We start from the raw sequence: 131748 nt of genomic DNA, 5'->3' as shown, positions 1-131748 counted from the left end.
GAGGTTAGGGGTTCGAGACCAGCCTGGCCAACAAGGCGAAACCCCCGTCTGTACTAAAAATACAAAAAAATTAGCAGGGTGTGGTGGTGCGCATCTGTAATCCCTGGTACTTGGGAGGCTGAAGCAGAAGAATCTCTTGAACCAGGAGGCGGAGGTTGCGATGAACCAGGATTGTGCCATTGCACTCCAGCCTGAGCGACAAGAGCGTGACTCCGTCTCAAAAAAAAAAAGAAAAAAATGTAGTAAATCATATCGTGCAATGCCTGGCACACAAATAAATATCAGTTATGATTGTTATTCATTTTTTGAGATAAAATCAGTCATCTGTGGCTGGGCGCGGTAGCTCACGCCTGTAATCCCAGCACTTTGGGAGGCCGAGGTGGGTGGATCACGAGGTCAGGAGTTCAAGACCAGCTCGGCCAAGATGTTGAAACCCCGTCTCTACTAAAAATACAAAAAATTAGCTGGGTGTGGTGGCTGGTGCCTGTAATCCTAGCTGCTCCAGAGGCTGAGGCAGAGAATTCCTTGAACCTGGGAGGCAGAGGTTGCAGTGAGCAGAGATCCTGCCGATGCACTCCAACCTTGGCGACAGAGCGAGACTCCGTCTCAAAAAAAAAAAAAAAAAAAGGAAAAAAAATGAAAAAGACCCAGGTTCCTTAAGCGAACCAGGAGGTGGTAGTTAGGCTTCTCCACATGGAAACCCCTTAGTCTCACTGGCCATGGCCAAAAACCTGCAGTTGCTTCCATGTTTAGGTGCTGACCACCAAGGGTCCCGGGTTGGAAAGGAAGAGAGAAAGAGAGAGAAACGGGGGGAGAGAGAGAGAGAGAGATTCCCCTTTATGGAGCAGAAAGGAAAAGGAAAAAGGGGGAAAATAAATCCCAAACTTTGGGCTTACGTTTTCCTCCTGGCTGTCTCGCCAAAATATGTTAACGGTGGAGGGTGTCCAGGTTCTTGGGGTCTTGAAAAAACAACTGGACAAAACACACAAACAAAGCAAGGAAGGAATTAAGGGATTTATTGAAAATTAAAGTAGCGTGGGCATGGTGGCTCATGCCTGTAATCCCAGCACTTTGGGAGGCTGACTCGGGTGAATCACTTGAGGTCAGGAGTTCGAGACCAGCCTGGCCAACATGGTGAGACCCTCGATCTACTAAAAAAAATACAAAAGTAGCCAGATGTGTTGACACACACCTGTAATCCCAGCTACTCAAGAGGCTGAGGCAGGAGAATCACTTGAACCCGGGAGGCCGAGGTTGCAGTGAGCCAAGACTGCACCATTACACTCCAGCCTGGGCAACAGAGGGAAACTCCATCTCAAAAAAAAAAGAAGCCGGGCGCGGTGGCTCAAGCCTGTAATCCCAGCACTTTGGGAGGCTGAGACGGGAGGATCATGAGGTCAGGAGATCGAGACCATCCTGACTAACACGGTGAAACCCCGTCTCTACTAAAAAATACAAAAAACTAGCCGGGCGAGGTGGCGGGCGCCTGTGGTCCCAGCTACTCAGGAGACTGAGGCAGGAGAATGGCGTAAACCCGGGAGGCGGAGCTTGCAGTGAGCTGAGATCCGGCCACTGCACTCCAGCCTGGGCGACGGAGCCAGACTCAGTCTCAAAAAAAAGAAAAGAAAAAAGAAAGAAAACTCTACAGTGTGGGAGTGGGCCCAAGCATAAGGGCAGGCAGATCACCTGAGGTCAGGAATTTGAGACCAGCCTGACCGACATGGTGAAACCCTGTCTCTACTGAAAATACAAAAAGTTAGCCAGGCATGATGGCGCATGCCTGTAATCCTAGCTACTAGGGAGGCTGAGGCAGGATAATTGCTTGAACCCGGGAGATGGAGGTTCCAATGAGCTTCAAAATGTAACTGCCGTTTTGGACCTAGAGGAATGGTGGAACCATGAGTACAATGAGCTTCAATCCCCAAGGATTTTTACGGAGCAGACTGTCATACCAGCCCTACGCCACCAATCTCTGAGTGTTTATTTATTTATTTACTTTGAGACAGAGTCTCGCTCTGTCGCCAGGCTGGACTGCAGTGGCACGATCTTGGCTCACTGCAACCTCTGCCTCTTAGGTTCAAGCAATTCTGCCTCAGCCTCCCGAGTAGCTAGGACTACAGGCGCACGCCGCCATACCTAAATTTTTTTTTTTTTTTTTTTTTTTTTTTTTTTTTTTTTTAGTAGAGACAGGGTTTCACCATGTTGCCCAGCCTGGTCTCGAACTCCTGAGCTCAGGCAATCCGCCCACCTTGGCCTCCCAAAGTACTAGGATTACAGGCGTGAGCTACTATGCCCAGGCTATTTTTTATTTTTATTTTTTATTTTACTAGAGCGCGAACACAGTCCCCCACTACCACAAATTATGCAGTCGAGTTTGCCACATTTGGGGAAATCGCAGGAGTCGGCACGTTCGAAGTGCAATGGATGAGCCTCGCCCTAAGAAAACCACCTTCAGGATAATGGTATCTCCCCTGCCAGGAAAGTATTGAGTGTTTATGAGAAAGAGAAATAATGTTCTGTCTTACTAAAGCCACTATTATTTTGTGTTTTCCTGTTATTTGAAGACAAATCTATTTCTTTTTTCTTTTTTTTTTTTTTTTTTGAGACGGTGTTTCACTCTTGTTGCCTAGGCTAGAGTGCAATGGCGTGATCTCAGCTCACCGCAATCTCCACCTCCCGGGTTCAAGCGATTCTCCTGCCTCAGCCTCCCGGGTAGCTGGGACTACAGGCGCACATCACCACACCTGGCTAATTTTTGTATTTTTAGTAGAGACAGGGTTTCGCCATGTTGGCCAGGCTGGTTTCAAATTCCTAACCTCAAGTGATCCACCCACCTTGGCCTCCCAAAGTGCTGAGATTCCATGCAGGAGCCACCACCCCCAGCCATCATAAGAGGTCTTAACTACATAACTTCCAAACACAAAACTTGGTCCCTTAGGTACTCACTGACACCATCTAGATACACCTGCTTCCTCCCTTACTCTTTGACTCGTTATGCAATGCCCTAAGGTATGCACACTGATCTGCTCACTCACAATGAAGAACTTAGATTTAATAATTCATGCCTTCAAATGCATACACACATGCCTAGTCCCTTTTTTTTTTCTTTTTTTTCCTTTTTTTTCAGATGGAGTTTCACTGTTGTTGCCTGGGCTGGAGTGCAATGGCACGATCTCGGCTCACTGCAACCTCTGCCTCCCAGGTTCAAGCGATTCTCCTACCTCAGCCTCCGGAGTAGCTGGGATTATAGGCATGTACCACCAAGCCTGGCCAAGTTTTTGTATTTTTAGTAGAGACGGGGTTTCTCCGTGGTGGTCAGGCTGGTCTTGAACTCCCGACCTCAGGTGATCGGCCCGCCTCGGCTTCCCAGAGTGCTGGGATTACAGGCGAGAGCCACTGTGCGCCCAACTTCTCCTTTTTTTTTTTGAGACCAAATTTCGCTCTCGTTGCCCAGGCTAGAGTGCAGTGGTGTGATCTCAGCTCACTGCAACCTCTGCCTCCCGGGTTCAAGCGATTCTCCTGCCTCAACCTCCCAAGTAGCTGGGACTACAGGTACCCACAACCATGGCCGACTAATTTTGGCTTTTTAGTAGAGACGAGGTTTCACCACATTGGCCAGGCTGGTCTTGAACTCCTAACCTCAGGTGACCCACCTGCCTCGGCTTCCCAAAGTGCAGGATTATAGGCGTGAGCCACCACGCCTGGCTTGCCACTGCGCCCAGCTGTGCCTAGTCCCTTAGATGCACAAAGTGGACCTCAATAGCTACACTTGTGGCCACACTCTGGCAGACATGCTCATCCTCCTATGCAGATACATTTGTACCCTTTTATAATTTTAGGGAAAATATGCTGACCAGTGATATCCTGGTAAGGGTTTAACAACTACCTTGCCAGGCTGGGAGAGGGGAACCCTGATTTGTAGCATTTGCCTATGTCCATGGTGTAAATACTCTGACTGTGGGCTTGATGTGTTGCCAGGATGGTATATGGTGGCTATTCACAGGTGCTATCACAGGGCACTATAGCTTTGAACAACTGGGCTTAAGTGATCCTCCTGCCTCAGTCTCTCAAGCAGATGGGACAAAGGCACTTGCCACTGTGCCTGCTTCCAGCACATCACAGAATGCTGACCATCACGGAATCCCTCATTTGCTTTAACTGACTCATTGGCTTCGTGGCAGGTTGGCTAAGAACATGGTCTTTTTTTTGTCGGGGGATGGAGTTTCGCTCTTATTGCCCAGGCTGGAGTGCAGTGGCGCAAACTTGGCTCACCACAACCTCCGCCTCCCGGGTTCAAGCGATTCTCCTGCCTCGGCCTCCCGAGTAACTGGGACCACAGGCATGCGGCCCCACACCCGTCTAACTTTGCATTTTTAGTAGAGAGAGGGTCTCTCCATGTTGGTCAGGCTGGTCTCGAACTCCTGACCTCAGGTGATCCGCCTGCCTCGGCCTCCCAAAGTGCTAGGATTATAGGCGTGAGCCACCGCGCCCAGCCAGAACATAGTCTTTTAATTTTTTTTTTTTTTTTTTTTTTTTTGAGACAGGGCCTCATTATGTCACTCAGGCCAGAATGCAGTGGTGCCATCGTAGCTCATCATAACCTTGAACTCCTGGGCTTAAGGGATCCTGTGACCTCAGCCTTTCAGGCAGCTGGGACTACAGATGCATGCCACTGTGCCTGGTTAATTTTTTTTTTTTTTTTTTTTTTTTTTTTTTTTTTGAGACGGAGTCTCGCTCTGTCGCCCAGGCTGGAGTGCAGTGGCCGGATCTCAGCTCACTGCAAGCTCCGCCTCCCGGGTTTACGCCATTCTCCTGCCTCAGCCTCCCGAGTAGCTGGGACTACAGGCGCCCGCCACCTCGCCCGGCGAATTTTCTTGTATTTTTAGTAGAGACGGGGTTTCACCGTGTTAGCCAGGATGGTCTCGATCTCCTGACCTCGTGATCCGCCCGTCTCGGCCTCCCAAAGTGCTGGGATTACAGGCTTGGCCTGGTTAATTTTTTAAAACTGTCATAAAGTCTGGCCTTGTTTCCCAGGCTGGTCTTGATCTCCTGGGCTCAAGTGATCCTCTCACCTTGGCCTCCCTAAATACTGGGATTACAGGTGTGAGCCAGTGCACTCAGCCTCCAGTTGACCTCTAAGATTTCTTTCAGCTCTGACATTCTTGGTTTCTATTCCTTTAAATTCCTGGAGCTCCTGGAATCTATACACACAATTTAGAGCAAGTCTTTGTTTAGAGGGTTTGTTTTAGTGATTCTCCATGATAGAACTGATTATCTAGGGGAGAAATTTGAATCTACATTTCTGAGGTCTTGGATGTCTTCAGGGGAGGTTGGTGAATCAAAAAGAGTTAGTTTTAAGCTGGACATGATGGCTTACACCTATTAATACAATTCCAGCCACAGAGCAGAAGTGGGTGGAGTACTGAGGCAGGAAGATCTCCAGCCCAGGAGTTTGAGGCTGCTGTAAGCCATGATCACACCACTGCACTGTAGCCTAGGCAACGGAGGGAAACCCCCAACTCTAAAAAAAGAAGTTAGTTTTTTTCCATTTGTACAACATTCTTACTGTGGGCTCGGCATTGTGCTAGGCATTTTGTAAACATTGTCTTCCTTTTTTATATATATATCATGGTGGTCTCATTTAAAGCCTTATCATAACCCTTTAAAAAAAAGATAATATGATAATTGTTATCAACCATGCACTGCACTGCCTCCACGAGGTAGAAAATTAAAAGCCTTAAAAAGCCTACAAAACTACCTATCGGGTTCTATGCTCACTACCAGGGTGACAGGACCCGTACTACAAACCCCAACATCATGCAATGTTCCAATGTAACAAATCTGCACATAAATATCTGTATCTAAAATAAAAGTTGAAAATTTTTTTCAAAAAGAAAATTTGGCTGGGCGTGGTGGCTCACGCCTGTAATCCCAGCACTTTGGGAGGCCAAGGCGGGCGGATTACCTGAGGTCAGGAGTTCGAGACCAGCCTGGCTAACATGGTGAAACCTGGTCTCTACTAAAAGTACAACAATTAGCTGGGTGTGGTAGCACATGCCTGTAATCTCAGCTACTTGGGAGGCTGAAGCAGGAGAATTGCTTGAGCCCGGGAGGTGAAGGTTGCAGTGAGCTGAGATCTTGCCACTGCACTCCAGCCTGGGAGACAGAGTGAGACTCTGTCTCAAAAAATATAAAAAATAAAAAAGAAAAATAAAAGAAAATCGGCCGGGTGCAGTGGCTCAAGCCTGTAATCCCAGCACTTTGGGAGGCTGAGACGGGCGGATCACGAGGTCGGGAGATCAAGACCATCCTGGCTAACACGGTGAAACCCCGTCTGTACTAAAAAATACAAAAACCTAGCCGGGCGAGGTGGCGGGTGCCTGTAGTCCCAGCTACTCGGGAGGCTGAGGCAGGAGAATGGTGTAAACCCAGGAGGCGGAGCTTGCAGTGAGCTGAGATCCGGCCACTGCACTCCAGCCTGGGCGACAGAGCAAGACTCCGTATCAAAAAAATAAAAATAAATAAAAGAAAAGAAAAGAAAATTTAAAGTAGGCTGGGTGACACAGCAAGAATCTGTCTCAAAAAAAAAAAAAAAAAAAAAAAAGGAGTTTTGTTTGATTAGCAGAATACCTTGAGGCACAATCCTACCCCTCCCATTGTCTTGTTCTCCCCATTTTGCTCACTGCCAGCCCTTGGGCCAATCTGGTTGCCACTCTCTCCCTGAGTTGATTTTATTTATTAATTTTGGTTTTAGGTAATTTATTAGGTTAACTTACAGACAGAAGGGTGGTCTTGGGTGGCCACAAGACGGGTAGATCTCCACACAACAACCCCCAGACCCAGGGCTTACATCCTGGGGAAAAGCATAAGTGCTTTGGTAGGAATGTATAGATGTTTACAGGCTTCACAGCCTATGGTTTCTGCAGCAGCATCAAGGGTCGTTTTGGAGGAAACTTACAGTGAATAAGTGTTTCTACAGAAAGCGTAATACATCAAGTAGACATTTTGGAGGCACTTCTGGGTAAATCAGAAATTACATGTCAGATTAGGATTTAAAATAAAGTCCCTCTTGTGACCACTCCACTCATCTAATCCGGCTCATACAATCTCACGCACCCACCTCTTCCACGATGGTTCCTCAGCCTGTAGAGAAGGGGGTGCTGCAGTCATTTCCATGGCATGGGTGGACAGGTTGCATTAATTTGTTTTATGCTTGTTAGCAGAGGCCACACCAACAATACAAACAATGAAACCTGGCCAAGTGACTTTAGGAGCTTTACAGCTGGTCCTGGGCTTTGTGTCTTTTGTGGGTTGGTGGCCCATCCTCTGGATTGGAGAAGAGTACACAAGGCAGTTGCTTTCCAGGCTTCTGGGGTGTCCTGGTGTCTTAGCTATGGATCTCCCAATATCTGCAGGTCACAGGGTGACAGAAGCTGCAGCACAGTTACCTGGACCTCCCAGAGCAGAGGATAAGGAGCAGTGAAGACAGGATGGAGCTCTGATTGGAGCAAGAAACCCACTCCATTATATATATATATATGTGTGTGTGTGTGTGTGTGTATGTGTGTGTGTATGTGTATATATGTGTGTGTGTGTGAGTGTGTGTGTGTGTATATATATATATATTTTTTTTTTTTTTGGAGATCAAGTCTCACTGTCATCCAGGCTGTAGTGCAGTGCTGCAATCTCAGCTCACTGCAACCTCCGCCTCCTGGGTTCAAGTGATTCTCCTGCCTCAGCCTCCTAAGCAGCTGGGAATACTGGTGTATGCCACCACACTCAGCTAATTTTCTCTATTTTTAGTAAGGATAGGGTTTTGCCATGTTGGTCAGGCTGCTCTCGAACTCCTGGCCTCAAGTGATCCACCTGCCTTGGCTTCCCAAAGTGCTGGGATTACAGGAGTGAGCCACCACGCCTGGCCACTCACTCCCTGATTTTATTTTATTTTATGTATGTATGTATTTATTTATTTATTTATTTATTTTTGACACAGAGTCTTGCTCTCTCACCCAGGCTGTAATACAGTGGCTCACGCCTGTAATCCCACTACTTTGGGAGGCTGAAGCAAGCAGATTACTTGGGGTCAGGAGTTCAAGACCAGCCTGGCCAAATGGTGAAACCTGTCTCTACTAAAAATACAAAAATTAGCCAGGCGTGGTGGTGCACACTTGTAATCCCAGCTACTTGTGAGGCTGAGGCAGGAGAATTACTTGAACCCAGGAGGCGGAGGTTGCAGTGAGCCGAGATCACGCCATTGCACTCCAGCCTGGGCGACAAGAGCGAGACTCTGTTTCAAAAAAAAAAAAAAAAGAGGAAGGTCTTTATGATTCAAGGATCTTTTAAATAAGTACGTAAATATAAAAATGAAAGTCTGGGCCTGGCACAGCAGCCCACACTCCGTAATCCTAACACTTTGGGAGACCGGGGCGAGAGGATCACTTGAGCCCAGATGTTCAAGACCAATTTGAGCCAGATGGGGAGACTCCTTTTTTCTTTTTCTTTTTTTTTTTTTTGAAACAGAGTCTCACTCTGTCACCCAGGCTGGGGTGCAGTGGTACAATCTCGGCTCACTGCAAGCTCCTCCTCCTAGGTTCGTGCCATTCTCCCGCCTCAGCCTCCTGAGTAGCTGGGATTACAGGCACCCACTGTCATGCCTGGCTAATATTTTTTTGTGTTTTTGTAGAGATGGGGTTTTGCCATGTTGTCCAGGCTGGTCTCAAACTCCTGACCTCAGGTGATCCACCTGCCTTGGCCTCCCGAAGTGCTGGGATTACAGGCATGAGCCACCATGCCTGGCCAAGACTCCTTTTTTCTCTTTTTTTTCTTTTCTTCATGTCAGAAGGGTAATGTGCCAACATTGTAACAAGGTTCAAGGGTGGCACATCTCACATATGCCCGTGAACACCCAATCATCACACTCATGCGCTACAAAAGGATCAGAGGATCAGAACTTTTCTCTACACAATTTTTTTTTTTTTTTTTTTTTTTTTTTAGTTAACTGGGCATGTGCCTGTAGTCCCAACTTCTCCCAGCTACTCGGGAGGCTGAAGTGGCAAGATCGCTCAAGCCCAGGAGCTTGGGGTTGCAGTGAGCTATGATTACAGCACTGTACCCCAGCATGGGTAACACAGCAAGACTCTCCCAGAAAAACAAACAAAACCACAAAAAAACTAGAGGTCTTTCTTTGTCACCAGACTTTAAGCTCTTCGGGGGCAAGGATTGTGTCCATTTGCTTCATTGCTGTATATACAGTGTTTAGCACAGCCCTGCCAATATTAACTTTCCAATAAGTGTTTGTAGAATCAATAGATGAATTAACGGATGCAAGTAAAAACCATTATTTCCTTTTCTTTCTTTTTCTTTTTTTTGGACACAGGGTCTCACTCTGTCACCCAGGCTGGATGTAGTGCAGTGGTGTGATCTCGGCTCACTGCAACCTCCGCCTCCTGGGTCCAAGCGATTCTCGTGCTTCAACCTCTCAATTAGCTGGGATTACAAGCATGTATCACCATGCCTGGCTCTTTTTTTTTTTTTTTTTTTTTTGTATTTTTAGTAGAAACAGGGTTTCACCATGTTGGCCAGGCTGGTCTCGAATTCCTGACCTCAAATGATCCTTTTATTTTCTTTTTCTTTTTTTTTTTTTTTTTTGTGCACGATGGAGTCTTGCTCTGTTACCCAGGTTGGAGCGCAGTGGTGCAATCTCAGCTCACTGCAACCTCCACCTCCTGGGTCAAAGCGATTCTCCTGCCTCAGCTTCACAAATAGCTGGGACTACAGGTGCCTGTCATCATGCCCAGCTAATTTTTGTATATTTAGTAGAGACGAGGTTTTGCCATTTTGGCCAGGCTGGTCTCAAACTCCTGACCTCAGGTGATCTGCCCACCTCAAGCTCCCAAAGTGGTGGGATGACAGGCTTGCGCCACTACACCAGACCCTCTTTTCTTTTTTCTTTTTTTATTTTAAAGATGGGGTCTCCAGCAGGTACGATGTCTCATGTCTGTAATCCCAGCACTTTGGGAGGCCGAGGCAGGCGGATCACCTGAGGTCAGGAGTTCAAGACCAGCCTGGCAACATGGCGAAACCTCGTCTCTACTAAAACTACAAAAATTAGGCTGGGCGCGGTGGCTTACACCTGTAATCCCAGCACTTTGGGAGGCGGAGGCGGGTGGGTCACTTGAGGTCAGGAGTTCAAGACCAGCCTGACCAACATGGAGAAACCCTACTGAAAATAAAAAATTAGCCCGGTGTGGTGGCACATGCCTGTAATCCCAGCTACTTGGGAGGCTGAGGCAAGAGAATCAATTGAACCTGGGAGGCGGAGGTTGCAATGAGCAGAGAGCTCACCATTGCACTCCATCTAGCCTGGGTAACAAGAGCAAGACTCCATCTCAAAAAAAAGAGAAAAAAAAATTAGCCACGCGTGGTGGAGGGCGCCTATAATCCCAGCTACTCAGGAGGCTGAGGCAGGAGAATCACTTGAACCCAGGAGGCAGAGGTTGCAGTGAGCCGAGATTGCACCATTGCACTCCAGCCTGGATGACAGAGTGAGAACTCCGTCTCAAAAAAAAAGAAACAAAACAAAACAAAACAAATATGGAGTCTCACTCTGTTACCCAGGATGGACTGGAACTTCTGGGGTTAAGCAATCCTCCAGACTCAGCCTCCCAGAGTACTGGGATTACAGGCATACACCACCATGCCCAGACCATATTTCCTTTCCACTGGGTGGTGCCCACACACACAGAGATAGACAAAGACAAACATGCCCTGTTAGTGCTCAGTAGTCATTTGAATAAATTTTCACAATGCACTCGACTTATCTCAGCATAAACTTTATTGGTTTGGCTTCTCTTGGCTATTCTGGAGTGGGGCTGAGGCAGGAGCTAAGTGAAGGGCAGAATCCAGTCCTGAGCTGGGTGTGGTCAGAGTCACCGAGACCTGGGGAGAGTGGGGAAAGGAGAGGAAGGTTATGGACTTGGAGTCGGCCAAGCACGTTTATCCTGGGACCCAGCCATTGTTGAACCCCTCCTACCTTCAAATCACCTTTTTAAGTATTTTAATTTTTATCAATTTACCTTTTTTTTATTTTTTTTGAGACGGAGCCTCGCTGTCCCCCAGGCTGGAGTGCAGTGGCGCAATCTCGGCTCACTGCAAGCTCTGCCTCCTGGGTTCATGCCATTCTCCTGCCTCAGCCTCCCGAGTAGCTGGGACTACAGGCTCCCACCTCCATGCCCGGCTAATTTTTTGTATTTTTAGTAGAGACGGGGTTTCACCGGGTTAGCCAGGATGGTCTTGATCTCCCGACCTCGTGATCTGCCCACCTCGGCCTCCCAAAGTGCTGGGATTACAGGCATGAGCCACCGTGCCCAGCCTCATTTTACTTATTTTTTAAGAGACAGTCTCACTGTGGTGCCCAAGCTGGAGTGCGGTGACTATTTACGGATGTAATCATAGATTACTGCAGTCTTGAACTCCTGGCCTCAAGCAGTGCTCCCACCTTTGCCCCATCAAATCACCATTTTAATGATAAGTAATCCAAATAATTCACAAAAGTACAGAGACCGTTACCCACCTTCCTACAGAGATTTTCTCACACCCTCTTCATGGATCTGCTCACGCTCCTGTCCCTTCTTCCCCTCCTGAGGTTCCTGTTCCAGATTTGCTCCCTCAATCCCTCCCTAGCTGCTCAGTATCAGTGTCTGAAGTGTTCTGGTTTCCGTGCCCCGCTGTCTGCATCATGAGGATCCTGTCTCACCCTTTAGGAGGACAGGTCTCTTCATAATATTTAGTCCCTCGATTCTGAGACATAAGGAATGGACTGAAGAATTTTCTAGCTGATGAGGTGGATTCAAGAGACCATTGAAGCCACCAATGGCCACAGAGAAAGGAAACATGCCTCCAACTATGCAGTTTCCCATCACCAGGAAGGTACCATGGCCCAAGGGTACAGAGGGAAAGCTGAGAACAGGATGGGGCTCAGCTCGGTGGGTAGGATTGGGGACAGGCAGGGCACAGGATGGGCTCAGCTCGGTCAGTAGGGACAGGCAGGGCACAGGATGGGCTCAGCTCAGTGGGTAGGAACAGGCAGGGCACAGGATGGGCTCAGCTCGGTCGGTAGGGACAGGCAGGGCACAGGATGGGCTCAGCTCAGTGGGTAGGAACAGGCAGGGCACAGGATGGGCTCAGCTCAGTGGGTAGGGATAGGCAGGGGAGAGCAGCACCTCACCTGGAAGAGTGAGGAAGAACAAATAGTAATCAGAGCTGCTAACCTTGCAGAGCTCTCATTACTCCTCAAAGGTGGCCCTCAGGTCTCCATTTGAATTGTCTTTATTTTTCTTTTGTTTTTTTCTTTGTATTTTTCCACTTGCATTGTCTTACTTAAAGCTCACAACATCCCGTGAAATGATTCTATACCTCTGATTTTAATGAAAACACTGAGGTTCAGAAAGGCTATGTAATCAGCCAGCATGTGGAGGGGCAAAGATCTGAATCCATGTCTGATGCCCAAGCTCAATTTAGAACTGCTGTGCAACACCACATTCCCCTACCTGCGCCTGCAGAGGTTTGTCTGATCCACCAAGCAGGCCAACAGCTCTTGAATCAGCAAGTCCCGCAGCAAATCTTCATCGCTGGGGTTCTTGGGTGGGGAGCTGCAAGGTAAGAGCCTCTGGCTGACTGTTTTAGCCTGAGCCGCGCCCAAAGAGAGTAAACACAGGACTGGGGACACCACTGAGGGGCAGCCACGGACTGGGGGAGGGAGCCAACACAGCTGCCTCTCTGTTGGCTCAGCTCTGAGATCTGGAGCCTGCTTTCTGCCAGCCCCACCCAGCACTGCCTGCCTGGGGAATATGGACTCTTCCTACAGGGAGAGTCAAACAGAATTCTGGTGTGAGATATTCCGCCCATCCACCTCTGCAAGTGTTCCAGAATGCAGAGAGTACTTTGGGCACATTCACTTTTTGAAATGACCTGTGCCATTCAGAGAGGGGATAACTGATTTCAGGGGAGTGGGCCTGGGAAGATCCCCCACTCTTTCACAAACAGCCTTCCCGAAGTTTGGCAGGGGGAGGTGGTGAGGCCGGAACCTGAGGTCTCTTCTTTCCTGCCCTTCTCCTGACTCAGTGACTCTGCTGTGTATGAAGTCATCAATCTTAGAAACCCTGTCCCTGAAACCCTTCCTAGCACCCTCCCCTGTTCCTCCAAGGCTTCTTCCTTAAGCTTGGGCTGACCTCCAGGAGTTTGCTCAATGAAGACCCCTCTTTGAACTCTTGAGAGGAAGAGGATGATTATCGCGGGTCCTTGCTCTGCTCTGGGGTCAGGGAGAGGGAACAACGAGGTGGGGGCGGGGCAGGAGGCTCGGCTGCCTCCCTTCCCTCTGCGCCCTGACTCACCTCTGTGGCTCCACTGCCTCCTCCTCCTTCCTATTAGCTTGACTGGCCAGCTCGAGTGCCCGAGCCTCCCTCTGGGTGATGTTGTGTTTCCAGCTGGGAAGATAAGATTAGAGAGTGGGCAAGCTGTGGAGACTCCAGGCTAGAGACACTTGAATCTTTTAGTACCTCAACCCCAAAAGCAGAGGGTACCTTTCTCCACTTAAGCCCACCCAATGGTGGTCTTCAGCTGCCTCCACCAGTGAACAGCTTTTCAGAATCTACCACGCTGACCAGAGACGGCATAGAGCAGGGAGAAGGATAAGGACAGTTCATCTTCTCTTCACTTTTGTGTGTGTGTGTGTGTGTGTGTGTGTGTGTGTGTGTGTGTGTGTGAGAGATAGGGTCTGGCTGTATTTCCCAGACTGGAGTGCAGGGGCACCATCTCGGCTCACTGCAACCTCTGCCTCCCAGGCTCAAGCCATCTTCCCGTCTCAGCCTCCTGAGTAGCTGAAACTACAGGCAGGCATTACCACACCACACCCAGCTAATTTTTGTACTTTTTGTTTGCCATGTTGCCCCGGCTGGTCTCGAATGAACTTGTGAGCTCAAACAATCCACCTACCTGGGCCTCCCAAAGTGCTGGGATTACAGGCGTGAGCCACGGTGCACAGCCAATCCTATTTTCTTTCCTTTTTTTTTTTTTGAGACAGAGTCTCACTCTGTTGCCAGGCTTGGGGTACAGTGGTGCGATCTCAGCTCACTGCAACGTCCGCCTCCAGGGTTCAAGCAATTATCATGCCTCAGCCTCCCGAGTAGCTGGAATTACAGGCTGGGTGTGCCACCACACCCAGCTAATCTTTGTATTTTTAGTAGAGACAGCGTTTCACCATGTTGGCCAGGAGGGCCTCAATTTCCTGACCTCATGATCTGCCTGCCTCATCCTCCCAAAGTGCTGGGATTACAGGTGTAAGCTACTGGGCCCGGCCCTAGCCAGTCCTGTTTTCAAAGTCTGAAGTGGGTCTGAAGTGGCCATCGCCAAGCAAGCAGTCATTAGAAGGAGCTCATCTTTCTCTCCCTTCATCCTCAGACCCCTGGGGCTCCTCTCTGAGCTCCCATACATCTTCTGACTCCTCCCCTTAGAAGTAAAGGATTAGGGCCAGCACAGTGGCTCACAATTGTAATCTCAGCACTTTGGGAGCCCAATGTGAGTGGATCACTTAAGCCCAGGAGTTTGAGAACAGCCTGGGCAACATAGTAAGACTCTGTCTCTACAAATAATTTTAAAAATTAGCCAGGCATGGTGGTGTGAGGCTGTAGTCACAACTACTTGGGAGGCTGAGGTGGGAGGATTGCTTGAGCCCAGGAGGTCAAGGCTACAGTGAGCCATGATGGTGCCACTGCACTCCAGTCTGGGTCACAGAGAGAGCTCCTGTCTCAAAAAAAGAAGAGAGGCTGGGCGCGGTGGCTCATGCCTGTAATCCTAGCACTTTGGGAGGCCAAGGCGGGCAGATCACAGGGTCAGGAGATCAAGACCATCCTGGCTAACACGGTGAAACCCTGTCTCTACTAAAAAAATACAAAAAAATTAGCCATGCGTGGTGGACGCCTGTAGTCCCAGCTACTCGGGAGGCTGAGGCAGGAGAATGGCACGAACCCGGGAGGCAGAGCTTGCAGTGAGCCGAGATTATGCCACTGCACTCCAGCCTGGGCGACAGAGCGAGACTCCGTCTCAAAAAAAAAAAAAAAAAAAAAAAAGGGAAAAGAAAAAAAGAAGTAAAGGATTAGGGAATAGCCCTGGTCCCTACCCCTAGCCTAGACTGGTGCCCAAGTCAGGGTCCTGGCCAGAGCTACCATGTCTAACTCGCCATCCTTGCCTAGTGAAAGGTGCCACCAAGGGTGGGTGTGGTGGCTCACGCCTGTAATCCCAGCACTTTGAGAGGCCAAGGCAGTTAGATCACCTGCGGTCAGGAGTTCGAGACCAGCCTGACCAACATGGAGAAACCCCATCTCTACTAAAAATACAAAATTAGGCCAGGTGCGGTGGCTCATGCCTATAATCCCAGCACTTTGGGAGGCTGAGGCAGGTGGATCATGAGGTCAGGAGTTCGAGAACCAGACTGGTCAACATGGTGAAACCCCGTCTCTACTAAAAAAAAAAAAAAAAAAAAATTAGCCGGGCATGGTGGCACACACCTGTAGTCCCAGCTACTCAGGAGGCTGAGGCAGAAGAATCGCTTGAACCCAGGAGGCGGAGGTTGCAGTGAGCCAAAATCGAGCCACTGCACTCCAGCCTGGGCAACAGAGCTACACTTCATCTCAAAAGAGAAAAAAAATAAAAATTAGCTGGGCATGGTGATGCATGCCTGTAATCCTAGCTACTCGGGAGGCTGAGGCAGGAGAATTGCTTGAATCCAGGAGGTGGAGGTTGTGGTGAGCCAAGATCGTGGTATTGCACTCCAGCCTGGGCAACAAGAGCAAAACTCTGTCTCAAAAAAAAAAAAAAAAAAAAAGAAAGAAGAAAAAGAAAGGTGCCACCTGGGGTTGTGCATCACGTGGCCTGTGTGGCCACAGCCGATGGCCTCCTCTGAAGGTAGGAAGGCAGAGCCCAGAGCCCAGCACAGGGAACAGGAGGAGTATAAGCAACGACTCACTCATTCTTCTTCCCCTTTTGGGCCAGCAGCCAGTTTACGAAGTCTTGTTGGTGAATCTTGTCCATGGCAATACTATAGTCACTGATGAAAGTCCCTTCGGCATACCTGGGGCCTCGAGGTTGAGGGCTGCTCACCTTAGCATGAGATCCGACAGGCAGGGAGGGGAGAAGGCTGGAAATAAGGGTGCAGAGAAGGGGCAGAGATGGGGGGAGAATCACAACGCTAGGATAAATGACTATCACTAACAGGAGGCAGACACTTGAAAACAAATGAGTCCGTTTTTATGGAGACTCCCTGCAGATCCACTCCCCCACCCCACCCCACCCCACCCCAGGCTTTATCCTCAGCTCCAGGGCCCACTTCCTGCAGCCTCAGTGTGTGTGGCTCTGGATTCTGGCCAAAAAGGGATCACGGGGCCAGGCGCGGTGGCTCATGCCTGTAATCCCTGCACTTTGGGAGGCCAAGACAGGCGGATCACCTGAGGTCGGGATAGAGACCAGCCTGACCAACATGGAGAAATCCCGTCTCTACTAAAAATACAAAATTTAGCCAGGTGTGGTGGCACATGCTTGTAATCCCAGCTATTCAGGAGGCTGAGGCAGGAGAATCACTTGAACCCGGGAGGTGGAGGTTGCAGTGAGCCGAAATCGTGCCATTGCACTCCAGCCTAGGGAACAAGAGTGAAACTTCATCTCAAAAAAAAAAAAAAAAAAAAAAGGCTGGGCGCAGTGGCTCACACCTGTAATTCTAGCACTTTGGGAGGCCAAGGCAGGAGGATCATGAAGTAAGGAGATCAAGACCATCCTGGCTAACACAGTGAAACCCCATCTCTACTAAAAAGACAAAAAAATTAGCCGGGCGAGGTGGCGGGCGCCTGTAGTCCCAGCTACTTGGGAGGCTGAGGCAGGAGAACGGCGTGAACCCGGGAGGCACAGCTTGCAGTGAGCTGAGATCACACCACTACACTCCAGCCTAGGTGACAAAGCGAGACTCCATCTCAAAAAAAAAAAAAAAAAAAAAAGGGATCAGGGGTCCCCCTCATCTGAAAGGACTGAGTCACACAATTCCCTCCTTTATTCCTCCTGCCCTGGCCCTTCCTGATTCAGTTTCTTGGTTCACATTCCGCAATAATAGTCAACTCATACAAAAGCACTGACTGTGACTCTGGCAGTTTATAAGCCCTTGAATCCATAAAATATAATTTCATCCTCACAACATCCTATGAGGTAGGTTCTAGTTATATCCCCATTTTGTGAGTGGAGAAACCAAGGTGCAGAGATTACCTTATTATTATCTTATTATCTGCCACTCCGTATAGGTAACAGATCCAGGATTTACCCCAGGCCATCTGGGCTCAGATCTATGTTCTTAACATGTACGTGATACAGGCCAGGCGCAGTAGCTCACGCCTGTAATCCCAGCACTTTCGGAGGCCCAGGCAGATGGATCACAAGGTCAGGAGTTCAACACCAGCATGGCCAAGATGGTGAAACCCCATCTCTACTAAAAATACAAAATTAGGCCGGGCGCGGTGGCTCAAGCCTGTAATCCCAGCACTTTGGGAGGCCGAGAAGGGCGGATCACGAGGTCAGGAGATCGAGACTGGCTAACACGGTGAAACCCCATCTCTACTAAAAATACAAGAAAATTAGCCGGGCGAGGTGGCTGGCGCCTGTAGTCCCAGCTACTCGGGAGGCTGAGGCAGGAGAATGGCGTGAACCCGGGAGGCGGAGCTTGCAGTGAGCCGAGATCGGGCTACTGCACTCCAGCCTGGGGCACAGAGCAAGACTCCGTCTCAAATAAATAAATAAATAAATAAATAAATAAATAAATAAATAAAAATAAAAATACAAAATTAGCAGGGCGTGGTGGCAGGTGCCTGTAATCCCAGCTGCTTAAGAGGCTAAGGCAGAGAATAGATTGAACACAAGAGGCGGAGGTTGCAGTGAGCTGAGATCGAGCCACTGCACCCCAGCCTGGGTGACAGAGTGAGACTCTATCTCAAAAAAGAAAGAAAGAAAGAAACATCTACATGATACTGTTCTCTTCTTGTACGTGTTCTGACATCTGTGCCTCAAATTGACAAATTACATATGCCAAATTTACGTGGGCATATGGTTTGTCCTTGCACCTGAGAAAGCCCAACTCTACTCAAATAAGTTATTTATTGGTCCTGAAAACACAGTCTGAGCCCCCTGCTATATTCGCTGGTCATATTCTCTGCTTTTCCACACAGTACTCATGACGATTTGCAACATGCCTATATGGTTCTTGGTTTATTTCCTCCTTGGGTCTGTGTGCTTCATGAAGGCAGGAGGCATTTGTGGACCAATGTTCACATACATCCCTTGTGCCTGGTACAGAGGAGGCCCTCTCTACAATTTGATTGAAAGCATGCATAATGGTCAGGCATTGTGGCTCACGCCTGTAATCCCAGCACTTTGGGAGGCCGAGGCAGGTGGATCACTTGAGGACAGGATTTCAAGACCAGCCTGGCCAACATGGCAAAACCCCATCTCTACTAAAAATACAAAAAAATTAGCTGGGTGTGGTGGTAGGTGCCTGTAATCCCAGGCTGAGGCAGGAGAATTGCTTGATCCTGAGAGGCAGAGGTTGCAGTGAGTCAAGACTGCACCACTGCACTCCAGCTTAGGCGACAGAGTGAGACTCTGACTCAAAAAAAAGCCCAGGCACGGGATTACATGCCTTCAATCCCAGCACTTTGGGAGGCTCAGGCGGAGAGATCATCTGAGGTCAGGAGTTTGAGATCAGCCTGGCCCACATAGTGAAACCCCATCTCTACTAAAAATACAAAAATTAGCCAGGCGTGTTGCCGGGCACCTGTAATCCCAGCTACTCGGGAAGCTGAGGCAGGGAAAATTGCTTGAACCCAGGAGGGAGAGGTTGCAGTGAGCCGAGATTGTGCCACCACACTCCGGCCTGGGTGACAGAGCGAGATTCCATCTCAAAAAAAAAAAAAAAAAAAAAAAAAAAGAATGCATTCATAAGCCTGGGTAACATGGCGAAACCTCATCTCTACAAAAAATTCAAAAAGTAGCTGAACATGTTTGTTCGCGCCTGTGGCCCTAGTTGCTCGGGAGGCTGAGGTGGGAGGATACTTGAGCCTGGCAGGCAGAGGCTGCAGTGAGCTGCGTTCACGCCACTGCACTCCAGTCTGGGTGACAGAGCAAGAGTCTGTCTCAAAAAAAATAAAAAAGAAAAAAAGAAAAGAAAGAAGCAAACATGCATAAATGAATAAAGCATTCGTTGGGAAGTGAGACTCATCTTCGGACAATTAACCACCAGGAAGTCCCTCCAGAGATCTAACCATAGTCTCTCCCACTGTAACAGTGGCACACAATAAATCCTCTCTGGCTCAGCGCTCACTTTGCACTCACATTGCCGGCAGGTATTTCCCTGGAGCTTCCTACCTCTTAGACTGGATGCCTTCCCTTTCTCACCTCCCACTTGAAACAAATCCAGAACCTGTCTTCTGAGCCCCTCCTCTTCCCCATCCCTTCCCTCTCACCACTCCTACCTGGAGTGACCCTCTTTCTTCTCTCCTAGTCCCACTGCCAGGAACAGGGACAGCAGCAGCAGAGCGAAGGTCTTCATGGCCACCATCTTCCAAGGTTATTTCCTGAGCTAAGACAGAAAACAGCCAGGACGTGCTGAGACAGCAACCAGTAGGGTCTCTGAAAGCTGGGGAGGGGCAAAGCCTTGAGGTTTGGACCTTTTCTTTTCCTCTTTTTTTTCTTTTGAGATGGAGTCTTGCTCTGTTGTCCAGGCGGGAGTGCAGTGACACAATCATGGCTCACTGCAGCCTCAACCTCCTGGGCTCAGGCAAAACTCTCACTTCACCCTCCCGAGTACCTAGGACCACAGGCATGTACCACCATGGCCAGCTAATTTTTAAAATTTTGTATAGAGATCGAGTTTCCCTCCATTGCCCAGGCTGGTCTTGAACTCCTGTGCTCAAATGATCCTCCTCCCTCGGCTCCCAAAGTATTAGGATTACAGGCATGAGGCACCACACCTGGCTATCTTCTCACGTCTCATATAGAGGAAGAGAAAAGTAAGATGCCAGGGCTGCTGGGCATCTCAGGGTTGCCAAGATCCACCCATTCTCAGGTCATCTCATCCATCCCTGTCTCCACTTCTCTTACCAGACTTCCTTTCCAGCTCTTCCAGAAGAAGGACAGATAGGGGTCTCCTTTCCCTGCCTTCTGGACCTTCTGAGCCTGCTGAAGAAATCAGGCCCCAGCTCCTTTATATTAGGCATAGACCTGCTGATTAGCCTAAAAGCATCTTATCTCAAGAAATTAAGCCCACAGCTCCTGCCACATTAAGTCCATTTTACACATAATAGAGTTGCCCTTTCCACCTGAACTGTGCTAATTGGTGATTAACATTTGGCTATCTCCAGCTGTTGTCTGGGGCCTGCCTGTGGGTAGGGTACCCTAAGTACCCCCTTTTTTCTTCCTCCTCCTCTCTTCTGGGCAAAGGGCCCACTACTCTTCTTCTATGCCCTACTTCCTTTACAGTTGCCCTCAGTTAGAAAGGGTACTTATAGGCCAGGCGCGATGAATCACGCCTGTAATCCCAGCACTTGGGAGGCTGAGACAGGTGGATCACCTGAGGTCAGGGATTCGAGACCAGCCTGGCCAACATGCTGAAATCCCATCTCTACTAAAAATACAAAAATTAGTCAGGCATGGTGGTGCACAGCTGTAATCACAGCTACTCCGGAGGCTGAGGCAAGAGAATCACTTGAACCTGGGAGGCAGAAGTTGCAGTGAGCCGAGATCAAGTTCACTGCACTCCAGCATGGGCAACAAAGCAAGATTCTGTCTCAAAAAAAAAAGAAAAAAGAAAGGGGGCTGGGCGCAGTGGCTCACACCTGTAATCCCAGCACTTTGGGAGTCTGAGGTGGGTGGATCATGAGGTCAGGAGATCGAGACCATCCTGGCTAACACGGTGAAACCATGTCTCTACTAAAAATACAAAAAATTAGCCAGGCGTGGTGGTGGGCGCCTGTAGTCCCAGCTGCTCGGGAGACTGAGACAGGAGAATGGTGTGAACCCGGGAGGCGCACGTTGCAGTGAGCCGAGATGGCGCCACTGCACTCCAGCCAGGGCGACAGAGAGAGACTCCATCTCAAAAAAAAAAAAAAAAAAAAAAAATTAGCCGGGCATGGTGGCACGTGCCTGTAGTCCCAGCTACTCAGGAGGCTGAGGCAGGAGAATCACTTGAACCCGGGAGGCAGGAGTTGCAGTGAGCCAAGATCATACCACTGCACTCCAGCCTGGGTGACAGAGCAAGACTCCGTCTCAAAAAAAAAAAGAATAGAAAAGAAAAAAAGGGTACTTGTAGTGAGGACAGACTTGGGGTAGGGTGGCACTAACTGGCAGGGGGACACTCCCACAAGGCAATAGGCTACTTCTGGGTGGGAGAGAGTAGGTCCACAGTCATCTGAACCCCAACTCTGGACAGTGGCCCATGGCTTTGGTGATGTGGCAATGCCCCCATCACATTATCTAGAGAGGTGTCCCAAGGGCTCAAGAACATTGAGGGAACATGAAGGATGGGGGTTTCCTAGTGACAGCTGCATAAAGTGAGAACGTACATTCAAGCTGTCTTCCTGCTCAGGGCAGGATACAGGGGGAGAAAGAGACATGTTTGTACCTCGGGGGCTCAGAGGAGGGTGGGGTAGCTACAACTCTATCCATAGAGATTTTGGAGCCCCTCTCCTCATATGTCCTACTGTCCTGTACAAGAGAAGTATGTCATCCTGTCTCTTCTATCAGAGTGAGGACCCTGGAGTTATGCTGTGCCTCTCTCTATTATACAGGAACCCCTCCAAGGCAGGGGCTTTCTGTCCCTGATCTGCCTGGGGGCTCTCTGAGAAGAGGATGAGAGCTGGAGGCGATGCCCCCCAGCACACTGAGGCTTTCTGAGGCTAAGGGCTGTGTCTCCCCCTCAGACTGGAGACTCCTTGGGATACTCCCTTTGCCTTTCTCCAAGTATTTAGCACATGACTCTGTCCATAGGGGCTCTCAGTCTAGAAGGGGCAGGGCACAGATTGCATTTTTGGCAGAACTCCAAGACCTTCTTTCCAGGCTCCTCCTTTGCCGCCGCCATGGGTACTTGGGACCATAAACAGCCAAGCTCGTGCTCTGCCTATTAGCTCCAGGTCCTAATGAAGGCCACCTTCCTTTCCAGGTGAACACCCTAGCCTAGGAGCAGATTCAGCATGAAATTAAGTGTGTGTGTGGGATGAGAGGTACCTGGACTAGGAGCGTCACTTACCTCTGCCTCCTGGAAACCTCCTCCGCATACCCACCCATTCTTCACCATCTAGAAAAACTCCTCCCTTAGCAAGCTCTCCAGATTCCATCTCCCAGCTACCAATGGGCAGAGATTAGACATCGATTCAGATTTGACCTCCAAGGGAGATGTGGGGGCTGCTTGTGATCTTGTTTTCTGCTGAGCAACAAAGTTAATGAGCTCAGAAGGGCTTGTGTCCAAACCTACCTCCTGCCTGGAGGCAGCGGTATCCAAGAAAAGTGGACAGCATTCCCTGAGAACCCTGAGTCTGGGGCCAGATTGGAGTCAAGGAAGACTCTGATGGGCTCCAGCAGTCATGAGCCCCTGCCTTGTACTCTGTATTTGTTTTGGGGTGGGCTGCTCTGAAGGCCAATGTACTTTATTTTATTTATTTATTTAGAGACAGAGTCTCACTCTGTCTCCCAGGCTGAAGTGCAATGACACGATCTAGGCTCACTGCAACCTCCACCTCCCGGTTCAAGCAATTCTCCTGCCTCAGCCTCCCAAGTAGCTGGAATTGCAGCCGAGAACCACCATGCCCAGCTAATTTTTGTATTTTTAGTAGAGATGGGGTTTCACCACGTTGGCCAGGCTGGTCTTGAGCTCCTCACTTCAAGTAATCTGCCCGCTTCGGCCTCTCAAAGTGCTGAGATTACAGGCATGAGCCATCGTGCCTGGACAAGCCAGTGTACTTTAAGTCCCCACCCCATCCCCTTCTCTGCAGCCCATCCCAATTTCTCTTTGATCTTTGGCCCTCAAGCTCTGCAGTGGACAGACAAGAGAGAATATGGCCTGGACCCTGTAGGCAGGGAAGAGCAGGACAGGCAGGAACAGGGAATAAGGGGAGGGCCCCCAAGCCCAGAGCTCCTGCTCAAGTCTGCAAGTTCCACACTCCCCAGAAGCAACAGAACATGTGGGGAAGGCCAGGGGAGATCAGAGATGAAGCCAAACTCCTAGGGGGTTCCACAGCTCCCCCAAAAGGCATATTGGGAGGCAGGAAATTGAAAAGATGACCCCAGGAAGTTTCTGAGGATTGGAAGGGCCTGCTGGACTTGATCAAAATCGTTCAATAAATCCAACTGGCAGTTCAGCCAGCCTGTCCACACCATAAGGAGAAGCACCCTGGTGTGCAGAGTTCTGTGCAGGTTTGTGGTTGGGGGTGGGGAGGCTAATTCCAGAGCCTCCCTTTTCCAATTTCACTGTGGAGAATTGCTAGCATGTGAGGGGTCAGAGAGGACACAGGGGATGGGGATCAGGAGTACACCCCAACTAGTCCAACACCCACACAGGTAGAAAGAGTGTGTGGGGGCCGGGCACAGTGGTTCACGCCTGTAATCCCAGCACTTTGGTAGGCCAAGGAGGGCAGATCACGAGGTCAGGAGTTCGAGACCAGCCTGGCCAATATGGTAAAACCCCGTCTCTACTAATAATATGAAAATTAGCCGGGTGTGGTGGCGCATGCTGATAGTCCCAACTACTTGGGAGGCTGAGGCAGAAGAATCACTTGAACCCAGGAGGCAGAGGTTTCAGTGAGCCGAGATCGCTCCACTGCACTCCAACCTGGGCGACAGAGCGAGACTCCATTCCCCGCCAACAAAAAGAAAGAGTGTATTGGGTTGGGTTGGGGGGTTTCTGAGGAGTTACAGGAGTTAGGTAATCAACGGAGTGAGATTCAGAGAAGGGGTGATGGGCAGCACCATCGCAAGAGAACCCCAGGTCCCATTTCCCAGCCCTTCCCAGGTTCTGATTGGGCCCTCAGGAATGAGAACTGTAACAGCAGAAGAGCATCTGGGGGTTGCTTGCTCTTCCAGTCCCCGCTGGTGACTCACCGCCACCCCCACCACCATCCCCATTCCCCTTGCTGGCACAGACATTCCGGCCCAGCTCTGTAGCCAGGTCAGGGTGACTCAGAGGGCTGGTTGCTGCCTCCCCGCCATGGACCCTGCTTTTGAAGTTCACTTAGTCTTCAAACTCACTAGCTGACTGAGAAAGCCAACTTCCCTGACTCCTCTCATACCACTCAACAGATTTCTTCTCAGGCAGAGGAGGAAACAAGAGCTGACTTGATACCCAACAACATTGTCAAGTCCTCTGGTCTATCCTGACGCCTAGAGGAACTATCTCCAGCTTTTCCCCACAGTCACATCACACACACAGTCATGCTCCCAAACATTTTTGCGGACAGCATTTCCCTTAGGTCATGATAGATACTTTCCAGAGGGGTCTTTAAGAAGAATACATGGCCAGGCACAGTGCTTCCTACCTGTAATCCCAGCAGTTTGGGAGGACTGGGTGAACGAATCACCTGAGGTCATGAATTTGAGACCAGCCCAGCCAACATGGTGAAATCCCGTCCCCACTAAAAATACAAAAATTAGCTAGGTAAGGCCGGGCGCGGTGGCTCAAGCCTGTAATCCCAGCACTTTGGGAGGCCGAGGCGGGCGGATCACAAGGTCAGGAGATCGAGACCACAGTGAAACCCCGTCTCTACTAAAAATACAAAAAATTAGCCGGGCGCGGTGGCGGGCGCCTGTAGTCCCAGCTACTCAGGAGGCTGAGGCAGGAGAATGGCGTGAACCCAGGAGGCGGAGCTTGCAGTGAGCCGAGATCGCGCCACTGCACTCCAGCCTGGGCAACAGCGTGAGACTCCGTCTCAAAAAAAAAAAAAAAAAAAAATTAGCTAGTTGTGGTGTGGTGGCAGGCGCCTGTAATCCCAGCTGCTTGGGAGGCTGAGACAGGAGAATCACTTGAACCCAGGGGGCAGAGGAGGCTGCAGTGAACTGAGATTGTGCCACTGCCCTCCAGCCGGGATGACAGAGTGGAAGTCTGTCTCGAAAAAAAAAAAAAAAAAGAAAGAAAAGAAAAGAAAAAGGAAGAATATACTATCTAAAGCCATTTCTGGCCATCTGCTACAAGCAGTTTGAAGCAGTTTGGAAGTCCTTTCTCAGTTCTAACCCCAATCCCTCTTGCTGTTTTCAAAGGCTTTTGTTTGTTGGGAAAAGAGCTCAAGCCCTTCATAGTTGCTGCCTAATCCATGGGAGGAGGGCTGCAGTGAAGAGTTGGAATGGGAGAAGATGCTACAAGGTCCTCACTTCCAAGGAGTCCTCCTGGAGGGAAAAAATTGGTTGTGCATTTATGATAAAAGGCTAAAGGGGGCCAGGCATGGTGGCGGTGGCTTACGCCTGTAATCTCAGCACTTTGGGAGGCTGAGGTGGCCAGATCATGAGGTCAGGAGTTTGAGACCAGCCTGGCCAACATAGTGAAACCTTGTCTCTAGTAAAAATTCAAAAAATTAGTTGGGCATGGTGGTGCGTGCCTGTAGTCCCAGCTACTTGGGAGGCTGAGGCAGGAGAATCGCTTGAACCCGGGAGGTGGAGGTTGTGATGAGCTGAGATCATGCCACTTCACTCCAGCCTGGGCAACAGAACGAGACAAGAAAGAAAAGAGAGAGAGAGAGAGAGAGAGAGAGAGAGAAAGAGAGAGAGACAGAGCCGGGCCTCCCTGAAAGAGCAGAATTCCTGAGCTCCTCTGTTTTTCTGGTAGGGGCACATCCCAGAGAAAGGAAGACAGTGGTGAGAATGGAGGGTTTTCTCTTCCTTTTCCTTGTGTGGCGGCATGAAGGATGGAGCAGTTTCCAGAGTCCCTAGTGTATACTCCCTGACCCTTGCGCTCCCTCCTGCCCCTGGTATCCGAGTCCTGCAATGGGTGAGTGGGTGGGTGGGGCTTCTGCAACTTCGGAAAACATATACCTCCTTAATTAGATTAAGGAGCAGCTTGTGGGGCAGAGAGAGAGGATTAGACTGGAGTTCAAGCCCCAGCTCCACCTGTCCCCACTACCAAGGCTATGTTTGGCTTTGGGCAAAGCTCTTAACCACTCTGAGGCTTAACTCACTTGCCCATTTCTAAACTGGACATAAGACAACAAAACCTTCTCATCCTACCTTACTGTTAACTTGAAGGCATCCTGCTAGTGTTGGCTGGTGGTATTCTCTGCAATGATCTCCCTTGCATCACTCTATGCTGAAAATCATCATTATTTTTAAAATTATTGATTTTTATTTTTAAGATAGGGTCTCACTCTGTCGCCCAGACTGGAATGCAGTGGTACAATCACAGCTCACTGGCCGGGCACGGTGGCTCACTCCTGTAATTCTAGCACTTTGGGAGGCCGAGGTGGGAGGAACACTTGAGGTCAGGAGTTCGAGACCAGCCTGGCCGACATGGAGAAACCCCATTTCTACTAAAATTACAAAAATTAACCAGGTGTAGTGGCACACACCTGTAATCCCAGCTACTCAGGAGGCTGAGACAGGAGAATCGCTTGAACCTCGGAGGTGGAGGTTGCAGTGAGCCTAGATAGCGCCATTGCCCTCCAGCCTGGGGGACAAGAGCAAAACTCCATCTCAAAAAATAAAATAAAAAATAAAAAATCACAGCTCACTCTAGCCTGACCTCCTCCAACTCCTGAGTAGTTGGGATTATAGGCGCACACCACCATGCCTGGCTAGTTTTATTTTATTTTGTTATTATTATTTTTTTGAGACAGAGTCTCCCTCTGTCACCAGGCTGGAGTGCAGTGGCACAATCTCAGCCCACTGCAACCTCCGCCTCCTGGGTTCAAGAGATTCTCCTGCCTCAGCCTCCTGAGCAGCTGGACTACAGGTGCGTGCCACCATGCCCAGGCAATTTTTGTATTTTTAGTAGAGACAGGGTTTCAGCATGTTTTTCAGGATGGTCTCAATCTCTTGACCTCGTGATCCACCTGCCTCAGCCTCCCAAAGTGCTGAAATTACAGGCGTGAGCCACCACGCCCAGCCATTTTATTTAAGTACAGGTCTTGCTATGTTGCCCCAGGCTGGTTGAACTCCTGGGCTCAAGTAATCCCCATGCCTTGGCTTTCCAAAGTGCTGAGATTAGAGGTGTGAGCCACGGTGCTTGGGCTATGGAGAAAATTAAATACAATGCATTAAGAAAGCCAGGCTGGCCGGGCGCAGTGGCTCAAGCCTGTAATCCCAGCACTTTGGGAGGCCAAGACGGGTGGATCACGAGGTCAGGAGATCGAGACCATCCTGGCTAACATGGTGAAACCCCGTCTCTACTAAAAAATACAAAAAACTAGCCAGGCGAGGTGGCGGGTGCCTGTAGTCCCAGCTACTCGGGAGGCTGAGGCAGGAGAATGGCGTGAACCCGGGAGGCGGAGCTTGCAGTGAGCTGAGATCCAGCCACTGCACTCCAGCCTGGGAGACAGAACAAGACTCTGTCTCAAAAAAAAAAAAAAAAAGGCCGGGCGCGGTGGCTCAAGCCTGTAATCCCAGCACTTTGGGAGGCCGAGACGGGCGGATCACGAGGTCAGGAGATCGAGACCATCCTGGCTAGCACGGTGAAACCCCGTCTCTACTAAAAATACAAAAAACTAGCCGGGCGAGGTGGCGGGCGCCTGTAGTCCCAGCTACTCGGGAGGCTGAGGCAGGAGAATGGCGTAAACCCGGGAGGCGGAGCTTGCAGTGAGCTGAGATCTGGCCACTGCACTCCAGCCCGGGCTACAGAGCAAGACTCAGTCTCAAAAAAAAAAAAAAAAAAAAAAAAAAAAAAAAAAAAAAAAAAAGCCAGGTTGGGCCTGGCGCAATGGCTCACATGTGTAATCCCAACACTTTGGGAGGCCAACGTGGGCAGATCACGTGGTCAGGAGATCGAGACCATCCTGGCCAACATGGTGAAACCCCGTCTCAACTAAAAATACAAAAAAATTAGCTGGGTGTGGTGGTGTGCGCCTGTTGTCCCAGCTACTCGGGAGCTGGGAGGCAGGATAATCGCTTGAACCTGGGAGGCGGAGGTTGCAGTGAGCTGAGATTGCGCCTTTGTACTCCAGCCTGGGTGACAGAGACTCTGTCTCAAATAAAAAAAAAAAGAAAGAAAGAAAGAAAGAAAGCCAGGCTGAGGCCAGGTGCACTGGCTCATGCCTGTAATCCCAGCAATTTGGGAGGCCAAGGCAGGCAGATCATCTGAGGTCAGGAGTTTGAGACCCGCCTGGCCAACATGGTGAAACCCCATCTCTACTAAAAATACAGAAATTAGCTGAAATGTGGTGGCGGGTGCCTGTAATCCCAGCTACTTGGGAGGCTGAGGCTGGAGAAATGCTTAACTTGGGAGGCGGAGGTTGTAGTGAGATGAGACCATACCATTGCTCTCCAGCCTGGGCAATAAGAGCAAAACTCTGTCTCAAACAAAACAAAACAAAACAAAACAAAACAAGAAAAGAAAATAAAAAGAGAAAAAGGAAAGAAAAGAAAGCCAGCTGACATCCCAGCACCCGGGGCGTGGAACGTTATGAAAGTCCATATTAGAAGCAAGGGCTTTGGAGATAGACCCACTTACGCACTTATGCTTACTAGTAGGATAATTTATAGCAACTTGCTCCAGGGGGCACTTCAGTTTGCCTTTCTGTAAAATAGGAAATGTAATAGTTTCTACCTGGAAGGACTGATTTGAGACACATGTATACTTAGAAGATGCATTATGTTACATTGTATCTTGATACATTAGTTATCTTCTGCTGCCTAACAAATTACCCCAAATCTTGGCAGCTTAAAACAAACATTTATCTCACACAGTTTCTGAGATTCAGGAATCTGAGAGCAGCTTAGTTGGGTGGTTCTGACTCAAGGTCTCTCATGAGGTTGGAGTCAAACTGTTGGCTAAGCTGCAGTCTTAGAAAACTTGTCTGGGGCTATAGGATCACCTTCCAAGCTCATTCCCATGATGGTTGGCTGAAGGCTTCAGTTCCTCACTATGTGGACCTCTCCATAGGGCTTGTCACTTCTTTCCCCAGAGTGAGGGCATACACCTAAGATGAAAACCACAATTAGATGTTTTCTTTTGTTTGTTTGTTTTTGCAACAGGGTCTCACTCTGTCACCCAGGCTGGAGTGCAGTGGCACCATCTCAGTTCACTTGCAACCTCCGCTTCCGAGGCTCAAGTGATCCTCCCACCTCAGCCTCCCGAGTAGCTGGGACTGCAGGTGCCTGCCACCATGCCCAGCTAGTTTTTTGTGTTTTTGGTAGAGACAGGGGTGTTGCTATGTTACCCAGGCTGGTCTTGAACTCCTGAGCTCAGAAGATCCGCATGCCTCAGCCTCTCAAAGTGCTGGGATTATAGGCATGAGCCACTGCGCCCAGCCCGCAGTTAGATTTTAAAACTTTACTCTGGAAGTGACATAACATCACTTCAGCTATATGCTGTTGGTCATACAGACCAATCCTGGTGCAATGTGAGAGGCATTACACACAATGTGAATACCAAGAGGTGAAGACCACTGGGGGCCAGTTTGGAGGCTGGCTACCATATGCATAATCAGCCCTAAAATATGTTGGGCAACATTGTTTGCTTATTTATTTATTTATTTATTTATTTATTTATTTATTTTTGAAACGGAGTATTGCTCTTGTTGCCCAGGCTGGAGTGCAATGGCGCTATCTTGGCTCACCACAACCTCCGCCTCCTGGGTTCAAGCAATTCTCCTGCCTCAGCCTCCTGAGTAGCTGGGGTTATAGGCATGCACCACCATGCCTGGCCTATTTTGTATTTTTAGTAGAGACAGGGTTTCTCCATGTTGGTTAGGTTGGTCTTGAACTCCCGACCTCAGGTGATCTGCCCGCCTCGGCCTCCTAAAGTGCTGGGATTATAGGTGTTAGCTACTGTGCCCAGCCCAACATTGTTATTATTATAGAAGATGCTCAGTTCATTGAGCATTTCTTTTCATCATCATCAACTTTTGCTGTTTTATTAGTTTGTTTTGTTTTGTTTTGTTTTAGAGACAGGGTCTTAATCTGTCCCCCAGGCTGGAGTGAAGTGGCATAATCATAGCTCACCTCCTGGGCTCAAGTGATGATGCCCCTGCCCCAACCTTCCAAGGAGCTGAGACTACAAGTGTATACCACCATGCTCTGCTAATTAAAAACGTGTGTGTGTGTGTGTGTGTGTGTGTGTGTGTGTGTGTGAGAGAGAGAGAGACATGCCTATGGTCCCAGCTACTTGCAAGGCTGAGGTAGGAGGATTGCTTGAACCCAGGAGGTTGACTTTGCAGTGCATGCCACTGTGCTCCAGCATAGGCGACAGAGTGAAACCCTGTCTCAAAACAAAGAAAAAAACAAAAATTGGCAGGGTGCAGTGGCTCACGCCTGTAATCCCAGCACTTTGGGAGGCTGAGGTGGGTGGATCACGAGGTCAGGAGTTCAAGACCAGCCTGGCCAAGATGGTGAAACCCCGTCTCCACTAAAAATACAAAAAAAAAAAAAAAAAAAAATTAGCTGGGCGCGGTGGTGGGCGCCTATAATCCCAGCTACTGAGGAGCCTGAGGGAGGAGAATCACTTGAACCCCACAGGTAGAGGTTGCAGTGAGCCGAGATCATGCCACTGAACTCTAGCCTGGGCGACAGAGCAAGACTCCATCTCAAAAAAAAAAAAAAAAAAAAAAAAGAAGAAGAGACAGAGTATTGCTCTGTTGCCCAAACTGGAGAGCAGTGGCGCCATCTTGGCTCACTACAACCTCCGCCTCCTGGGCTGAAGTGATTCTCCTGCCTCACCCTCCTGAGTAGCTGGGATTACAGGCATCCACCACAATGCCCGGCTAGTTTTTGTACTTTTAGTAGAGAAGGGTTTCCCCATGTTGGCCAGGCTGGTCTGGAACTCCTGATCTCCAGTTATCCACCCGCCTTGGCCTCTCAAAGTGCTGGGATTACAGACGTGAGTGACTGCGACTGGCTCCCTCCCTCCCTCCCTTCCTTCCTTCTTCTTTCTTTCTTTCTATTTCCTTATTTCTGCAATGAGAAATGTCTTTCATGATACTGTAATTTTTTTTTTTTTTTTTTGAGACGGAGTCTCGCTCTGTAGCCCAGGCTGGAGTGCAGTGGCCGGATCTCAGCTCACTGCAAGCTCCGCCTCCCGGGTTCACGCCATTCTCCTGCCTCAGCCTCCCGAGTAGCTGGGACTACAGGCGCCCGCCACCTCGCCCGGCTAGTTTTTTGTATTTTTTAGTAGAGATGGGGTTTCACCGTGCTAGCCAGGATGGTCTCGATCTCCTGACCTCGTGATCCGCCCGTCTCGGCCTCCCAAAGTGCTGGGATTACAGGCGTGAGCCACCGCGCCCGGCCGATACTGTAATTTTTAAGAGTGCATATCCATTATTTTATAGAATGTTTCTCAATTGGGTCTTTCTGATGTTTCCTTCCAATTAGATTCAAGTTAGGCATTTGGGTCAGAATACCAGAAAAATAAAAGTGTATTTTTTTTTTTTTTTTTTGAGACGGAGTCTCGCTCTGTCACCCAGGCTGGAGTGCAGTGGCCGGATCTCAGCTCACTGCAAGCTCCGCCTCCCGGGTTCACGCCATTCTCCTGCCTCAGCCTCCCGAGTAGCTGGGACTACAGGCGCCTGCCACCTCGCCCGGCTAAGTTTTTGTATTTTTTTTTTTTTTTTTTTTTTTGAGACAGAGTCTTGCTCTGTCACCCAGGCTGGAGTGCAGTGGCGCGATCTCGGCTCACTGCAAGCTCCGCCCCCCCGGGTTCACGCCATTCTCCTGCCTCAGCCTCCCGAGTAGCTGGGACTACAGGCGCCCGCCACCTCGCCCGGCTAATTTTCTTGTATTTTTAGTAGAGACGGGGTTTCACTGTGTTACCCAGGATGGTCTCGATCTCCTGACCTCGTGATCCGCCCGTCTCGGCCTCCCAAAGTGCTGGGATTACAGGCTTGAGCCACCGCGCCCGGCCAAAAGTGTATTTTTTTCAGAATATCGTACCTGGAGGAATAAGATGTCTATCTGCCCCTGAGCAATGATAATCTTACTCACCCAGTCAAGGCTTTGCTTGATTTCCCCACTGTATAGTTACTATTTTTCACCTTATAAAGAATAATCAATTTACAAGGAGACATTTACCTGTCCCTCATTAGACCTTCTCACGAGATTTAGCAGCCATTGATGACTGTTCCTTGAATCCATTTTTACTACGATGCTTGAAAATGGTCATTTTTGGGCCAGGTGTGGTGTCTCACGCCTGTAATCCCGGCACTTTGGAAAGCCGAGGCAGGCGGATCACCTGAGGTCAGGAGTTCAAGACCAGCCTGACCAACATGGAGAAACCCCGTCTCTACTAAAAACACAAAATTAGCCAGGCTTGGTGGCGCATGCCTGTAATCTCAGCTACTTGGGGGTTGAGGCAGGAGAATCGCTTGAACCTGGGAAGCGAAGGTTGCGGTGAGCTGAGATGATGTCATTGCACTCCAGCCTGGACAACAAGAGCGAAACTCCATCTCAAAAAAAAAAAAAAAGAAAGAAAGAAAATGGTCATTTTCCAACTCACCATTCCCTCCATGGTATTTGGATATTTATTTATTTATTTATTGAGACAGGGTCTCTCCCTCTCTCACCCAGGCTGGAGTGCAGTGCCGTGATTGTAGCTCACTGCAGCCTCAAACTCCCAGGCTCAAGCGATCCTCCCACCTCAGCCTCCCAAGTAGCTGGGTCCACAGGTACTCACCGTCACTCCTGGTTAACTTTTTTATTTTTTGTAGAGACTGAGTCTCCCTATGTTGCCCAGGCTGCTTTCCAATTCCTGACTTCAAATAGTTATCCTGCCTCTGCCTCCCAAAATATTTAATTAATTTATTTATTTACATTATATTTTATGTAACATCATTATATTGCTTAAATCCATATATGCATTATATTGCATATATTTGCATGTGTGCAATATGCAATATAATGATGTTATATAAAATACAATATTATATTAATTATATTGCATATAAAATATGTATTTTACATAGTAATATATTAATTAATTAATATTATTTAAAAACAATTTTTTTTAGACTCAGTTTTGCCCTGCCACCCAGGGTGGGGAACAGTGGCATGATCTCAGCTCACTGTATCCTCCTCCTCCTGGGTTCAAGCAATTCTCATTCCTCAGCCTCCTGAGTAGCTTGGACTACAGGCGCCTGACACCATGCCTGGCTAATTTTTGTATTTTTTGTAGAGATGGGGTTTCACCATGTTGGCCAGGCTGGTCTCGAACTCCTGACCTCAGGTGATCTGCTTGCCTTGGCCTCCCAAAGTGCTGGGATTAGAGGCATGAGCCACCGCAGCCGGCCTAATAACAATTTTTTGAATAATTAGCTGGACATGGTGTTGGGTACCTGTGGTCTCAGCTAGTTGGGAGACTGAGGTGGGAGGATTGCTTGAGCCCAGAAGGTTGAGGCTGTAGTGAGCTGCTTAGTGCCACTCCACTCCAGCCTGAGCGATGAAGCCAGACCCTGTCCCAAAATAAACAAAAAAGGTTTTTAAAAAGATGGTGAACATAGGCTGGGCACGGTGGCTCACACCTGTAATCCTAGCACTTTGGGAGGCCTAGGTGGGCGGATCACGAGGTCAGGAGATTGAGACCACAGTGAAACCCCGTCTCTACTAAAAATACAAAAAATTAGCCAGGCGTGGTGGCAGGCGCCTGTAGTCCCACCTACTCAGGAGGCTGAGGCAGGAGAATGGCGGGAACCCGGGAGGCGGAGCTTGCAGTGAGCCGAGATCGCGCCACTGCACTCCAGCTTGGGTGACAGAGACTTTGTCTCAAAAAAAAAAAAAAAAAAAAAAAAAGATGGTGAACATATCTACCACCTCCAGAAGTATCCTTAAGCCCTGTTACATTTGCTGTGTTCTAATATTCTCTCCCCTCCTTACCACTGATCTGCTGTCTGTCACTGTAGATTTGTTTGCATTTTCTTTTTTTTTTTTGAGGAGTCTCCCTTTGTTGCCTAGGCTGGAGTGCAGTGACACCATCTCAGCTCATTGAAACCTCCACCTCCTGGGTTCAAGTGAGTCTCCTGCCTCAGCCTCCTGAGTAGCTGGGATTATAGGCGATTGCCACCACACCAAGCTAATTTTTGTATTTTTAGTAGAGAGGGGTTTTTGTCATGTTGGCCAGACTGGTCTCGAACTCCTGACCTCGGGTGATCTGCCCACCTTGGCTTCCTCCTTTTATTTTTGTTGAATAAATACTTAGGAATGAGGTATGTTTAACTTTTTAAGACTGCCAAAATGTTTTTTGAAGTCATTGTAACATTTTCTATTCCCACCTCTTGTATGACAGTTCTAGTTCCCCCAAAGTTTTGCCAACACTGAGTAGGATCAGTCTTTGTAATTTTAAGCCATTCTAATAGTTATGTAGTGATATCTCCTTGTTATTTTAATTTGTGTTTTCCTAATGACTAATGATGTTGCATATCTTTTCATGGGTTTATTTGCCACCTGTATACCTTTTTTGGTGAAGCATCTGTTTAAATCTTGTGCTCATTTTGGTTAGAGGGAGGTTGTTTGTTTCCTTGTTATTCAGTTTTTTGTTTGTTCTCTGAGACAGAGTCTGGCTTTGTCGCCCAGGCTGGAGAGCTGTGGTGCAATCTTGGCTCACTGCAACCTCCACCTCCTATGCTCAAACTATCCTCCCACCTCAGCCTCCCAAGTAGGTGAGACTACAGGTGCACTCCACTGGATAATTTTTTGTATTTTTGGTAGAGATGGGGTTTTATCATGTTGCACAGGCTGGTCTTGAACTTCTGGGTTAAAGCAATTCTACTGCCTTGGCCTCTCAAAGTGTTGTGATGGGATTATTGGCATGAGCCACCACGCCTGGCCAACAATATCTTTTAAAGAGCAGAAGTTTTAAATTTTGATGAAGTTCAATTTATCAATTTGGCTTTTTTTCCCTTCCTTCTTCCTTCCTTCCTTCCTTCCTTCCTTCCTTCCTTCCTTCCCTCCTTCCTTCCTTCTTTCCCTCCTTTCTTCCTTTTCTTTCTTTCTTTCTCTCTCTCTCTTTCTTTCTTTCTTTCTTTCTTTCTTTCTTTCTTTCTTTCTTTCTTTCTTTCTTTCTTTCTTTTCTATAGACAGGGTCTCACTGTGTCTCATCTTCCCATTCTCTTAACAGTATCTTTTTTTTTTTTTTTTTTTTGAGACGGAGTCTCGCTCTGTCGCCCAGGCTGGAGTGCAGTGGCACGATCTCGGCTCGCTGCAAGCTCCGCTTCTCGGGTCACGCCATTCTCCTGCCTCAGCCTCCTGAGTAGCTGGGACTACAGGCACCCGCCACCGTGCCCGGCTAATTTTTTGTATTTTTAATAGAGACGGGGTTTCACTGTGGTCTCAATCTCCTGACCTTGTGATCCGCCCGCCTCGGCCTCCCAAAGTGCTGGGATTACAGGCGTGAGCCACCGCGCCCGGCAACAGTATCTTTTTAATTTTTTTTTTTTTTTTTTTGTATTTTTTATAGAGATGGGGTCCGCTATGCTGCCCAGGCTGGTGTGGAGCTCCTCACCTCAAGCAATCCTCTCCACCTGCCTCAGCCTCCCAAAGTGCTTGGTATACACGCATGAGCCACCACACCTGGCTCAGTTCAGTTTTTTAGGGATTGTGCTTTTGGCATCATATCTATCTGGAATGTCTTTGCTAACTTAAAATCATCATCTTTTTTTTTTTTTTTTTTTTTTTTTAAGACTGAGTCTCGCCGGGCGCGGTGGCTCAAGCCTGTAATCCCAGCACTTTGGGAGGCCGAGATGGGCGGATCACGAGGCCAGGAGATCGAGAGACGATCCCGGCTAACACGGTGAAACCCCGTCTCTACTAAAAAATACAAAAAAACTAGCCGGGCGAGGTGGCGGGCGCCTGTAGTCCCAGCTACTCGGGAGGCTGAGGCAGGAGAACAGCGTAAACCCGGGAGGCGGAGCTTGCAGTGAGCTGAGATCCGGCCACTGCACTCCAGCCTGGGTGACAGAGCAAGACTCCGTCTCAAAAAAAAAAAAAAAAAAAAAAAAAAAAAAAAAAAAAAAGACTGAGTCTCACTCTGTCGCCCAAGCCGGAGTGCGGTGGCAAAATCTCAGCTCACTGCAGCCTCTGCCTCTCAGGTTCAAGCAATTCTCCTGCCTCAGCTCCCAAGTAGCTGGGGATACAGGTGTGTGCCACCATACCTGGCTAATTTTTGTATTAGTAGAGATGGGGTTTTGCCATGTCAGCCAGGCTGGTCTCAAACTACTGACATCAGGCCGGGCGCGGTGGCTCACGCCTGTAATCCCAGCACTTTGGGAGGCCGAGGCGGGCGGATCACAAGGTCAGGAGATCGAGACCACGGTGAAACCCCGTCTCTACTAAAAATTACAAAAAATTAGCCGGGCGCGGTTGTGGGCGCCTGTAGTCCCAGCTACTCGGGAGGCTGAGGCAGGAGAATGGCGTGAACCCGGGAGGCGGAGTTTGCAGTGAGCCGAGATTGCGCCACTGCACTCCAGCCTGGGCTGGGCGACAGAGCGAGACTCCGTCTCAAAAAAAAAAAAAAAAAAAAAAAAACTACTGACATCAGATGATTCACCCATCTTGGCCTCCCAAAGTGCTGGGATTATAGGCATGAGCCACCGCACCCAGCCCAAGATCACCAATTTTTCTCCTAGAAGATTTATAGTTTTTGGTCTCACATTTATGTATGTGACTTAAATAATTGCATTTAAGCATATGATTGAGTTAATTTTATTTTTTTTGAGACAGAGTTTCATTTGTTGCCCAGGCTGGAGTGCAATGGCACGATCTTGGCTCACTGCAACCTCCGCCTCTGGGTTCAAGTGATTCTCCTGCCTCAGCCTCCCAAGTAGCTGGGATTACAGGCATGAGCCACCATGCCCGGCTAATTTTGTATTTTTAGTAAAGACAAAGTTTCTGCATGTTTGTCAGGCTGGTCTCAAACTCCCAGCCTCAGGTGATCCGATCTCAGGTGATCTGCCTGCCTTGGCCTCCCAAAGTGCTGGGATTACAGGCATGAACCACCACACCCGGTGATTGCGTTAATTTTTATACACAAGGTGAGGTATGAACAGAAGATTTTTTTTTTTTTTTTTTGCATATGGATGTTTAATTGTTTTAGCACTATTTGTTGAACAGATGCTTTGTCCATTGAGTTGTCTTTATGGCTTTGTATAAAATAAGTTGTGATACATGTGTGTTGTATTGGATTTTTTTTTTTTTTTTTTTTTTTTTGAGATGGAGTTTCACTCTTGCTGCCCAGGATGGAAGGCAATGGCGCGACCTCAGCTCACCTCAACCTCCGCCTTCCAGGTTCTAGCGATTCTCCTGCCTCAGCCTCCCTAGTAGCTGGGATTACAGGCATGTGCCACCATGCCTGGCTAATTCTGTATTTTTAGTAGAGACGGGGTTTCTCTATGTTGGTCAGGCTGGTCTCGAACTCCTGACCTCAGGCGATCCACCCGCCTCGGGCTCCCAAAGTGCTGGGATTACAGGTGTGAGCCACTGTACCTGACCTGCACTGGATTTTTAAATGCTTCAAAGGTCATGAAGCACTGGTATCAAGGCAAAAGCAAGGACTTGGGCTGTAGGCGACAGCTAGGTTAGACTCCTGGTCTTGCCGCCTACGTGAGGCACAGTTGACCCATGAAATAGAAACAATGGTACTGGCGCCTCAGGATGTTTGCCATGTTTTACAATGTTCTCCTGGATTTCTTCTTTCCTTTTCTGCTGTCCTCCCAGGTAAAGTAAGGGACTGGGAAAGCTGGTCCTGGTCCTGAATAACATCTCTTAATCCCTAGGGTCCCCAGATTCAGAGCTCTAGGAAGCAAAGAAGGAAAAAAAGCAAAAAAACAAAACAAAACAAAAAAACGGGCGTAGTGGCTCACGCCTGTAATCCCAGCACTTTAGGAGGCTGAGGAGGGCAGACTGCCTGAGCTCAGGAGCTTGAGACCAGCCTGGGCAACCTGGCAAAACCCCGTTTCTACTAAAAATACAAAAAATTAGCCAGGCATGGTGGCTTGTGCCTGTAATAGCAACTACTGGGGAGGCTGAAGCACCAGAATCACTTGAACCTGGGAGGCGGAGGTTGCAGTGAGCCAAGATGGTGCCATTGCACTCCAGCAGCCTGGGCAACAAGAGTGAAATTCTGTCTCAAAAAAAAAAAAAAAAAAAAGGAAGGAAAGAAGGTACGGATAATGGGTACAGTGCTATCTATAGGACATCCAACACAAATCAGCCATTTGCTCTGGGCAAGACTATACAGGCAGATCCCAATGCAAAGTCTCTTTGCTTTCAGTGAATTTGTGCACAATCTTTTTTTCTTATGTATTTATTTATTTGTTTAAGACAGAGTCTCGCCCTATTGCCCAGGCTGGAGTGCAATGGCGTGATCTCAGCTCACTGCTACCTCCGCCTCCTGGGTTCAAGTGATTCTCCTGCCTCAGCCTCCCAAGTAGCTGGGATTACAGGCACGTGCCACCACACCAGCTAATTTTTTTGTATCTTTAGTAGAGACGAGGTTTCACCATGTTGGCCAGTCTGGTCTTGAACTCCTGACCTCGTGATCCACGAGCCTCGGCCTCCCAAAGTGCTGGGATTATAGGTGTGAGCCACTGCACCTGGCTATTTATTTATTTATTTATTTATTTATTTATTTGTGAGACAGAGTCTCATCTGTCGCCCAGGCTGGAGTGCAGTGGCGCAATCTCGGCTCACTGCAACCTCTGCCTCCCGGGTTCAAGCAATTCTTCTGCCTCAGCCTCCCTAATAGCTGGGACTACAGGCATGCGCCACCATGCCCACTATTTTTTGTATTTTTAGCAGAGACGGCATTTCACCGTATTGGCCAGGCTGGTCTTGAACTCCTGACCTCATGATCCGCCCATCTCAGCCTCCCAAAGTGCTGGGATTACAGGTGTGAGCTACAGCGTCCGGCCTTTTTTCTTTTTAGAGATGAGGTCTCCCTTTGTTGCTCAGGCTGGAGTGCAGTGGAGCAATCATGGCTTGCTGCAGCCTCAACTTCCCGGGCTCCAGAGATCTTCCTGCCTCAGCCTTCTTAGTAGCTGGGTCTATAGACACAGGCCACCACACCCGGCTTTTTTGACTTTTAGTAGTGATGAGATCTCTGCTATGTTGCCCGGGCTCAAATCGAACTCCTGGGCTCAAATGATCCTCCTGCCTTGGCCTCCCGAAATACTGGGATTACAGGCATTAGCCATAATGCCCAGCTGTACAAACTCTTGCCATTTATGCAGGGCAAAAGCACTGCTCTACACAATTATAACAGGCATACTTTGTTATTACTTGATCAATGGAATTTTTTGATAGGCAACAGTTTTCAAAACATTGGGCTCATGGAGAAATAATAAAATAAATGTGAAGTGATGAAAATAATAGAAATGACTCACTTAGGTAAATGAAGCAATATGGCCAGACACAGTGGCTCATGCCTGTAATCCTAGCACTTTAGGAGGCTGAGGAGGGCAGATTGCCTGAGCTCAGGAGCTTGAGACCAGCCTGGGCAACAGGGCAAAACCCCGTCTCTACTAAAAATACAAAAAATTAGCCGGGCACGGTAGCATGCGCCTGTAACAGCAACTACTGGGGAGGCTGAAGCACCAGAATCACTTGAACCTGGGAGGCGGAGGTTGCAGTGAGCTGAGGTTGAGCCACCGCACTTCAGCCTGGGCGACAGAGCAAGATTCTGTCTAAAAAACAAAACAAAAAGAAGCAATATGGATCTTACTCTGTGGTTTCCAGTGTGTTGTAAGACATGATCCCACAGCAAGAAACTCTCAGACTGATGAGGGAGAAGTGGACTTCATCCTAGAGGTTTCCAGTAAATGCAAATGAAATGCTCTAGCTTGGCAGTGAAAAGGAGCAACGTGTCTGCCAGATCCAGGACAGACAGGCCAGGTGTGAATCTGAGTGCGTGCTCACTGCTGTTTACCATGGTGGTCCTAAGTTTCAGCACATGCCCTCTCAATTTATTATGAATACATGTATAATTAATCAGACCTTTAGCTAAAGTCAGTCCACATCCATGATTGATCAGGGTGTGTTGCAGCTAACCCTCAATGCTTACTGGTTGCTAATGGAAGAATTCCTCGTGGCATCAAATCTTGGGGCAGGAGATCATCCAAAACTATTTCCTATTTGGTTTACACAGGTATTCTAGGATGATTCATTCGACTTTTTAATAATTTGCTATATAGCCGGGCGCGGTGGCTCACGCCTGTAATCCCAGCACTTTGGGAGGCCGAGGCGGGCGGATCACAAGGTCAGGAGATCGAGACCACGGTGAAACCCCGTCTCTACTAAAAATACAAAAAATTAGCCGGGCGCGGTTGTGGGCGCCTGTAGTCCCAGCTACTCGGGAGGCTGAGGCAGGAGAATGGCGTGAACCCGGGAGGCGGAGCTTGCAGTGAGCCGAGATCGTGCCACTGCACTCCAGCCTGGGCGACAGAGCGAGACTCCGTCTCAAAAAAAAAAAAAAAAAAAAAAAAAAATTTGCTATATAAAAATAGGGTCTAGAAATGTTGAAAAATATGAGTTAAGAGGAAGAGAAACACACAGCGGGGAAAGAAAGAGAACATTCATGGTCTCAAAGCCAAAGAGAATGACTGTTAACAATTTCTTCCTAGACTTTTTGCTATTTCAATTAGTTTTTTTTTTTTTTTTTTTTTTTTTTGAGACGGAGTCTGGCTCTGTTGCCTAGGCTGGAGTGCAATGGCTTGAGCTCAGCTCACTGCAACCTCCTCCTCCCGGGCTCAAGCGATTCTCCTGCCTCAGCCTCCCAAGTAGCTGGGATTATAGGTGCACGCTGCCAAGCCCAGCTAATTTTTTTTTTTTTTTTGTATTTTAGTAGAGACGGGGTTTCACCATGTTGCTCAAGCTGGTCTTGAACTCCTGAGCTCAGGCAATCCACCTGCCTCTGCCTCCCAAAGTGCTAGGATTACAGGCATGAGACACCGCGCCCGGCTATTTCAATTAGATTTATTATGACATATTTATACCTAACAAATGTAATATTCATAATATAAAATGTACATGTGCAGTTTTTTTGTTTTGCTTTGCTTTTCGAGACTGAGTCTTGCTCTGTAGCCCAGGCTGGAGTGGAATGGCGCGATCTTGGCTCACTGCAGCCTCTGCTTCCTGGGTTCAAGTGATTCTTGTGCCTCATCCTCCCGAAGAGCTGGGATTACAGGCTTCTGCCACCATGCCCAGCTAATTTTTGTATTTTTAGTAGAGACAGGGTTTCACTTTGTTGGCCAGGCTGGTCTCAAACTCCTGACCTTAAGTGATCTGTCACCTCGGCCTCTCAAAGTGCTGGGATTATAGGCGTGAGCCACCGCGTCTGGCCTGTGCTGTTTTAAGAATAATAAAATAAGCGCTGTGTAGTTGCTACGTAGATTAAGAACTAGAACATCCTCAATATCTTTGAAGTGCCTTCTGTGCCCCTCTGCAATCAGCACTGTGCTACTTCCCCAGAATTAACCACACTCTGGAATTTTGTTCATCATTCTTTTTACTTTTGTTAAAGTGTTACCTTTTCTGAATGTATACCTAAACAATACATTGTTTAGTTTTGGATATTTTTGAACTTATGTGAACAAAACCATAATGTGTCTATTCCTCAGTTCTAGGTTTTGTTTTGTTTGCTTTGCTTTTTTCCTTAAATAATTTTTTTAAGAGATGGAGACTCGTTATGTTGCCCAGGCTGGACTCAAATTCCTAGGCTCAAGCGACCCTCCCTCCTCAGCCTCCTGAGCAATTGGAACTACTGGTGCGCACCTTTGCTTCTTAGGGTTTTAGATCAACACTGTGAGATTCATCCATCTTGGCTTGTGTTGCTGAAGTTTATTCATTGACAGCGCTTATTAGTACTTTACTGCATGACTATACCAGGCTTTATTATCTGTTCTCCTATTGAACATTTGTATGGTTTCTAGTTTTGTTATTATAAGCAATGCTGCTGTGGATATTCTTGTACAACATGTCTCTGGGCACGAATTTCTGCAGGTGATTTCTAGTCTTTTATGCACATGTAGTTAAATTTTTTTTAAAAAGGTCTCAATCAGGCCACGCGTGGTGGCTCAGGCCTGTAATCCCAGCACTTTAGGAGGCCAAGGCGGGCGGATCACGAGGTCAGGAGATCGAGACCATCCTGGCTAACACAGTGAAACCCTGTCTCTACTAAAAATACAAAAAAAAAAAAAAAAAAAAATAGCCGGGTGTAGGTGGCAGGCGCCTGTAGTCCCAGCTACTCGGGAGGCTGAGGCAGGAGAATGGCGAGAACCCAGGAGGCGGAGCTTGCAGTGAACCGAGATCACATCACTGCACTCCAACCTGGGTAACAGAGCGAGACTCCGTCTCAAAAAAAAAAAAAAAAAAAAAAGGCACCAATCATATGAACTATATGAACACAAATATTCAATTTTGTGTTCATTTTCTGTAACCTTTTCCTCAAATTTCTTTAAACCCTTTGGAATATAATCTTTCTTTCTTTCTTCTTTCTTTCTTTCTTTCTTTCTTTCTTTCTTTCTTTCTTTCTCTCTCTCTCTCTCTCTCTCTCTCTCTCTCTCTCTCTCTCTCTTTCTTTCTTTCTTTCTGTCTTTCTTTCTTTCTTTCTTTCTTTCTTTCTTTCTTTCTTTCTTTCTTTTTCCCTCGCTCTGTCGCCCAGGCTGGAGTGCAGTGGCCGGATCTCAGCTCACTGCAAGCTCCGCCTCCCGGGTTTACGCCATTCTCCTGCCTCAGCCTCCCAAGTAGCTGGGACTACAGGCGCCCGCCACCTCGCCCGGCTAGTTTTTTGTATATTTAGTAGAGGCGGGGTTTCACCGTGTTAGCCAGGATGGTCTCGATCTGCTGACCTTGTGATCCGCCCGCCTCAGCCTCCCAAAGTGCTAGGATTACAGGCGTGAGCCACCGCGCCCGGCCCTCAAGCCCGGCTAATTTTTAAAATTTTTCGTAGAGATGAGGTCTCATTGTGTTTCCCATCCTGGTCTCAAAGTCGTGGGCTCAAGTGCTCCTCTGGTCTCAGCCTCCCAAAGTGGGGGGATTACAGGCATGAGCCATCTTGCCCAGCTGAAAGGTTTTTTTTTTTTTTTTTTTTTGACAGTTATTAATAACACATCTTAATTCTTTTTTTTTTTTTTTTTTTGAGTCGGAGTTTCACTCTTGTTGCCCAGGCTGGAGTGCAGTGGCACAATCTCCGCTCACCGCAACCTCTGCCTCCCGGTTCAAGCGATTCTTCTATCTCAGCCTCCCGAGTAGCTGGGATTACAGGCATGCACCACCACGCCCGGCTAATTTTTGTATTTTTAGTAGAGACAGAGTTTCTCCATGTTGGTTAGGCTGGTCTGGAACTCCCGACCTCAGGTGATCCACCGGCCTCGGCCTCCCAAACTGCTCGGATTACAGGCGTGAGCCACCGCACCGGACCCTGTTTGTTTGTTTAGATTTTTTAACCCCCCCCCTTTTTTTTTTTTTGCCTTTAAAAAAAATCAGGATATCATGTCTGCAATCCCAACACTTTGGGAGGCCAAGGTGGGAGGATCTGTTGGTGCCAGCAGTTCATGACCAGCCTGGGCAATATAGTGAGATCCTGTCTCTACAAAAAAATAAAAAATAAATAAAATAAATAAAAATTAGCTGGGCATAGTGGAACTTGCCTGTAGTCCCAGCTACTCAGGAGGCTGAGGTGGGAGGATCACTTGAGCTCAGGAGGTCAACGCTACATTCAGCTCTAATTGTGTCACTGAACTCCAGCCAGGGCGACAGTGAGATTCTGTCTCTTAAAAAAAAAAAAAAGACAAAATATACATAATAAAACTTACAATTTTAACCATTTGAAGCATAAAATTCAGTGGCTTCAAGTACATTCACGCTGTTGTGCAACCATTACACTACTCATCTCATGAATTTTTTCATCCAAAATTGAAATTCTGTGCCAACTAAGAATACATTTATCCTTTTGCTTTGGTTTATTTACTTAGCATAATGTTTCCAAAGTTCATCCATATTGTAGCAAGTATCAGAATTTCATTCCTCTTTAAGGCTGAATACTTTTTTCTTTTTTTTTACATACTGGATTTTTTTTGTAGAGGGGTTACTCAATAGTACAATTTCTAAGTGAAAGATAAATTAATTTTTAAAGGTTCTTGTTGCTTTAAAATTGTCCTCCCACACAGCCATATGGAATGCTTCACTATATTCTTGCTAATAATGAGTATTATAAATATATTTAAAAACATGCAACCTTACTATTTTCATGAACTGCTTAGTTTTTGTTTTAATTTAGCCTGCTATAAAAATTGGTTTGCTTTCTCCTTGGGTGTTCATAGCTGTACTGACAGGTAGGACATTAGGTGAACATCTGCTCTGGCTGAGGGGCTATAACAGATGACCTGGGGACCAATGAGAAGGGCTGTCTTGGGGTGACGTTTTTGCTTTGGATGAGATACAAAGTAAGAAATCTTTATGTATGTAGTTAGTGGGGTGCCAGTTACATTCCCAGAAGGAAGAACCTAAGAGAGCGCTCTCTCGGCAGTAGGTGTATGTGGGTTACCTTCTTGAGATTGTCATCCTGGCTGTGTGGCACTAGAGGATATCAGAATGGCAAAGGGCTCTACAACTAATTCTGATGGTGGCTGTGACAGCCTGAACCCCTCAGTTGAAAATTCTGAGCTGATATGACCAGACACAGAGGAAAGCGGTTGCTGACACTGGGCACAGAACTGCCATGGGTACAAAACTGTCATGGGAACAGAACCAGGAAGAAACAAGCTCAAGCCCAGAGATGCCTCTTGGTTGCTAGTTTTGATGCAGACCAATTATTCTTTTAAATGACTGCATTTAACTGTATTTCATCTGTTTGTGTTGTATTTATTTAAAAGAAAAAGGCGCTCACAGGCTGAAAACAGCATCTTATCTGATCACAATGATCACATCTTCTCAGATAGTATCAAAAATACTTATTCAATAGATTTTTATTGGACATCTGTCAGCACTGTTAGACACCCTGGGTGATACAGAGTCTTTGCCCTCAAGGATTTGGTACATAAAATGCTAATTACAAATTTAGTTATAAGCAAAGTAGGACATGGAAACATGACACAAAGAAGTAATAATGTCTGATGAATGTTCAGCCAGTAAAAACTGGGAGTATTGGGGCGGGGTTGTTCTGGGACCTGAATCACCCTGAGGTTCTCCTAAAAAATGTAACAAGTTTCCCCTTTTGGTGTATAAAATAATTCAAGCATCTCTGCATCCTTCCCTTTCACTAGAAATAACTTTGAATGAGAACAAGTTAGTGATAGTGGGAAAGGGAGAAGAAAAAGGACAGAACGTTTGGATAGGTATATTGATTTAAAAGAAGGAAGAAATGAGTTGAGGGGCAGAGGAGCCCGAGAAGAATAAAAGGGTAAAGAGAAGCAACAAAGAAAAAGAAAAATTGAAAAGAGGGTAAAGGTAAAGGGGGAGGAGGAAAGGAACTGACAGTGTCCAGAGCGGGAAGAAAAATGGAGGAACAAAAGGAGAGGGGGAGGAAGAGAGAGGGGAGGGGTAGGGGGAGGGGCAGGGAGGAAGAGGAAGGTAGGAAAAAAGATGGATCAGGAACCTCATTTTAAAGCAATTTAGAAATAACTAAATTTTTTCCCTATACACTTTATAAACACATTTTAGAAATGAAAAGAAAATCATAACAATGTACTCAATAATTTATTATATAAATGCTCACCAAATATTTTCAGATTGTGTTTAAAAGTGGAAATTAAGTTGTGTCGATAATAATACTTTAAAAAAAAAAAGGTGGGGGTGTTTATAGGAGAGCTGGGTGAACCAAAATTCTCTGTAGATTGTTAACTCATGAAAATTAGGAGTCACTTTTAGAATTGTATCTCAGTTTAGTCAAACAACCATTTTAAACAAAAATGCCATACTATTAGGCTGAGTCTCTTTGTAAATCTGGTTTGTATATGAAGACAGATTGAACTGTTTTAAATTAATTTTTTGGTGATGAAATACTACTGAAATTATATGTCTTAATTTTTAAATTTTAAAACAACAACAATAAACCCCAACATAGCAACATTATCCCTGGTAACTCTGAAATACTTGTGGCAGCTCCTGAAAAAAAAATCCTAAACAGAAGTAAAGTCAATTAATCTCATCATTAGAGGTAAAATTTTTAAAAAAGCAAACGAAAATAATTTGCTGTTGAGTTAAAAATTTCTTTTAGTCTTAAAATGTATAGATGTTGTGTAGCTAAAATGGAAACTTCATGCAGTTTGACACGTAACTGATTCATTTTAAATTAAAATAATTTAAATATTTAGAAGATATGTTGATTTCAAGTACAAAATTGTCTCATTACTGTTTCCACCTTAATATTTATATATGGATTCCTTCTTTTTTGTTGCTTTTTACAATTTGTTTCATTTTGAAAAATAACATTTTTTCCTTGTCTTTTCTTGAATTACACAATTCCCCCCCAAATGAATCAGTCGTATTTTGTATTTTGTGCTGCAGGAACCAAACAAAATTGTACATTATCTTTTAATCCAATGACTTTGGAGTACAAAAAATTGCAAAAGGTAATAAGAATGTAATGCGAAGGATGTTACAGACCATTTCTTCTACATGTATTAACAGGGGTTGGGTGGAGTAGCTTAATTTACTAACAAAATGAATTTGAAAACATCTATTTTTAAAGTTAATAAAATAAATGATCCCCCTCCTTACCTAAAAGTTTCTACATTGTAAATCTGAACCAAAACAAAAAATTGAGAGGTTTTGTCAAACACACTGTGTGACCCACAGAAAAACAAACGATTGTACTTAAAGTTCTTTTTTCCCCTTGAGCCTCTTCTATCTCTGGAATAAATACATTTCTTTCTCAGGTCTTAAACACTGAACACTTTTGAATGAACAACAATTTGAAGGAGAAAAATTTCCTTTTCTGCTTACAGTTTGCTTACATTTTATGAGATATCCTAAACACATACTTATCCTTATTTATTTGACAGGAGAAAAAGCTGCATGTGCTTTTAAACTGGAACTAATTTACACTTTCTCAAAGTTTATAGGCATTTAAAAGAACCACACTAAGACTTTAAGTTGCAAGAAGAAACAAAACATCCCAAAGTAGTAACAGTAAAAAACCAAGCAAGCAACAACAAAAGTAAATAAACAAAAACCAACCAAACAAAAAACAAATTCCTCTCAAAACTTTGAGGTTAAAGCAGCAATGTATCAGGAAATGTGAGCTTTTCTTTTTTTGTATTTTGTAGCAACCATAATTTTATTCCAAAATCGATGGATTCATTAGAAAATAAAGTGTATTTTAATGTATTTCCCTCCTAGCTGCTTTCCATTTGTTTTGTTCTTTATTTTGTAAAACATGCTAAACTTTAAAAATAGAAGAGTCAATAAGTGTTAGACTTAAAATGCAATATATATTCTGGGGATTTATGCAAAGGAGCTAACCCAAAAAAGGAAAAATTTATATTCACCAAAATATCTGTTCAGCATTGTTTACAAAAGTAAAAAATTTGATGAAATGTATATCTAAATATCATGATTAATAATTTACATATATAACTGGACTGAATTAAAACGATAGTTATGAAAACTTGGAGGCAGCCTGGGGAAATACTTATGGTACAAATGCAAGTGAACAATGAAGATATAAAAATGAAAAAATTTGAAATCATTATAAATGGACAAATGCTGAAAAATAAACATTTACAAGTAAAATTAATTTCTATGACAATAGTGAAATTATTTTTAATTTTTATATTTTTTTCATTTTTTAAAACTTTTTTTCTTTCCTTTTTGTTTTTCCTTTTTTAACTTAGCTTATTTCTCCAAGAAAAAAATATTATTTTATTTTCATCTTTAAAAAAGTTGTTTTATTCTCTCAAACTTTTTTTCTCTCTGCATGTATTTGTATGTTCACATTGGAGGAAAATGGATTCGAATCCTATCTTTAAAATTGAGTCAAATGTCAGTGTTTCTGAATTCAGATAATTAAATTCCATAACTAGACCAAACAGTTCTCCAGGAAAAATAAAGAAGGAAGAAGAGGAAGAGGAGGAGAACAAGAGGAAGAAGTGTAACAGTATTAACATTACTGTGTAGAATATACATTATATAGGATATGTATTATAAAGGATAATAATTATTAAAGAAAAAAAGAACATTTAATCCTGTAGCTATATTTTTAACTCTTACCCAAGTTAAGTGTAACTCTGCACTAAAGATTTATCTGTCCCAAAGAAGCAAGGTAGAAAAAAATTTGAAAATAAATACAATGTTTGATAGTAGTCTTTAATGTTAACAAAAACAAAGAAAGATGAAAAGTTATGGTACCTCAAGTCTGCCCATTTTTATCCCTAACCTAGGAATGTCAGTCTAGACAAGAAATAACCCTTAATGTGAGTGCTGGGCTCCTTCAGAAGGGAGAGATAAAACACCAATCAACGTGATTTAGTTCCCCCAACCCCAGCCTAAAATACCCAGGTCACTAAGGCAAAACTGATTTGGGGGTTAAAAAGATCTGTATCTCACTCCTGTTGTCTCCTCTCTTGTATTCCTGCAGCCTTTGCAGCTTCTGACTATACACACACATTTTTTTGGGGGGGTGGAGAGGATTAGAATTCAGTAAAACAGCTGATTTTTAAAAAAGAACTAATCAGTTTCAATTTAGCAATAATTGGTAATTTTTAATTAAATATTTAAAAGGATTTTAAAATAGATTGTTCCAGTGAATTTATATGTTCTCTTCTAGCGTTATCTTAAATACATTAAAACTGACTTCAGCTAACATTTAGCTAGTGTATTTTTACATGGAAAAAATCAACCTAAAAGTGAACTGAATTCAATGGTTATTTTAAAAAATTTTGTTTCCCATTGACTCTAGGATAGTAAAAAGTGGACTGCATTTTATAGGAGTTTAGAGGTCTGGATGGAGATTTTTTGTGGGGTGTAACTTGCTTTTGTTTTAGGCATACAGAGACAGAGTAGTGGATATGTCCCCCAGGGAGACAATCTGAGAAGTGCTTTCATTAGCACCTAGATACTCAAATAAAATGAAGGAAACAGCACTTAAAGTTTCTGGGAACTGGGATGCTCTGCCTAGTTGCCCTCCTCCTTGTTCCCCCAATATAACAGAAAAGATTTAAGATTGGGGCTCCTCTTTAGGAAAAGGCCAAGAAATACAACAGCCTTTTTGAGACCATCTTTTAGTCCTTTCAAAAGTCTACACACATCACCAAGAAAAGTTCCCGGGCAACAGAGCCACATGTTCTGGCCAAGATAATTTTTTCCCTCCCTGGACTCTAATTTTCATGAATTCTCTTTGCAGTGCTGTTTGTATTAGCTTGTTTTTCATTTAAAAAATGTTTATTGAGTGCCTACTATGTGGCAGGCACTGTTTCCAGCTCATTGGTTTGTTTAAAAATAATGCTTGTGATCAAGAGCTAAGTATTAAGAGTCAGATAAGGGGGGAGGGTCGGAGGTGTGTGTGTGGGGGTGGGACACAGATGTCTTCCCACCTTGTTGGACAGAAAATATTCTTTCCACTCAACAACAAATAGCTTCTAGTACTTTAATTCTTGTTGTTCCATGGGAAAAAAACCCCACAAAAACAAAAATCCGACAAACACGTGGCTGGGTAGAACAAAACGCTCATTGGGGAGGGTGGGCTCTAAGGTGGTGGAGGAGATAGAGAAACCGAGTTGGAAGCCCTCCCCCGCCCCCAAGTCCCAGCCCCATTTCTTTTCAGTGCGCCGGGAAAACGGGGAGGGGGACAAAGGTGCTGCGTGCTGTCTTTCAACTCCCGACTTTTTGAATGGCATACAATCGTCCGGCAGCAGAGCGGTGAGCCGAAGTCGGAGTCAGCTCAGACTCTGCAAACGAAAAATAATAACAATAAAAAAAATTCAAGGCATTCATATTGGTGTAGTCAACACGTGTTGCGGAGTCTGCCCGGGCCGCCGGCGACTGAGACAATGGGGTCGGGGACTGGGGAAGGGGAGTGACCCCCTTCCTCACCTGCCCTTCCAGCACGCGTGCCCCCGACAGAATTATTCTCCCTCCTGCAGAGTCCGGAGTAACACCCCATTTTCCGCCTTGTTAAGGGGACTCCACAATTTCTGGGGGTCGACCCCTCCTTTTTCCCCGTTCCCTGGGCGAGGGGCTTCCAGGGTCTCCGGGCCGCGCTCTCCGCCACCCCTGGCGCCATCCCAGCCCCCGCCGCTAGAAACTCGTTGCTCTCGCTCGCCGCTCCGCCGTGGAGCCAGGGCTTGCGAGTGGACCGCGCGTCCCGCTCTCCGCCGCGTATCCGGGACTCCGAAACGCGCGGCGAGCAGCCCCCTCCCCCACCGCCCAGACGGGGGTGCGACCGCCCACGTGTCGCCCCTTGCCCAGTCGGGTCCTTCCCTCGGGCTCCCGGAGCTGGAGGATCCGGAATGAGTTGGTCAAAGCCGAGGGAAGGGACCCGGGCGGATCCGCTTCCCCCTCCCCAGGAACGGCGGGAGGGGGAGAGGAGGGGCCACCGCCCCCTCCCCTAAGCTCCCGCCCCTCGCTTCCCAGTGGGCCGAGCGGAAATTACCCCCTCCCCCCGCGGGTCTGACCTGGGGACGTGGGCGGGGCTTCGCGCTTAGCCCCCCGCCCTCCGTCCCTCTCCCGCCTTCCCGCCGGGTTCGGAATCCTGCACCCCAAACAAAGTTCCGAGACCCGAACCTAGGGCCCAGAGAGCTGCCAGCAGTGTCCTGGGTGGTGTGGGCGCTGGAAACTCCACCTGTCTGTCCCCGACTCGGAGGGAAAAGGGGACCATTCAAATCTCCACCCGGTCACTCCCTCCCTAAGACCTCCCCCTTCGGTTCGCTCGGGTTAGCCCTAGCTATCACCCCTCTTCCTTCTGTCCCACTGTCCCTCTCTCCTGGGGTCATCTCCGGCCAGTTCCGCGAGTTTCCCCCAGGACCCCGTAACGTTATCATTTAATAGCCGGACCCCGGGTGCGAACCACCCTTTCTCCCGTGGGGATCTCAAAACATGATTTCCCGCGGCTTCCTCGTTCTCCACTGGGATCCCCCGTGTTCCCAGCTTCCCAGTCCCGCGCTCGCAGGGTCCCCCGGTCGTGCATCCCCGGAGGCGGGGGAGTTTAGTGGGGCTGGGGTGGTGAAGGCAGAGACCCCCCCATTTAAACATCTAGGGAAAAGGTGGCTTTCTTTTTAAATCACCAGCTCGTGCGACCCTCTCCTGAAGACCCCAGAGTCTTCGGCTTCTCTTTGTCTATCTCGGCCGTCCCCCGCCTGTCAGTCGCTAGCAGTGAACCGGGGTGGGGTGAGCAACCCCGCCCCCCAAAACGAATAAAAAATAACCGTACATTTTACCCTTTAAGACCTGGGAGATCTGGGCTGGACCATCCTCCCCCAGTTCGGGCTGGGGTAGGGGGATGGGTGGGGGCGGGGCGCTTCCCTAGGGGCCAGGTTCTTGCAAAGGGGGAAGGGGCCATAGAGCTTCAGGGACGCTGCCCCACCGCCCCAGTTTACCACGGGGGTGAGTTGAGTTCCCCACCCTCAGGCGAGAGATTGCTGGGTTTGGCCGGAGGGCCGAGGGGCCCTGTGGCGTCGGGGGTCTTCCCCTGCAGGGTGGGTGGGGGCTGTCACCACGTGGCTTCTCCTTTTTTTTTTTTTTTTTTCCGCTCCATTTTTTTTCAAGTCGATTTTATTTAGAGGCGGCGCCAGGGCGGCCGCGGAGAAACGTGACACACCAGCCCTCTCGGAGGGGTTTCGGACCGAAGGGAAGGAGCTGCGCCGCGTCGTCCGTCTCCCTGCGCGCCGCGGGCACTTCTCCCGGGCTCTCTCCGAACTCTCCCGCGACCTCTGCGCGCCCTCAGGCCGCCTTCCCCGCCCTGGGCTCGGGACAACTTCTGGGGTGGGGTGCAAAGAAAGTTTGCGGCTCCTGCCGCCGGCCTCCCCGCCTCTCGGCCTAAGAGGCTTGCCGCCCGCGTCCACTCGTTTGGCCTTGCCCGGGACCGCGTCCTGCCCCGAGACCGCCACCATGAACAAGCTTTACATCGGCAACCTCAACGAGAGCGTGACCCCCGCGGACTTGGAGAAAGTGTTTGCGGAGCACAAGATCTCCTACAGCGGCCAGTTCTTGGTCAAATCCGGCTACGCCTTCGTGGACTGCCCAGACGAGCACTGGGCGATGAAGGCCATCGAAACTTTCTCCGGTAAGAGCACAGCCACCTCCCGGAAAAGCCACAACGAAAGCCCAGAACAACGGAGACCCGCACCTTCCGGTTCCTCTCCCGCCAACTCCTCTCTTCCCGGGCCTGCGGGGCTTGGCCTCTGTACCCAACCTCGACCTACCCCCTTCGATGCCCCCTCCCTCGCTCTGCGCCCCCCACCCCCGCGCAGAAACATTCGGGATTTCCTCATCCCTTCCTCCCAGCCCGAGATAAGCAGCTCTGGCTTCCCCCATCCCTCCTCCCCACCGACGGGGCGGGAGCCCCCACTGGCAGTAGTGGGGGGGTGGATTTAGGGACACGGAGATGACCCCCGGCTGGGCGTTATTTCCACGTCCAGCCCCTCCCTGTCCGCCGGTGGACGGCCCCCCAGCTGGAAAACCCTGGCTCCCCTTCCTCAGTCTTAGGCCTTTCCAGGCGTGGAAGGGGTCCCCCGGACCGCTTGCGATCTCTCCGTTTAGCGTGGGGAATGCAGCCCTCTAGCAGGACTTGCAAGGAAGGGGGTCCTGCCTCCTGCCTAGGGCCTGGGGCTTGAGCCATTTTGATTTGAAAGTGGGGCGTGAGCGGAGTGGCGCGGCGGCGGCGGCGCCGGGTCGCCATGCTGCTTCCCGAGACGCCGAGGCTGGGCCGAGAGGCGCGCGCGGCGGCAGCCAGGCACCCTCCCCGCCGGGCCCCGCTCCGCTCCCCCAGGTCCACCCCTTCCCAAACCAGTCCCGACAGGTGACCGCTCCGCGGCTCCAAGCCCTTCTTCCTGGCCAACAGAGAAAAATAAAAGTTTCGTTCTGTACACCGCCTCCCGCCCCGCGCCCCACTTTCTGAGGAACGGGGAGCCCTTTCTCTCCTAGCTCCTTCTCCCCACATCTGGGAGCAATGTAGGCAGCGCAACCACACAAATGGCCTCGCACCTTTCCCAAATCGGGATTCCAGAGCGATCCACTCAACGAGCCTCAGTGATTAAATAAAGCAAAAATTAAAAAATGAATAATAACGAATTTATAGACTCCACCATTCCTAGAGCAACCTTTTTCCCATCTGGCTGCAGAAGCCACTGCCTGGATTCCTAGGAAGATCTCGAATCCCAGTAACTCCTGAATTAGCCTAGTGTCTTTCCCCTTCCTCTTGCCACCCCCAACCCGTGTTCACGCTCTCATGGTAATTTTTTTTTTTTTTTAATCTTTAGGGAAAGTAGAATTACAAGGAAAACGCCTAGAGATTGAACATTCGGTGCCCAAAAAACAAAGGTAGGAAAGAGCTCTTTTCTGGGGGGGTGGGGGGGCCGCGGGGGTGTGCTGAGAAGCTGTGTTCAGGGGTCCATAGCGTCTCCAGTGGAAGAAACCCATTACTGGTCTTTCCCACCCCCAACTCCGGATGTTGGGGGCAGGGAGGGAAGATTGGCCAAGATCTTGTAATGGGTGGTTTACAGCTTGTAAAAAAAAATAAGTTGGGGCTGGGGTGGGCTAAAAGATGTTGCTTGTAGAATTAAAGGGGAAAGAAAATCAATAGGGGAGAAACCTTTTGGAGTTTGTTCAACTTGTGGGGCCGTTTTTTGTGGTGAACCTTAAAATCTTCGAAGAGTTCAGACTCGGCGATTTCTGCAACTTCGTAGCAGGCCTCATTTTCTGTTTTTCCCACTCTTTCCACACCATAATTCTTAAGTGGATTGCCCTTCTACTCCTAAGTGATGTGGAATCAGTTTCCCGTCCCCCAAATAATCCCCTTATGCTTGTATTTTATTTATATTTCTGCAACAGGCAAAGACTTTATTTTCCATGGACCCCCCCACCCCCAATCCCTCATATCTCACATCATCCTTCTCCCCAACTGGATTTTCCAAAGAATATGCCTTGGCTGTACTATCCTTTTCGAGCCCCCCTACCCCCACTCCTCCAGCCCATTGTTACAAGGGGACCATCTGGGGTGAGAGCTTTGTGTTGAGGCTGTGAGCTGGGGCTCTTTGGAGGGTCTAGAACTCCGTGGATGAATTGAATGGGGTGTGTGTGTGTGTGTGTGTGTGTGTGTGTGTTCGTTCCAGTACCCTCTCTCTATTCTCTCTCTTCAGCAAAATGGGGTACCTCCATCATGCTTACCGAGAATTCATGGTGGATTTCAAATATTGCATTGAACTCTGAAATCTTTCCTTGAACTCTGGCTGGGAAGTGTAAGGGCAGAGTCTTTCCACTTTTCTCAAATCAGACTTTAAACATGTTGACAGTGTAGAGTTTGCTCTCATGTCCCAAGTTGAAAAGCAGCTCCCAGTAAATCTTTGATCCTCCTCACCCCCCATTTCAACTGAAAACTTGGTACAATTCAGAATAGTCTCTGGCCTTTTCCGGGTGGGTAGATGGGGGGTAGTGACTGCTTTTTTTGGGGGACGATTAAGAGGGCCTAGAAAGTATAATGTAAGATAAAAATCTATTTAGTGGTTTATCTTGATATTTAAGTAACTTGGAACTATTGTGTCTATAGATCAATATGGCTTGTTATTACGTTTATAGAGCTTGCGATTTAACTTCAAATGCTTAAAATATAGTGTTATTGGAAAGGCAATTAGAGTTAGGTGTAAAGAGGTAATAAAATGGGAAGGAAGAAAAGAAGTCTTACTTGCTATTTTGAAACATTTTCTGGAGATGTGACCAAGGAAGATACACTGACACCAGCAGGTTTATTGAAAAGGATATGGATATTTGAACTGAAAGCTGAGTGTTGATGAAAAATATCCAGAATAAATGGAATTCTAAGATATGTGAATTTTTTCTTTTGCTCTTGAGGATGGTTTAAATTTTAGGGAATAAAGTGAAAAGCAAGAGAAATGGCAAAACGTGATGAAATGGAACTCAAAACATTTATATTTTTTCATGGTGCCCTGTATTTATGAATCTTTTTCCCCAAGCCATTTGCTTGCTTTTAAGCCATTTCTAGGCTCCTTCTTGTTCCCTCCAAAATGCATTACTGAGGGCTCTTTTTTGAGTTGGAATGGAGAGGGGGTTTGTGAGAAGACTGGGTAAAAAAAAATCTCTGTCCACACCCATATTAAATTAGATCTTTTGTGTGTTCTCCCCCTTCCTGAAATAATTTTTTTAGCCCAAACATTGAGTCAATTGTGTTTTCTTTGCTTTTTATTTTGGTTGGTGGTGAGAAGGCACTTCATTTTTCTAGAATGAATCAATTTTTGAAGTCTCAAGATTTAAAAAAGAAAGAGTTTGTTTTCATTAAGTCAGTTTGCTCTATCATTTTGTGTCTTTGAGGAAGTATGTTGTGGTATGTGTCTTTAGTCTGTGTCTGAAAAGTATTTCGTCAGTTAGGTTTGTTACTGACTTTTTCCATCATCTCATGGATGTATAGAACAGGAAATAGTTAATTATGACTAACACATTCTAAGCAAAATGAACTACACAAATAATATTTTGTGTATATATGTACTCTTGTATTTTCCTTATGAACTCTTCTTGAGGCATTCAGTTCCAAATGAACTATGATTTCAGTTTCTAAGATAATTCATAAAAACCCAACAACTAAATGTTCCTGGTGGTTTTGTTTTTTTAAGAGGGGGAAATCAAACAAAAGATATGCTATAACAATACCTCTTAATGTATTTTGTTCTCAGTTTGAATTTGATACATATAATTTGTACCTTTTTAAGAACTCAAGAGGCCGAACACTATGCATTTCAACTGAAAACAGCAATTAGCTTGAATTTTTTAAATGAGGTGATATTAAATTTCTCAGAGATCACCATCTCAAACCCCCTTTTAGTGTTGGAATTTGGTTAACAATTTGTGCTTGTTTGTTGAGAATTTGTTTATGTTCACTGCCAGATATTGAGACAAAAGAGAAAAATCAAATACATTTAAAAACAGTTGTGGAAAGGGCTTGTATATGTTTTATTCTGAGAGACCGAGGAGTAGTTGAGGTAAAGGGGGTACCATTTTAGTGTGACTTGATTACTTTGAGACATGATTTGCTTTTTAAGGGAATTAAACCTTTGTTACGCTTGCCACTGTGGTGTGCCTTTTTCTAGAGGAATGTGACCTAAAGATAGCATATTCACTGTCAACTGGTGTCATCAAAATAAAAGGTGTTACTGTTAAGAAAAAAATGAAGGAGATGCACTGAATCATTTTTTTAAAGGTGAAATGTGTTCACAGTAAGGAATTCTAAGTTTGGTGATTTCTTTAGGCAGATTAATGGTCCTTCTTTCCTTTTCCTCTGTGTTGACTTAAAATGAGGTGGGCTAGCTCCCTTAAATTTCCACCTATTAAATAAAATTAGTTTTATAAACCATTCATAAAATTGAGAACTCTCAAAAGAAAGTGTCCAAACTTGATTCCTATTTTTACAGTTTAATTTTCTGAAGTTAACAGCTTTAAAAATCTGTGAAGGGATGTCTTATAAATGGCAAAAAATATTTTAAATATATTTTAACAATGGTTTCTCGAGGTTCTGAAGAAATCACTGGATCACTAAACGTTTTCAAAACAACCTAAAAATTGCCTTCAGAAATGGATTTGCACTTAAGAAAACAAAAACAAAAACAAAAACAAACCCACCTTGTACTTTGGGGCTGAAAATGAATGAAGAGGGGTTAAAAAACAAGGGAATGAAAACTATTAGAGCAGCAGGGTTTTCAGGCACTTTTACTTTAATGGTTGTAATTATGGATTAGTATCCAAATGAAAAAGTTTTTAACTCATAAGAGGTAAAAGATACATGTGACTGCTATTCAACAAGAAAGTTTGAAGTAGAAACAATTGATTACTCATTTAAAAAGGTTTTCTTATTAATATTAGGTTAGAATTTTTTTTTTTTTTTTTTTTTTGCTTTACATAAGTGAAAAAAATGGTTGAATGTTAAGTTTTTGTGCACTGTTTGGAGGAAAGGTGGAAACTGGGGTACATTCTTTCCCTATTTTAATTTTCACCTAAAAATTAAACTTTGCAAATTCATAAATTAGTTTCCTTCACTGCTGGTAGAAGTCCTTAACTGTTCTCATTTGGGTGGTCAGTATTTCAAGATGAGAGTTTCCTAAGGGCAGTGGCAACTAAGTCCCTTAGAAGGCAGTGGCAACTAAGGCAGTGGCAGCTAAGTCCCTTAGAAGAATTGTAGGTTTCTAGAACCCCTTATTTTTCTGACCCAAATTAAAAAGATGAAATTTTACCATAATGGCTTCTCAGATGGAGAACTTTTTAGTAAAAAAGGGGAAGAACTGCAATTCCCATCACTAATTTATTCAAAGTATTGTTAATTGTTGAAAAGGTAAAGTTTTTTAAAGTTTTAATGGCACAGCTTTTGGTGGAAAAAAAACATTCTTATAATTATGTTTCAGAGATGAAATACATGACATTAGCAATTGGAGGAATCTTGATTCAAAGGTTCTGAGCTTCTAATCTTTTAAAATTACCTTAATATGTATCATTTTAATCTATGTGTGTGGGTACTTTTAAGGCTTACTTTTTAAGAGTGTATTTATACTATACTTTAATGTGTAGCAGCCAGTTGACAAAGATACTATTGAGATAGTCTAGTGAGTATACAATTTTAAAACATTTTAAAATTCAGGTCTGGTTTAGTTGAGTGAGAAGTGGGGAACAGCAAGTGCTATTTGTTGAAGTTTAAAGGTTTTGTGAAGAGTTATTTAGTGGTTAGATCTGTTGATTTTTGTGTGTGGGGTGGTAGTGGTGGTGATGGGGTTGTTAGAATAAATGTATAAACCAAAGGCATTTGAAGAACGGACATTTTCCCAGCTGTTAGAATTTAAATTAAGTCTTGTTCGTTCCCCATTCTCTTAAAAGATTCTTGAAATGTGGCTAATGTCTTCCAGAAAGTGCAGCTTAGAATTTGGGATGGGAGTGTTAGGGAAAGAAAAGGGGAGGAAAAAAGCAGCGGGGGAGACTGGAGAAATCAGACGAGTTAGTCCCGGCTTGGAAATTCCAGACGGGGAGGGGGGAGGGAGAGAGGGAGGGAGGGGAGATACGGGGTTGGGTGGATTTCCCGCTTCCCTTTTAAAGGGGAGCGGCTGGAGGCTCAGTGTTACCCACGGGAGAGGGGTCGGAGACGAGACGGGTGGTAGACTCAGCGCAGGGCAAGGCTATATTTCCTTTTGGAGTTGCCTGCCTTCCCTTCCCCTTTGAAAAAGAGAGAAGAGGGAAAGTGGCGGCGGCTCTGGAGGCTCTTCCTGGAGCGCTTGCCCCGGCCCGGCGGCCCTAACCTTCCCCGCCCGCCCCCGCGCCAGTCCCAGCCCGGCAATCTCGGCTCGCTCTGAGGTGGGGCCGCCCGCCTGCCTTCTCTTAACAAGCCCCTGACAGAGAACATCCGCTGGCCTGGGTCTCCGAAGAGGACTTCCCCTCTCAGATCCCTGAGACCCCTGGAGATCCCAGGCTGCTTGTGGCGCGCCTTAGTCCTGGGAACCCCCAGATCGCAAACCTTGCAGCAGATACCCCACGAAAGGGTTCCCCCCACCGGCTGCGGGCTGCAGACCCTTTCCAGCACCTGGGCTGCCTCAAGAGCTCTCCATTCTAAAGCAAAAAGCCAGTGGGTAAATGTGAAGTGAAAAGAGGCAAAAAGAGAGGAAGAGTGGGTAAAGGGAAAATAGGATGAGAGAGTTGGAGAGAAAATGGAAGTGCAAGTAGCTGTTGCTCTCTCCCAGTAGCTGAGGTCTTGGCCTGAGAAACAGAACCTTAAAGAGTTAAGTGTCAATTTAAGTAACCTGCAATCTTTACAAAATGAGCTGTTTGTGTCTGTCCACAGGTCTTGAAGGCTGACCGAAACAATAACAGAGGCAGTAATAGTAGTCAGAGGTTCTATCCATGGATTTTGTTTATCTTGTGAAAGAGAGACAACAGGCCTTCCAGTTGGCCACTGGCAAGGCTCTGAGCATCTTTCTCAGGGTCTCAGCCAGTCTTCGACTCCATGTTAGTATAAAACTGCACCCCATCCATTTCCACCTTTCCTCTCCTCCCCTCTACCTTTTAAATGCGTGTCAAAACAAAAAGCAGAAGGAAAGGTCTCTCAAACCTGTACTCAAGAAAGTGTATGCCCATTTGGTTACCGATGGTTTGGTTAAAAATGATCCTGTAAGATAACACCTGATACACACCATAGCAAGGAGACAATGCCAGCAGGAAGCTATTTAGTCCCCAGGTAGTGACTTCATTCTACTAGGAGAACTTGGGATGGCCCTTCAGCTTTTAATCAGAGGGGACTATTTACTTATTAGTGGATAGAAGAGGGGGTCATCCTACTATTAAAATTTATTGCAGAGCGAACTTTGTAACACCTGCTTACTACCTTGCAGCACAGTAGATTTGCAGTAATACAACAGGCTGGAACAAACTTTTGCTGTAACCATAGTCGACTGACAGAATATGTGTTGATTACAGGTAAATCACAGAAAAGTAGGTTTGGACCTCATACTTTTAATACATACAGTTGGAAAAACCCTGATTGCAACACACTGAAATGTAACTGTGTGCAGAACAAACACCATCAGAAATGCAGTCCTTTTGCAGAAATCCACATTCCCAGGAGCATGGCTGATCATAAGCAAACTGCTTTTGACTGAAATAGAGAGCATACAGCTGGATGATTAAGAGAAGTTTTGAGTGGATTGTGCAGATATTTTCAAGACCCCTTAGGACAAGTCTGGTTGTTAGACAAGTGGCATTTTGGTGGCTGGAAGGCATGTAAGGGATGTGTCTGATATGGGATGGCTGGGAAATTTTGCGTATAGTTTAGAGGAGGGTTGTGGAGAAAAATCCCATAATAGAGGAGGCAGGAGAAGAGGGGAAGCTTTGCATTTTCTCTTCCTTTCTATCGCGTCTGGTTAGTGGATTCTAGTCAGTCCTCTCCACATTTCCTTATGAAAAGAGGATTAAGGAGAACTTCAATTTTTTTTTTTTTCATTTTGAATTAATTTTAGTTAAAAACTCAATCACTCATTCAAGCCAGGCCTGGTGGTTCACACCTGCAATCCTAGCACTTCTGGAGGCCGAATAGGGAAGATCACATGAGGCCAGGAGTTCAAGATCAGTCTGGCCAACATGGTGAAACCCTGTCTCTACTGAAAATACAAAAATTTGTCAGGTGTGGTGGTGCATGCCTGTAGTCTCAGCTACTCGGGAGGCTGAGGCCAGATAATTGCTTGAACCTGGGAGGTGGAGGTTGCAGTGAGCTGAGATCGCACCACTGCACTCCAGCCTGGGCAACAGAGCGAGACTGTGTCTCAAATAAAAACAGAAACCAACTCAGTCACTCATTTGGATGTTTTGGCCACTTGAAATGGAAAATGTTAAGTCTGAGTGAAATTTGATTGGATAGTTTAGTTTAGTTGATTGGATATAGTTAGGATCTTTAAGCGGAGAAATCAGAGATTCAGAAATATGTGTGTAATGGTTGTTTGTGTGGTCTGAGCTCTTTGGCAAAGAGGAATGAGGAGGAAAGGAATCATTCAAAATTCTTAAGACTCCAGGAGGGTAGAAGTGCTGTTAGGTCAGAGTCTTAATGACCTACCCTAGGTCTCTCACTCATCTTTTACTGGGGTCTGGAGGAAAGGTCTTCCTCCCAGGAGCATTCAGGGTTTAAAAGCTTGAGCTCAATTTCTGTAACTGTAAAGAGGTGGTCCTAATAGTAGTACACAATAGCTCTTATTGTTACTATTTTGTTGTAGATACTGACTTCTCTCACTCCTGCCCTAGCCATTGTTTGTCCTCCTTTGAAGCTTTGCAGTTGTATCCTACTCTGCCCCATATAGCTGTGGTAAGCTCCATGAGTATTAGAACTGATCAAGTGTACAGATGCCTGAAAATGTGTCCATGAGAGTTTGTGTTTGAACTGTGTGTGTCAGCTTGGGCTATATATCTAAGGCACTAGGAACAGTGATGGCTAGGCATGTTGAAGGGGGTCTGTGTGTAGGGTGCTTTGGTAACTCTACCTGTATGTTGAAAGGAAAAGCCATCTTTTAGTGGAGAGAGATGAAGCTCACCAGGGCAACCCCACAGAGCCCCTAGATTATAGATTCCCCCAGTACATTCTCTGAGACAGAAGGCTTGGAGAGATGACGCAAGCATGGCAGATAATGCTACTAATTGTTCATTAGGGGAAACAGGCCATTTATTCTGTTACCATTTATGCCCTGAACTTGGTCCAGGTTCCTAGCTGAAATTTCACACTTTAGGGCTACTGTGAAAGGTACATGTAGAGTAGGGACATTGGTAAGAGGGGAACTACCTCTGCATATAAGGTAGGTGTTGTAAGAATTCAGGATGAAAGGGACTGTATGAATCCTCCTGGGGGTCTGAGGAAGGAAGAAATGAGAGCGATGTCCCCCCTCTGCTGGGATGGGTATGTTTATTTTCATGTCCTGCTCTTGGTAAGCTAACAAAATAGGCATTCAGGAACTGGGGATCCCTAGATACCCAGGGGTGACTGCACACATTGTTCCCTACTTCTTCTGCCTCTGTAGTGTCCTCACATTCTCTCCCTGGTTCCCTGGTCTGGAACCAATTCCCAAAGATGCACACAGAACCCACTTTTATGCCCACTTCTTCATTTCAGCTCTCTGCTCAAAGGCTGCATGCCGTAATGCAGGCACATGGGTGGATGCATACACATACATACACACAGGTCCACAGCCCCAGCCCTGGGAATAAGGGTTGAACCTTCTTACTGGGATGGGGAGGAAAAGGGCTTCTCATCCGGATGTGGTTTTCAGTCTTTTAACAGGCTTGTGACTTTAATCATTTACTATAAAGGGTTTTACAATTAGTTTATGCAGAATGATGTGTGTTGCCTCTTTCTAGAGTGGCATTTGGGATTGCTTGGGGCTCGTCAACTTTCCATTAGGGACTCTGAGGAGGAGAAAATGAGGGGAGACAGGAACTGAAATGGGAGCTTTTGGGTGGAGTAAACTTGTTGAGGATGTCTATTCAAAGTTAGAAATATTTATTCTACTTCCTCCTTAAGGTCTCTAAGTTGCTTGGAAGGAGAACCTCCAACTATAATAGAGACCAGTTGCTTTGGCAGGATTTGGAGACGAAGTTCTAAATTAAAGGGCAGGCCAGGCGCAGTGGCTCATGCCTGTAATCCCAGCACTTTGGGAGGTTGAAGTGGGTGGATCACCTATCAGGGGTTCGAGACCAGCCCGACGAACATGGTGAAACCTCGTCTCTCCTAAAAATACAAAAATTAGCTGGGCGTGGTGGCTAGCACCTGTAATCCCAGCTACCGGGGAGGCTGAGGCAGGAGAATTGCTTGAACCCAGGAGGCAGAGGTTGCAGTTGAGCAGAGATTGTGCCATTGCACTTCAGCCTGGGTGACAAGAGTGAAATTCCATTTCAAAAAAAAAAAAAAGTAAAAAAAGTAAAAAAAAAGTAAATAAATTGAAGGGCAAAGATAATTCTTCACAGAGAGACATGGTTGTTGGTGGCTGCAGCCAGTGTATTCCAAACAAAGACTAGATGTACTAGGATGTTGGCTGAGGAAGCAGCTAGATTCAGAAGAATGTACTCTTGTTAAGGGTCTTCCTGAAACTTATTTAAATTTATTTAAAATCTAGCTGACTGAGGTTATCTATAGGGTTTTCTTCCTCTCTATATTTATTACTATTTGGTTAAGATATGCTGCTGCTTTTTAGAATAGAGTGGAGTGATTCCTGTCCAGAATGAGCTCTGGGTGTAGGCAGGAGGTGGAACAGAATGATCTTCACAAACCTCTAATATTTCTGTGAGATAATCTTTGTTCCACTCTTCTACCCTTGCCCCTCTTGCTGGCCATCTTGAATGAGTAGTTTCCTTTAAACTTCTAACTAAAAGAGGAATGCTGTCTGTCTAGGTCCAAACTCCTTTGCTCTCTTCTCTTAAAAGCCCCATGGTTAGCAACTGTAGCCTGGGAGTGTGTGTGGGGTCCTTGCCACTCAGTCACTGGCTGTTTGAAAAATAACTTAAAGATATATATTTACAATGAAAAGCCATGGGAGAAAACATTTAATAAGACGCTGCAGACTTCTGTGATAGTTTGCATATTGCTGCAAAAATTGGTACCTCTAATGTATTCATTGATTCATACATGCATACATTCATCCAGTTACTTTTATCCATTAAGAGTCTACTATTGCATGAGATGCCTTTTGCTTAGGTATTAGAAATACAATGAGGAACAAGTGAAAGACCCTGATCTTACAGTGCAGATGGAAGGAAATATAATTTTTTGTTTGTTTTTTTGAGGTGGAGTCTTGCTCTGTTGCCCAGGCCAGAGTGCTGTGGTGCCATCTTGGCTCACTGCAGCCTCTGCCTCCCGGGTTCAAGCGATTCTCCTGCCTCATCTCCCCAAGTAGCTAAGACTATAGGTGTGCGCCAGCATGCCCGGCTAATTTTTGTATTTTTAGTAGAGACAGATTTCACCATGTTGGCCAGGCTGGTCTTGAACACCTGACTTCAGGTTATCCACCCACCTCAGCCCCACAAGATGCTGGGATTACAAGCGTGAGCCACTGTGCCCTGCTAGAAATATAATTTAACAGATATTTCAGATATTTTTTCTTTGGAAACTTGTGGGTTTTTCTCTTTATCCTTGGTGTGTGTGTATATCTATCTATCTATATATAAATATATATATATTTTTTTAAAAATATTTTTAGGCTGGGCGCGGTGGCTCACACTGTAATCCCAGCACTTTGGGAGGCCAAGGCGGGCAAATCACTTGAAGTCAGGAGTTCAAGATCAGCCTGGCCAACATGTGAAACCCTGTCTGTACTAATACAAAAATTAGCTGAGCATGGTAATGCATGCCTGTAATCCCAGCAACTCTGGAGGCTGAGGCAGGAGAATCTCTTGAACCTGGGAGGCAGAGGTTGCAGTGAGCTGTGATCGTCCCATTGCACTCCAGCCTGGGCAACAAGAGCAAAACTCCATCTAAAAAAAAAAAAATTGTAAAATACACAAAAAGGTAAAATTTAACACCTTAACCATTTTAAGTATATAGTTTAGTGACATAAACGTTCATGTCTGTGCGCGGTTGCTCACGCCTGTAATCCCAGCACTTTGGGAGGCCGAGGTGGGTGGATCACCTGAGGTCAGGAGTTTGAGACCAGCCTGGCCAACATGGTGAAACCCTGTCTCTACGAAAAATAAAAAAATTAGTCGGGCGTGGTGGCGTGAGCCTGTAATTGTAGCTACTCGGAAGTCTGAGGCAGGAGAATTGCTTGAACCCAGGAGGTGGAGGTTGCAGTGAGCTGAGATTGCGACACTGCACTCCAGCCTGGGCGAAAAGGAGCAAAACTCCATCTCAAAAAAAAAAAAGCGGCCGGGCGCGGTGGCTCAAGCCTGTAATCCCAGCACTTTGGGAGGCTGAGACGGGCGGATCACGAGGTCAGGAGATCGAGACCATCCTGGCGAACACGGTGAAACCCCGTCTCTACTAAAAAAATACAAAAAAACTAGCCGGGCGAGGTGGCGGGCGCCTGTAGTCCCAGCTACTTGGGAGGCTGAGGCAGGGGAATGGCGTAAACCCGGGAGGCGGAGCTTGCAGTGAGTTTAGATCCGGCCACTGCGCTCCAGCCCCGGCGACAGAGCGAGACTCCGTCTCAAAAAAAAAAAAAAAAAAAAGCAACAAAAAACCATTCACATTGTTGTGTAACTATCACCTTTATCTATCTCTAGAACTCTTCATCTTGCAAAATTGAAACTCTGTACCCATCAAATAATAAATTACCCATTCCTCCTTCCCTCTGGTCATTTCCAGTAAATAGTGCTGGGATTAAAAAAAAATGGCCGTTTAAAAACTATTGCCAGTTTTACTTTTTCTGTCACCTCTTCATTCTAAAGAAAATGGAAGCCTTTGTGTGCCCCTTTCCTGCATTAAATACTGATTATTTATTGAGTTTTTATTTAGCATTATTGGGTTTTTTCATGTGGGGAAGTGAGACATAGAGGTTGAGAGGGCTCCCAAAAGAGAGAGGTACAAGGCCAAGTCTCTGCCCTCCAGCATTTTCACTTTAAATCCAGGAAAAGCTGAGAGTACAGAGTCCAGGAGTCCATGCACTAAAATGGGAGGCACACAAACTCAGGAACAAAAATAGAGGAGGGAGGCCCTAGAGCTAATCTAGGTTTTGGAGGCAAGGCAGAAAAAATATAGGAATGGGTTAAGAGGAACCTCGTGGACCAGCCTGGCTAACATTGAAACCCCGTCTCTACTAAAAATACAAAATGCTGTAATCCCAGCACTTTGGGAAGTTGAAGCGGGTAGATCACCTGAGAACAGGAGTTCGAGACCAGGCTGACCAACATGGTGAAACCCCGTCTCTCCTAAAAATACAAAAATTAGCTGGGCATGGTGGCGTGCACCTGTAATCCCAGCTACTTGGGAGGCTGAGGTAGGAGAATCGCTTGAACCCGGGAAGTAGAGGTTGCAGTGAGCCGAGATCGTGCCACTGCACTCCAGCCTGGGCAACAGAGTGAGAGTGTCTCAAAAAAAGAAACAAAAAAACAAAACAAAAACAAATACAGCCTTGTGGATGGACAGGAAGCTGTTTTTGGGCAGACCATTCACCTAGAAGAGGGAGGCATTAAGTGAGGATTCACAGAAATGAGGCTCTCAGTTAATAGGGCAGCCACTCTTGTTTATTTCTCTTATTGAGCATCTTTGCTTCTGAGCACTGTGAGGTGGTAAGGCTCAAAAGATGAGTTCTGTCTACAATTGCAGGAGCATTTATTGAGTATCTACTCAGATCATGCTGTTACTTCACCGAATCTCCCAAAGAACTCTGAAGGTATTATCTTCATTCTACAGAAGAATCTGAACTAAGGTCACAACTTCAATAAGTAGGAGTACTGGGATTTCAAACTCAGGCATTTCTATTTCCAAAGTTGAGCTCCCTTAGAAGGTGCGAACTCTGGAGGTTGAGGCAGGAAGGTTGCCTGAGCCTACATGTTTCAAGTTACAATAAGCTATGATGGTGGCATTGCACTCCATCCTGGGTGACAGAATGAGACCCTGTCCCCCCAAAAAAAAAAAAAAAAGAAAAGAAAAGGTTGGGAACAGGTGATCCTCCGATACCCAGAGAGGTGGAGGTTTTCTTGAGCTTTTTTTGCAGGGGCTGGGAAGTGGGGCGTAAGCTTAGCAGATAAAGTCAGTTGAAGAAAATTGAGATTGGATGGGTCCAAATTTTCTCCCCTTGTCTGGGTGGCTAAGATGGGAAATGGGAATTCTGTTGGAATGAAATAATACACTGAGAGGAAGCTGAACAAAGTGGAAGAAGGATCTGAGTGGTGTTAGAACTTAGGTGTCAGTCTCAGCCTGTCCTTTTGCAGATGTGTAAGGTGTGGGATCTGGGGTCACTATCTATTTTCCTGGGACTCTGTTTCCTCACCTGAATCCTCCCCATCTCCAGAAACCTCATAAAATAAGCTGGATGAATGTTTTGAGTTCTAGGAGCCTTCATCCTTTGACGCTTCTGGAAGGTACCAGGGCTGGAGCTTTAGGCTGATCCTCCCACCCCCCCTTTTGTTTGGGTTCAACCCACGGGAAAATGGGAGCTTGGGGGGAAGGGCGGGAATTGAGATGCTTCCTTTTCCCTCCTTCTCCTCCTCCCTCCTCCCAGCAGGAAAGGACAAAGAGTTGACCTTTGTTACAAGTCTACAGAATCATAATTCATAGTTCCAACATGTTAGTTTTTCTTTCTTTCTTTAGACAGGGTCTCCCTCTGTCACCCAGGGTGGAGTGCAGTGGCACGATCACAGCTCACTGCAGCTTTGACTTTACCAGCTCAAGCAAGAGCCTGAGTCTCCCAAAGTGTTGGGTTTGCAGGCACCAGCCACCACGCCTGGCTTCCATACGTTTTAGTTTCTAAAAAATCAGGAACCCAGTTACTTTTTTTTTTCCTGGCAAGTAGGAACAGGCTGCACAATGTAGTGACATTTGCTGGCCAGTGTCACCTTGACCTCTCTGAGCCAGTTTTCTGATCTGCAGAACGGAAGTAGCAATATTCTCAGTCTCCCCTGTTGTTGAGAGGCTCAACTCAGCCTCTTGTAGTGGTTCCAGATTCATAGTGTGGGCAAAGAGAAGTACTTTGTGAACTCTAAAGCACCATGCAAAGGTGAGTTATTAACAAGATCATTAATTGATGATACCCCAAAAGGGCTGAAAGGTCATTCTCACCCCCAAACAAATGCCCTACTCTGCATGGGGGCGAGTATGACTTCTATTGTGACTTTGCTATGGAGCTTCCCAGAAGGCCTTGGGGACTTTCACGGGAGGAGAGCGTTCTTCCTCTGCGGGCGCCGAAGGCTCCTAGTTCCGTGCCCCCACCCTGCTCCCAGGCCTTAGTTCCTGGCCTCACAGTGGGAGGCCTCCCGCCCCGTGCCGCCTCCTCCCGCGGCCCAGCCAAGGTCTCTAAGGAATCCCGCCTCCCGGGCCATTTTCTCCCCTCCAGCCTCCGCGGCCCCACTTCCAGCCTCTCCCGGGCTCCCTACCCCCAACCGGTTGCCACTTAAATGCTTGCAGGCCTGGTGCAGGCGGGAAGCCCCCTTCCCCCACAGGACCACCTCAGTCACAGCCCTGACCACAGGGAGGTCGGGTCTGGATTTACTAAAGGACCCCGGAGGGGGAGACTGCCCCTCGCCGGCTGCCTGGCTTCGCCATGGGGTCGGGTTTCGACCGGCCGGTGGCTCTGGAGAGAGACAAAGGGCAAAGTCCTGGTCCCCACCCCCACCCCGCAGCCCCTGGCGCGGGTCCCCTCCCCCTCGGGGCCCAGGGCGGGTAGCCGAGGGCCGCTGGTGCCTGCCGGACAGGTTTGGAGCGAGTCGGGGCGCCCAAGGGGGCTTTGGCGGTAGAACATTCGAGACTGTGCGGAGCCTTGTAGCGGAGGGGTTGGGTGGCTGCTCTGTCCCCCTCCTTGTGCGCTGCGGCCTCAGCCCACCCAGAGGCCAGGGTGGGAGTGCGAGTGCTCAGCTTCCCGGGTTAGGTGAGAGGGGCTGGGGAGGGGTAGGCTGTGGGCACAGGCGGGGATAGCCCGCCCCTCAGCTGCGCCATCTCAGTTCTCAATTGCCCGTTCACGAGGGCGCCCCTCCCCCGCCTCAGCTGCCGCCGCCCTTCCCAGGCACCGCACTATCCCCCTTAGTGGTTCTCCCCACAGTCCCCGTCCCCCTCAGTCTCCCTCTCAGTCTCTCTCTCATTCTCCCCCTCAGTCCCTGTACCCCTCAGTCTTCCTTCAGTCTCAGCCCCATATCGCCGTTCCCCTCAGTGGCCCGCTCTGCTGCGCTTTCCCCTGCTCCACCGCGAGGGGCCGTGTTCACCGCCTGGGTCCTCTTGGCTGTCCCCTCCTCCTGGCCAAGGATAGGCGAGAACCATCTTGGAAGGCACTCAGTCCTCCCAGACAGGATCCTTGGTGGTAGAACATTCTAGACCGTGCGGAGCCATGGGGAGGAAGACCTACCCTGAGAGGGCACTTGAAGGGGAGGAGGGCCACGCAGGGGCCGGTGTCAGGGGAGAGACTGGCTGACGAAGCGCCCGCCAGGAAGAAGCCAGCAGCAGTGCCTGTTTCCCACCAGCAGGTCATGGTTGGCAGCTAGGGGGAGATGCGGATCCCTGAGGGCTCCTGCGCAGTGCCCGCCACTCACGGATACGCAGACGCTTGCTTGGCTGGTGCCCAGATGTTTGCCCATCCTCACCAGGGGGCACTAAGGACCACGAGGAGCACGTGGATGTCCGTCGGGTTCTTCTCATGGTGCAGTGGGAAGCTGCCGAAGACTGATTGCTTTGGAGGCTGGTCTGGTTTCCTCTCCTTGCTCCTGAGAGGGCCACCTCGGCTGTCCCTCTCACGGAACAGAGCCCGACTCTGTCCCTTTCCAAGGCACCTCGCATGACGCCTTCCACTGGGCACCAGCTCCATCCTCGGCCGGGCCTCTGAGCCCCCGAGTGCCCAAGCGTGTGCTCTGTCGCCCAGACTGGAGTACAGTGGCATAATCTCGGCTCATTACAACTTCAGCCTCCCAAGTAGCTGGGATTACAGGCATGCGCCACAACGCCCGGCTAATTTTTGTATTTTTAGTAGAGACGGGGTTTCACCATTTGGTGAGGCCAGTCTCGAACTCCTGACTTGAAGCGATTCGCCCGCTTCGGCTTCCCAAAGTGCTGGGATCATAGGCGTGAGCTACTTCACCCGGCTGTGAGCTTATGGCTTTTAAGCTTTCTGGAGAGAGGCTGGCATCTCCACCGGGGGCGAGAGCTAAACCAGTATCTCCAGGGAGGCGGGGCCGGGCCGGAGATGGTCTTCCTGCCCTCCACCTATCCCTCTGTCGGAGCTTAGTAACCTTCCCGACCCCGGGGGAAGATTCTGAAACTCTTCCCTTCCCTCTGCCAGTCTGAGAAGGATGTTGAGCAGTGTGCCTGAGGAGGCCTCCCCATCTCTGCTTCCAGCAGGAAGGCTCAGTTGCACAGCTCCTGTTGGGTCATCTCTTTTCCATTTGTCCTCATACTTTAGGTTTGTCCTGATGGTTTCTTCTCCACATCCCTCACTCCACCCCAGGGACCCCCCCATATTCTCTGTGCTTCCACATGACCACCTCTCCCCTTTGGGAGTCACTTAAGATGGAGGAGAGGGTGGCAGTTAGCCCAGGCTGATGTGGAATTGTCTGGAAAGAGCTGGGCTGTCCCAGAGCTTCGTTTTGGCCTCCTTGGGGGCTGCTCAGATGGGCTTTCTTGTCAAACTATTTCCCAAATAGGCAAATTGAGCAAAGTGTTCTTGCTGAGGTTAGCTTGACCCCCGCCACTTAGTACCTTCCACAAGTTGCTTTCTTCCTCCCCCAGAGCAAGATGACATTTTGCATGGTAGGAATTTTTGGTGAGCACCCTTTCACCCCGCTAAAAAATCTCCCTGACAGCCATCCAGCCGTATCATAGGGCACTTAGCTCTTCTGCAAGTGAAATCCCGTGCCCAAATTAGAGCCGCATGCAGTAAAAGCCAGTTGGCACGCGCTTAACCATACAGAATATGGGCACTTTTCCTGCTCCTGACGTCGGGGCTGTTCAGGCTTCTGCTGTATTAACACTTGTCTTCAGAGAGAAAGCAGAGGAGTTTGGTGCAGTGAGCACAAGCAGCCTACTAGTCCTGCCTCCAAGTTGGCAAGTCTGTTTCCTTCTCTGAGCCTCAGTTTCTCCATCTGTGAAATGAGGGTGACTGTTTAGTATCCTCTCAGGCTTCAGAGGCTTACCCCCTTTCCTTTCTACCTCAATGTATCAATCTGATGTTTTTCAACTGGAACTTACTGGTGACAGATTAAGGGGGGGGGGTGTGTGTGTGTGTCTGGTCATATAAGCTAAGTGATTCCCTTCTGTCCCCTAAACATGGGTAGAAGAGCCCTCTAGAGGAGTGGGAAGAAGGGTTCAGCCCAGAGTAGCTCTTGGTGACCTGCTTTTCTTTCCTATTTTTCCCCAACAAGGAGTATAGGAAGGAGGCAGTGTGTGTATGCCACATACATTAAAAGACCTTGTTCACAGGGTGATAGTTGCATTCCAGTGGTGTCCTTGCCTTCCAGTCCCCTCACACTCTGGCTTTCTTCGTGGTGGTGGCATCTGCTCTGCTCAGTCCCACATCTCCCAGTAGGTCAATGTTTTCTGGCCTCTACCCCTGCCAGCCTGCCACCCGACAGCCCGCCCGCCCGCCTGTCCTCCTGCCTGTCCTCCTGCCTGTCTGGCTGCCCTGCCTCTGGATCAGCCTGGCACAGAGCCCTGGGCTTTTGGCCAGCTCCTCCTCCCCTCCCCGCCCCCGCCCCTTTTCTCAGCTACTGCCATGCCTGAAGCGTGCCAGGTCCGCCCCCTTCAGAAGTTTTCTTGGACAATTTTTTTTTTTCACCGCCTCTCTACCCTGTAGGGATAAGGAGGTGGGGTGGGGAGGAAGGGCTGAGTCAGTTGTGATTTTCTGGAAAAGGCAGAGGTTGGCACCTTAGGGCAACTTCCAGATGGGAGGGACAATTGGGAGAGGGGCCAGCTTTGAGAGGGGGCTTCTACTCTGGTGTCAGCCACATGGAACCCTCTTGTTGAAGAGTTAGCAGAATCATCTACTTCTGAAGGGGTCCAGTGAGCATCCCTCCCTCACTCCCCAGTTAGCTTTGTCTGTTCTCTTATCCCAGACCAAACCAAATCAAACCAAGTCCCCTGCTGGACTTTAAACCTGGTGAAAGCAGGGACCATGCCAATCACTGTGTGCTGGGTACTGTAGCACAGTGCCCAGCACTGTCCAATAGAAATGCAATGTGAGCCATACATGTAAGTTTTTATTTTCTACAAGCCATATTAAAGAAACAGGTGAAATTAATTTTAAAGATAGTTAACTCAACATATAAAAAATGATTTCAACATGCAATCAGTATAAGTAATTATTAAAGAGATATTTAATCTTTTTTTGGAGGGTACTCAAGTTTTAGAAATCTAGTATTCTAAACTAGATTAAAATTATTTTTATTTATTTATTTATTTATTATTTTTCTTTTTTTTTCTTTTTTTTTTTTTTTTTGAGACGGAGTCTCACTCTGTAGCCCAGGCTGGAGTGCAGTGGCCGGATCTCAGCTCACTGCAAGCTCTGCCTCCCGGGTTCACGCCATTCTCCGGCCTCAGCCTCCCAAGTAACTGGGACTACAGGCGCCCGCCACCTCGCCCGGCTAGTTTTTTGTATTTCTTAGTAGAGACGGGGTTTCACCGTGTTCGCCAGGATGGTCTCGATCTCCTGACCTCGTGATCCACCCGTCTCGGCCTCCCAAAGTGCTGGGATTATAGGCGTGAGCTACCGCGCCCGGCCTATTTATTATTTTTCGAGTCAGAGTCTCACTCTATTGCTCAGGCTGGAGTGCAGTGGCATGAAATCAACTCACTGCAACCTCAACCTCCTGGGTTCAAGTGGTTCTTGAGCCTCAGCCTCCCAAGTAGCTGAGATTATAGGCACTTGCCACCACACCCGGCTAATGTTTTATATTTTTAGTAGAGATGGGGTTTCGCCATGTTAATGAGGCTGGTCTTGAGCTCCTGACCTCGGGTGATCCACCCACCTCGGCCTCCCAAAGTGTTGGAATTACAGGTGTGAGCCACTGCACCTGGCCATATTTTATTTTATACTTAACACATTCCAAATTCAGATGCTACGTTTTGACTGGAAACACTTGCTCTGTTTTTAAATTTCATAAAGTTTACAGTTGAAAAAGTTAAATAGTTATATATATATATTTTTTGACACGGAGTTTTGCTCTGTCGCCCAGGCTGCAGTGTAGTGGCATGATCTCTGCTCACTGCAACCTCTGCCTCCCAAGTTCAAGCGATTCTTGTGCCTCAACCTTCCCAGTAGCTGGGATTTACAGGCATGCCCACCATGCCCAGCTAATTTTTGTATTTTTAGTAGAGGCAGGGTTTTGCCATGTTGTCCAGGTTAGTCTCAAATTCCTGACCTCAGGTGATCCACCTGCCTTGACCTCCCAAAGTGCTGGGATTACAGGTGTGAGCCACCACGCGCGGCCTAACACTTAAAGTTACAGAATGAAACATTCATTTGCTCAGTTGGACTGGCCACGCTGCAAGAGCCTCAGCAGAGCAGCCAAATGTAATTAGTGGTTTTTGTAGTGGACAGAGAAGGCCCAGTGTATAGTAGCTGTCAAGATAACAACAACAACAACAACGAAGAAATGGCTCCAAGCAGCTGGACTCTTACCAGAAACCACCAGCTTCTTGACTTCTGATTAGAAATCTGGTACCTGTTAGATGATGTGAGCATGGTGTGTGTGTTTTTGCAGGTTTGAAACATGTTTGTTGCTCATTTTCCAGCATCCGGGGAACCCCAAACCGGCTCCCAGTCTAGCTTTGTTTTCTAATTGCTTCAGGCTGATGCCTTCTCTACTTCTTGAGATGCCTGCAGCCTTGACTGAAGACTTAGATATCATTGGGATGAAGTTAAAAGTGTTAGGTGGGGATGGGCATTAAGCAGTGTCTTTACTTTGGGGTTATGGATGGATTCGAAAGTGTTCATTAACCCCTGAAATCTTGAAATGATGTGCAAAGTGCATTTTTCTGGTGGAGTGTTCTTGCCTTTTATCCTAACAGGAACTATCTCAAAAAAAAAAAAAAAAAAAAAAGTTAAGAACCAGTTATTCAGACTATTAGGGCACAGAAAATCCGTCTAATTAAGAAGGTGTTTCCTTATAGGTAGACAGGGTTGATCCCTGTCTGGGGACACAGGACCCTCTAAGATGGATTAATCCTACTCCTAGTTTCCCAGATGTGAGAAACTGAGGTCCAGATTTGAAGGCTTGACTTGTCCAAGACCACACATGGAGCCGGAAGCTTGGCCTGGGGGAAGGGTGGAGGTGAAGGTTCTAATCTGAAGATCCGGGTTTAATCCTACTTCTTTGCTGGAGATGAAAGTCCAGGCTTGACTCATGACAGGGGCCTTAGGGGAATTGGGGCCCCAAACTTGACAAGATTCCAAAACCTGCTCCCACCTTGCCCTCCTCCCTTCCTTCAACTGGCCTGCCCCACCCCAGTTTAAAGGCACTTCTCCCTCTAGGGAGGGGTGAGGGAGGCCATAAATGTGATTGAAAATGGCATCCTTGCTTCTGGGTATGGAGGTTGAAAGCAGGTTTGCAGAGGATTAGAGAAATCCCAGTCCCAGGGGCTGTTTTCAGCCTCCCTTCCTGAGACCTAGAGTTCCCATTCACACTGTGCACACTGCTTTCCTGGGAGGCCTCTTTCTGAGACCGTCTCATCTGGTGCATTTGCTCCTTCCTCCCTTGGACCCCAAGCCCTAGTCTCCTTCCAGCCTCCATAAGCTCCTCAATGCTCTGGATTCTTTCGAATAGAACACCAAAAGGAAAATTTCATTACTTCATACTAGTTTCTATTAATTTTGAACTGCTTATGACTTCAGAACTGGGTGAGCTGGAATTACCAGTCTTTTTTGTTTTTACCTTTTTATTATGGAAAGAAATACAAACATAAAAGTAGAAAGGATAATGTAATAACCCCTCCATGTACCACCCATCACTTAGCTTTAACAATTACCATGCATATGCAGTCTGTTTTCATTTTCCCCTGCGCTCTGATTATTTTGAAGCAAATCTTAGACATGTCATTTTATTTGTAACTTTCAGTATGTATTTCTAAAATATAAATTACAATATGACTTTAAAAGATTGACAACAGGAGTGAGCCATCGTGCCTGGCTCCTAACTTACGCTTTATTTATTTAGTTTGAGACAGGATCTCACTCTGTCACCCAGGCTGGAGTGCAATGGTGCCATCTCAGCTAACTGCAACCTCTGCCTCCTGGGCCCAGGTGATCCTCCCATCTCAGTCTCCTGAGTAGCTGGGACCACAGGTGTATGCCTGGCTAATTTTTTTTTTGGGGGGTATATATATATATATGTATTTTTTGGGGGAGGTGGGGTGGGGGACAGAGTCATGCTCTGTTACCCAGGCTGGAGTACAATGGTGCGATCTCACTGCAACCTCCCCGCCTCTCTCGTTGAAGCGATTCTTCTGCTTCAAAGTAGCTGGTATTACAGGTGTGCGCCACTATGCCCAGCTAATTTATATATTTTTAATAGAGACTAGGTTTCACCATGTTGGCCAGGCAGGTCTCGAACTCCTGACCCCATGACTCACCCACCTCGGTCTCCCAGCGTGCTGGGATTACAGGCGTGAGCTACGGTACCCGGCCCTAACTTCTACTTTAACCATCTCTCATAATCCTCCCTACCCGCTAAGGTGGTATCAATGGATGTTTTACAGACCAGGGTACTGAGATGGGGAGGTTGAGTATCTTGTCTGAGTCACACAGCCACACAGAACCACAGCCAGAATTTGAACCCAAAGCCTGTTTGAATCCAGACTCTTTGCACTGTCCCTGTGCTGCCTTTTTGAAGACATAAAGGGAACAGAAGGCCTTTGCCAAAGTAAACTCACTTTAGGCTGGAGGACAAAATAGAAAACACTTAAGAGTTCACATGACCCAGTGAACAGTGGGTCTGTGCCATGGAATTGCACTCCGATAAATCAAAACATCCCACCTATAATTCTTTAAACTATTAACTTCTTTTCCCAGCTTCCTATTTCCATAGTTAGTTAAAAAGTGATTATTTGGCATATTGAACATTGACTAGGTATTTGATGACGTCAAATTATTGTCATCCTGGTGTGGTGGCTCACATTTATAATTTCAGCACTTTGGGAGCTGAGGTGGGAGGATCGCTTGAGGACAGACAGGAGTGTGAGACCAGCTTGGAAAACATAGTGAGGCCCCATCTCTACAAATTAAAAAAAAAAAAAAAAAAAAAAAAATTGGAGCCAGGCGTGATGGTGCATGTGCCTGTGGTCCCAGCTGCTCAGGAGGCTGAGGTGGGAGGATCGCTTGAGCCTGGGAAGTCAAGGCTGCAGTGAGCCAAGATCCCACCACTGCACTCCAGCCTGGATGACAGAGCAATACTCTGTCTCAAAGAAAAAAAAAAAGTAGGCTCTTCCCTAATTGAGAACTGTTTTCTTTTCTCTTTGGTGTAAGTCAAGTCAGTGACACTTCTCTGAACTCTTTTTTTTTTTTTTTTTTGAGACGAAGTCTCGCTCTGTCCCCCGGGCTGGAGTGCAGTGGCCGGATCTCAGCTCACTGTCTCCCTCTCCTGGGTTTACACCATTCTCCTGCCTCAGCCTCCCGAGTAGCTGGGACTACAGGCGCCCGCCAACTCACCCGGCTAGTTTTTTGTATTTTTTAGTAGAGACGGGGTTTCACCGTGTTAGCCAGGATGGTCTCGATCTCCTGACCTCGTGATCCACCCGTCTTGGCCTCCCAAAGTGCTGGGATTACAGGCTTGAGCCACCGCGGCCGGCCTTCTCTGAACTCTTGAGGTATGAAAGGATGAGAACTGTCAGCCCAGGGAGAGTTCCCAATCTCATCTCCCTCCCAGGGGCCCTCTCCCTGTGCTCCCTGAATCTCTTCCTTCCTACATAGCTTCTTAAGCTGTTGCAAGGATGCTCTTTCCCTCTGTTTTCTCCTGAATCCCCCCTGGGCTTCTGGAGAATTGTCACTCCGTCTTTGTTGCTCTTATGCCCCCTCCTTGGCCCAGCAGCCTTTGAGAGGTGAATCCTCAATAGCTACTATGTATCTGGCAAGCTGCCGCCCCTGCCCCCACATGCCCCACCCCTGGCCCAGGACCTGATAACTGCTCTGTAGATCAAGGCAGGCAGAGGGCACCAGAAGCCACAGCATGTTGGCACCCAGGAAAATAGGCTGGTGCAACTGTTGCCTTTATTGCCAGGGACTGGTTGCTTCATTCTTTGAATCCACAGGTTTATCAGCTATAGGAGGGTGGAAGAGGGTAGGGGGAATTAATGAACTCAGAGTTCACCTTCCTTTTCTGAACAATGGATGTTCATTGGTTTCGGCAATCTAGGCACATAGAAGGTGCCCAGGAGATACTGCCCACAGGGCAAAGGCACTTCGCAGCTCTGGTAGAAGCTGATCTACTGAAGTACTGGAGTGGGTCCCTGGTCCCTGGTACCTGGACCCTTTAACTGGGGAGATGGGGGAGTGGGGTGGGGCTCTAGGCAGTGGTATTTTTCACTATTTTCCCCACCAGTGCATAAGTAAAATCTTAATAATTGTTTCTATCGTCAACCCTACCCGCCTGCCTCTTTCCATGCTAGTGTGGATGCTCCAGTTCCCTGGGACTGGGGACTTGGACATGGACTGAGTGCTTACTACATGGCAAGCAGCTTGTTTTATACAACTTCTCTTTGAAGTCTTCATAAAAGCCTTATTCAAGTTTCATAGGAGGTAACTAAGGTTCAGAGTGAAGAAGTAACCAGTTAGGGTGCTCTTAGCTTCCATCTGGATCCCCCAAGTTCCCAATACACTGCCGGAGCTCAGCCCACACCAGGCCTTCTCTAAGTGTTTGTGGAATGAATGAGACTGGGACCAAGCGAAGGAAAATACAGGTTACAGTTCTCAGCAATGCCCCATGTGCTTGGGCCTGAAAGAAATTAGGTAGCACCATACTTAGCAGAAACTGGGCCAAGGGCTTAAAAGACAAAGGTTCTTCATGGCCTCTGTGCCTCCCTGCCCCCTCGTTGTGTTTTAATCAGGGCTGGGGGCTTTGCTGAAAGGAGGCCTGGAGGGGCCTGGAGTGGGTTCCCAGGGTGGGGTGTGTGCCCTGGAGGGCTGGGTGAGTCTCTGCTGGTTGGGGGTGGGGGAGGGCTGCCGGGATGTCTTTTCTTTCATTGGTTGGGTGGCCCTGCCCTCCTCCCCCTCCCTCTCCTGGAACATTCCAGACATTCCAGACGATCTGCCTGCCATTGCTTTCAGGATATGGATTAACATCCCAGCAGAGATTTGATTTCACCACTGCCACCCTTCTCCTCCCCCCATCCCCTCCACGAAAGAAAGCCTCTAAAACTGGGAGTTTGAAGTGTGAGGGAATTTTGACCTTTGACCTTAGATTGTACTAAGGGACCATCTTGAAAGAGCACACTTCAAACTGGGCTCCTAAACTGGGGTTCCCTTAGGCCCTTACTGGTTTGAACTCCCAGGTAAGCCACCCCCACCTCTCTGCCCTTCATCCAGAAGTGTTCCCTTGAGGGAGGTCCTGGGCCTGGGCCTGGGCAATACCTGTTATAGGTGTTAAACTAGGTCTGTGTTCTCAGTCTTCCAATGGCATGGCCATTTCTTTTCCTCATTTCTTCCAGCAGCTTTGCTTTCATTGTGAGGGCTTCTACATTTTCATTCTGTCTAGTTGGTCATCAAATGAGTTGTGGGAAATTCCTCACAAGGGTAAAGGCAGGGGTTCCCTCTTGGCCAATGAATTGAATCACAAAAAGGTGGTCTGATGGCATTTGGGGACCTGGAACTGGATTTATATCTTATTATTTTGTCCTGCTATAATCTGACCTACTTAGGTCAAGTTCATGAACAAACCAAAGAAAGCCGCAGAGATTCTCTTCAATACTTATTTCCTTCTTTCCCCATTATTTCATCCCTCAGAGAGTTTTCCTTAACATATTTAGAATGGCAGGCTAGAAAATATCAGAGACCTTGCTTGTACCCACTGTAAAGCTGGAGATATTGAGGTCACATGGGTGAATGGGTGAAGTGAGTGAACTGGCTCAGGATAGCCAAGGTCAATGCTTTTACAGCTAGAGCTTAGCATCCCTTTTCTCTGGTCCCTTATGTTTTCAGCACCCTTTCCCCCAGGCTGGGCAAGGGCTGGCATGTCAGATAGGAATATTGAGGCCCGAAGCTTACGAGAGGCTTAATTAGAGGAACAGCCAGTCAGGGGCAGGTTAAGGGCTAGAACTAGACTTTCTTACTTTCTAGTTCAGTTTTCCTTCAAGCCACTAGAGTTTTTTTGGACATTGTCCTTGGACTAAGAGTTTGTGATCAAGGATAAACAAAGATACAAATCCAATTGACCAATGCATTAAGTCAATTTAAAAGTCTTAAACACAGGGATTAGCGCATTGATTTGGGTGGTGAGCAAGTGATCTGGGAGTCAGTCCTGAACCTGAAAGCCTTCCTTAGGGAAAATTACCTTTTTTTTTTTTTTTTTTTTTAAACGAGTCTCACTCTGTTGCCCAGGCTGCAGTGCACTGGTTTGATCTTGGCTCACTGTGACCTCTGCCTCCCTGGTTCAAGCGATCCTCCTGCCTCAGCCTCCTGAGTAGCTGGAATTACAGGCACGTGCCACCATACCCTGCTAATTTTTTTTTTTGTAGAGAGGGAATTTCACCATGTTGACCAGGCTGGTCTCCAACTCCTGACCTCAAGTGATTGGCCTGCCTCGGCCTCCCAAAGCTTTGGGATTACAGGCATGAGCCATCACGCCTGCCTAAAAATTACATTTTAAAGATGGGAAGAAGAAATTACCTGGGCATAGTGGCATGCACATGTGGTCCCAGCTATACAGGAGGGTGGGAGGTGGGAGGATTGCTTGATCCCAGGAGGTCTAGGCTGCAGTGAACTGTGTTTATGCCACTGCACTCCAGTTTGGGTGACAGAGCACTTTACAAGATTGTTAGTAAATAATAGTCATAATAAAGCTGGGAAGAAAAAAATATTGTATAGTTACTGGGAGAGAGAAAAGTAGTGGCATTATGCTGACTTGTACCTGTGTTAATCACTCCCACCTTAGTATTCACAGATACATCTATTGTTACACTTTAAGTACTTACATTTTCTAGCATCACCTACCACCCTGTGAATGAAATGGCCTTGAAGAGGTTAAACAATCTTGTAAAGGTCAGTACTAGTAAGTGGAGCATAGGTTTAAATCCGTATCTGTGCCAAGGACTTAACCACTGCACTATATCCTGCTGTGATTTGTTTGTGTATATTATCTCACCTAATAAATTGTGAACACCTTCAACCAGGCATTTTGTCTCTTTTGTTTATTTCTGTGTTTCCAGCATCTGGAACAAAGTAGTATGTGAAGTAGGTATTAATTAAATGGTTGTTAGATTAATTAATAATGCCTTGGGCCAGGTGTTGTGGCTTATGCCTGTAATCTCAGCATTTTGGGAGGCCCAGATGGGCAGATCACCTGAGGTCTGCAGTTCAAGACCAGCCTGGTTGGCCGGGCGCGGTGGCTCACGCCTGTAATCCCAGCACTTTGGGAGGCCGAGGCGGGCGGATCACAAGGTCAGGAGATCGAGACCACGGTGAAACCCCGTCTCTACAAAAAATACAAAAAATTAGCCGGGCGCGGTGGCGGGTGCCTGTAGTCCCAGCTACTTGGGAGGCTGAGGCTGGAGAATGGCAGGAACCCGGGAGGCGGAGCTTGCAGTGAGCCGAGATCGCGCCACTGCACTCCAGCCGGGGGACAGAGCGAGACTCTGTCTCAAAAAAAAAAAAAAAAAAAAGACCAGCCTGGCCAATATAGTGAAACCCCGTCTCTAATAAAAATACAGAAATTAGCCTGATGTGGTGGCGCACACCTGTAATCCCAGCTACTAGGGAGACTGAGGCAGGAGAATCGCTTGAACCCAGGGGGCAGAGGTTGTAGTGAGCCGAGATCGTGCCATTGCACTCCAGCCTGGGTGGCAGAGCGAGACTCTGTCTTAAAAACAAATAAAAAATAAAAAATAATGTCTTATTTAGCTTTGTATTCCTAGTGCCCGGAACATAGTTATGGTAACCTGCTTACTGAATAAAGGAATGAGTGAGAAAGTAGTGGGATAAACAAAACAGTTGTGTGTGTGTGTGTTTTTTTTTTTGTTTGAAATGTTAACTGAGTGCTTAGAACACCTGATTCTGCATTCCTAGGTGTGGTAGCATTCATGATAATTTTGGTCTCTAAAGCAAGGTACCCCTACTGCAAGTTTCCATTCCTAAAAGTTTATTCTTAAATTTTAAGACTATGGTGTTGGTGAGCTGAAGGTAGGGAAATAGAAACTGGGGCAAGGATTAGAAACTGCGTGGCCGGGCGCGGTGGCTCAAGCCTGTAATCCCAGCACTTTGGGAGGCCGAGATGGGCGGATCACGAGGTCAGAAGATCGAGACCATCCTGGCTAACACGGTGAAACCCCGTCTCTACTAAAAAATACAAAAAACTAGCCGGGCGAGGTGGCGGGCGCCTGTAGTCCCAGCTACTCGGGAGGCTGAGGCAGGAGAATGGCGTGTACCCGGGAGGCGGAGCTTGCAGTGAGCTGAGATCCGGCCACTGCACTCCAGCCTGGGCGACAGAGCAAGACTCCGTCTCGAAAAAAAAAAAAAAAGAAAGAAAAAAAAAAAAAAAAGGATTAGAAACTGCAAGTTTACAGACCCCTCATGTATTCAGAGCTTTCTTTAATTCTGCTCCCTCTTTACTTTCAGGAGCCGGAAAATTCAAATCCGAAATATTCCACCTCAGCTCCGATGGGAAGTAAGTGTTTGGGGGAAATTCTAAATGGAATGGGATACTGGAGCCTAGAAAGTACATCTGGACCAGCTGGAGCTGCCAGAAATGATTGGGGAGGTCTGGGGCCAGGCCAGGGAGACCTGGGTCCCGTCCATCCGTCCGTCCATCCGTCCGTCCTTCCTCGTCCTTTCTTTCTGTTTTTTTTTTTTTTTTTTTTTTGAGATGGAGTTTTGCTCTCTGCCCAGGCTGGAGTGCAGTGGCGTGGTCTTGACTCACTGCAACCTCTTCCTCCAGGTTCAAACGATTCTCCTGCCTCAGCCTCCCAAGTAGCTAGGATTACAGGCGTGTACCCCCATGCCCGGCTAATTTTGTATTTTTATTAGAGACAGAGTTTTACTGTGTTGATCAGGCTGGTCTCAAATGCCTTACCTCAAGTGAGCCACTGCGCCCAGCCTTATCTTTTCTTAACCCACAGCCCCATCTTTTAGGTTGTCCCTATGGTGAGAGGCATTAGGGAGATGGTAGACGAGTGTTTCCTAAGCCCTAAACTTGGTAATGTGGCAGAAGATAATTTAGGGACCCAGGCAGCCCAGGTCTGCTTCCCAAAAAGCCCTTAAGGCAGAACTTAAGTACAGTCCTGCAAAGACACCCCATCCGCATTAGCACCCCAGAAAGGTTACACTGGACAGGTAATAATGCTCAAACACTCCTATGACTCTGTGTATGCCCCATTGCTTTAGGATGCAGGGTGTCCAGTGGCTACTTTGCAAGGGTCCTGGGACTCAGAGTTAAGTGTACTTCCCTTCTCCATGCTCCTAGGTACTGGACAGCCTGCTGGCTCAGTATGGGACAGTAGAGAACTGTGAGCAAGGTAAGAGTGGGCCGGGCATGGGGTGGTGCTTGTGGTAGGGGTTGGAGGAGTTTGGTGCATTTGTTCTGCTTCACTTTGTTTCTTTCTTTTTCTTTTTCTTTTTTCTTTTCTTTTCTCTTTTTTTTTTTGAGATGGAGTGTTGCTCTGTCACCAGGCTGGAGTGAAGATGGCATGATCTTGGCTCATAGCAACCTCCACCTCCTGGGTTCAAGCAATTCTCCTGCCTCAGCCTCCTGAGTAGCTGGGATTACAGACACGTGCCACCATACCCAGCTGATTTTTGTATTTTTAGTAGAGACGTGTTTTACCATGTTGGCCAGGATGGTCTCATCTCCTGACCTTGTGACCTGTCCGCCTCAGCCTCTTAAAGTGTTGGGATTACAGGCGTGAGCCACCACGCCCGGCCTCTGCTTCACTTTCCATGATCAAATCAACATTGAAAACCAAAAGAAGAAAGGCAGATAGAATGTGTTACACAGGGAAGTACATTGGATTGGGGGCCTGGACTCTTGGCCTCGGCTTCGGGTCTTAGTTATCTGTGGAACTGGGTTTCTCTTCTGTTTAGCAGGAGGCTTGAACAAAGCCACTCCTTCCCAGCATGGAGTCTCCAGGTTCTTAGGGATCAACCAAGGTAGAAATGGCTATCCCAGGATTTTAGAAATAGTCTAAGAACAGAAATCTTGCATTCAACCTGAGTTACCCTGCAGCCATTTTACTTTAAAAGCTTCATGTTTCTTGTTTTTGGCTGGAATAATCAACCGGTTGTCTCTTTTTAGAAGCTCTGATTGGTAGCAATGTATGTCTTTGGTCAATTAAAAAAAAAGCAGAGGATTTAATACTTAGTTAATGTAGTTCGATAGGTAAGCAAAATCGTTTGAAGAGTAGGCCCACAGAAGGAAAAATGATAAAAGAATTCTAGGTCATAAAAAGTTTGCCAGCTGGGTGCAGTGACTCACACCTGTAATGCCAGCACTATGGGAGGCCAAGGTGGGAGGATCTCTTGAGCCACAAGAGTTTTGAGACCAGCCTGGGAAAGAGTGAGACTCCATGTCTACAAGAAATTACCTGGGAGTAGTGGTGGATACCTGCAGTCCCAGTCACTAGGGAGGCTGAGGCAAGAGGATTGCTGGAGCTCAGGAGGCCAAGGCTGCAGTAAGCTGTGATTGTGCCACTGCACTCCAGCCTGAGTGACAGCAAGACTCTTTATTGTTTCAAAAACAAAATGAAACAAGTTTTGTCCATTTAGTAATGGAAAGTGACTTTGGTTGGATATAAGGTGGTCTTTAGGCAGACAAGATACTGGGTTAGGTTTGGAGATCTTAAAGAAACAAGTGGATAATCACTTGGTTTGAGATTTAAATATTCCTCTTCAAATTATTTGTGGAAAGGGGCAAGCTATAAATGATTATAAATGATGAAAACCTTCACCCACCCAAGAGTAAACTGATGAATCTATCAAATACGTTCTAACCTGCTCTAATCTTGTAGCTTGCCCTTTATCTTAAATGCCAGGATGCAGCAGGACTAACTGATAACTACTGCTCAGTACTGTTCACAGTTTAGACTAATGAATACGTTACTCCTGGACAAACAGTAAGATTGAGCAGTGGCTTGGAAGCAAGTGCACGCTGAATTTCACTGAGTGGTGTATAAGGAGTCAACACTAGTTTAAATTTATCCAAGGCTCACTAGGGAGCTGTAACACACCCTATCTGGAAAGATATCTGCTACTTGGAGAGAACCGTGTGGAAAATGTTTGACTTTGTTGGACAATAGAGAAAGTCCTTAAGTCTGCTCAAAAGTCACTGTGAGTGAGGTCCATTCTTTCTACCTATCTCATTCTCTTTCATGTGATTTATTATTATTATTATTAGTTTTTGAGATACAGTCTCTCTCTGTCACCCAGGCTGGAGTGCAGCGGTGTGATCTCGGCTCACTTCAACCTCTGCCTGCTGGGTTCAAGCGATTCTTCTGCTTCAGCTCCCAAGTAGCTGGGACTACAGGCACCCACCACCACACCCAGCTAATTTTTGTACTTTAGTAGAGATGGGGTTTCACCATATTGACTAGGCTGGTCTCCTGAGCTTGTGATCCACCCGCCTTGGCTTCCCAAAATGCTGGGATTACAGGAGTGAGCCACCACACCTGGCCTCATCTGATTTATATTTCTCCATAGCAGTCATCACTGTCAAATATTCTGTAGAACTTGCTTATTTATTATGCTTATTGTTGTCTCTCTCTCCATAAACTCCACAAAGGCAGAGGTTTTTTTGGTTTACTACTGTATTTCCAGTCACCGGAAGATTGTTCTTGCAGAAGCTTCCTTACCACTGAGGAGGGAGAGACCTGCTGATGCAGGCCAGAGCAGTTAAGAGTGGTCTGGGGCCTAGCGTGGTGGCTCATGCCTGTAATCCCAGGACTTTGGGAGGCTGAGAGGGGAGGAATAGCTTTAGCACAGGAGTTAAAGGCTTCTGTGAACTCTGATTACGCCACTGTACTCCAGCCTGGATGACAGATTCTTTGCACTGAAGTTTGTGACCAAGTGCCTTCTCTGTCCTCAGTGTTGTGGGGGCAGAGGCTTAATTTAAGCCATGGTCCCCCACCCCATGGTTGAGCAAGCCCAGGGGACCGAAATTCACAAGACATTGGTATAGGAGAAAGAAGGTTAACTTTATTTATTTATTTATTTATTTATTTATTTATTTATTTATTTATTTGAAACAGAGTCTAGTTCTGCCTCCTAGGCTAGAATGCAGTGTGATCATAGCTCACTGCAGCCTCAAACCTCTGGGATCAAGTGATTCTCCTGCTGCCTTAGCCTCCCAAGTAGCTGGGACTGTCGGTGTTTACTACTGCACCCGGCTGATTTTTTTTTTTTTTTTTAATTTTTTTGTAGAGATGGGGTCTCCCTGTGTTGCCAGGCTGGTCTCAGATTCCTGGCACGACCTTCTGAAGTGATTCTCCCACCTCAGACGGTTAATTTTAATAATTGTAAGTGAGAAATATGTTTCTAGACTGCTTGGGATTCTAATGTCAGCTTGCCAAATCATTCTCCTAGAGCCAAGAATTTTGATGGGATCAATGGCTAGCATCCTGAGGCTACAATGGCCACATCCAAGACAGGAAATCCTTTCCCCTGGAAAACATGCAAATTCTTTTTTTTCTTTCTAGACTTCTACAGCCATTCCTGTCAGTCCATTTAGCAGGATTTTTTTTTTTTTTTTTTTTTTTGAGATAGAGTCTCGCTTTGTCACCCAGTCTGAAGTTCAGTGGTGCAATATCTGCTCACTGCAACCTCCGCCTCCTGAGTTGAAGCAATTCTCCTGTCTTAGCCTCCCAAGTAGCTGGGATTACAGGCATGCACCACCACACTGGGCTAATTTTTGTATTTTCAGTGGAGACTGGGTTTTGCCATGTTGGCCAGGCTGATCTTGAACTCCTGACCTCAAGTGATGCACCTGCCTTGGCCTCCTGAAATGCTGGGATTACAGGCGTGAGCCACTGTGCCCGGCCTCTGTTCAGCTAAATTTTAATACACGTTGGTTCTTGTGTCCTTGAGAATACATAGACTGCTAGAATGGATTTAGGTGTTTACAAGTTTTGTCAGCCATATCTTTGCAGGCCATTTCTTGGGATGTTTACTTCTATAAATTGCTAATCTCATTCAGCATGTGTTTTTTTTTTTTTTTTTTTTTTTTTTTGTTTTGGAGACAGAATGTCACTCTGTTGCCCAGGCTGGAGTGCAGTGGCACCATCTCAGCTTACTGCAAGCTCCACCTCCCAGGTTCATGCCATTCTCCTGCCTCAGCCTCCCGAGTAGCTGGGACTACAGGCGCCCGCCACCACGCCCGGCTAATTTTTTGTTGTTTTAGTAGAGACGGGGTTTCGCTGTGTTAGCCAGGATGGTCTTGATCTCGTGACCTCGTGATCTGCCCACCTTGGCCTCCCAAAGTGCTGGGATTACAGGCATGAGCCACCGCACCCGGCCCCATGTGTTGATTTTTAACTAGTTCAACTTTTTTTTTTTTTTTTTTTTGGAGACAGAATCTTGCTCTGTTGCCCAGGCTGGAGTGCAGTGGCACGATCTTGGCTCACTGCAACCTCCACATCCCAGGTTCAAGCGATTCTCCTGCCTCAGCCTCCCAAGTAGCTGGGACTACAGGCGCACGCCACCACACCCAGCTAATTTTTGTAATTTTAGTAGAAATGGGTTTCACTATATTGGTCAGACTGGTCTCAAACTCCTGACCTCAGGTGATCTACCTGCCTCGGCCTCCCAAAGTGCTGGGGATTACAGGTGTGAGGTACCACTCCCGGCCAACTAGTTTAACTTTCTAAAGGGAATTTACTCCCTTTAGAGTGTGTGGAGGTGGGTAGTAGTGTTTGCGTTGCCATATAGCCTTGTTGTGCAACTGCTGATAGGGCGGCTACACCCATTTGTGTATCTACTCTCTTGGGAACCGACTGAGCAAATTACAAAAAGCAAGAAGGTAAATTTGAATTTTCTTTCTTTTTTGTTTTTTTGAGACTGGGTCTCACTCCGTCACCCAGGCTGGAGTGCAGCGGCACAATCTTTGCTCATTGCAACCTCTGCCTCCTGGGTTCAAGTGATCTTCCCACCTCAGCCTCCTGAGTAGCTGGGACTACAAGGGTGCAGCACCACGCCCGGTTAATTTTTGTGTTTTTTGTTAGCGATAGGGTTTTGCCATGTTGACCAGGCTGGTCTCTCAAGCTCAAGTGATCCACCTGCCTCTGCCTCCCAAAGTCCTGGGATTACAGGCACGAGCTACCATGCCCTGCCTGGTAAATTTGAATTTTCAAGTAGCTCCCTTGAAAGGGGAAATTTTTTTTTTTTTTTTTTTTTTTTTTTGCCTTTTTATTCAAGTTGGAGTTCTGCCAGATATCTTTTTTTTTTTTTTTTTTTCTTTTTGAGGCGGAATCTCCCTCTGTTGCCCAGGTTCAGAGTGCAGTGGCACGATCTCACCTCACTTCAACCTCTGCTTCCCAGGTTCAAGTGATTCAAGCAGTTCTCCTGCCTCAGCCTCCCCAGTAGCTGGGACTACAGGCGCATGCCACTATGCCCAGCTAATTTTTGTATTTTTTAGTAGAGACAGAGTTTCACTGTGTTGGCCAGGCTGATCTCCTGGGCTCAAGTGATCCGCCAGCCTCGCCCTCCCAAGGTGCTAGGATTTGCAGGCGTGATCCACCGCGCCTGGCCTGCCAGATGTCTTCTTGATCTCAAAATGTGGAAAGCTGGAGTTGGAGATTCATTGGTTGGGCCTCCAGATTTCCCTGCTCTGACGCTGTCCTCTCTTTTCTCTGCAGTGAACACTGAGAGTGAGACGGCAGTGGTGAATGTCACCTATTCCAACCGGGAGCAGACCAGGCAGTGAGTGGGTTGGAAAGTGGGGCTGGGGGCGGTTGGCGGGGGGCGCTCTGAGGTGGGTGGTGTGAGCCTGGTCCCACTTTTTTCCTCAGGGGGTCTAGGCAGGCTGGGGTCCCCATCCAGGGTTCTGTTATTAGCCCAAGCCAAACCGAGAGTCTTGCATAAAAGGTTTCTTCAGGGGGTCTCCTTCATGTCCGTTGTTTCAGGGATCTCAAAGGCTCAGAAACATCAAGATCGATAGCAAAAATATATAGAAGGAAGGGACCCAAAGCCCTCCCAGAGAAGTGGGAAATTCCTTGCGGAGAAAATGTCCCCTCCCCGCTGATAGGTTTCTGGTTGCTCTGGGACCTTAGAGTCCTTTGTTGTGTTCTTGGCGCCATCTAGTGATAATGAAGGGGAACTTCGGGGTTCCAAAAAGATTCCTCAACCTTGGGATTCTGGGACATTTTATTGCAGTGATGATCGTGAACCTAGCTGGTGATAGTTTTGGGGTCCTTTTAGTCCCATCGTACCCACAATTTTAGCTCCTAGCCCTTTGGTTGAGCAATTATGCTTCTCACTCGCTGTTACAGACAGACTACACATTTTACACATTACTCATATTAATATCTGAGCCTGTTATAGGCTTTTGCCATATTTTGCTTTGGGCTTTCTTGCTTCTTCAACATGCCGCCTTCTCCAATCTAATAATACTTTGTAAAATCCTACCTGTTATTAAAATACCTACCATTTTCTTTTAGATACCTCCTGGGCTCAGAATTTTCTAGAGGTTCCTACTGCCCCTTGTGGCCACCAGGGTTTGGCTTTAAAGCTCATGTCAACAGTTGCTCATTCTCTCCTGCCTACTGTTGCCTTGTTCTTGTTTTTTGGAGACAAGTCTCACTCTGCCACCCAGGCTGGAATTTAGTGGCATGATATCAGCTCACTGCAACCTCAACCTCCTGGGCTCAAGCAATCCTCCCACCTCAGCCTGCCAAGTAGGTGGGACTACAGACATACACCATTATGCCTGGTTCATTTTTGTATTTTTTGTAGAGACGAGGTTTCACCATGTTGCCCAGGCTGGTCTCGAACTCCTGGCTCAAGTGATCTGCCTGCCATGGCCTCCCAGAGTGCTGGGATTATAAGCTTGAGCCACCTCACTTGCCCTTTGTAACCTCATTAACATTTCTGGTTTTTTTTTTTTTTTTTTTTTTTTTTTGAGACTGAGTCTTGTTCTGTCTTGCTCTGTCGTCCAGGCTGGAGTGCAGTGGTGCAATCTTGGCTCACTGCAACCTGCGCCTCCTGGGTTCAAGCAATTCTTGTGCAAGAAAGCCCAAAGGAAAATGTGGCAAAAGCCTATAACAGGCTCGGATATTAATAAATATGAGTAATGTGCAAAATGTGTAGTCTTGTCTGTAACAGCCTCCTGAATAGCTGGGACTACAGGTGGTACACCACCATGCCTGGCTGGCTAACTTTTTAAAAATCTTTTAATTTTAATTTTTTTCTTTTTGAGATGGAGTCTCACTCTGTCGCCCAGGCTGGAGTTCAGTGGCATGATCTCGACTCACTGCAACCTCCACCTCCCAGGTTCAAGTGATTCTCCTGCCTCAGTCTCCTGAGTAGCTGGGATTACAGGTGTGTACCACCACACCTGGCTAATTTTTGTGTATTTAGTAGAGATGGGGTCTCGCCATGTTGGCCAGGAAGGTCTCGAACTCCTGACCTCAAGTGATCCACCCACCTCAGCCTCCCAAAGTGCTGGAATTACAGGTGTGAGCCATCGCACCCAGCTGCCTTGTTAACATTTCTAACCAGTGTCAGCCTTGGGAATGGATGATGCTTGTGCCCTCCCTTTAGTCTTATTCAGCCCCATTTTACAGACATACCAAATAGACTGAGACTCTAGTCTCCAAGTGGTAAGCAAGCCATTCTGTCTCCAATTCCTACGTCTTTGCCACAGTTTAAAAAAATAATAATTATTTTATTTTTTGAGACACTCTCTCCCTGTTGCCCAGGCTGGAGTGCAGTGTTGCAAACACAGCTCATTGCAGCTTCAACTTCCTGGGCTGGGGATACTCCTGCCTCAGCCTCTAAAGCAGCTGGGATAACAGGCATGCACCACGATGCTGGGCTGATTTAAACATTTTTAATATTTAGAGATGGGAGTATCACTAATGTTGCCCAGGCTAGTCTCAAACTCCTGGCGTTAGCGATCTTCCTACCTCAGCCTCCCAAAGTGCTAGAGTTATATAATGGTTTGCCTTTTTTTTTTCTTTTTTTTTTCTTTTTTTGAGATGGAGTCTTGCCCTGGCTGGAGTGCAATGATGCGATCTCTTCACTGCAACCTCCACCCCCCGGGTTCAAGTGATTCTCCTGCCTCAGCCTCCCGAGTAGTTGGGACTACTGGACTACAGGTGTCCGCCACCATGCCTGGCAATTTTTTGTATTTTTTGGTAAAGACGAGGTTTCCCCATGTTGGCCGGGCTGGTCTTGAACTCCTGACATCAGGTGATCCGCCCACCTTGGCCTCCCAAAGTGTTGGGATTACAGGCATGAGCCACCACACCTTGCCTTTTTTATTTATTATTTTTTTTAAAATCCTCAGAATATTTCAAAATGTGGTCAGGCTTGGTGGCTTGTGCTTGTAATTCCAGCCCTTTGGGAGGCCGACGCAGGGCGGGTTGCTTGAGCTCAGTAGTTCAAGACCAGCCTGGGCAACATGGCAAAACCCCATCTCTACAAAAATTACAAAACATTAGCTGGGCATGGTGGCACATACCCAGCAGGTTGAGGAGGGAGGATTGCTTGAGGCGGAGGTGGAGGTTGCAGTGAGTTGAGATCATGCCCCTGAATTTCCAGCCTGGGTAAAAAAGTAAGACCCTGTCTCCAAAAAACAAAAACAAAACAGAAACCGAAAAACCAAAAACAAAACTTTTCAAGATGGAATCCACAGAGGTGGATTCAACCAAAGAAGGTGCCAGACTTAATAGGTGTAAAAAATGATAAATCCCTTAATTTACATAATAAATATATAAAAACAATGTTTTCACTTGTGATTGTCACATAAATCCTGTAAGATACGCAGTTTTGGCTGACATTGATAAGCTGATCTTGAGGAAATGCAGGAAAACCTTAACAGTCTTGAATAAGAAGAACAAAGAAGAATTAAACTCCCAAATTTTAAAACTTAACATCAAACTACGGTAATCAAATTAGTGTGGTACTGGCATTAGGATAAACATACTGATCAATGGAATAGAATTCAGAGCCTAGAAATAAGCCTTTATGCTTATGATCGGCTGGTTTTTGTTTTTATTTTCAGACAAAGTGCTAAAAAGACAATTTATTAGGAAGGATAAGGTGATTTCAACAAATGATGCTGGGGCAATTCGATGATATCCACATGACAAAAGATGAATTCGGACTTCTACCTTACACTGAGCATACTAATTAATTCAAAATGGATTACAGACCTAAATGTATTAGCTGTAAGGTAGGCAGGGCACAAGTATCAGTTTCCCTTTACAGTTGATGAGACTTAGGTCTAGACTAGGTTGTAAGCTTCCTGCTTTACGTAGCTAGTGAGCAATAGAACTAAGATTGGAATACTGGTGTCTTAACTCAGTTATCTTTGCCCCAGGAGCCTGGGCGGACGAGGATGCGTGGTGCGCTGGCAGGTGGCAGCGGCCTGCAGTGGGTAGACTGGGACCGCGCAGCCTCCCCGCACGCACGTGGCGCCTCCCTGTGGGCGTGCACCTGCAACGGTGGGGGTGGCTGGGGCACCTGGGACCAGGGATTCCCTGCCCTCCGAGGTCTCCCCCAGGCCGCCGCCCGTGCCATTTTCTGGGCTGCTCGCCTTCTAGAAGTTCCTGCAGGAAGCTGGTGATGTGGCCTCGCTGACCCAGGCCTGCCCCCCGACCACTTTGCTGGAGTGGGAGTCAGATTCCAGCCGGGATACGTAGCAGCAGCTTGGTGGCAGGTGACAGGAAAATGGGCAAAAGCCCCAACTGGCTGTAAGGCAACCCCGAGGGCCGGACGTCCTTGTAGGAGGGCCCGGGACAGGACTGCACTAGGCAGGAGTGGAGGCCGCGGCTCCAGGCTGGTCTCGGCCTGGTAATAATTTCACGCTGCCAGCCAGTCACTGTTTAAGGCACTGTGTACCATTTTACTAACTTAATCCTCACAGTGGCCGCATTTCCCAGCTGGGCCAACTGGTGCAGGGTTGACTGGAAGCGACTGGCATAAAGCTTGGCAAGTATATAGCATAGTAAATGGCTGCCAGCGGTAATTTTGAAAGTTGGCTTTGTGAAGTGTTGGAGCTGCGGCATCTGCTGGTGGCGTGTGGTATTACAGCACCGCGCTGGTTTACCCCAATGGGTTGCGGAGGGTTGTGAGACTGTGGCCCCAGAGCCAAGTGGGCAGTTAGGGGTCTCTGGATACTGTGGAAGAAAGGGTAGCACAAAAGACAGTGGAGGTGTTCGCTTTGACAGCACATATACTAAAATTGGAACGGTACAGAGAAGATGAACATGGTCCCTGCGCGAAGATGACACGCAAATTCATGAAGCGTTCCATCAATCAATCTATATATATATATATTTTAAAAAGACAGTGGGAGACTGCGAAGGAGCTAAAATTTCGAGACGGCACTTTTTTGTTTTTGGTGCACCAGCAGCTCAGAAGAGTTCCCCAATTGCTGCTTCTCCACCCGCTGCGATGGCGCTGGACCTGGCAGATTAATTTAACAACTCTCTGATGTAATCTCTGGGAGATTACACAAAGGCGTGAATACTATACTACCCGCCAAACACTGAGCTGAGCATTTTACCTGCTCTACTTTATTTAATACTTACAATAACCTTAAGGTAGTTATTTTTAATTTTATTATTATTATTTTTTGAGACAGAGTCTCGCTCTGTCCCCCAGGCTGGAGTGCAGTGGCGCGATCTCGGCTCACTGCAAGCTCCGCCTCCCGAATTCATGCCATTCTCCTGCCTCAGCCTCCCAAGTAGCTGGGACTACAGGCGCCTGCCACCATGCCCGGCCTTTTTTTTTTTTTTTTTTTTTTTTTTTTTTTTAGTAGAGACAGGGTTTCACCGTGTTAGCCAGGATGGTCTTGATCTCCTGACCTCGTGATCTGCCCGCCTCGGCCTCCCATAGTGCTGAGATTACAGGCGTGAGCGACCGCACCCAGCCATCTTAAGGTAGTTATTAATACCTCCCTCTGCAGATGTGGAAAGAAGCTCAGTGTGGTTAAACTACTTGCTCATAAGCCACACAAATTACTACGTAGGAGAGAAAAGATTTAGCCCAGGTTTGAGGACAAGGCTGTGTGTTTTTTAACTCTTTTGCTATAGTGTCTCCCTCAATAACAGCTGAGAGGGATCAAAGTGTTGCAGAATACTGAAGCTAAATAGGGTGCTACTTTGCAGTAGGTGCAGGACCTGAGGGGGAGATGTACCAGTCAAAGGGCTCTAAATTTAGCCAGGCATTTCCTAGCCCCAAAGTTCAGGAATAAGGTTGGGAACATGGAAAAGCAGGCCAGGAGACAAAGTGAAGAGGAATTCCAAAACAGTTGTGTTGCTGGTGATCTGCTGTGGACATGTGAACACCTTCCTTTCTAGTTCCACAGTTGCTAAATGTGAATTGGAAATAGAGGTAGCAGGGACCTAGAAACAAATGACCTAAAACTCTTACAGGTTGCGTATCCCTTGTCCGAAATGCTTATAACCAGAAGCATTTTGAAATTTTTTGCATTTTGGAGTATTTGCCTGATATACTTACCGGGTGAGTATTCCTAATCCAAAATCTGAAGTGCTCCAATGAATATTCTCTTTGAGCATGACCTTGGAGTGTCATGTCAGTGCTCAAAAAGTTTTGGATTTTCGGTCAGGCACAGTGGCTCACACCTGTAATCCCAGCACTTTCAGAGGGCGAGGTGGGTGGGTCACCTGAGGTCGGGAGTTCGAGACCAGCCTGATCAACATGGAGAAACCCCATCTCTACTAAAAATACAAAATTAGCCGGGCGTGGTGGCACATGACTGTAATCCCAGCTACTCAGGCAGCTGAGGCAGGAGAATCGCTTGAACCTGGGAGGCGGAGGTTGCAGTGAGCCGAGATCGCACCATTGCACTCCAGCCTGGGCAGTAAGAGCGAAACTCCGTTTCAAAGAAAAAAAAGTTTTGGATTTTGGAGCATTTTAAATTTTGGATTAGGGATGCTCAACCTGTACTCAGTTATGGCCAAAAAAGTCAAGCTTCTTGCACAAGGAACTTGTACAAAGATACAAGCTTTCAGTAACTCTTAGACCTAAATCTGGGGGCTGTTTCAAGTTATCTATTGCTGTATAACAAACCACCCCAAATCTTAGTGATTTATAATACTACTATAATAATAGTTTATATCTCATGATCCTATGGGTTGGCTGGGAGGTTATTCTGCTGGTCTCACCTGAACTTTTTTTTTTTTTTTGAAATGGAGTCTCGTTCTGTTGCCCAGGCTGGAGTGCAGTGGTGCAACCTTGGCTCCTGGGTTCAAGTGATTCTCCTACCCCAGTCTCCTGAGTAGCTGGGATTACAGGCGCCCACCACCAGGCCTGGCTAATTTTTGTATTTTTAGTAGAGATGGGGTTTCGCCATGTTGCCCAGGCTGGTCTTGAACTCCTGACCTCAAGTGATCCACCCACTTCAATCTACCAAAGTGTTGGAATTACAGGTGTGAGCCACCGCACCTGGCCTCGCCTGGACTCTTAAGCATGCATTTACCTGTGGGTCAGCTGAGCTAGTGGGTCCAAGATGTCCTCACCCACGTCTGGAGCTGGGCAGGGACAGCTGGAACTCTGTCTCGATACAGCTCTCATTGCTCTGGTCTAGCCTGAGATTTTTACTTGGCAGGCATGTTTCAAGAAAGGAAAATAAAGGCAGAGGCCGGGCGCAGTGGCTCACGCTTGTAATCCCAGCACTTTGGGAGGCCAAGGCAGGCAGATCATGAGGTCGAGATGGAGACCATCCTGGCAAACATGGTGAAACCCCGTCTCTACTAAAAATACAAAAATTAGCTGGGTGTGATGGTGTGCGCCTGTAGTCCCAGCTACTTGGGAGGCTGAGGCAGGAGAATCGCTTGAACCTGGGAGGCGGAGGTTGCAGTGAGCCGAGATCACACCATTGCATTCCAGCCCTGGGCAGCAAGAGCGAAACTCTGTCTCAAAAAAAATAAACAAAACAAAACGGTGGCTTAGTTAAGCAAAGGCCACAAGAAATAATTGAGATCAAAGAGGAGTGTGTGCCATGGCTATGGAGGGGTTTCAGTTGTGAATCATGAAATGTCAGGTAAACCATTTCAAGCATTTCAAGGAGTTTGAATTTTATATGAGAAACAATGGGAAGACACTGCAAGTTTTAAAGCAGCATCTCAGACATCTTGAAAAAGATGTTTGGATCCCTAAAATAATGAGAGAAAAGGCCAGAGAGAGGTGTTCTGAACAACTTCAAGATTTTACCAAATGTTGCAAGAACTCTGGAATCCTTATGGTAGGAAAATGCCATTAAGAAAATCCTCTATTAAAAGAATGTCTAACTGCTCACTACAATGATCCAGCCTTTTATGAAGAATGCAAAATGGAATACCTGAAGGAAGGAAAAATTTAGAAAAACTGGAATTTCTACAAAGAAAAGGCTACAGAAACTTCCTATAAGCCTGTAGGCAAATATTCAAATCATATTCAGGAACTCTAATATTCATGGAAGTCATTTATAGTATAAATTTGCTTAAATAATGGACTCAAGAATGTGTGTTTGCTCTATCTTAATTATGGAAATATTAATTTTTGCCTGAAAGATTTTATTTCAAAAACAAAAATAAACCCCACACTTCATTAGGGCAGGATTAACATTTGAATTCTACATATATACATCTCCTTTGACCTTGGTTTCATTGTCTCCAAAGTTAGGATAATGTAGTAGTTAGCAGTCGGTTTCCTCACCCTGTGGTAGGGATTCCTCAATCCAGAAAGTGTACGTGTTAGCTTTGCAGAGCCTCTTCAGGTCTGTGGTATGCTCTCCAGTTGGCATGGGAGGACTTTGAGATTTATGGCTTGCTCTTCCTTTTTAGGCTGACAGAACCCTATACTCTGTTGGACTAGAAGCCCATTTCTCTGATGGTTCCAGTGGAAGGCCTTTGTGAACATTAAATCCCAACTAAGTTAGGGAACACTGTATTTATTTACTTTTCCTTTGGAGTCTGATGCCATTTAGACTGGAAAGTTCTGTAAAATGGAGGTGGGAGTAGTGGGCAGGCGACTATCTCCTTTTCTTTAGTGTGTTCCAAGCTGTAACTTACTAGAGTGCTTTGGCCAAGAGAGCGTCTGGTATGATTGGCATGGATTGGAATGACTGTAGACTCTCACTCTGTCCCCAGAGCCATCATGAAGCTGAATGGCCACCAGTTGGAGAACCATGCTCTGAAGGTCTCCTACATCCCTGATGAGCAGATAGCACAGGGACCTGAGAATGGGCGCCGAGGGGGCTTTGGCTCTCGGGGTCAGCCCCGCCAGGGCTCACCTGTGGCAGCGGGGGCCCCAGCCAAGCAGCAGCAAGTGGACATCCCCCTTCGGCTCCTGGTGCCCACCCAGTATGTGGGTGCCATCATTGGCAAGGAGGGGGCCACCATCCGCAACATCACAAAACAGACCCAGTCCAAGTGAGTCCTGGCTCTTGGGAAATGGAGGCTGGTTGCTAGGGAACAGTGGTTGGTACCTAAAGAGGCCCACTAGAAGCCTGGAAGCATGCTGGGGACATCAACATTTACCTTTTAGGAAATGTTGCCTGGAGCATTCAGGGGTCACTGCTTCCAATACCAGCCTCCTGGGAAAGGGAGGGCAGATAGGGAGGGAGAATGGGTCTTGGGGTGCTGGGCCACACACTTGTATTAGCAAGAGAGGTTCTATAATTTTTCGTGCAGTTTCATAAAAAAGTCTCCAAGCAAACCTCATTTTGATGAGTCAGCCACTCCTCAGTCCTCTGTGATTTCATGACCACTTAATGTGGTAACAGGGCTGGCCAACCTGTCCAAAATTAGGACCCTCATTAATTGTGTCCCATCTCCCATTCTGCCACTGTTACCTTCTTTCTCTAATCTTTTCTTTTTTCTTTTTTCTTTTTTTTTGGAGACAGTCTCGCTCTGTTGCCCAGGCTGGAGTACAGTGGTGTGATCTTGGCTCATGGCAACCTGTGCCTCCCGGGTTCATGCCATTCTCCTGCCTCAGCCTTCCGAGTAGCTGGGATTACAGGCACGTGCCACCATGCCTGGCTAATTTTTGTATTTTTAATAGATACAGGGTTTCACCATGTTGGTCAGGCTGGTCTGGAGCTCCTGACCTCGTGATCCGACTGCCTCAGCCTCCCATAGTGCTGGGATTAAAGGCATGAGCCACCACACCAGGCCTTTTCTCTAATTGTTATATCTTATCAGTGTACTCAGTGGCAAAGGACATGCCACATTATGTCCTTATCATAGTAACTCTTGTTATTTACTTTGAGTTTGGGGCACTGTGTCCTCTCTTTATATTTGTTTCAAGGGGGACATACGAAATTCAAGTGGAAATGCAGCTTTGGAACTGTGGGCTGGTAGTTCCCACCCCTGCATTTGTGTAATTCCCACCCCTGCTGTGTTCTTGTCCCCAGCCACCACTTATTTATTTATCTATTTATTTATTTTTTATTTTTTTGAGGCAGAGTCTCACTGCGTCACCCAGGCTGGAGTACGGTGGTGTGATCTCAGCTCACTGCAGCCTCCTCCCAGGTTCAAGCAATTCTTGTGCCTCAACCTGTTTAGTAGCTGGGATTACAGGTGTGCACCACCACACCCAGCTGATTTTTTTGTATTTTTAGTAGAGACGGGGTTTCACCATGCTGGCCAGGCTAGTCTCGAACTCCTGGCCTCAAGTAACCCACTCGCCTTGGCCTCCAAAAGTGCTGGAATTACAGGCATGAGCTACCGTGCCTGGCCACCAACCACCTGTGGATTGAGGCATTGCTGGTCTGAGACAGAATCCATAGTAACAGATGGGTCATGTTTCTCCAGTCCTTTCATTGCCCTTCCCAAATTTGAACTTGATTGGCCTTGTTCCAAGAAGAGCAGGTTCTATGCCTTTGACTGAGGAGTGGTAGTGGGGGTGGGGAGTCTGAAGTACTGGTATCACTGGGGACGACTAACCAGCCTTGTTCTTGTGGCCCCCAGGATAGACGTGCATAGGAAGGAGAATGCAGGTGCAGCTGAAAAAGCCATCAGTGTGCACTCCACCCCTGAGGGCTGCTCCTCCGCTTGCAAGATGATCTTGGAGATTATGCATAAAGAGGCCAAGGACACCAAAACGTAAGTCTCCAGCTTTTCTTGGCTCTTCAGGGACTGGTAGTCCAGTTAGCCTCCCCAACTCAACTTCCAAGCTGTAATACAGACATATAAGAAATACAGTCAGCAATTGCACAAAAAGATGTAAACTGAGAAATCTTCTTACAGGGACTCTGTCACCTAGGCTGGAGTACAGTGGCATGATCTCAGCTCACTGCAACCTCTGCCTCCGGGTCTCAAGGGATTCTCCCGCCTCAGCCTTCCGAGTAGCTAGGACAACAGGCATGCACCACCACGCCTGCGTTGTTTTTTGTGATTTTTGTAGAGATAGGGTTTTGCCATGTTACCCAGGCTGGTCTTGAACTCCTGGACTCAAGTGACCCACCCAGCTCAGCCTTCTAAAGTGCTGGGATTATAGGCGTGTGCCGCCATACCCCACCCCTTCTTACTCCTGTTGTATGACCTTCTAGAAATTCTGTGCACTCACAAGTGTGTGTATATTATGTATGCGTGCCTACATGTATGGTTATGTGTGCCTGTGTGTATTCATGTGTGCGTGTGTGCACATGTGTTTTAGCTCAAAGAGAATCACACTGAATAGGCTGTTCTATATTTTTTTCATTTTCTGTATCAGCACGTATATTAGTACATATGGACAGACCTCATTCTTTTTATAACTGCATAGAATTCCACAGTATAGCTTATCCATAGTTCATGTGATCAATCTCCTATTTCTTTTTTTTTTTTTTTTTTTTTTGAGGCGGATTCTCGCTCTGTCGCCCAGGCTGGAGTGCAGTGGCGCGATCTCGGCTCACTGCAAGCTCCGCCTCCCGGGTTCCCGCCATTCTCCTGCCTCAGCCTCCCGAGTAGCTGGGACTACAGGCGCCGCCACCACGCCCGGCTAATTTTTTTGTATTTTTAGTGGAGACGGGGTTTCATTGTGTTAGCCAGGATGGTCCCGATCTCCTGACCTCGTGATCCGCCTGTCTCGGCCTCCCAAAGTGCTGGGATTACAGGCTTGAGCCACCGCGCCCGGCCAATCTCCTATTTCTTGATTGGTGTTTAAATTGTTTTAAACTTTTCCTTATCATAAAACAGTGATGCAAGGAATCTGCTAGACATGTTCCTTTATACACTTGTGCTGTTTAAAATAGCTTTATTGGCTGGGCATAGTGGCTTATGCCTCTGATCCCAGCACTTTTGGAGGCTAGGAGTTCTAGACCAGCCTGGGCAAGATAGTGAAACCTCACCTCTACAGAAAATAGAAAAATTAGCTGGGCGTGTGCGTAGTCCCAGCTACTCGGAAGGCTGAGAAGGGAGGCTCGCATGAGCCCAGGAGATCAAGGCTGTGGTGAGCCTTGCATTCCAACCTGAGTGATAAAGTGAGACCCTGTCTCAAAAAATAAAATAAAGCAAATTGACTTTATTGATGTTCAATTGATGTATAATAAATCATACATATTTTTAAAGTATGCAGTTTGATAAGTTTTGAGATGTTTTACTTGGAAATGCCAAGTCTAGGGTGTCATGGTGATTGAGTCTTCATGATGCCCACAATTGAAGGAGCTGTTGTCTTCCACTTCTTGCTTTGTCTTCCCAAGGGCTGACGAGGTTCCCCTGAAGATCCTGGCCCATAATAACTTTGTAGGGCGTCTCATTGGCAAGGAAGGACGGAACCTGAAGAAGGTAGAGCAAGATACCGAGACAAAAATCACCATCTCCTCGTAAGGCTCTCTTCTATTTCCCTATTTATGAGTGGGGGATGCATGGAGGCCAGGGTCAGTATTTCATCACGGAACCTTGACATGTGCTCTTTTAAAATAGATGCTCTTTCTGCCTCTTGAAGGAAAAATAGTAGAAGTGATAAAGAACATTCAAAAAATCTCTCTAAGGACTGGATCTGCCCATTCCCACTGCCATATGGGGTGGGGTGTTGTAGGGTGCTGCCTCTACAGTCCACGTTCAACCACGTGACAGCCCTCTTTCCCTGTGGCTTGCCGACAGCCTGCAGCTAGGAGCCAGGGACTCAGGGCTTTAGTCCTGTCTGTCACTGTGAGAAGTGACCTTGGCCCTTTTCTGTCTGTGGTGGGCTGCTCTTGCAAGCAGTGTGCTGCTTCATTTCATCAGAGACTAGCCTGTGGGCAAAGTAATTGCTCTTGTCCAAAAAGGTACAGGACATGGATTATGTAGAATCAAGGGAGAAACTTAGAAACACAACCATAATCTGTCTGACATTGGATCCGTTGCTAACAGAGAGGTTTGAGTTGGGTGTTGTCATATCCCTCTGTCTTACTCCCTGCCCTGGTTAAAACTGGGGACACCAAAGACTGGAGATGCAGAGTTATTTGCTAGAAGTTGAATAGGCTGCAGAAGTGGTGGGCGTGTGACTCAACTGGCCTCTTGTCTTTGCTCCTGCCGGGGCCTGGTCCTGGCCTGCCAGTGAAAGGACACGACTCTGCTCTTCCTGCCAGGTTGCAAGACCTTACTCTTTACAACCCCGAGAGGACCATCACTGTGAAGGGGGCCATTGAGAATTGTTGCAGGGCCGAGCAGGAAATAATGAAGAAAGTTCGGGAGGCCTATGAGAACGATGTGGCCGCCATGAGCGTGAGTGCTGGGTAGTACCCTCTGCTTATCCTTTCCTGAGTCTTAGCAACAGCAACTTGGGGGGTGGGGGGTGATGGACATGTGCCCTGTGCCGTGCGGCTTTGGAGCTTTAGTTGATGGTTTTGGATCTCGACTGTCAGAAATAGTATTTAAATAGTATTTAATTAGCAAGGATTCTTCACCTGGTTCCTAGAGTAGGGGTCCAATCTTGGGCTTTGAGTCCTGTGATTCCAAGTATGTGTACAATTTGTGTTTGTGTGCACTTTAGTGAAATGCGGGGATCCATCATTGTCATCTGATTTTTTTTTTTTTTTAATTTTTTTGAGATAGGGTCTTGGTCTGTTGCCCAGGTTGGAGCGCAATGGCACAATCATAGCTTACTGCAGCCATGACCCCCTGGGCTGAAGGGATACTCCTGCTTCAGCCTCCCAAGTACCTAGGAGACTACAGGTGTGCACCACCATGCCCAGCTAATTTTTAAAAATTGTATTTTTTGGAACAGGGTCTTGCTGTGTCACCCAGGTTGGTCTCGAACTCCTGGGCTCAAGCGATTCTCCTGCCTTGGCCTCCCAAAGTACTAGGATTATAAGCATGAGCCACTGCATGCAACTCATCTGATTTTTAAAGGAGACTTGGGGTTGGTGTACAGGACCAAAAATGTTTAGAACCACAGTCCTAGAAGTTAGATGGAGCTGTCTCCACGCCTTTTTCTCATGTAGGGGGATTATAGTACAGTGTCATGAGTCTATCATCTGTCTCCAGCAGTCTGAACAGCCAGAGAGGAAGAACTCCTGAGGGTGTATAACTGTTTGGCATTTCTGGTTGCAGTTGCTAGCCGTTAGTCCAGTGAGAACATCATATCACTTAAAATTCCACACCCGAAGTGTGTAGGTGAGAGTGTATGAAAAGCACAGAATAGGCTTTTGTGCAAAAGCATGTAATTCATGTTTTTGGCCCACTTCCCCCTGGGGCTACTCGCCTTTTGTACAGCCAGGGCCTGTCAGGGTGTGCTGACTCCTCGTCCTCACCTTTCTTCCCCAGCTGCAGTCTCACCTGATCCCTGGCCTGAACCTGGCTGCTGTAGGTCTTTTCCCAGCCTCGTCCAGCGCAGTCCCGCCACCTCCCAGCAGCGTTACTGGGGCTGCTCCCTATAGCTCCTTTATGGTAGGTGGAAGGTCTTATTACACGGGACCCCTGGGCCCATATGTGGCCTGCCTTAGGGGGACCCAACACCCTATGGGAGTTGGCAAGTTTGCAGGGAGAGGGAAGGAAGGTCTCATGGGCATCCCTCCTCTCCAGTGCTCCTAGCCACTGGCTCTGAGGCTCCCAAATGTCTGCCTAGAAAGTTCCCGGGGCATAGGCAGCACTGTAACCTCACTCTTTCCTGGCCTCTTCCCTTTAGCCCTGCTGGGCATTGGAAGAACTAAAGAGCTCACAGCATCCCTTGGCAGCCCAGGGTGGCAGTTTGGTGTCTACTCCTTCCTTCTTGAGGATGCAAGGCAGGGGAGTGGAGGGTTTCTGGGCCATGCTACTTGGGCCCCCTGGTAGTAACGCCCCCTGTCCTGGCAGCAGGCTCCCGAGCAGGAGATGGTGCAGGTGTTTATTCCCGCCCAGGCAGTGGGCGCCATCATCGGCAAGAAGGGGCAGCACATCAAACAGCTCTCCCGGTTTGCCAGCGCCTCCATCAAGGTGATCTGCTCTGTGGGTCTTCCTGTTTCTGGAAAGGGAAGGGGCTCTGCTTTTATCACTCTGCACTTTCTCCCACATTCCCCCTACTCATTTGAGAATTCTGTGTGTCATGTGAGGGACCTTTCCCCCATGGAATCAAAGTTCTCTTTGTTTTTGACCTTGCTTGGTTCCCATGGGATGGCTTCAGTGCTTCTGGGTTTTCAGGCTGGGCAGGGGCAGGGTTATAACATAGAAAGAGAACTTAGGTTCTAACACCAATTGACTTGGGTTCAAATCCCAGATCCACCTCATCACCGCCTTCTCCCAATACACTATATGATCCGAGCCTCACTTTCCTCATCAGTACAATATTATGAAGCTATGTAGCCAAAGAAAGCCCTTCGCTTACATACTAACACCAAGTTAAGTGTTAGTTGTCTGTCGCCTTCCCTGGTCAAGGTCCAGGGGAGAGAGAAGGGAGAATCTGTCATAGTGAAACAAGGGTGCTGTTAAATTTTCACAAACTTAAATCCAGTTGCTTTAGTTATCTTAAAAGCTTTGAGCAAAAACCTTGATTGTTCTCCACTGGAGGTGCAGTCACTGACCTCTATCCGTTGGTCATTTCATTTGTGTCCTTGCCTGTTGGCAGGACTCCACTGAAACCTCTCTGGGAGATTGGGAGATTGGTAAGTGGAGAGAGCAGGAGGCCCTAGTTAGAAAGTGTCATTGAAGCCAGTCCTTCTAACTGACCACCTCTGCCCTCCTAATAATTCTGGTGTGCAGGCGTAATGATGTGGGCTTCAGAGTCTTTGTTCTTCCTTCCCTAAGTCTTCAGAATGGGTAGTTGGGAGTAAGGGTGGTAGAAGGGCAACTGTGGACATGGTGGGGGTCTTCCCATAGAGGGTCCTTCATTGACAAGCTTTTTGTTTTTAGATTGCACCACCTGAAACACCTGACTCCAAAGTCCGTATGGTTATCATCACTGGACCGCCAGAGGCCCAATTCAAGGTTTTGGTCTTTATTGTTTTGCAAGCTGAACATGGAGGAATTGAGGTTGAGTATTTCCCCTGAGGTAGGAAAAAAGGCTGGGGCAGTTTCCCATTAGCCATCAAGTCCTCATCACATCTTTAAGCCTTCCATGCAGGATAAAGGGCTGCAGAGCTATTTTCAAATTGACATCAAACTGGATTTCTGTTGTCTTCGTCTTCCCTTTTTTTTTTTTTTTTTTTTTTTTTTGAGACGGAGTCTCGCTCTGTCGCCCAGGCTGGAGTGCAGTGGCGCGATCTCGGCTCACTGCAAGCTCCGCCTCCCGGGTTCACGCCATTCTCCTGCCTCAGCCTCCCGAGTAGCTGGGACTACAGGCGCCCACAACCGCGCCCGGCTAATTTTTTGTATTTTTAGTAGAGACGGGGTTTCACCGTGGTCTCGATCTCCTGACCTTGTGATCCGCCCGCCTCGGCCTCCCAAAGTGCTGGGATTACAGGCGTGAGCCACCGCGCCCGGCCGTCTTCCCTTTTTAAGGTCCATAGAAGAAGATGGGAAGGAAAGAAGTCCGAGGGCATCTTATTTGCACTCTGCCTTCATTTCTAAGGAAGGCCTTTAATGCCAAATTCTTTTATGTCCCCACTAAATCCTAAGGTTCTTGGACTTCTGATCAGACAGCCAAAAAATAAACCATCAATTAGCTTAACCTAACATATGTGATGATAGAGGAGTGGGACAGCTCTCTGGGCCACTGGAGAGTCAGACAGGCCTGCTCTCTGTGTGACTTGATTAGTTGCCATTCAGGGCCTTGAAATGCTGATCAGTGCCGTGTCCAGACTCCATAGGTCTGGTTTGTAGCTTGTGAATTCCATTCCTCTGGGAACTGTTTTTTCCCTTGGGAAGTGTTTATTCAGTTACTTATAACTCATAATCTCCACCCAGGGTCTCCAGTATGATAGCTAAGCAGAAGGAGTGCTGACAAGCTGCCCACCTGAGCCTTGCCCTTCACCTGCCTTAGATGGTTAGCCCACCCAGGATGGGGAGGGCCTGTGGGCCAGAAAATATGGGCTGGAGCTTCCTTTTTCCCACTTTTCCCTTTTGTCATAGATATATGAACCACTGATTAACAATTACCTCCTCTTTTCAGGCTCAGGGAAGAATCTACGGCAAACTCAAGGAGGAGAACTTCTTTGGTCCCAAGGAGGAAGTGAAGCTGGAGACCCACATACGTGTGCCAGCATCAGCAGCTGGCCGGGTCATTGGCAAAGGTGGCAAAACGGTGAGCTGTGAGGGCCAGGTTGAAAGCCCTGGGCCATGGTCTCCAATCTCAACAGCTCTCTCTGGCCTCCTGTGCTGCTCAATCTCAGGACTCCTGATTTGCTCATTTACTTGATTCTACTCCCCAAGCTCAGGTCCTGACTCTTCCAGTTTCTCCCTACTAGTTAACCCTGGTTCCTTCCTCCAACCCCACCCATGCTTTCTTGATGGCACCCTGAGCTCCTCTCTGGCCACCCCCAGGTGAACGAGTTGCAGAATTTGACGGCAGCTGAGGTGGTAGTACCAAGAGACCAGACCCCTGATGAGAACGACCAGGTCATCGTGAAAATCATCGGACATTTCTATGCCAGTCAGGTACATATGGTGCTCCCCCATTGCGGGAGGGCTGCAGGAGCCCAGGGAGCAGAGAAGCAGAGACTCCAGAGGTTGACCTGCATGACCTTGACAAGTCCTGGGGCCTCAGCCACATCTGCCTGCCTCTGGGCTAGGTTATTGCAGAAGTGGGATGTGTAGATGACATATTCCCTCTTATTATTCTCTAGGGAAAGTGATTTGACAAGTTTAATGTATATATGTTTCATAGATATATATGTTCTACATTAGTCCTTCCCTAACCCCTTTCTGCACTGGTTATGAAAGAAGATTGGTTTTGTTCATGGAATAATGATAACAGTACTAATACCCTGGATTGATTACTTTTTGAAATGTAGTCCCTCTGCCTTTCTCAGAATGGCTGTTCTCTCTCTGTTTTCTGCTCTTCACCCTCCCATTCCTTTCCCAGAACTCATCATCGCTATTCAGCACTTGGACAGGCCTCAGGGCCTGGAAGGGAAGGCCAATATCAGGTTCAAATTTTGCTGAACCTCAGCAAGGCAAGCAAACAGGTGGTTGACAGCTAATGGTGTTTTCCTAAAGTCTTAAATCCATCAGTGTTAGAACTGGAAAGGAACTTTGGAGACTGTTGATCACAGTTCCTACAATTCATAGAGGATATCCAGATCTTAGCAGGCTTGTGGTCTGCTGGGGCTGCTAGAGCAATTAGGGCAAACTGGCTCTTGGTTTTTTGGCTTCCAGTGCCATATAGTACAGCATCAAGTATGGAGGTTTTGGAGCCAGGGAGCTTTGACCTCAAACTTCACATATATAGCCTTTCTGCTATGTGACCTTGGATAAGTTACTTTCTCTGGTAACCCTTTGAGAAGTATTTATAAGAGGCTTTCGTTACATCTCAACAATATATATATAAAATAACAAATAAAAAAGGAAGTATTAATAAGAGCCATAAAATAATAATAATATCTAAGATTTATGGGTGCCTTTGGATATACCCAGCACTGTTTTTTGTGGTTTATATATATTAACTCATTTAATTCTCACAACAATTTCATTTTATAAATGAAGCTTAAGAGGGTAAATGTGAATCTTTAATTCAGCTGTTTTTTTTTTAAGAGAGTAAATATCCAAAGATGCACAAAGCCAGGATATATTAATATTAAACACGGAAGCAATTTTAGCTGATCAGAAGGAGAATTAAATGAAAAGCTATGTAAAACATCAAGCCATGGTTGATGGAGTTGGACCTCTTATTGACTCCACATTATTTTCCCAACCTAGATCAACTTCCTCTTTTCTTTCTTTTTTTTTTTTTTTTTTTTTTTTTTTGGCGATAGGGTCTCACTCTGCCACCCAGGCTGGAGGGCAGTGGTGTGACCACAGCTCACTGCAGCCTCTACCTCCCAGGCTCAAGTGATCCTCCCACCTCAGGCCCCCCAAGTAGCGGGGACTACAAGCAGATACCACAACACTCAGCTAATTTTTGTATTTTTTTTGTAGTAATGAGGGTTCACCGTGTGGCCCAGGCTAGTCTCAAACACTTGGGCTCAAGTGATCTCACTGCCTCAGCCTCCCAAAGAGCTGGGATTATAGGTGTGCATCACCACGCTTGGCTAATTTTTGTATTTTTAGTAAAGATGGGGTTTCACCATGTTGGCCAGGCTGCTCTCGAACTCCTGACCTCAGGTGATTCAGCCACCTCAGCCTCCCAAAGTGCTAGGATTACAGGCGTGAGCCACCGCTCCTGGCCATATCTGGACATTTTATTCCTTTTCCTGGGGTATTAAAATGAAGCATGGATTTCTGATGATGTCTCCTAAGTTATGACCCTCTATAACAGGGGTCCGCAAACTCCGGGCCACGGACTGGTACTGGGCTGCACAGCAGGAGGTGAGCGGCGGACGAGCGGGCATTACCTCCTGAGCCCTGCTTCCTGTCAGATCAGGGCGGCATTAGATTCTCATAGGAGGGTGAACCCTGTTGTGAAGTGCTCCAGGGATGTGTAGTACATGCGAAGGATCTAGGTTGCACACTCCTTATGAGAATCTAATGCATGCTGATTTGAGGCTTCATCCTGAAACCACTTCCCCACCCCCACCTCCATCTGTGGAAGAAAAATTGTCTTCCATGAAACCAGTTCCTGGTGCCAGAACAGTTGGGAGTTGGGGACCACTGCTGTACAATGCGTAATATATTTCTGCCTAGAAACTCTAGGCATTCTGTTTTGGGTTTGGTAATGTGTATCAACTTTGTCAAATTTTAAATTCTGATGAATGGATTGATACTACTGTTTCTCCTTCCTTCATGTCCCCCAACCCCATCTCCCACTTAAACCCACCACGTTTGCTGTATTTTCCAGGGGATGCTCAGGCTCCACTGGAGGCAAAGAAATGTAAGGTCACCCCACCCCTCATTCTTCCTCTTTATCTTTCCTCTGAGTCCCGTGTGACCTATTATGTTTATTGCCTGGGTCTGGACCTGATGACCTCTCTTCCGTGGAAGGCTGTCTCCTTGGAGGTCCTCACACCCACCCTCTTGCCTGTTCTTGCTGCAGATGGCTCAGCGGAAGATCCGAGACATCCTGGCCCAGGTTAAGCAGCAGCATCAGAAGGGACAGAGTAACCAGGCCCAGGCACGGAGGAAGTGACCAGCCCCTCCCTGTCCCTTCGAGTCCAGGACAACAACGGGCAGAAATCGAGAGTGTGCTCTCCCCGGCAGGCCTGAGAATGAGTGGGAATCTGGGACACCTGGGCCGGGCTGTAGATCAGGTTTGCCCACTTGATTGAGAAAGATGTTCCAGTGAGGAACCCTGATCTCTTAGCCCCAGACACCCACCCAATTGGCCCAACATTCTCTGCCCCTCGGGGTGTCAGAAATTCTAGCGCAAGGCACTTTTAAACGTGGATTGTTTATAGAAGCTCTCCAGGCCCCACCAAGAGGGTGGATTACACCTCAGTGGGAAGAAAAATAAAATTTCCTTCAGGTTTTAAAAACATGCAGAGGGGTGTTTTAATCAGCCTTAAAGGATGGTTCATTTCTTGACCTTAACATTTTTCCAATTTTCTTCCCCCTACTTGGGTAATTGATTAAAATACCTCCATTTGCTGCCTCTTTCTATATTTACACTAATTGTTTTATCTTTATTGCTACCAGAAAAAAATGCGAACGAATGCATTGCTTTGCTTACAATATTGACTCAAGGGAAAAGAACTGTCAGTATCTGTAGATTAATTCCAATCACTCCCTAACCAATAGGTACAATAGGGAATGAAGAAGAGGGGAAAATGGGGAGAAAGATGGTTAAAACACATAATAATCCACGTTTAAAAGAAGTGCCCTTGTGGCTGATCTGTTCCAGATCACCATCTTCAAATTGGCACAACCGAAATTTCCCCACTGTGTTGGGGCTTCCCCACCACATTCACGTCCCTCTCCCGTGTAGGCTTCACATTATGTCCAGGTGCACATAGGTGGTATTGAATGCTCAGCAGGGTAGGGGCTGACCACTGTCCCTGATTCCCATCGTTCTCAGGCGGATTTTATATTTTTTTAAAGTCTATTTTAATGATTGGATATGAGCACTGGGAAGGGGACGCTAACTCCCCTTGATAAAGTCTCAGTTCCATGGAGGACTTAAGTGGCCCCAAAGGCTGCCACGGTGCCCTCACCCCAGCCCATGTGCTCCCATAAGGGCTGGTTCCTAGAGGCAGGGGTTGTGGGGCACTCCCAGCCACGGCACTGTTTCCTTGGTGGTGGGACTTGGAACCCAACCCTGAGCTCCCGATAAAGCTAAAGTCCATCATCTGGCAAATTGAGTAAATTGGAGAGTACTTGCTTCTGTTTGTATCTGAGAGGAATTTTTAACTGACGGCTTCTGTCTCTATGAATCATTATCAGCATGATGAAAGGTGTGTCTAAAAAACAATTCAGAATACCAGCAGCATTGTACAGCAAGGGGTAAATATAATTTATTATTAATTTACCAGGCTTAATAAGATCCTATGGAGTGTTTAGCCCTTGTAGGGGACAGAAGCCATCAGTTAAATGAGGCTAGGCCTCCCCTCCTAATATACTGATTGACAATGCATATTAGCCAGGTAATGCACTTTAGCTACCCTGGACAATGCTATCAAGTGTGTGGGAAGGGAGGAAGGCCTCTCTACATATGGAAAAGCCCATGCGTGGAGTTCCCCTCCTTTCAACATTGCAACAACAGTAACAACAAGACAACCGCAACATGTGGGCGTAGTCAGGCAATGCTGTGTGCGAAGTAAACTACCTCAAGGTATGAAGTTACCTCAGCAATTATTTTCCTTTTTGTTTCCCCCAACCCCATTAAAAAAAAATTTTTTTTTATTTTTGTTTTTTTTGCGGCTTGCTGATATTTTATATAAAAAAGAAAAAACAAAAGAGAAGCTGATAGTCTTGAATATTTTATTTTTTTAATGAAAAGAAAAAACAAAGTTATGTTTCATAATTTCTTACATGAGCCAGTAACCCTTTAGGAACTCTCTATGGAGAACAGGCCTGATGGGAAAGGCTTTGGGGGCTGCCCCCTTAGGAGGAGGCTAGTGCTAAGAGGAAAGGCCTGGGTTTGAGAGAGCCCAGAGGGGCAGAGCCCAGAGCCTTGTTTGGCCCTGATCCCTGACTTCTAGAGCCCCAGCTGCTGGCCACTGCTGGAATATCCTACCTGATAGGATTAAAAGGCCTAGCAGAGCTGGGGGCTCTCAGTGGTTAAACAATGCCCAACAACCAACCACCTGGCCCTTGGTCTCCTCTCTTTCCTCCTTTGGTTAAACAGCATCTCAGCAAGCTTTTCCCACCAGTGGTGCTGTTGAGATATTTTAAAATATTGCCTCCGTTTTATCGAGGAGAGAAATAATAACTAAAAAATATACCGTTTTAAAAAATCTATATTTCTCCGTCTAAAAATATGGGAGCCGAGATTCCGTTCATGGAAGAAAGACAAGGCCACCCTCTCGCCCTCAGAGAGGTCCACCTGGTTTGTCATTGCAGTGCTTTTCATTTTTTTTTTTTTGTTGTTGTTACTGTTTCAATTCCGTCTTGCTGTTCTTCTTAATCTATATCCATAGATCCAAGGGGCAAACAGATACTACTGCCCCCGCCTCTGTCTCCCTGTCTTCTTTAGATAGGTCTGATTGATTTTAAAAGTGGACCCAAACTTAGGGAATTCTTGATTTAGGGTGGCTCATGGCAAGGAGGGGCAGGGAATATGGGGACGTGACTGGGACAGGTTCCTGCCTTATCACTTTCTCCCTAGGACATTCCCTTGTAGCCCCCAGAACTGGCCCAAATTGAAGAGAAGCAGAAAAGCATTTAGGGATCACATCAGGCCAGTAGAATTAAGCCTCTCCACCTGTCCCAACCATAAAAAGGGTCTCCCAGCTCTCCATCTCTGGCTCTGTATGCTTTGTCCCAAAACAAAGCAGATAACGTTCAGACGTCGGCCATTTAATAATTTAAAGCGAATTTCCAGCAGCAAGCATGCTTTGATATCTGGTTCAGACTATCATCAGGAAGGAAAAAAAAAAAAAAAATCCCACAGTACCTGAAATGTGATTGTTGCAGTGTTCAGTTTCCTTGGGGGCCTGCTCCCTTCACACCTTGAGCCGAAGTCCTTTTCCGTTGGCTGATTCAGCTCCCAGAAGAGACCAGGAAGTGTGTGGCAAGGGACTGGAAAACTTCACTTGCTTGGATTAGGCAAGGCTCCACTCGTTGATATTTGCCCAGCAGGAAAATCGTGGAAGTTATACCACCAGAAAGCAAAAGGAGCATGGTTTGGTGGTTAAGGTTTAGTGGGATGAAGGACCTGTCTTGGTGGGCCGGGCCCTCCTGTGTCCCATAGGCTAGGTCTTAGGGCAACTCCTTGCCCTCCTGCTCAGCACCTCCATTTCCCCATCCTTGGTGAGATAACAAGCTATTGCGAAAAGCACTTGGGAGATTTGGATGATTTGAGAAGAGTGACTTAAAAAAAATGCTTCTGTGCTCTAAGATATATATGTGTGTGTGTGTGCTACATATATATTTTTAAGAAAGGACCATCTCTTTAGGATATATTTTTAAATTCTTTGAAACACATAACCAAAATGGTTTGATTCACTGACTGACTTTGAAGCTGCATCTGCCAGTTACACCCCAAATGGCTTTAATCCCCTCTTGGGTCTGGTTGCCTTTTGCAGTTTGGGTTGTGGACTCAGCTCCTGTGAGGGGTCTGGTTAGGAGAGAGCCATTTTTAAGGACAGGGAGTTTTATAGCCCTTTTCTACTCTTTCCTCCCCTCCTCCCAGTCCTTATCAATCTTTTTTCCTTTTTCCTGACCCCCTCCTTCTGGAGGCAGTTGGGAACTATTCTTGTTTATTCCTCACTATTGGCAGAAAAGACCCCATTTAAAAGAGAACACTGGAGGGGGGGATCCTCTAGTTGGTTCTGTGTCCATTTTCCTCTGTGCCAAAGACAGACAGACAGAGGCTGAGAGAGGCTGTTCCTGAATCAAAGCAATAGCCAGCTTTCGACACATACCTGGCTGTCTGAGGAGGAAGGCCTCCTGGAAACTGGGAGCTAAGGGTAAGGCCCTTCCCTTCAGAGGCTCCTGGGGGACTAGGGTGTGGTGTTTGCCAAGCCAAGGGGTAGGGAGCCGAGAAATTGGTCTGTCAGCTTCTGGTTGCACTTTGGGGAAGGAGAGGAAGTTTGGGGCTCCAGGTAGCTCCCTGTTGTGGGACTGCTCTCGGTTCCCTGCCCCTACTGCAGAGATAGCACCGCCAAGTTCCCTTCAGGCCTGGCAGACGGGCAGTGAGGAGGGGCCTCAGTTAGCTCTCAAGGGTGCCTTCCCCTCCTCCCACCCCAGACACACCCTCTGCCAAACTGGGAACCAGCAGTGCTAGTAACTACCTCACAGAGCCCCAGAGGGCCTGCTTGAGCCTTCTTGCTCCACAGGAGAAGCTGGTGCCTCTAGGCAACCCCTTCCTCCCACCTCTCATCAGGGGTGGGGGTTTTCTTTCCCCTGAAGTGTTTATGGGGAGATCCTAGTGGCTTTGCCATTCAAACCACTCGACTGTTGCCTGTTTCTTGAAAACCAGTAGAAGGAAAACAGCACAGCCTGTCACAGTAATTGCAGGAAGATTGAAGAAAAATCCTCATCAATACCAGGGGACATAAAAGCCATTTCCCTTCCAAATACGCGATAATTTAGATGCAGAACATTTCTCTTAGAGTAACACCAGCTGAAAACTTCAGTTTCTTACCTTTGGATACATAAGGCTTCTCTATCGGGGTACGGGACAGGGAGAAGGCCTCATGTCTGAAGGGGGATTTAGGGGCTAGAGCCCCAACCCTGACCCTTGGCCCTGTGCACCGCTTTGGGGCACAGTCTGATGGCGCCTTTGCTGGCGTCTTAGTATGGTTGACTCCGGACGGACAAAAGAAAATTTTTTTCTTGAATGAAATAGCAGGAAGCTCCTCGGGAGCATGTGTTTTGATTAACCGCAGGTGATGGATGCTACGAGTATAAATGGATTAACTACCTCAATCCTTACAGTAAGATTGGAACTAAGGGCAGGGACTCGTGCATAAGGGTATGAATCCCAGCCAGGACAAGTGAGTTGAGGCTTGTGCCACAAAAGGTTTGTCCTTGGGGAACAGGCAGGCCTGCCAGGATCCCCCCCATATCGATTGGGCTGGGAGGGCTGGCCGTGAGGTCCCCACTTTCTGCCTTCCTTGCCCATGTGTCACCCCTTTGGCCTCCAGCTTGTCTCTCTCTCACTTTCTATAGCTTTGTTGGACCAGATGGTGAGGAAGGGAATGGCCTCCTTCCTTCTAGAGGGGACTGGCTGGAGTGAGACCTGGGGCTTGGCCTGGAACCCACCACACAGCCCCAAAGTCAGGAAGCCTGGGGAAGCCAGAGCTGAGACCTCATCAACAGGGTTTCTTTGAGATCCTACACCTCCATTGGGCCCTTTCTCAGTCTTCAAGGGGGGCCCAGTTGGCTCTAGAAGGAGAAGAGGTGGAGCAGGATCCTTTGCCCTGGTTGAGTCCGAGGGGGCCCAGTCCTTGGACTCATTCAGGCCGTCTTTGTAGTTGGGGGAGTTTCACTGGGCGATCCCAGCCTCTCCCCACCCTCTAATGGACCTCCTCATAGAAGCCCCATTTCACTTTTGTTTTATCTACCTCTTAGCAAAACAATAGATAAATTAGGTAGTGGCAACTCCACTTGCTTAGGTTAGGGGGGGAAAAAGATTTCTTTTTCCAAAGGAAAAAAAATATTACCTTGAGAATACTTTCCAAAAAATAAAATAAAAAAAACCAAAAAAAAATTTTTTTTTTTTTTTTTTTAAAAGAGGGAGACATTTTCCAGTGACCACTGGATTGTTTTAATTTCCCAAGCTTTTTTTTCCCCCATAAATAAGTTTCACTCTTTGGCGATTTTCTTCACTTGTTTAAGACAACGTGCTAGCTAATCTAACAGGTAACAGCTTTCACTGTCTGCCCCTGGCTTGTCTCACCCCATCCCCCACCCTATTCCTGCCAGTGAGTCCTTCCTGTGCTTCTCTCCCTTCTCCCCTCCTAGCCAGCTGACTTCAGTCACCCCCGCCCCTTCCCCCTGCCAACAAGCCCCCTAGGAATAAAGGCTTTGTTTTGGGGATGCTTAAATCTTGACTGCACTTCCCCGCTTTGGGGACTGGGGAGCCACTTGTAACATTTCTGTGCAGATTTTATGTTAGCCACTGCTATGTAAAAGCACGTTCAAAATGAATTTCAGCAGATTATGTGTTACCATAATGAATAAATGTCCTCTACCACATTTGGAGTCTCCCTTTTCTCCAGAATCTTGATCCTGGTCCCCAAAACCAGAATGAATCAAAAGAGCTTCCTCCCCTGAGGCAAAGTGGATTTGTAAGCAGTTCTGAAACATCACTTACTCAGAAGAGGGAAAGATGTATTTTGATGAGTGCAAATCGGGAAGGGCTGGAGGCCTACTGCTTGGGACTGGTTTTTTAAAAATATGAGTGCTACCTTATTCTGTAGTTGCAGCAACTTTGAAAATTGTATTTTACTGGAAATCTGCCGGCCATCACCACCCGATTTTGATTGTACCCTTCCTCCCATCCTTTAATCTGTTCATTGCTTTGGGGGAGGTGGGGCAGCTGGCTCACACGTTGGAGTTTGTTCTTTGATGGATGAAGGAACACTCCAGTTTTCTTTCCCGTGAAGGTTGTTTCAGCCACAAACCACTTCATTTTGCTGTTTCAATTTCAAAATAAAAGGAAACTTATATTGAAAGACAAGTATGTCTGTGTCTCAGGGTTTTTGGGTCTGGGAGCTGAGATGCTCAACCTCAGCATGGGAGCCCTGGTTCCCAGGGACCTGAGTCATCCAAATGCAAAGTAGGCATTTTCCTTCAACGTACAGAAGAGTGGTTTTTAAATGGTGCCCTGCTCTTAATTAGCTTTGCATGTTGGGAGGGGGGCAGGTCAGGTGTTTGGAATGAGGGTTCCAGCATTAAAGAAGATGTTGGGACATCACTGCAGAGAAGTAGCTGTCCAAGAAGTGATGAGGATGTGTCACTCTTCCTAACACCCTAAGAAAAAAAAACATGTAAGTGACCTATGTTTCTGGGTTTCCTGTTAAGGGAAAGGTCTATTCTGACCTTGCCTTCCTTTTTTTTTTTTTTTTTTTTTCCAATTTGGTTTTTTCTTTGATTGTTTGTTTTTGAGGATATCACTCTGTCACCCAGGCTGGAGTGCAGTGGTGCGATTTTGGCTCACTGCAACCTCCACCTCCCGGGTTCAAGTGATTCTCCTGCCTCAGCCTCCCAGGTAGCTGAGATTACAGGCATGTATCACCATGCTGGGCTAATTTTTTTTTTTTTTTTGGAGACAGAGTCTCGCTCTGTAACCCAGGCTGTGAAGTGCAGTGGCATGATCTTGGCTCACTGCAGCCTTCTCCTCCTGGGTTCACGAGATTCTCCTGCCTCAGTCTCCCGAGTATCTGGGACTACAGGTGCCTGCCATCATGCCTGGCTAAGTTTTGTATTTTTAGTAGAGATGGGGTTTTGCCATATTGGCTAGGCTGGTCTTAAACTCCTGACCTTGTGATCTGCCTGCCTTGGCCTCCCAAAGTGCTGGGATTATAGGTGTGAGCCACTGCACCCAGCCACCTGGCTAATTTTTTTTTTTTTTTTTTTTTTTTTTTTTTTGCGGAATGAGGTCTCGCCATGTTGGCCAGGCTGGTCTCAAAACTCCAGGCCTCAAGTGATCCACCTGCCTTGGCCTCCCAAAGTACTGGGATTACAGGTGTGAGCCACCACAGCTGGTTTAAATATTTTAATAACATGATTAAGATACTCTAATTCAAATAATCAGTCCAAATATACTTCATGCTGACTACTGAACTGATCCATTAAGATCAAGAACAAAACCCCAAAGATAATGCATAACTACATTTTAAAGTTTATGGGCAGGACAATACAGTGAGATACTAAATGGAAAAAAATTAATATGAAAAGCATAGTCATTATTTGCAATTAATACTGCATTTTCAGGAAGTCAAAAAAGTTAATTTTTTTTTTTTGAGATGGAGTTTTACTGTTGTGCAGGTGGGAGTGCAATGGCACTATCTTGGCTCACTGCAACCTCTGTCTCCTGGGTTCAAGCGATTCTGCTGCCTCAGCCTCCCAAGTAGCTGAGACTACAGGCACCCACCACCATGCTTAGCTAATTGTATTTTTAGTAAAGACAGGGTGTCACCATGTTGGTCAGGCTGGTCTCGAACCCCTGACCTCAGGTGATCCACCCGCCTCGGCCTCTCAAAGTGCTGGGATTACAGGTGTGAGCCACTGTACCGGCCCTTAATAAACTTATAATTTAGTGAAGGGGTCACTTAAATATCCTAAAGAAAAACAACCAGGCTGGGCACAGTGGCTCACGCCTGTAATCCCAGCCCTTTGGGAGGCCTAGGCGGACGGATCACCTGAGGTCAGGAGTTCAAGAACAGCCTGACAGACATGGAGAAACCGTGTCTCTACTAAAAGTACAAAATTAGCCAGGTGTGGTGGTGCATGATTGTAATCCCAGCTACTTGGGAGGCTGAGGCAGGAGAATCACTTGAACCGGGAGGCGGAGATTGTGGTGAACAGAGATAGCGCCGTTGCACTCCAGCTTGGGCACAAAAGCGAAAATCTGTCTTAAAAACAAAAACAATTTTAAAAGTTATAAGTGGGCTGTTGGGCGCGGTGACTCACGCCTGTAGTCCCAGCACTTTGGGAGGCCGAGGCCATCCTGGCTAACAGGGTGAAACCAGGTCTCTACTAAAAATACAAAAAAAATTAGCCAGGTGTGGTGGCAGGCGCCTGTAGTCCCAGCTACTCGGGAGGCTGAGGCAGGAGAATGGTGTGAACCTGGGAAGCGGAGCTTGCAGTGAGCTGAGATTGCGCCACGGAGCTTGCAGTGAGCCAAGATTGCGCCACTGCACTCCAGCCTGGGCGACAGCAAGACTCCGTCTCAAAAAAAAAATGTGATAAGTGGGTCAGGTACAGTGGCTCACGCCCGTAATCTCAGCACTTTGGGAGGCTGAGGCAGTGGGTCATCTGAGGTCAAGAGTTTGAGACCAGCCTGGCCAACATGGTGAAATCTCACCTCTACTAAAAATGCAAAAATTAGCCGGGTGTGGTGGTGTGTGACTGTAGTCCCAGCTTCTCTGGAGGCTGAGGCAGGAGAATCACTTGAACCAGGGAGGCGGAAGTTGCGGTGAGCCAAGATCAAGCCAGTGCACTCTAGCCTAGGCGACAGAGCAAGACTCCATCTAAAATAAATAAATAAATAAATAAATAAATAAATAAATAAATAAGAAGAAGAATTAGAAGACCACAGCAGTGATATCTAGAATAAAAAAGAGCAAAAGAGCAAAGCAATACAAAATAGAAAAGAAGAACTAGGAAATACAAAGGATAGTTGTAGAAGTGCTAACATCCAGATACTTGTGTTAAGAGAGAGAAATGGCAGGAGAAATATTAAAGAAAAACAGTAGAGATTAATTTCTGAGAGTTCACAAACTTGTCAAACCTCAGATTGAAAGGGCCCATAGCTTGCCAAAGCTAACAGAGTTGGAAAATATCACATCTACATACGTTCTAGTGATATTTAAGTAGATCAAAGCCAAAGAGAAAATTCTAAGAGCAAATTGCATATAAAGAAATAAGAAGCCGGGTGGGTGGCTCACGCCTGTAATCCCAGCGGGAGGCTGAGGCGGGTAGATCACAAGGTCAAGAGTTTGAGACCAGGCTGGCCAATATGGTGAAACCCTGTCTCTACTAGAAATACAAAAATAAGCCAGGTGTGGTGGCGGGTACCTATAGTCCAAGCTACTCGGGAGGCTGAGGCAGGAGAACCGCTTGAACCCAAGAGGCGGATTCAGTGAGCTGAGATCGTGCTATTGCACTCCAGCCTGGGCAACAGAGAGAGACTCCGTCTCCAAAAAAAAAAAAAAAAAAAAAAAGGGCGTGGTGACACACCTGTAATCCCAGCACTTTGGGAGGATGAGGCAGGTGGACCATGAGGTCAGGAGTTTGAGACCAGCCTGGCCAATATGGTGAAGCCCCATCTCTACTAAAAATACAAAAATAAGCCAGGTGTGGTCATGGGCGCCTGTAGTCCCAGCTAGTCGGGAGGCTGAGGCAGGAGAGTTGCTTGAACCTGAGAGGCGGAGGTTGCAGTGAGCTGAGATCGCGCCACTGCACTCCAGCCTGGGAGACAGAGTCTCTGTCTCAAAAAAAAACAAAAAACAAAAAACAAAACCAGACCGATATTATATTTTTTAACAGTAATACTAGGTACAAGAAGATACTGGAGAAGTAAAGAAGTTTTAAAAATATGGAAGCACAATAACTTAAAATACAGGTTTTTTACATCCAGCCAAAGTGCTCAAATATAGGTGCCTGGTAATAAGATCCCCAGGAATGCAAGGCTTCAGAAGTTTTGTCCTGCGAGGTCTTACAAGCAAATAAGCAGTTTTGGATGAAATATTTTAAGAAGAGGTGAGACAAGACAAGACAAGGAGATACTGTAAGAGATGTATGAGAGTTTGTTGTCTTAACAGAATTAACTGAGGCCAAAGAAAAAAGAAAAGTTTTATCCATTATAATCCAGAAATAAAGAGATAAGTCTAGAAATATTAGCACCACGAAGCTGGAGGAAGCAACCAAGCAGTGTGTGAGTGTGCTGATGATGGAGATAGACAGATAGCTTTTTTTTTTTTTTTAGATTGTGTCTCTATTGCCTGGGCTGGAGTGCAGTGGCACCATCTGGGCTCACTGCAACCTCTGCCTCCCGGACTCAGGTGATCCTCCCACCTCAGCCTCCTGAGTAGCTGGGACTACCGGTGCATGTCTGATTTTTTTTTTTTTTTAATAAGGGATTTAGAAAGAAAATGAAAAGAGGTCAGCTATTTGGAATAGAAAAGCAAGGCAGAGGGTAACAAGAGGCCTGAGATGGAACCTGGGGGAGATAGGAGGGACATGGTGGCCAGCCTCAGGTTTTTGTTGAAATGTCACCTGAGAGCTCAGAGACACCTTCTATGACCATCGAGGGGTCTTGCAACCTCTTTCCCAAACCCAACATGCTCTCTTCCCTTTGTCAACTTCAATTTTTCTCTACAGAAAATTCTCTAATTGACTGGGGTGTGGTGGCTCACTCCTGTAATCACAGCACTTTGGGAGGCTGAGCGGGGCAGATCACGAGGTCAGGAGATGGAGGCTATCCCGGATAACAGGGTGAAACCCCGTCTCTACTAAAAATACAAAAAAATTAGCCGGGTGTGGTGGTACGCACCTGTAGTTCCAGCTACTCGGGAGGCTGAGGCAGCAGAATCACTTGAACCTGGGAGGTGGAGGTTGCAGTGAGCTGAGATCGCTCTACTGCACTCCAGCTTGGGTGACAGAGCGAGACTCCATCTCAAAAAAAAAAAAAAAAAAAGAAAATTCTCTAATTTACCATTGTCTGACATACTGTATACTTTCCTTATTTAATCTGTACTTCATTGTATATTTGTTTTACCTTTTGAATTTAAGTATAGCACACATACAGAAAAGTGCACAAATCATAAGTGAATTAACGAATTCACAAACTGAAAATGTACCGCTATCACCAACACCCAGATCAAGAAAGAGGACATCACCAGCACCCCTGAAAGCCACTCATGCTCATCTCTTTCCCATCCCCAGCAAAGGTAGCCACCATTCTGGCTTCTAACTTATTTGCTCTCTGCCATACCTCTAGAATCTAACCTCCATGCAGGCAGGGATCTTTGTTCTGTCTGTTCTGTTTTCTAGTAGGGGAATAACTCTGCTATGGCACCATGGTGACCTTGCATGTATTCATGCAGGCAAAGGCTTGAGACACAGCCTCCCTGAGTTTTGGCAGAATGCCTTGTGATCCTCCCAGAACACGAGGGGACTGCAGGCCTGTAAAGGGCTACTATGAGGTCAACTCCCACCTGCCTCTCTCTCCCAGAAGACTGTCATGAAACTGTTTTTCATGACTCCTGGATTCTGATTACTCAGTCTGCCCCCTCCCTCCCTCAGAGTAGAGTGCAGGATACCAAACCACAGAGCTGCAGCCTCAGCTTGGCTCCTCCTCAGTAGGGTGTTCCATGCTTCGTAGGACAAGGATCATGGGAGCAGGTGCCTTTGGCTTATCCTTCTTTTCACCACTGATGTAAGTACTAACGTGGAAATCTAAGAGTGACTCGTATCTTTTTTTTTTTTTTTCTGAGACGGATTCTTGCTCTGTCGCCCAGGCTGGAGTGCGATGGTGCAATCTCGGCTCACTGCAACCTCCACCTCCTGGACTCAAGCAATTCTCCTGCCTCAGCCTCCCAAGTAGGTGGGATTACAGGCGCCACCGCGCCTGGCTAATTTTTGTATTTTTGTAGAGATGGGGTTTCACCATGTTGGCCAGGCTGGTCTTGTACTTCTGACCTCATGGTCCACCTGCCTCGGCCTCCCAAAGTGTTCAGATGACAGGCATGAGCCACCGCACCCAGCCTCATTGTATCTTTACTGGTTGAATCAGTCAGATCTTGGCCTTGCCTTATCTTGTACTCAGGAGTTTGACAAATTTGCCACCCAATGGTGGGGACTGTAAAGTTACAGTGCCCTTAAAAGATTACCCAAAGCTGAGTATGGTGGGTCACACCTGTAATCCCAGCTAGAGCAGGAGGATGGCTTGAGCTCAGGAGTTCGAGACCAGCCTGGGCAACAAATCGAGACCTTGTCTCTACTTTATAAAATTAAAAAAAAAAAAAATGACTTGAGGCTTTGTGAGATAATATAAGGGGATGATTTGTGTGCCCCAGTATCTGCTAGCATGGCCTTCACCTGAGTGGCAGGTGAGAGAGAAGGAGTAGGATCTTCCCACTCTCCTACTCGTTCAGGGGCTGCGTGGATCCAGTTAGGGGATGGGACTTCCAGGGAGCTGGCAGCTCATGCCACCTTGTTGATAAACATTGGGAGGCAGGCCAGGGTGGTGGCTCACACCTGTCATCCCTGCACTTGAGAGACTGAGGCGGGAACAGCGCTTGAGTTCAAGGCCAGTCTGGGTACCACAGTGAGACCCTGTCTCTACAAAAATTAAAAAGATTAGCTGGGCATGGTGGTGCATGGCTATAGTCCCAGCTACTCAGGAGGCTGAGGGGAAAATTCCTTGATCCCAAGGGTCGAAGCTACAGCTACCATCGTGTCACTGCACTCCGGCCTGGGTGACAGAGGGAGACTCTCAAAAAATAAAATAAAATAAAATTTAAACAAAACTCAAAAAATGTATTGGATCCACATTGGGAGGTCCAGCAGCTAGAGGTAGGATTGGCGCCCAGGTGTTGAAGGTGAGTTGGAGGCTGAGTTAATGGTCACTTAAAACCAAAAGTAGTGCAAAGCTGTGCTCCCTAGTGTACATTACTCCGTGTGCTTCTAGCTACTGCATAACTCCTGCAGTACCTGTGTTAAAAGTCCTTGGTCTGTGTTTCTGTAAAAAAAACTACCTAACATATTAGGCAAAAAACTTGCAGCGAAGAGGGGGGAAAAAGGATAAAGTGACTTTGCAAATGAGACTCCAGCCCATTCACTGTAATGAACTATTGTAAAAATGTGTCATTGGTGCTGAAATGTGTTACAAGTTTGAATTGTTTTGTTTTTTTTCTTTTTCCTGCCCCTTGCAGAGCAGGGCTGTAGGCAGTGTGCCCAGAGTAGCTACATGTTTTGATTCTGAATGTGCATAAAGTGCTGGAAAATTCTTCTGGTGTCCAGAATTTCCAGTCTATAATGATGTCTTGCTGACTGGCAAGTTAAAGGCCTCATTCTTAGTGGCCTTGGCTGCCTGCCAGTGGGAGCAGCCCCGACCCATAAGCCCCAGTAACACTCAGGGCCTGCTTGCCAAGTAAAGTATTTTAAAACAATGTAGGTGGATTTACAACACTGAATTTCTCTGGCAGTCCAGGAGAAACTTCTGTCTTTTACAAAGTAAGAAACTCTACGTTCCTGATACAGAACTTCTAACTCAGCAAAAGTTGGCCAAAGAAGGCCTGTTTGTCTTGCTGTAATACAGGCTTTATTAGTTTCCTAAGGTGGTTGTAACAGGTTACCACAAAATGTGTGGCTGAAAACAATAGTTGTGGAGGCCAGAGGTCCAAAATCAAGGTGTCAGTAGAATGCCCTAAAGGATAATCCACTGCAGGGCTCTCTCCTCGCCATCCTTGGCATTCATTGACTTGTAGACACATCACTCTACCCCGCCTGCTCTTCACATGGCTTTCTTCCTGGTGTCTGTCTCTCTCTTATAAAGACACTCATTGTTGGATTTAGGGCCCCCTCTAATCCAGGCTGATCTCAGCCCCAAATCTTTACCTTGATTATATCTGCAAGAACCCTTATTCCAAATAAAGTGTTGGACTTATTCCAAGTCACATTCTAAGGTCCCCAGTAGGCCTATCTTTTGGGGACAACATTTAACCCACGACAGAGGTCATACTACAAGAAGCTTTGGGCCACCTGCTCCTGACAGGCTGGCAACATTGGATTTTTAACCCTTTCCTCCTGGAGGAAGTAAGATCACAATGCCCTTTTGTAGAAAGACAGATGAGATCAGCAGGCCAACCAGCCAGGTACAGATCAGGACACTTGGATGGTAGTGACCTGCATGCTGAAGCATTTAGTGACAAGGGGGACAAGTGGCACTCGCCTATTGCCCTGAAAAACTTAATGGTTTGCATTGGTGGTTGGACTTAGAGATAATGGGAAAAGGGCCCCATAAAGCTATGAAAAGCACATTGTGATTGTTGTTCAAGGCCCTTTAGGGCTACTGGGAAAGCAAAACTGCTTCCCTCTGACCAGTAACCATGACTACAGATGAGATGCTCCCTGGTCATCAAGAGCAGTCAGTTATGCAGAGATGCACTGAGGTCCACTTTTGCAGTGAGTGTGAAAGGAGGGTTTAGACTAGAGAGGTTGCTTCCTGGGCTATAGATTAGGAAGCCACACAGGTTGTGCTATTTGAGGAATAGAAATCACTTGGTTGCCTAATGACTGACCCCAAGCTCCAGGCCAGCCTGGCCACCTCCACCTTGCTGATGACACGAACGTGGAGGAAGAACATGTAAAGATCAATCAGGAAACCCCATCTCTACTAAAAATACAAAAAATTAGCTGGGCCGTGGTGGCACACAACTGTAATCTCAGCTAGTTTGGAGGCTGAGGCACGAGAATGGCTTGAACCCTGGAGGCAGAAGTTGCAGTGAGCTGAGATCACGCCACTGCATTCCAGCCTGGCTGACAGAGTGAGACCTTGTCAAAAAAAAAAAAAAAAAAAAAAAAAGACTAATCAAGGTTGTTGCAGTCAGTGAGTCTTTTTTTTGGAAATGGAATCTCGCTCTGTCACTCAGGCTGGAGTGCAATGGCACGATCTCGGCTCACCGCAAGCTCTGCCTCCTGGGTTCAAGTGATTCTCCTGCCTCAGCCTCCCAAGTAGCTGGGATTACAGGCACTTGCCACCAGCTTGGCTAATTGTTGTATTTTTAGTAGAGATGGGGTTTTGCCATGTTGGCCAAGCTGGTCTCGAACTCCTGACCTCAGGTGATCTGCCTACCTCGGCCTCCCAAAGTGCTGGGATTACAGGTGTGAGCCACTGTGCCCGGCCAAGCTGGAGTTCTCTTTTTTTTTTTTTTTTTTTTTTTTTGAGACAGAGTTTCGCTCTTATTGCCCAGGCTGGAGTGCAATGGCGTCACCTTGGCTCACCCCAACCTCCACCTCCTGGGTTCAAGCAATTCTCCTGCCTCAGCCTCCCGAGTAGCTGGGATTACAGGCATGCGCCACCATGCCCAACTAATTTTGTATTTTTAGTAGAGATGGGGTTTCTCCATGTTGGTCAGGCTGGTCTCGATCTCCCGACCTCAGGTGATCCGCCCGCCTCAGCCTCCCAAAGTGCTGGGATTACAGGAGTGAGCCACTATGCCTTGCCTTTTTTTCCTTAGGGTATTTTAGGTTTGCACAGCCGGTGAGTATTTATATCTACAATGAAAACAGTGGCCTACCCAAGAGAAGCTTCTGTTGTCTGAGGAGCACTCATGGGAAACAGACCCTATAGCTTTTAGGGTCTTTGTAACCATGGGCTAGGTTTACAATGAAAACACAAGTGTCCAGATGATGACATAGTCACTCAGGGTCAGATTGACCAGTTTGTTCAAATGGCATTGTCATGGACAATTAAGTCCAGAAAGCCATTCAGCTACTGGGCAACAAACTGTCTCGAATAGAAGCCTGGATACAGGCCAAGGTAAATGTGCTTCAGGCTAAAGGGAAGAGAAAGAGAAAAATTGAAGGTTCAGACCACAGGGCAATGTAGACCTGGCAATTATGCCAGGGGGTCTCCAAAGAGGAGACTAATGGCTAAGGGCAAGCAAACTAATGGCTTAGATAAGATGGTTCAATACCTGAGTAAATAGGGCTAGAAGATTAACTCCAACATAAAGCAGGGGCCAGCCAACCAAGGCAAGTTCTGGGGAACTATTAGGGGCTGAACTGTGTCCCCGCTAAATTCATATGTTGAAGCTCTAATCCCCATTGCCAACAGAATGCACTTGGAAATAGAGCCTGTAGTGGGGTGATTAAAACGATGCTGTTAGGGTGGGCCCTAATCCAATCTGACTGGCATCCTTTTAAGAAGAAACAATTTGCTGGGTGCGGTGGCTCACGCCTGTAATCCCAGCACTTTGGGAGGCCAAGGTGGGCGGATCACGAGGTCAGGAGTTGGAGACCAGCCCGACCAACGTGGTGAAACCCCGTCTCTACTAAAAGTACAAAAATTAACAGGGTGTGGTGGTGTGCACCTGCAATCCCAGCTACTCAGGAGGCTGAGGCAGGAGAACCCAGGAAGCAGAGGTTGCAGTGAGCTGAGATCACGCCACTCCACTCTAGCCTGGCCAACAGAGTGAGGCTCTGTCTCAAAAAAAAAAAAAAAAAAAAAAAGACAATTTGAGGCTGGACATAGTGGCTCATGCCTGTAGTCCCAACACTTTGGGAGGCCAAGGCAGGCCGATCACTTGAGCCTGGGAGTTCAAGACCAGCCTGGGTAAAACGGTAAAACACTGTCTCTACAAAAATACAAAAATTATATGGGTGTGGTGGCATGTCCCTGTAGTCCCAGCTACTCGGGAGGCTGAGGTAGGAGGATTGCTTGAGCCTGGGAGGTTCAGGCTGCAGTGAGCCATGATCATGCCATTGTACTCCAGCCTGGGTGACAGAGCAAGACCTTGTTTCTAAAAAAAAAAAAAAAAAAAAAAAAAATTGAAAATAGGAGTGTGAGAGAATGAACTTCTGCTGTTTAAACCACACAGTGTGGTTTACACAAACCTGCCTGTGGCAGGCCTCACAGACTAATGTAGGAACCACGTGGGCTGATCCTCAGAGAACAATACTGGAAACTGTTGAAGGAAAACTGTCAGCCTCAAAACCTCCAGCAAACAAAAAGGAGGCACAGCATCTAATGGGACTATTTGGGTATGGGAGGCAGCTCCTACCTCCCATGGGGACCCTGCTCAACCCATTTCATAAGATCTCTCACAAGGCAGCCACCTTTGAATGGCACCCTGACCAATGACAGGCCCTAGAAACTATTTAACAAGTTGTATAGACTTCTGCTGGGGCCATCAGCCCTAATGAGCTATTTGAACTACACGTGTCAGTGACTGACAATTATGCAGACTGGAGACTGTGGCAAAAGGCACCCTGGGGTTTTGGTACAGCATGTGGCTGACGCTGCCACCCAGTATATTTCATTTGAGAGGCAATTACTGGCTTGTTACTGGACATCACTGATGAGCAGACACCGAGAGACTAATAAATCAACACAGGTGGTGTCAGGCGCTGACAGCCCTATCACTGGATGCATCAGAAATGAGAACGCCAACATGTGGGTGTTGCCCAGCAGTCATTCATGATTAAGTGCAAGCGGTATATCTGGGAAAGAAGTAAACTGAGCATTAGTGGTGCCCCACAGCAACATGAAAAAGTGACCAGTCACACTCCAGATGTGGCTACCCCAGATGCCGGTCTATGTTGGCGTCTTGGGCTTCCTGGGGGCTTTGGTACACAAAGTTTCTGAAGATGCCTGGGCCTGGTTCATGGATGGATCCACTTAGTTAATGGCTGATGGAGTGTCCTGAACCACTCCTGCTGGGCAGCCTCAAAGAAAACAGTTTCAAACTGTGCATGGGCAAGAGAATTCGGCTCGATGGACAGGGTGGCAGGTTGTGGCACTTGCCCTTGTTAACACAACCCCACCCGGCCATTGTAGCCTGTTACCCCTACCTCCACTTCATGACCCATGTGGATGCCCCTGAGAAAGGACCCTTCAAGGATGAACATCAATGAAATCAGTGAGGTAATCAGATCTGCGCTGCCCAGGTGAGGACCATAGCTCCCTGGATATACCGTCACACATGTAATTCATGTACAATTCAGGACTGGGCCCCAAAACCAGGTCTAGTGGTTCTAGCACCTGAGGCCAAGGAAGCCTGGTAAACATGCCTGAAATGTCAGCCACATAGTTGAGTGGCAAAGTGAACTTCAGAGCATATAGCTAGGGGTACCGGATCCTGTTAGTCCTGGCGATGGACTGCATCAACCCTTCTTTGTAAGAATACTGCTGGGCGCTGACTGCAGCAGACACCGTGTTCATACCCTACCGGTGCTGTAGCAACCTGCCACAAACTTAGAGGCCTAGAATAACATAAATGTATTATTTTACAGTTCTGTAGTTCAGAAGCACAAAATGAGTCTCTGCTGGGCTAAAATCAAGATGTTGGTAGGATTGCATTCCTTTCTGGAGGTCCTAGGAAGAAATAATTTTCTTACCTTTTCTAGAGGTGGCTCACATTCCTTGGTGCCTGGTCCCCTTCTATCTCCAAAGCCAGCCATTGTCAATCCGGTCCTTCTGTTTTTTTGTTTTCTTTTTTTTTTTTTGAGATGGAGTCTTGCTCTGGCGCCCAGGATAGAGTGCAGTGGCATGATCTCAGCTCACTGTAACCTCTGCCCCCCAGGCTTAAGCAATTCTCCTGCCTCAGCCTCCCAAGTATCTGGGATTACAGGTGCCCACCATCACGCCCAGCTAATTTTTATATTTTTAGTAGAGACAGGGTTTCACCATTTGGCCAGGCTGGTCTCAAACTCCTGGCCTCAAGTGATCTGCCCTCCTCAACCTCTCAAAGTGCTGGGATTACAGGCGTGAGCCACTGCATCTGGCTGATCCAGCCCTTCTTCACTCTCTCTGATGCTAACTCTCCTGTCTCCTTCTTTCACTTATAAGAACCCTTATGATCACATTGGGCCCAGCCAGGAAATCCAGGATAATCTCCTTGTCTCAGATTCAGCTGATTAGCAACCTTAACTACATCTGTATCTCTAATGTCCCTTGCTATGTAACACAATATATTCACAGGTTCCAGGGTTTAGTACCTGGACACCTTTGGGGGTTCATTATTTTGCCTACTATAGATATCTCTTCAGGATCTGACACTACTATCTCCATCTGCACAGTAGATGAGTGCCATACTATGCAAGGACTCTTAGATGGACTATGTTACATTTTTGATTCCTTGAACATATCCAGTCAAACCATGGTGACATCAGAGCAAAAATTACCCAGCAGTGAGCCGCACCTGGGACATTCACTGGACCTTTCAGGCCCCATATCGTCCCCAGGTAGCAGGTGCCATTAAAGGATGGTATTGATTCTTGAAAAAGGAGAAGTTGGAATGGATGATTGGATAACCAAACTTCAGCTCCCAGCAGCACATACACTTAAGACCAACAGTTTAGGCCGGGTGTGGTGGCTCACACCTGTAATAACAGCACTTTGGGAGGCGGAGGTGGGTGGATCACCTGAAATCAGGAGTTCGAGACCAGCCTGGCCAACATGGTGCAACCCCATTTCTACTAAAAATACAAAAATTAGCCGGGTGTGGTGGTGCACACCTGTAATCCCAGCTACTCAGGAGGCTGAGGCAGGAAAAGCACTGGAACCTGCAAGGCGGAGGTTGCAGTGAGCCGAGATTGTGCCATTGCACTCCAGCCTGGGCGACAAGAGCGAAACTCCACACCTCCCAAAACAAAAGACCCACAGTTTGTTTCTGAATGTGGCAATTCCCAAAAAGGTACCTCCTATCTAAATAAAATGTTGAGAAGGAGGGGACAAGGCCCAGAATGGTTGTAAGAGACTTGAAGCACACAATTAACCATTTTCACTCTACCTTTTCCCATCCACATCTACCCGTGGGAGACTGGGCTCCTGGAACTTGCAAGTAACAAAGAAGATCTGGAGAGGGAGGTTGGCTACTCTAACCTCGTGGTCCTTTTGTCGTACTCTCCTTCCCAGCTATGCTTGCTGGATTTGGGCAACTATGAACACTGATGATAATAATCAATGAATACAAGGTGACAACTCCTAAGGTGTTCCTAGCATAGTCCTGTGTGACCAGGGTTCTTTCTCTATGTCCCAAGCACCCCCATGGTAGACTAAGCCACTCCCGTCTTCCGCTGTCTCCATTCATATTTTGATGTTGCATCCTGTCCTGGGCTGGAGCAAACCTAATGGGATGCAGTGGTCTAGCAATGGTATTTTCCTTTATGCAAAGCTAACTGATTTATATTAGATTAGGTTAAACCTAACAATCTTGGCCACCTGGGTGGTACTCTGGATTCAATTAACTCAAAGGAATGCATCCCTAATGAGGCTAAGCCAGGCAACTTGACAAAGCAGAGGGATTCAAGTGCTGTGGGCAGAGATTTGTGGGGCTAGATAGGCCTTCCTATTATTTCTAAACCCCACCAAGTGGGTCTTCTTCTGTTGCAACAAGGTATAAAGCCAGCTCCCGAAGAAGTTGTAGAGAAGGCTCGGCCGGGCGCGGTGGCTCACGCCTGTAATCCCAGCACTTTGGGAGGCCGAGGCGGGCGGATCACAAGGTCAGGAGATCGAGACCACGGTGAAACCCCGTCTCTACTAAAAATACAAAAAATTAGCTGGGCGCGGTTGTGGGCGCCTGTAGTCCCAGCTACTCGGGAGGCTGAGGCAGGAGAATAGCGTGAACCCGGGAGGCGGAGCTTGCAGTGAGCCGAGATCGCGCCACTGCACTCCAGCCTGGGCGACAGAGCGAGACTCCGTCTCAAAAAAAAAAAAAAAAAAAAAAAAAAAAAGAGAAGGCTCCCTTGGGGGTTCCGCTCCGTAAACCTAGCCCAGGGCTGAGTCATTATTCTCTTGGTAATGAGAGGGACGGCCTCAGGTGTACAGATTCTACCACCAACATTTCCACCTGGAAGCCTGAGCCATGCTGCAGTGCGAACTGATTCTAGGTGCTGCACTATTCATTCCAATTGTCTGAACCGTGTGTCGCTCTTTTCCTGACCAAGGCACAGACTACGTCTGTCCCACCCCGAAGGGAGAATGCAGGATAAGAGGAGCCCCACTGCAGAGTCCTGGCAGCTCAGCAGTGGCAGGGGCAGACAGGGCAGGGAGGTTTGAACAGATGCTCTTGCAGGAGGCTGGGAAGAACCAGGAGGTGGCAAATTCCCAGCCGCGATAGTTACCAGGGCAGGGTAAATCTACCCATGCCATCAAGGGCAAAGTTGAGCCTCAGAAAGGAAAAAGAATGCAATACAGCAGATTTCAGGGGAGTTGGGGTTGGGAGACACACAAGAAAACTGGTCTAAAAAGCTGGAACCCAGAGCGTTTTTTTTTTTTTTTTTAAGATGGAGTTTCGCGTTTCGCTCTTTCTGCCCAGGCTGGAGTGCAGTGGCGTGATCTCGGCTCACTGCAACCTCTGCCTCCTGGGTTCAAGTGATTCTCCTGCCTCAGCCTCCCGAGTAGCTGGGATTACAGAAGTGCACCACCAAGCCTAGCTAAATTTATATTTTTAGTAGAGATGGGGTTTCACCACGTTGGCCAGGCTGGTCTCAAACTCCTGACCTCAAGTGATCTACCCGTCTCGGCCTCCTAAAGTGCTGGGATTAGAGATTTAAGCCACTGCGCTTGGCCGAGCTCTTTTTCCTAACCCAGAGAAGTCAGGAAAGAGAGGGGACTCAGAATGGCTTATCTATTTATTTTGAGACAGGGTTTTGTTCTCTCGCCCGGGCTGGAGTACAGTGGTGCTATCCTATGTCCTTGCAGCCTCGAACTCCTGGGCTCAAGCTATCCTTTTAGTAGAGACAGGGTAGCTATCCTTTTAGTAGAGACTAAAAGGTAGCTATCCTTTTAGTAGAGACAGGGTTTTGTTAGCCAGGATGGTCTCGAACTCCTGACCTCATGATCCGCTCATCTTGGCCTCCCAAAGTGCTGGGATTACAGGCTTGAGCCACCGCGCCCGGCCTACAAACATTTTTTCTAAGTAGGTGGACACGGTGGCACAAGCCTGTAGTTCCAGCTACTCAGGAGGCTGAAGCAGGAGAATGGCGTAAACCCGGGAGGCGGAGCTTGCAGTGAGCCAAGATCCCGCCACCGCACTCCAGCCTGGGCGGCAGAGCGAGACTCCGTCTCAAAAAAAAAAAAATGTTTGTAGAGATGGGTCTCACTATGTTGACCAGGCTGGTGTTGAACTCCTGGGCTCAAGTGATCTTCCCGCTTCAGCCTCTCAGTGCTGGGATTACAGGCATGAGCCACTGTACCTGGCCGTTGGAATGGCTTTAGATACTATTTTTACCCTCCAGGAATCCTGGCCTTGCTCAGAGGATCCTTGTTTTCTGGATATCATCTGGGGATGAAACTATACCTCCTTAAGCAAACACCTACTCATCTGCCTTTTCTTCCCTCCCCCTTGCTCAGATGGCTTTTGTGGCTGGTTTGCTACTTGTATGAAGCCAAAATTCTAACCCAGTCCCAAGCCATCACTTGAAATGAGGCTCCAGAAACTCTCCAAACAGCTGTCTGCTGTGCACTAAGGATGGGCTGGGGGAGGAAGCCTCTGATAAGAGCATTTAGTTAAAGACGAAGCCCCTAGCCTGTGAGAGCATCTGCAGGCTTCTCCTACGCCAGAGCCCACGCCACGCCCAAGGGGACAGGCCCCTCATGGGGAGGAGAGATGTTTTCTGGTTGTAATGTTTCAACAGAACAGAGTGAAACGTTCTGAGGGAGAATCAGGGCTGGTGGTGTTACCCCCAGGAAGGGGGAGAACAGAGGTCTATGATGACTCAGAATGGCTTATTTATTTAGAGAAAGGGTTTTATTCTGTCACCCAGGCTGGAGTACAGTGGTGCAATCCTAGCTCACTGTGGCCTTGAACTCCTGGGCTCAAGCTATCCTCTTGCTTCTGCCTCCCTAGTAGCTGGTACTGAAGGTTTGTGTCACCATGCCCATCCAATTAAAAAAAAATTCACCAGGCATGGTGGCTCACACCTGTAATCCCAGCACCTTGGGAGGCTGAGGTGGGTGGATCATGAGGTCAGGAGTTCGAGACCAGCCTGGCCAACGTAGTGAAACCCCATCTCTACTAAAAATACAAAAAATTAGCGGCATCTGTGGCGGGCATCTGTAGCAGCCATCTGTAATCCCAGCTACTCGGGAGGCTGAGGCAGGAGAATAGCTTGAAATCGGGAGGCAGAGATTTGCAATGAGCTGAGATCACGCCACTGCACTCCAGCCTGGGTGACAGTGTGAGACTGTGTCTCAAAAAAAAAAAAAAAAAAAAAATTCGTAGATTTGGGGTCTCACTATGTTGACCAGGCTGGTCTTAAACTCCTGGGCCTCTCATGCGGAAGAGAGAAAAAGTTTTCTGGTTGTGACGTTCCAACAGAACAGGGTAAAACGTTCTGAGGGAGAGTCACAGCTGGTGGTGTTGCCCTCAGGATGGGGGTAAACAGAGAAGGCCTATGATGACTCCATCCTTGACACTGGGGCTTGAGGGTTGAGAGTGGGTCCCATAGCCAGCACCAGGCAGGTTCCTGGGGAACTACTGAGCTTAGGATAATGATACTTTGTTTCCAGCTCCATTTTTGCCCATGTCTTCTTCTGGATGAAATTGACATCTGTCTAATTCTCCTCCACTTGGATTCCTGGAGTCCAAAGCAGTTCTGTGAGACCCCTAGGCTTGGGCTTGATCTTGCTCCTTCATATTACAGCTGGCTTCCTGCCTAACTCTGCACTAACCTGGGTTTGCAATTACTCAGACTTTCCCTGGGCAGAATGTAGGAGTCATACAGGAAAATGGCTGTTCACTTTACAAGAGACACGTATTAATACTAAGTCCCAGAATTGTTTTCACAGTTAGGAAAACAAACACCACTCACACCTGTATTCCTAACACTTTGGGAGGCCAAGGTGGGTGGATCACCTGAGGTCAAGAGTTCGAGACCAGTCTGGCCAACATGGTGAAACCCCCGTCTCTACAAAAATACAAAAAAATTAGTTGGGCATGGTGGTGGATGCCTGTAATTCCGGCTACGCAGGAGGCTGAGGCAGGAGAATCCCTTGAACC

At 47.2% G+C, this 131748-nt stretch overlaps 2 protein-coding genes, 3 non-coding genes and 1 pseudogene across 7 annotated transcripts; 3 read left to right on the top strand and 3 right to left on the bottom strand.

Annotated features, from left to right (window-relative positions):
- Positions 1 to 2326: 2326 nt before the first annotated feature.
- LOC112425003 (U1 spliceosomal RNA) lies at positions 2327 to 2486 on the bottom strand. Its single transcript, XR_003015973.2, has one exon. It is a non-coding gene; the product is annotated as a U1 spliceosomal RNA (small nuclear RNA).
- Positions 2487 to 8833: 6347 nt separating this feature from the next.
- Positions 8834 to 8937, bottom strand: LOC112425000 (small nucleolar RNA U13). Its single transcript, XR_003015971.2, has one exon. It is a non-coding gene; the product is annotated as a small nucleolar RNA U13 (small nucleolar RNA).
- A 1833-nt stretch (positions 8938 to 10770) lies between these two features.
- Positions 10771 to 20267, bottom strand: GI (gastric inhibitory polypeptide). The gene is made up of 6 exons (XM_071081964.1): positions 20188 to 20267; positions 19560 to 19666; positions 16022 to 16192; positions 13392 to 13484; positions 12549 to 12650; positions 10771 to 10938 (listed from the first exon to the last, which is right to left on the bottom strand). The coding sequence occupies exons 2-6, from the start codon at positions 19643 to 19645 to the stop codon at positions 10929 to 10931; spliced, it is 462 nt and encodes a 153-aa protein (XP_070938065.1). The 5' UTR covers positions 19646 to 19666; positions 20188 to 20267; the 3' UTR covers positions 10771 to 10928.
- A 31665-nt stretch (positions 20268 to 51932) lies between these two features.
- LOC105472337 (insulin like growth factor 2 mRNA binding protein 1) lies at positions 51933 to 110304 on the top strand. Of its 3 annotated transcripts, XM_011725480.3 has the most exons (15): positions 51933 to 52408; positions 53604 to 53664; positions 81246 to 81294; positions 82090 to 82141; positions 87467 to 87530; positions 95930 to 96211; positions 97751 to 97885; positions 99463 to 99585; positions 100333 to 100468; positions 101510 to 101632; positions 102038 to 102157; positions 103070 to 103144; positions 104268 to 104399; positions 104639 to 104752; positions 107286 to 110304. In XM_011725480.3, the coding sequence occupies exons 1-15, from the start codon at positions 52234 to 52236 to the stop codon at positions 107376 to 107378; spliced, it is 1734 nt and encodes a 577-aa protein (XP_011723782.1). In that variant the 5' UTR covers positions 51933 to 52233; the 3' UTR covers positions 107379 to 110304. The 3 variants fall into 3 exon arrangements, with proteins under 3 accessions (XP_011723782.1, XP_011723785.1, XP_024645696.1); XM_011725483.3 differs by lacking the exons at positions 51933 to 52408; positions 53604 to 53664; positions 81246 to 81294; positions 82090 to 82141 and adding an exon at positions 86293 to 86631; XM_024789928.2 differs by lacking the exons at positions 51933 to 52408; positions 53604 to 53664; positions 81246 to 81294; positions 82090 to 82141 and adding an exon at positions 86935 to 86944.
- Positions 91987 to 92093, top strand: LOC112424989 (U6 spliceosomal RNA). Its single transcript, XR_003015961.1, has one exon. It is a non-coding gene; the product is annotated as a U6 spliceosomal RNA (small nuclear RNA).
- LOC112424982 (COX assembly mitochondrial protein homolog pseudogene) lies at positions 94963 to 95919 on the top strand (annotated as a pseudogene).
- Positions 110305 to 131748: the final 21444 nt, after the last annotated feature.

Source organism: Macaca nemestrina, chromosome 17 (genome assembly GCF_043159975.1).
Source record: "Macaca nemestrina isolate mMacNem1 chromosome 17, mMacNem.hap1, whole genome shotgun sequence".
Taxonomy (NCBI): Eukaryota; Metazoa; Chordata; class Mammalia; order Primates; family Cercopithecidae; genus Macaca; species Macaca nemestrina.
This window is presented reverse-complemented; position numbering and strand designations above follow the sequence as displayed.

Bases quoted from the DNA above. Each gene is read 5' to 3' on its own strand.
- GI (XM_071081964.1), bottom strand. From the start codon at position 19,645: ATGGTGGCCATGAAGACCTTCGCTCTGCTGCTGCTGTCCCTGTTCCTG. The intron at 13,485-16,021 runs GTGAGTCGTTGC...TTATCTTCCCAG, and splicing joins CAAAAGGGGAAGAAGAATGA to CTGGAAACACAACATCACCC. The intron at 12,651-13,391 runs GTGAGTCAGGGC...CTTACCTTGCAG, and splicing joins GAGGCAGTGGAGCCACAGAG to CTCCCCACCCAAGAACCCCA.
- LOC105472337 (XM_011725480.3), top strand. From the start codon at position 52,234: ATGAACAAGCTTTACATCGGCAACCTCAACGAGAGCGTGACCCCCGCG. The intron at 81,295-82,089 runs GTAAGTGTTTGG...CCATGCTCCTAG, and splicing joins CACCTCAGCTCCGATGGGAA to GTACTGGACAGCCTGCTGGC. The intron at 99,586-100,332 runs GTAAGGCTCTCT...TCTTCCTGCCAG, and splicing joins ACAAAAATCACCATCTCCTC to GTTGCAAGACCTTACTCTTT.